General features: G+C 38.1%; 1 protein-coding gene and 5 long non-coding RNA genes across 7 annotated transcripts; all 6 read right to left on the bottom strand.

Annotated features, from left to right (window-relative positions):
- Window positions 1-15,614: 15,614 nt before the first annotated feature.
- On the bottom strand, window positions 15,615-19,838 carry LOC149140019 (protein TPR3-like). The gene is made up of 9 exons (XM_089450878.1): window positions 19,801-19,838; window positions 19,499-19,643; window positions 17,635-17,784; window positions 17,410-17,520; window positions 16,741-16,949; window positions 16,362-16,477; window positions 16,155-16,248; window positions 15,850-16,039; window positions 15,615-15,756 (listed from the first exon to the last, which is right to left on the bottom strand). The coding sequence occupies exons 1-5, from the start codon at window positions 19,836-19,838 to the stop codon at window positions 16,947-16,949; spliced, it is 447 nt and encodes a 148-aa protein (XP_089307004.1). The 3' UTR covers window positions 15,615-15,756; window positions 15,850-16,039; window positions 16,155-16,248; window positions 16,362-16,477; window positions 16,741-16,946.
- Window positions 19,839-24,528: 4,690 nt separating this feature from the next.
- Window positions 24,529-44,262, bottom strand: LOC149140018 (uncharacterized). Its single transcript, XR_016264458.1, has 11 exons — window positions 43,396-44,262; window positions 42,983-43,291; window positions 42,764-42,845; window positions 36,746-38,336; window positions 36,383-36,644; window positions 36,169-36,244; window positions 26,801-26,877; window positions 26,444-26,508; window positions 26,124-26,203; window positions 25,308-25,383; window positions 24,529-25,202 (listed from the first exon to the last, which is right to left on the bottom strand). It is a non-coding gene; the product is annotated as an uncharacterized LOC149140018 (long non-coding RNA).
- A 347-nt stretch (window positions 44,263-44,609) lies between these two features.
- Window positions 44,610-50,148, bottom strand: LOC149140017 (uncharacterized). The gene is made up of 3 exons (XR_016263990.1): window positions 49,831-50,148; window positions 44,945-45,021; window positions 44,610-44,842 (listed from the first exon to the last, which is right to left on the bottom strand). It is a non-coding gene; the product is annotated as an uncharacterized LOC149140017 (long non-coding RNA).
- A 1,700-nt stretch (window positions 50,149-51,848) lies between these two features.
- Window positions 51,849-61,990, bottom strand: LOC149140016 (uncharacterized). Of its 2 annotated transcripts, none has more exons than XR_016265269.1 (4): window positions 61,698-61,990; window positions 61,478-61,559; window positions 52,265-52,341; window positions 51,849-51,965 (listed from the first exon to the last, which is right to left on the bottom strand). It is a non-coding gene; the product is annotated as an uncharacterized LOC149140016 (long non-coding RNA). The 2 variants fall into 2 exon arrangements; XR_016265268.1 differs by having other exon boundaries at window positions 51,855-52,163.
- Window positions 61,991-62,106: 116 nt separating this feature from the next.
- Window positions 62,107-63,637, bottom strand: LOC149140015 (uncharacterized). Its single transcript, XR_016264081.1, has 5 exons — window positions 63,332-63,637; window positions 63,114-63,193; window positions 62,869-62,919; window positions 62,679-62,774; window positions 62,107-62,182 (listed from the first exon to the last, which is right to left on the bottom strand). It is a non-coding gene; the product is annotated as an uncharacterized LOC149140015 (long non-coding RNA).
- A 28,288-nt stretch (window positions 63,638-91,925) lies between these two features.
- On the bottom strand, window positions 91,926-114,298 carry LOC149140014 (uncharacterized). The gene is made up of 3 exons (XR_016264077.1): window positions 113,928-114,298; window positions 92,146-92,407; window positions 91,926-92,005 (listed from the first exon to the last, which is right to left on the bottom strand). It is a non-coding gene; the product is annotated as an uncharacterized LOC149140014 (long non-coding RNA).
- Between the last annotated feature and the right edge of the window lie 29,881 nt (window positions 114,299-144,179).

The raw sequence follows: 144,179 nt of genomic DNA, 5'->3' as shown, positions 1-144,179 counted from the left end.
AGTGCACTGCCAAGTGGCGCAGTAGAATGGCCAGATTCCATGTCCATGCACTGCCAAGTGGCAGAGTAACAATGGCCCAGTTGGCACAGATCGAATGGCCCAGTGTGCACAGGACAGGCGGATATATCCGTTGGATCAGGGGCCGATCGTCTCCCAACCTGGCGTAAGTAAAGGTTCGCTGTAATGTTAATAACTTAATGCTTGTGAAAGGCGGAATGCGATGCCGTATCTCATAATTTATCCGTACAGAACTTACAGGCAGATAACTCCTCTGGATTACTTATTTGCGATAACTTATTTTCGATCACTTATGTGATGATAGCCTATAGACAGATAATGTGTCTACCAATAACTTATCTATCCGTGTAGCAATTATCAGCTGATAGATTATCTACCGACCAGTCATTAAATTATCATATGATAAGGTCTCAGCAGATAACGTATCTCCCAAAAACCTGTCTTTACATCTCTTATCAGCTGATAGCTTATTTTCCGATAAGTTACTAAAGTTATAATACGATAAGTTATAATTTGATAACTTATCTTCAGATAAGTTAGAGAAACTATATACAATAAGTTATAATCAGATAACTTATCTTCCGATAAGTCTTAGAAGTTATAATACGATAAGTTATCTGCCAATAAGTTTTAGAAGTTATAATACGATAAGTTCTAATTTGATAACTTATCTTCCGATAAGTTCTAATTTGATAACTTATCTTCCGATAAGTTCTAGAAGTTATAATACGCTAAGTTATAATCTGATAGGTTATCTGCCGATAAGTTCTAGAAGTTATAATACGATAAGTTCTCTGAAGATAAGTTGAGAAGTTATAATACGATAAGCTCTGGATGATAACTTATAGGATGAGAACCTATCCGCTGATAACTTGTTGGATGATAATCTTTCAGCGCATAACTTATTTATATCCGTTAGATCTGGAAAATCTAAGCCGTAAGATCTTGACAGATCTAGGCCGTCTGATCTCGGTCAATTTGGATCGTTAGATCTGGCAGATCTGGGCCGTCGGATCTCAGCCAATCTGGGCCGTTAGATCTGCCGGATTTGGGCTGTCAGATCTCAGCCAATCTGGGCCGTTAGATCTGGCGGATTTGGGTCGTTGGATCTCAGCCAATCCGGGCCGTTAGATCTGGCGGATTTGGGCCATTGGATCTCAGCCAATCTGGGCCGTTAGATCTGGCAAATTTGGGCCGTCGAATCTCAGCAAATCTGGGCTGTTAGATCTGGCGGATTTGGGCCGTTGGATCTCAGCCAATCTGGACCGTTAGATCTGGCGGATTTGGGCCGTCGGATCTCAGCCAATCTGGGCCGTTAGATCTGGCGAATCTGGGCCAATCTGGGCTGTCGGATCTGAAGCCAATCTGGACCGTTAGATCTGGCGGATTTGGGCCGTCGGATCTCAGCCAATCTGGGTCGTTAGATCTGGCGGAACTGGGCCAATCTGGGCCGTCGGATCTGACATATTCCAACCGTTAGATCTGGAAAATCTGGACCATTTGATCTCGGCCTATATAGGCCGTTAGATCTGGCATATCTGAACCGTCAAATCTCGCCAGATCTGGGCCGTTGGATTTGACATATCTCAGCCGTCGATCTAACCAAATCTGGGCCATCGAATTTCGCCAATCTGGGCCGTTGGATTTCGCCAATCTGGACCGTCGGATCTAGACAGATCTGGGCCGTCCGATCTAGTCAGATCTGAGCCGTCGGATATCGCCAGATCTGGACCATCAGATATCGGCCAATCTGGGCCGTTGAATCTCGAAAAATCCAGACCGTTAGATATGGAAGATCTGAACTGTCGAATCTCGAAAATCTAGACCGTTAGATATGGAAGATCTGAGTCGTCGAATAACACCAGATCTGGCCGTCGGATCTCGACAAATCTAGGCCGGTAGATTTCGAAAGATCTGAGCCATCGAATCACGCCAGATCTGGTCCGTCGGATCTGATAAATATGGTCCATTGGATCTGGACAATTTGGGCCGTTAGATTTCAAAAGATCTGAGCCATCGAATCACGCCAGATCTGGTCCGTCGGATCTGATAAATATGGTTCGTTGGATCTTGAAAATTTGGGCCGTTAGATTTCGAAAGATTTGAGCCGTCAGATTTGGAAAGCTCTGAGCCATCGAATCACACTAGATCTGGTCCATCGGATCTGATAAATATGGTCCATTGGATCTGGAAAATTTGGGCCGTCAGATTTCGACAGATCTGAGCCGTTGGATCTCGTCCAATCTGGACCGTTAGATCTCGTCCAATCTGAACTGTTAGATATTGAAGATCTGGCCGTTAGATCTAGCCAGATCTGGACCGTAGGATGCGGCAGATCTGTGCCGTCGAATCTCTCCAAATATTGACCGTCGGATCTCGCTAAATGTAGATCGTCAGATCTGGTCGAGGCAGTGGTTAAGGATCCACGCGAAGGCGCCACATCGGCTATGGCTCCACGGGATGCGCCACATCGGTGGAAGATGCACCATGTGGGAAAATTTGAGACTGCAGCGTGGCACATCTCAAATCCGTTCCAACTCGTCAGCGCATGCATTTCAGATCGATTCCGGTGGCTGCTGGTGAGCGCAACCAGATACCATGTAATTCATCACAAATATGAGATGGGACATAATGTTTTGACTGAGAAACAAATTTACGGGCTAATGACTGAACCATTATGTATCCTGCTCACAAAAATCTAAGGGAGGAGCTGGGCCGGCGGGTGCTGGGAGGGTTTCGAGACTTCCATACCGTCGGCGGCGCAGTACGGGCCGCACACGTACAAAAATAGAGGAGATTAGTTTTATTACGCAAATATACAACAATTCAATACCCCATTTTCCCGCTAATCCAGTCCATTATCATTCTTATCCTATTTTATGATTTTATGAAACTTATTTCCTCAAACATTGAACTTTACGAATTTTATAATTATATAAATTATATGTTGTTCAATTCACCTTTTTATTTTAATATTAAAATTAATTATATAAATTAGAGGCGGCTTCAATCCACCCTATTTTACTTTAATACCAAGATTAATTTTGATTAATAAGTAATCATTATTGTAAAATTTTTGAGATTACAAATGTCAATAGTGTTGTAAACATTTTAAAATTTAATGTAACATTTTAATATTAAGATTAATTATATAAATTATATGTGCTTCAATTCACTTTTTTATTTTAATATTAAGATTAATTATATAAATTTTTATGTTGCTTCATTTTTTTTTTTTTTTTTTTTTTTTAATAAATATAAATTTCTGAAATTAAAATATTAATAGTGTTAACATTGAAATGTAACACTCACAAATTGTTGCTTATTTTTTAGGAAGTTTTGAGGTTAACACTCACAAATTGTTGCTTATTTTTGAGGAAATTTTGAGGTTAAATCTTTCTTTTGATTAAATTTCATGTGCTCATTTCTACAGAGAAAGTACTCTATCTATTGCAAATGCTTTTTCCAAGGTTGGTGCTGAATAGGAGATGGGAACTTGGAAGATCTAAGAGTAATTAGTAGACACAAAATACTTGAAATGTCACATTTACAGATTGACAGATTGTTGCTTATTTTTGAGGTTAAAGCTTTCTTTTGATTAAATTTCATGTGCTCTTTTCTACAGAGAAAGTACTCTATCTATTGCAAATGTGTTTTCCAAGGTTGGTGCTGAATAGGAGATGGGGACTTGGAAAATCTAAGAGCAATTAGTAGACACAAAATACTAGTAGACATACTATCTATTGTAGATGCTTTTTCAAAAGTTGGTGCTGAATAGGAGATGGGGACTTGAAGATCTAAGAGCAATTAGCAAAGACACAAAGTACTAGTAAACATACATAAAATACTTCTGGCTTCTCAAGTTTCTTAATATTATTAGTTTTTTTTGGTTACATTCTCAATGAAATTTTGATGTTCCAAATAGTTGGACTTTGATGATGTATTATTTATGAGATGATATATGTTTATTTTGTGGACCTTTTTAGATTTTTGTTTTGTGAATGGGTGATTATTTTGCATATAAAAATAAATTTTAAAGCATCCACAAAGTAAATATGTAAAAATGTAATTTTTACCTAATGAAAATTATTAACTTGAACTTTCCTTTGAAGAAATGAAATAATATGGGCTTTACAACCCAATTTTTGTTTTGTGAATGGGTGATTATTTTGCATATGAAAACAATTTTCTAGCATCCACAAAGTGCATATATGAAAATGTCACCTCAATGAAAATTATTAACTTGAATTTTCCTTTGAAGAAATGAAATGTCCATTTTTATAATTCTACTTCCATTCAAGTCTAATAATATAACAAGTCTCATAATATTACTTGAATTTCCTTTTGAAGAAATGAAATGTACTTGAATTTTCTTTCGAAAAATGAAATGTCCATTTTTATAATTCTAGTCTAAGCATAGTGTTGACTTGATAGCTCAATTCAAGTCTAATAATATAATGTATAGACTTGATATCTCAATTCAAATAGCATTCTAATCCATCTGTAAAAATCTAATATAAAATTGTTGCAATTTAGGGGCTATTAAATCATATTTCATTTCACATAAGATGCTCTTTATTATATGTTAAACATTATGACGAATTAAAACATTGCATAAGATGCTCTTAATTATATGTTAAACATTATGACGAATTAAAACATTGCAAAACATGATGACAAATTAAAACATTGCAATTGAAGGTTTAATTTTATAATACAAGTATGAAGTGATTCTAAGTAATAAAAGAAAAAAAGAAGAAAGGAACTAATATTATGTCTCAATTATAATATTATTGCTTGGTTTTAGGACGCAAGCAATTAAAAATTATGACAAATTAGAACATTGCAAAACATTATGACAAATTAAAACGTTGCAATTGAATGTTTAATTTTATACGACAAATTAAAACATTGCAATTGAATGTTTAATTTTATAATACAAGTATGAAGTAAATCTAAGTAATAAAAGAATAAAAAAACTAATATTATGTCTCAATTATGATATTATTGTTAAGTTTTAGGATGCAACAAGATATTATATCTTTCTATTATTTAAAGATGTATGAAAAGAGACATACTTTTTATACGTTTCATAGACATACATTTCATAAATTTTATTTGTATGAAAGGAGACATGATTTTATAAACTTCTAAACTCTTGATGATTTCTTCTCTTATTTAATGATGAAAAGAGATATTAAATCTTTCTATTATTTAAAGATAAAACGAGATATTATATCTTTGATGAAACAAGTTATTATATCTTTCTATTATTTAAAGATGAAACTTTCTATAAATTTTCTATTATTTAAAGATGAAACTTTCTATAAATTTAAATCTTTCTATTATTTAAAGATAAAACGAGATATTATATAAAAAGATAGATATTATATCTTTTATAAATTGTTATAATGTTTTAAATCTATAAATTTTATATATAATTATAATTGAATTTTTGGAGAAGTAGACGAAATATTATATATTTTTATTATTTAAAAATATTTTATAATGGTTTAAATCTATAAATTTCATATATAATTATAATTGAATTTTGGCACAAGTAAATGAGATATTATATCTTTTTATTATTTAAATATGTCTTGATATATTAAAAGAGATATTATATCTTTTTATTATTTAAAGATGTCTTGATAGACAGACATTTTGATATGTTGTGAAAAAAGTTGGCTTTTAATTAGACAAACAATTTGTAAAAACAATGGAAAAATGTGTGTAACAAGAAAGAGAAAGCAAACATTGATGATTTTATCATTTTGTTGAAAATTGTTATGGAAAAATGTGTCCGCATAACAAGAAAGACAGTGAACATTGACGATTTTATCATTTTGTTATGCATTGCTCTATCCATAACAAGTTTGCAATCCCTTCTTTACAAAGTGAAGATTGACGATTTTATCATTTTGTTATGCATTGCTCTATCCATAACAAGTTTGCAATCCCTTCTTTACATTGAAAGAAGGGATTTAAATCAAATTTTCCAAATTCTATAAGCATCTATCTCGCTATCTTCACAAAAGTTGTGCTTCATAAAAATTACTTATAACACTAGCACATCAACTCTAAATATTCTAAAAACTAAGTTGTGCTTCATAAAAATTTACTTATAACACTAGCACATCAATTGTAAATATTCTAAAAACTTGCATGACATTATTTGAATACTATTAAAGGTACATCCGAAAAAATGATTAAAAAAGACAAGAACGAAGCCCTTAAGGTTGAGAATAAAATCCTAATGAAATAAAAATAAAAATCAATGTTCGTTAAATACGAGTTGAAAGCATTATGAAATTTAGCTTTGCTTTTCCATATTTCAGAAGAATTTTATAAGCAATAAAAAATCTTGCTAAACTCTATAAATAAGTAATCAATGTTTAATCTATTAAGACTTCATATCAATAAATAATCAATGTTTCATCAATTAAAATTATGTCTAAATCTCTTGCAACATCCACCAAGGTGACTGAGCACAAGGACATTCCATTTAGAGTGTGTCAAGAAACAAAGTTGATTAAGATTACGTACCTAAATCTCTTAGAACATCCACCCGCTAAAGGGGTTACTGAGCACAAGGACATTATTTCCATTTGGAGTGTGTTAAGAAACAAAGTTGATTAAGATTATGTGTCTAAATCTCTTGGAACATCCACCCACTAAAGGGGTGACTGACTGAGCACAGCGGGTTACTGAGCACAAGGACATTATTTCCATTTGGAGTGTTTCAAGAAACAAAGTTGATTAAGATTACATGTCTAAATCTCTTAGAACATTCACCCACTAAATCTCTTACAACATCCACCCACTAAAGGGGTAAAGGGGTGACTGACTAAGCACAAGGAAATTATTTCCATTTGGGGCGTGTCAAGAAACAAAGTGGATTAAGATACGTGATTAAGGGGTCACTGAGCAAAAAGACATACATTATTTCTATTGTGAGTGTTAAGAAACAAAGTTGAGTATTAAGGGGTCACTAAGCAAAAAGACATTATTTCTATTGTGAGTGTTAAGAAACAAAGTTGAGTATGCTATAAGGCAGGGCTTGACAAGTGAAACAAAAGGACATTATTTCTATTGTGAGTGTAAGAAAGTTCAGTATGCTTAAGTGAAGAAAAAGAAACAATGTAGTAAATCAATATCTCCAATTGATGGTTTTTAAATTTTTGACATTAGTTCGTGTATCATGATATAAAGCGGTTTAACGAGTGGAGAAGAAAAAACAATGTCCCGTAGCTTCAAGTTGGAAAGACTTTTAAATTTTGAAACAGCTAGAATTCATGTATTTGTCTTGTGAATAAGATAAAACCCAACTACGAATGGCATTGGCATAAATGCTTCTTATTAAAGTGATATCCAAAATGTGAGATATTACCAGACACATTACAACTTCAAAGAAACAATGTCCCATAGCAAACCTATTGACACATAACAACTTCGAAGAGGAAACAGTGCCCCATAGCAAACATACATATGCAGATGGTATTAAAACTGCTTCTTATTAAAGTGATATCCAAAATGTGAGATATTACCAGACACATTACAACTTCAAAGAAACAATGTCCCATAGCAAACCTATTGACACATAACAACTTCGAAGAGGAAATAGTGCCCCATAGCAAACAAACATATGCAGATGGTATTAAAACTTAAGTTTGGAGCGATTGTTAACATGCAAATGGTATTAAAGCTTCAAAGTTGGAACGACTTTTAAATTTTAAAGCAACTAGAATTCATAAATTTGTGAAGTCTTGTGGATAAGATAAAACCCAACTACCAATGACATTGGCATAAATGAAGCCTCCTATTAAACTGATATCCAAAATGTGGGCTATTACAAGACACATTACAAATTACAACCAATGACATTGGCATAAATGAAGCCTCCTATTAAACTGATATCCAAAATGTGGGCTATTACAAGACACATTACAAATTACAACTCCGAGAGGAAACAATGTCCCATAACAAACATAACAAACATGCAGATGGATGGTATTAAAGCTTCAAGTTGGAACGACTTTAAATTTTAAAGCAACTAGAATTCATGCATTTGTCAAGTCTTGTGAATAAGATAATGGCATTGGCATAAATGAAACCTCCTATCCTCAACGTCATTCCTTCCCGTCTTATACGATGTGCTTTGAACCTTTCTCTATAGAAGGTCAGCAAGCCTGCTAATCATGATACAGTAATGGCTGAACCCATCTGCATAGATTGATGATGATATCCTTTAATGATGTTCATCGGCAGGTTTCCAAGTGGATTTTGAACTTAGCGGCCTTCAATAAGGTGCTTACCTTGTCATAATGAACTCCAGAGCATCGAAAGGGGTTATTTATTTGACAATTTTCAGTCGCCATTATGGAAAGATTAGGCAGACCCTGTGTTGCCTGACCCGCTGCGTCTTTAGCAAGATCCCATTCATTCGTCGCGTGTTTGGGACGCCATAGAATCTTGAATCAGCTACAGGATGTCATCAGTCTTGCTTGGATCAGGTTTTTTGGCAGGGCCGGAAATGCCTTTTCGCCTTCCATATTGATTTGTTATGCCAATGGATTTTGAACATTGTAACCCTTTTAGGGTTTGGCTCTCATCCCACCTCCGGTCAAGTAGTTATCAAGGATGGCACCCACGGTCTGAGCATCAATCCTGTCTCCAAACAGCCTTTCGAAAGTTAAGCCAGCATCCGTCGACTATAGTTATCCATCCGCAAGGAGCTTAACCAGCAAGCCCCAGCGCGGAGAGCAAACTAGCTTAACCAGCATCTCCTCGTGCCATCCTGAACCAGGTAGTTGGAGATGGGCTAGACCAATGAAAAAGCAGAAGTTCAAGTAACTGGTTTCATAGCCCAGGCAAGGAAGAGAGTTATTTCATTCCATGACTCCCACCGAGGGATCGGTCCGAGCATCAATCGTCGAACCTGGATATCCAGCATAGCCCTGCTTCACCTTATTCCACTTATTCTTAGCGAGCCACCTTCTACTTCGAGTCCTTTGTACTCTGAACTAAACTGATATCCAAAATGTGAGATATTACAAGACACATTACAACTTCGAAGAGGAAACAATGTCCCATATTGGGATAAATGTAGTCTCCTATTAAACTGATATCCAAAATGTGAGATATTACAAGACACATTACAACTTCGAAAAGGAAACAATGTTCCATATTGGGATAAATGTAGTCTCCTATTAAACTGATATCCAAAATGTGAGATATAACAAGACACATTACAAATGTGAGATATTACACTACACATTACAACTTCGAAGAGGAAACAATGTCCCATAGCAAACATGCAGATGTTACAACTTCAAAGAGGAAACAATGTCCCATAGCAAACATGCAGATGGTTAAATTTTAAAGCAACTAGAATTCATGCATTTGTCAAGTCCCGTGAATAAGATAAAACCCAGCTACCAATGGTATTGGCATAAATGAAGCCTCCTATTAAACTGATATCACATGTGAGATATTACAAGACATGTTATAACTTCGAATGAAGCCTCCTATTAAACTGATATCCAAAATGTGAGATATTACAAGACACATACTTCGAATGAAGCCTCCTATTAAACTGATATCCAAAATGTAAGATATTACAAGACACATTACAACTTCGAAGTACATGTTATAACTTCGAATGAAGCCTCCTACTAAACTGATATCCAAAATGTGAGATATTACAAGACACATTACAACTTCGAACTTCGAAGAGGAAACAATGAAACATGCAGAAAACAATGAAACATGCAGATGGAATTAAAGCTTCAAGTTGGAAAACAATGAAACATGCAGAAAACAATGAAACATGCAGATGAAACATGCAGAAAACAATGAAACATGCAGATGGAATTAAAGCTTCAAGTTGGAACGATTTTTAAATTTTAAAGTAACTAGAATTCATGCATTTGTCTTGACAAATAAGCTCCTATTAAACTGATATCAAAATTATTGATATCCAAAATGTGAGATATTACAAGGCACATTACAACTTCGAACTTCGAAGAGGAAACAATGAAACATGCAGAAAACAATGAAACATGCAGATGGAATTAAAGCTTCAAGTTGGAAAACAATGAAACATGCAGAAAATAATGAAACATGCAGATGGAATTAAAGCTTCAAGTTGGAACGATTTTTAAATTTTAAAGTAACTAGAATTCATGCATTTGTCTTGACAAATAAGCTCCTATTAAACTGATATCAAAATTATTGATATTCATGCATTTGTCTTGACAAATAAGCTCCTATTAAACTGATATCAAAATTATTGATATCCAAAATGTGAGATATTACAAGGCACATTACAACTTCGAACTTCGAAGAGGAAACAATGAAACATGCAGAAAACAATGAAACATGCAGATGGAATTAAAGCTTCAAGTTGGAAAACAATGAAACATGCAGAAAATAATGAAACATGCAGAAAATAATGAAACATGCAGATGGAATTAAAGCTTCAAGTTGGAACGATTTTTAAATTTTAAAGTAACTAGAATTCATGCATTTGTCTTGACAAATAAGCTCCTATTAAACTGATATCAAAATTACTGATATTCATGCATTTGTCTTGACAAATAAGCTCCTATTAAACTGATATCAAAATTATTGATATCCAAAATGTGAGATATTACAAGGCACATTACAACTTCGAACTTCGAAGAGGAAACAATGAAACATGCAGAAAACAATGAAACATGCAGATGGAATTAAAGCTTCAAGTTGGAAAACAATGAAACATGCAGAAAATAATGAAACATGCCGATGGAATTAAAGCTTCAAGTTGGAACGATTTTTAAATTTTAAAGTAACTAGAATTCATGCATTTGTCTTGACAAATAAGCTCCTATTAAACTGATATCAAAATTACTGATATTCATGCATTTGTCTTGACAAATAAGCTCCTATTAAACTGATATCAAAATTATTGATATCCAAAATGTGAGATATTACAAGGCACATTACAACTTCGAACTTCGAAGAGGAAACAATGAAACATGCAGAAAACAATGAAACATGCAGATGGAATTAAAGCTTCAAGTTGGAAAACAATGAAACATGCAGAAAATAATGAAACATGCAGATGGAATTAAAGCTTCAAGTTGGAACGATTTTTAAATTTTAAAGTAACTAGAATTCATGCATTTGTCTTGACAAATAAGCTCCTATTAAACTGATATCAAAATTACTGATATTCATGCATTTGTCTTGACAAATAAGCTCCTATTAAACTGATATCAAAATTATTGATATCCAAAATGTGAGATATTACAAGGCACATTACAACTTCGAACTTCGAAGAGGAAACAATGAAACATGCAGAAAACAATGAAACATGCAGATGGAATTAAAGCTTCAAGTTGGAAAACAATGAAACATGCAGAAAATAATGAAACATGCAGATGGAATTAAAGCTTCAAGTTGGAACGATTTTTAAATTTTAAAGTAACTAGAATTCATGCATTTGTCTTGACAAATAAGCTCCTATTAAACTGATATCAAAATTACTGATATTCATGCATTTGTCTTGACAAATAAGCTCCTATTAAACTGATATCAAAATTATTGATATCCAAAATGTGAGATATTACAAGGCACATTACAACTTCGAACTTCGAAGAGGAAACAATGAAACATGCAAAAAACAATGAAACATGCAGATGGAATTAAAGCTTCAAGTTGGAAAACAATGAAACATGCAGAAAATAATGAAACATGCAGATGGAATTAAAGCTTCAAGTTGGAACGATTTTTAAATTTTAAAGTAACTAGAATTCATGCATTTGTCTTGACAAATAAGCTCCTATTAAACTGATATCAAAATTACTGATATTCATGCATTTGTCTTGACAAATAAGCTCCTATTAAACTGATATCAAAATTATTGATATCCAAAATGTGAGATATTACAAGGCACATTACAACTTCGAACTTCGAAGAGGAAACAATGAAACATGCAGATGGAATTAAAGCTTCAAGTTGGAAAACAATGAAACATGCAGAAAATAATGAAACATGCAGATGGAATTAAAGCTTCAAGTTGGAACGATTTTTAAATTTTAGTGTAACTAGAATTCATGCATTTGTCTGGACAAATAAGCTCCTATTAAACTGATATCAAAATTACTGATATTCATGCATTTGTCTTGACAAATAAGCTCCTATTAAACTGATATCAAAATTACTGATATCCAAAATGTGAGATATTACAAAACACATTACAACTTAATGAAGCCTCCTATTAAACTGATATCCCAAAATTACGGATATCCAAAATGTGAGATATTACAAGACACATTACAACTTGCGAAGGAAGGATCTCTCCCCTTGGGGAGTCCATCAAAAGCAAAACACAATGAAAAATATGAGCATTATACCATCAACTGAAAAGCGCATGAGCATGCAAGTCTTGTGAATAAGATAAAACCCTACCAATGGCATTGGCATAAATGAAGCCTCCTATTATATCCAAATTGTGAGATATTACAAATTATATCCAAATTGTGAGATATTACAAGACACATGAGCATTATCCCATCATGTGAATAAGATAAAACCCGATCTCTCCCCTTGGGGACTCCATCAAAAGCAAAACACAATGAAAAATATGAGCATTATACCATCACCTGAAAAGCACATGAGCATGCAAGTCTTGTGAATAAGATAAAACCCTACCAATGGCATTGGCATAAATGAAGCCTCCTATTATATCCAAATTGTGAGATATTACAAGACACATGAGCATTATCCCATCATGTGAATAAGATAAAACCCTACCAATGGCATTGGCAAAATTGTGAGATATTACAAGACACATGAGCATTATCCCATCATGTGAATAAGATAAAACCCTACCAAGATAAAACCCTACCAATGGCATTGGCATAAATGAAGCCTCCTATTATATCCAAATTGTGAGATATTACAAGACACATGAGCATTATCCCATCAACTGAAGAGCGCATGAGCATGCAAGTCTTGTGAATAAGATAAAACCCAACTACCAATGACTGAAAAGCGCATGAGCATGCAAGTCTTGTGAATAAGATAAAACCCAACTACCAATGGCTGAAAAGCGCATGAGCATGCAAGTCTTGTGAATAAGATAAAACCCAACTACCAATGGCATTATTGTGTCATTGTTGTGTTGATACAAGTGCCACTACTTTCATAGATAGTCCCTTTGAGATAAAGATCATGGTATCTTGAGACTTACTTATACTATGTTGAGACTTATATATTGTCTTAGCCTAAAAATAGTATATTAAGACTTATATATTACCCTGAATTAATAAAAATACAAAACAACACTACAGGATATAATAGGAAAACACTAAACTGATAGGATAGCCTCACCACCACCTCCCATGAATGAGACAAAGAAAGGATGTGAACCCAAAAGAGTAGGTGGCTTTGATCATCTCACGTTCCACGGTTATAAAGCTCATGGAAACATTTGCAAGAGGAGCAAACCTAAGTCGTTCCCATATATTGATCCACGCGTGCATATCTCATTTGAAGATGGATCTCCACCAATTAAAGAAATCCACGAGGCAACGATGTCAGCAAATAACGGTGCCAATTCGATTTCAGCAGGAAAATGTGAAGAAAGAAAATACCAGACATTGTAATTAAAAAACAGCGCGCCATTTACAGCCGATGCGTAGGAAGCGGACCAAGCATGAGCATGCAAGTCTTGTGAATAAGATAAAACCCTACCAATGGCATCGGCATAAATGAAGCCTCCTATTAAACTGATATCCAAATTGTGAGATATTACAAGACACATGAGCATTATCCCATCAACTGAAAAGCGCATGAGCATGCAAGTCTTGAATAAGATAAAAGACAAATACCAATGGCATTGGCATAAATGAAGCCACCTGTTAAACTGATATCCAAATTGTGAGATATTACAAGACACATTACAACTTGCGAAGGAAGGATCTCTATGTGAGATATTAGAAGACACATTACAACTTATCCAAAAATGTGAGATATTACAAGACACATTACAAAAATGTGAGATATTACAAGACACATTACAACTTGCGAAGGAAGGATTTCTATGTGAGATATTACAAGACACATAACAACTTGCGAAGGATCTCTCTCCTTAGAGAGAGATCATCAAAAAACTAAACACAGATCATCAAAAAACTAAACACAAAAGGCTGCAACAATGAAAAATATTAGCATTATCCCATCAACTGAAAGATTCTTGGTATATGAGCATTATCCCATCAACTGAAAGATTCTTGCTTTCAGTAGATATGTGTAAATATGATTAAACAATAGTCACCAAACAAGAGAGTTCGTTGAGTCACTTACAAAAGCAATATGTTTAAACAATAGTCATCAAACAAGAAAAAAGTTCGTTAAGTCCATTGCAGAAGCTCGTGCATAATTAATGTTTTCATTACTTCAATCTGAGTTCCAATGGCATTCAACCCAAAAATGCTAAAATGCTGATTCTGTTAATAAATATAATATTCCCGCAGGCAGCACACCTACAGTTCAAGATCGAGAACCACCAGCAACCCATACTGCTGGTCTGATTGTTCACCAAAATGAAACCTCGTGAGCCTGGTTGGCTAATCAGGCTTGCACAGGTTATGAAAATGTATCGCTATAAGCCTAGTTGTAGGATCATATAATATCGTGAAGACCTCTTTCGATTGCTGGGCTGATCATATGTCTCCTGTACCTCGTGTTGCTTTTATCGCTAGCGGGTTGGTGGGCTGATGGGAGTGGTTTCTTTTTCCAGATAGAGTGGTCTGAAAGGAAATAGACAATGACAAAGCTTCCGCATAAACCAGGTTGGTCCGAATGCACATGAACAGATGAAAAAAACTCATATGCTTCAAAAAAGGGTTTCAAAGATGGACACTGAGAACCCTCGGAAAGAACATTCATGAATTATGCTCTAATGACAAACTTCAAAATTTTTACGCGACCTATAAAGAATATACTGACCAGGATTGCACCTAGATACTCATTTAGGTATCATTTACAATTGCTTAACCTCCATCTACAGTGCTGAACAATATCGGATGAAAATTACAATCTTGGTAGAATGCCTCAACAACTGAACACAAGTGAGGCATTTCACTGACAAGACCCTACCATTATTCATGGTATTCTTGTAAAATAATGGTATTCTTGTAAATAAAGAGTCGATAGACACGAAGTAGTACAGTGTACTTCAAATTGTTCTTATGTTTCCATTGAACTACCTTGCGGGTGGGGTTCCGAACCTTGGTTAATTAATGTTGGATTTGACCCGACAGTTCCATTATCACTAACACCCCGCTTCCCTTCTTACTCTGAAGGCTCAATAACAAGAACTCCTCCATCTCTTATTCTAAGAGAAAATTGATTCGGTTCGGATGTGTTGCAATGATGCAGCGACTAGAGGATAGGCATTACTACTGCATAAATAACCAAACAATTAATTAAATCATAATATGCCTTGTCAAAAGGCAAATCTGAAAAACAGATGTATCAACCATGACAGAATGAAGGAGCTCATTTACCTGTTCATTAACGATGGTAAATGAATAATATGCAGCGGGTGCAATGCCACAGTGAAGCCTCAAGCTTTCTGCATCAAATACTCCAACTGCACCATCACAGAAGCTCACATAAACTAGGACGTTGTCACATGAGTATATAGCACTTTGAAATAAGAACAGATAGGGAATCATGAGGCGGCCACTGCAGTGCAACCATGTAACAAGGTCATCCAATCAGATACATAAGGTAGGTGACATTATATAACTGTCTATGTTTGAATTCAACACCGCTTACAAGTAATTACATAGCTCAAGCGCTCCAACTTGGAAGCAGTATATATAGCAATCTGGCTCTCTTGCACAACCAGCAAATGAATTTGATGTTATGAAACTGTACTCTTGTATCCCCACTGGTAGTGATGATCTTCCTGGCTGTACTGGTACAACTTTTGACTTTCGCTTGTCTCACCATCTATGCCCCATAACTGCCAAAAGACGTGGTTGTGAGTACATGAACATTTCTACTCGGTAAACTTATGTGAACTTTAAGGTGAACATCACGGAGTCAGACTACATATAATAATAAGAGAAACCATATACCTGGGCATCAGCTCCAAAAGATACCAACACATTCAAAACATGTGAAAAAGTCAGGCCTGATTTTCTTTCGCTGGCCTTTGAGCTTTGTTGTTACCTATAAAAATCGCAGCAAGTTCAAAGCATGCCACTTAGGTGATTTTTGATAAAACGGCACAATGAAGAAAAATATAAGAACTTTAAAATCAAAGATACATTCACAGGCAGCACCTCATCAACTCGAACATCGTATATTTGAATTGATGAATCCTCCATGCCAATTGCAATGATGTTATTGTGCAGGTGCTGAGGGTGGACAGCCAGAAATGTGGCTAAGTTGTCATGACCTGCAATGAATCATTAATTAGTATCCCATGAAACCAGTGATTTAGATAAATTGGGAGCCTTTGAATTCTTAACCTATAGCGAGGAACATTACACAAGAACCTAGAGTGATCCTGAAGTTAACCCCGTTACGCCCATAATTTGAAAGTTAAAGGTGAGACATTAGATAATGAACCCTAAGTAGACCAAAATATCAAAACTGAAATTATATATATCATCGGAAACATTGAAATGAAACTGCTCTTTAGGTAAAAGGCTCTCTTACTTTAAATGTCATCATATTGAATAAGGAGGCCTTCCCACCGGAAGTAGACATCATAAAGGAATCATTCTAAGTAAGCTATACAAGCAGCGGCTTCTTCTGGATTTGTATCGCCAATGTCATAACAATCACACTAGCTGGCTGCTTGGGGTGGAATACTCGCAGTAGACGGTGGAACAAAATACCAGCTCTCAGTCACTCGTCAATCATTACTACATAAAAAAAACAACTGCAAATTATATATCCAAAATTATGATAACCAAATAAATAAATAAAACAAGCTAAAATAAAAAGGAAACAAACAACTACTAAAGAACCCCATTACTACATAAAAAAATACAGCTGTCATTATTCATAACAATCCCACTAGCTGGCTTCTTGGGGTGGAGTACTCGCAGTAGGCGGTGGAACAAAATACTAGCTCTCAGTTACTCGTCAATCATTACTACATAAAAAATACAGCTGCAAATTATATATCCAAAATTATAATAAACAAATAAATAAATAAAACAAGCTAAACTAAAAAGGAAAGAAAAAACAACTACTAAAGAACCCCATTACTACATTAAAAATACAGCTGCAAATTATATATCCAAATTATAATAAACAAATAAATAAATAAAACAAGCTAAAATAAAAAGGAAACAAACAACAACTACTAAAGAACCCCACCTTTCCGGATGGATTCCCGTCACTCCGCGGCCATTTCCATAGCTTATGGAGAGCATTGGATGTCAGTGCTAAAACAACAACACCGGAATTGGTGTATATCAGTTTTACCACCTGCAAGAAATAGCACATTACTTGTTTGGATCAATATGGACAGAATTTGTAGCACATAAAATTGTAATGTCAGCCTTTAATGTTTTTTTTAATAATAAAAGGACGATTGCATACCTTGCTCGCATGCATTGTGTCAGGCAACCTGAGAGACCTACACTGACCCGAATCAGTGATCTCAGTCAATTTCCAGTTCTTGCTCTTGTCTGTGACCTCATCTAGAAGCCTTGGTTTAACATCTGGGGTCCTACTGCTGTCTATACTACTCTGCACACATGTTGTCTAGAGGGTCAGATAATTGTTAGAATTCATTGATCATATCATCCTATTCCTATTAAAGATATGCCAAAATAATGGCTAATAGAGCATTTGAAAGGGGAAAAGAACAAAATCCTACGCTATATGGAAAGTTGAAAGCAACAATATCTGGACTCTGGAGTGAAAGTTGGAAAGTTGAAAGCAACAATATCTGGACTATGGAGTGAAAGTTGGAAAGTTGAAAGCAACAATATCTGGACTCTGGAGAGAAAGTTTAGAAAATGATAAGATATATGTAACCAACTAAACTGAATATGGCTTGGCTAGACAAATACGCTAGATTCTAAAGAAACAATTCTAGGAGAAAGCTCTTATACAAAATAGGTCATTTCACAATGCAGGTGGAAGTCTGCCCGAACGTTCTATAGCACTGCTAAGAGAACCAGGGGCAGTGACTGACAGGAGGCATGGCATTCACAATTGAAGTCTGCAGAGTAAAAATGATCTAGTTAGAGTTTAAACTTTGCCAACTTTGCATTTATTAGCAGTTCCTGTACATAGTAAATGTGCACGGAAGAAGCAATTTACCTTTGTTTCCATTGTCTCTGGTGGCACCCTCATTCCCTCAAAGGATCTACTCTCTAGCATGCAAATTAAGCGAAATCCCTCTGCGTTGGCTAAGATTTTTATTCCATTGTAATTCCCCTCTGCGTTGGCTAAGATTTTTATTCCATTGTAATTCGTTGCGACTGCCAACAGGGAACCATCTTAACTGAAACGAAGGTGAGGACTAGCCTGGAGCATTTTGGAAATAAAGCAAAAATTATGCATTGAGACGTGATCAAGAAAACTTGATGAGAATTTTAAAATTATTATTATTATTATTATTTTATTTTTTTTTTAAATCTGAAAATCACTCTCTCAACCTCTGAAAAAAAACCATCCTCTTCAAAAATAACTTCTTACCGAACTGCCCTCAACATCAATTCTTGAGGATATTGGTGTTATCCATGTCCCAAAACATTATTTGAAATTCATCATCAACTGCCAAGAATCTATTCTTGGTTGTATCAAATTGCACAACACCTAAGGAACGCTTCCTAAAACTAGCTAGAATAAGAATCTATTCTTGGTTGTATCAAATTGCACAACACCTAAGGAACGCTTCCTAAAACTAGCTAGAATATGTCCGCTTGATTGTTCCCTCACTTTCATTCCACTCAATCAAGTATAAATCACCAACTTTACTTGTTCCACAGGAGAAGAGCCTAATAAAAAATGCAAAGAGACCAGAGGCATTTGTAGATGGCATTACTACAAATCACTCACATTGTTGTATAAAGAAGGAAATGATATCAAAACATCTTATTAATGAATATATATTATAGAGTATAGATTAAGTTACCCAGGATGGCCAGATTTGGGCTAAAATACAACAATTCATTGATACAACTGGATTTTTCACAAGAGCAACTTAAGAAAACATACCCAAATATATATTAAGAGTTTACCTAAGGCCCAACTGGATTTTTCACAAGAGCAACTTAAGAAAAACATAACAAAATATGTATTAAGAGTTTACCTAAGGCCAATGCCAATGATCAACTCTAGTAAAGACTCTAAAATCTTTTCATGATCAATTCATAAAGGTCCTGCAGGCTAATTTTTGTTGAGATGCCACTACCCAAATTGTAGAGAACTAATTTATGAAAAAAACATCTACCTGTATGGGAATCAAACAGGCAAAAATTTCCCAACCCTTAAAGGTCCTGCAGGCTAATTTTTGCTGAGATGCCACTCCCCAAATTGCAATGTCACCAACATTTGTTCCAACTAATTGATAAAGCCAGCGATCCAAATTTGAACCACTAGTTAATGTAAACATATTTATAAAGATAGAAGGTACATCTTCCAAATTAACTCAATTTATTTAAATTATTTGAGCCTCATATATATAAAGATAAAAGGTACATCTTCCAAATTAACTTTAAATAAAGAATTGTATTGAATGGAATTTGAAATCACCTGGCAGAATTGTTTGCTGCCAAAGGATGGAAACCCATGCTCATAAATTTGAACCCTGATTGAGAGTTCTTGCGTCGCTCGAAAATGAAGAGGGAAATATGTAAAAATTCCAACTAATAACAATGTTATACCTAAAAACATTAAACATTCCAAGCTACTCAAAGATGCAAGGCCTTGTTAATTTTCTTTGATTATATAATATTTACTCAAGCGGCCCAAGGTTATAATGTTCAGTTCAATTAGCAACAGAGGATGGAAACCCATGCTCATAACATTTGAACCCTGATTGAGAGTAACCCATGCTCATAACATTTGAACCCTGATTGAGAGTTCTTGCCTCGCTCGAAAATGAAGAGGGCAATATGTAAAAACGCCAACTAATAACAATGTTATACCTAAAAACATTAAACATTCCAAGCAACTCAAAGATGCAAGGCCTTGTTAATTTTCTTTGATTATATAATATTTACTCAAGTGGCCCAAGGTTATAATGTTGAGTTCAATTAGCAAATTACATTGTATTATCAGGGGATGGAAAAGTATCAATTAATTTTCTTTGATAATACAATATTTACTCAAATGCCCCAAGGTTATAATGTTGAGGTCAATTAGCAAATTACGCTAGATACTCAAACTTTATTGCTTAGGGCATCTGAGCACTCATAACAAGACACGGGCAATAAATTGACTAGTTTGGATTATCATGGCCATCGTGAAGGATGATGGCCTTCATCCAAGATGTTTTCCATGTATCACATACAACGAAATATCTTCAAGCACCTTTAACTTTGATAAGGGTATTTGCTAATTTTAGCTTTAGCTCTTTTTTCTTTCCTTTTTAATTTGCTGTTCTGTATTAGAAATTTTCCTTTGATTCTACATGAATCAGAGGCCACTTCCCACCAACAATGCCTTTGTCAACATTCTCTAGGCCAAGTTTGATTTTGGCACAATTTCGCTTGGTGTTTGAAATTTTTCCTTTTCACTTCAAGACTTATGCCTCCAAAAAGACTATCAGCGCATTTAGCCCTTCTTTGGGATGTCCAAAACCTCAAGACTCGAGGGAGGGTTGTGGAAGGTTTATGGGTCTACTTGGATGCTAACATAGAGAGTACTACAACTCAAAAATTGATGAAAATGCAAGTGCTCTCAACATCCACCACCAATTGTTGATAGAGTAAATCAAGCATAAAATAGATGGACAAAAAGATGGAAAGGATGAAGAAAAATGTTGAAAGAGAATTGGGATCCTCCCAAGACTGCAATTGCAAGACCAGTACTAGTCATTTGGCAAGTACAAGCCCACCATTGTTTTGAGAGGGTTGTGGAAGGTTTATGGATCTACTTTGATGCTAACATAGAGAGTACTACAACTAAAAAATTGAAGAAAATGCAACTGCTCTCAACATCCACCACCAATTGTTGATAGAGTAAATCAAGCATAAAATAGATGGACAAAAAGATGGAAAGGATGAAGAAAAATGTTGAAAGAGAATTGGGATCCTCCCAAGACTACAATTGCAAGACCAGTACTAGTCATTTGGCAAGTACAAGCCCACCATTGTTTTGAGAGAAACCAACATTCAACCTTTAATTTAAACTTGAGTAAGAGAAAAAGAAAATCTGGCTATAAGTTTCCCGGCATTTTGGTTTCATTTTTGCATGAGGCTATAATTGTGGTGATTTCAACGATATTTGGAGCCTACAACAAGATTAGGCCACCCATGCATGTGAGGAGAATCACTGCAGAAAACATTGGTTTCCTTATGTTTGTGGGCAATATAGCTCTCGTACACCTTGCTAGTTACCAAATCAGACAAAATGAATCTCATAAAATAGGACTTTGGTGCATAGTTTTGGTCCATGAGTTCATACAAAAAAATTGTTATCTTCTTCACAATTTTTTCCTAACGCTAATGTCGCTTATACAAACTATGCGTTGGTGATTATTTTTCGCTTGAGATTGTTTTTAGCTTAAAGAACTCCAATACAAAGGTGGTCTTCTCATACCTATCGTGATTTCTTTCTTTGTTCGCTCCACAACTATAAAAATCATCTCGTTTAATATTTGTATGCCGACATTGACCTCCAATCTCTTCCATTCTGCTAGCAGGAATAAGCGATTGAAACACCCAACGATGTATAAAGTCGCACAATTGTTTGGCTACAACATCATGTTTACATCTACACAACACAAAATTAAAGGGGTTGCGGTGATATAGAAAAATGTTTTGGATTTACATCAGAGACGATCTCAAAGAGTTCTTTGGGAGAAAAGTATCATTGAAGCTTTTCAACATATCTAAGATATATTCCAGCAATGGAAGTGCAAAGTTAAGTGAAATGTGCTTCTACAAGACTAGATATCTACTGATGAAGGAGTCATCACTGTCAGACCACCTATGCTTGGGTTTGTGTGAGTTTGCACCAGAAAAGGGTTTGCCCTTTTGTGGGCAAAGAACCCAAGCATTGGGATTTTGTACCCAAGGTGTGAGTGTGAAATCAAGAAAAGAAATTATTATTTATTCATTGTGGCGAACGACCTAAGGCTATGATGAAGGGTCTTGATCAAATGAAGAAATTAATTTTCCTTAAGTTAGTTGGGGTTTGTCTAGAAACTTCAAGTCGGCCTAGGCTTGGAAAGACACCCTTTGAGGGAAAATTCTACCCTCATGAGAAAACTATAAGAAGGGAAGTTGTGAAACTCATTTGATTATCCAACAAGTGGAATTCTTCTCAAGTGAGGACGGATCCAAGGAGGCCGCATACCTCAAGAAGCCGAGCTAGATAAAGAGCAAGAAGAAGGGTTTCATGTTTGTGCCGAGCTAGATAAAGAGCAAGAAGAAGGGTTTCATGTTTGTCTTTTTTTCTCATGCTCTGGTTCAAGTTCAAGGAGGATGTTGGCTGAGTTTGGTGAGGGTTTCAATGGGAAAGTCTATGCATCCAAGTAGTGGAAGAGACTTGTGGAAAAGGGCCGAAAGTTCTGGGCTAATAGCAGTGGCACATCTGTGATCTAACCATAAAGTCATGTACCTTATTAGAGGGCCAAAACACCTAGAATAAGGTTGTTTTGGTATGTCGTGAGGATTGGAGGAAAGCTGGAGTAACACTGCTTGCCTTAGAGGACCAATGCAACAAGTACATCGTTGGAAGAAGGGTATTGCAGGTCTGAAGTAACCCTAGATTTGGGGCCTCAGAGATCTGTAGCAAGGCTTAGGATATCAGTGAAAAATATTACCAAATTGTGGTTGCTTGGGGGCTAAGTGGTAGCGTCCTCAAGAAGATAGATTGCTAAGGTTGGAGGGTTGTCCATGAGGTTTTGGACAACAATTTTGATATGCCCTAGTTAGGGTTTCTTCCTATGCAGAGAGCCATTTTATGGTCTGTCCAAATCTCAATGAAAGAATAACCCAAATCTGTGTTGAATAAAGAGGGTCGAGACCCTAGAAAGGGAGGCAGATGACTCTTTGTTGAGGGTAGAAGTTTGAGATGTAAGGACAACGAGAAGGGTGATGTAGTAAAGGAAAAGAGAAGGTTTGTTCAAAGGTTTGAAAAACAATTGTAATTAGCCCTAAGAACATGGATATAGAACACATATTATCACTGTTGGTGGGTTGTTTGGAAAAGCCCTAGATCTCAAAAATTTAAGGAGACAAATTGCAGAAGAAAGGGTTGTCTTAGAAGCCCTAGATTAGTCATCGTGTTGACTATGTATGGGTAATTTTGGAATCCTTTTAAAAAGCATCTTATCACTGTTGGTGGGTTGTTTGGAATAGCCCTAGATCTAAACAATTTCAGGAGACAAATTGTAGAAGAAAGGACAATCTTGGAAGCCCCAGAGTAGTCATGGAAGCCCTAGATTAGTCATGGTGTTGACTGTGTATGGGTATTTTTGGAAGCCATAAGGGTTAAGCTTTGAAGGATGAAAAGACAGCCAAGAGAGCTAGATCTGGTGTGACCTAGGTGTAGCATTCTGGAGCATCCACGACATTGACAAGTGGGTAGTCTAAAAGACCTCAAGTACTGTGTTCGTGATAGAAATCAATGGGCTGTTAGGAGGCAGAGTAATGGAGCCCTAGTTCAACTTATGAAAGAAGCCATATGGTTGACAAGAAGGCATATCCAAAAGACCCAAGGAGCAGACTTCTTAATGGAGCTAGAAGGCTGCTAGTGGGCATATCTGTGAGCCAAAGTTCAGTGACACAAAAGGAGTTGTGATCATTGACAGTGGTAGCTAAAGATGCTAGTGCAGTGATCAACAAATTGGGAGACCCGCCAAATGTGTTCAAGGTACATGGACATGAATACATGGACATGAAGGGCTATAGAGTGTTTTGTCAACAAGTAGGTCAAGCGTACTTTGTTTAGGGTAGATTGGTGGTCATAGTAGTTGACACCAACCCTTAGTTGTGTCCTTGTATCAGGGTTGTATTTAAGAGCCATGATACCTAGTACGAGAGCCCTAAGACTGTTGAATTATAGTTTGTAATATAACAAGTAGAGGGTTTAAAAAGTTAAAAATTATCATGCACACTAGTGGATTCACTGATGTATTTTATTTCATTATGCAAAGTAGAAGTGTTGTCGCATTTGAGTGTGTTTGTGTTCGTGATTTTAGACTCAAACCAAATTCTTGAGTGTCGTGAAAAAATCAACAAGCTTACGCTTGAATTAAGCATACACATACCTATCCTCCCTTTAATATTATCTTAGCCACAATCATGAAAAATAAGCAATAAAGATGAGAACCTCAAGTATAACTTTTCTATTTCTTTCATATCAAAGTTTTAGGATAAATCGTTGTGCAAAAGGCAAATATTCCAGTGCATTAAAGGACAATAGTATTTTGTAAGAGAAAAGTATGGCTCACCCATCCTTTGTGTCAAGTTTGTAGAATTTCTAGTGTATCTTCACTACTTACCTTTGTAGATTATACAATTGTAGTCGTTCACTACATTAAGAAGATCAATATAGTTGATTATGAGAGCATAGATAACACATAATAGATAAAATAACAAACAAGTGGAGCCACAAATTAGCAAAAGATACTTTTAAGTGAAATGCATTGCATATAGGTATGTTAACTCACCTTCATTTATGAACAATAACCTCCATTTTCTCTGTCTGCTTCCTTCATTTCCTTTTGCACACCCAACAAATGAAACCAAGACCAAACTACAAAGAACGAGAAAAAAAGGAAAACAAAGGAAAGCGAGTACAACAAACCCAACAAATGAAACCAAGACCAAACTACAAAACATAAGCCAAAAAAAACAACGGAAAAAAAGTACAACTCAAAGCATGGCCATGCTCAAACTCAGAAAACAAAACATCCAAACAAGAACAAATTCTTTTTGCAAATATCCCCTTTACACATCATCTCTCTTATAATGTGTTGTCCTCTGCTGAAAGGAAAAAATGTGGGTTGAATAAGGTTAAAATATGCATACAATTAGTAATGGTAAACATATTTCAAAACCAATAATTATTCATAATAGAAAACACACCTGCCCTAGATTTGTTTTATAACTATGGACACTCTCTTTTGTATTCCACTTGTTCGTGCTCATCAAAACAAGCCATCTACAACAAATACAAAATAATATCATTATAGAAGTTAAACTAAAGATTCAAATGCAATAATTAATTGTCATAAGAAACATACCTTTCCTTGAGACTATTATATAAAAGGGGAGAGTCAATTTTGTATTTCATGTATTCATGCTCAATGGAACAAGCCATTTGCACTAGATATAAAATAAAATATTAGATTTATAATAGAATTTAAAGTAGCGAGGTTGAAGGTATGAGCTTGTCATGCAACTTAGTTCGAGTCCAGTTATATTCTATGCTATATCTCAAAAAAATATAATTTTTATAATCTAAATGTACTTCTACTACAAGTAATACAAACAATGTTTTCATAAGATGCAAATTTTTCAGAAAAGGAATCTAAGCATATCTAACCATATTGAACACCCAAAATCCTAAGGTCCACAAGGCAGTAATTATATGTTAGCACGATGGTTGATTGGTTGAAGGGTTAGTATACTTGTCTTCTCGACCTTACCCACCTCCTCTACAAGGCATGTTGTGTGGGGGTGTACATGTGATGTGGAGCAAGAACACATACACTGCACCATCTGAGACACTGCAACTATAGTCATTCTATGTTAATGTCCTTGGAAAATCTCAAACCTCACTCCCATTAACAAGATCATACTACCTTGAAGGCATGACAAAAAGATAAATCGATTCGCAAAAAACAAATATTTTAGTCGATTAAAGGACAATATTCTTATGTAGTAAATAATATGACTTACCAATCATCCAAGCTGCGTTGGTAGAATGTCTAGGGTATCTTCACCTTGACCTTCATAGACTATACAGTTGTGGTCGCTCACTACACAAAGCAGATCGATATAGTTGAGTGTAAGACCACATATAAAACATATAATAAATTGAAAAGCAAGCAAATGGATTCACAAATGAGCGAAAGATAATTGGTAAATTGAAAAGCAAGCAAATGGATTCACAAATGAGCGAAAGATAATTGGTAAATTGAAAAGCAAGCAAATGGATTCACAAATGAGCGAAAGATAATTGTGAGTTAAATGCATTGCATATAGTTAGGGTGATTCACCTTCATTTATGAAATGAGAAGCTCCATCTTATCTCTTTGATTTCTCTCCTTGATGCCTTCCTTTCCTATTGCACATCCAATAAACAAATCAAAGACCAAACTACAAGAAAAACAATGTAAAACAAAGCTAAACGAGTACAACAAAAAGCATGACTATGCTCAAACTCAACAAAAACAAAACATGTAGACAATAACAAACAAAAAATGCAAACTTCCCCTTTGCACACTATCTCTACTGCGGTGTCCTCTCCTCACCTGAAACGAAAAAAGGTCGAGTGAATAACATTAAAATCCAAACATAGATAGAAATGGTAAGCATATTAAAAAACCAATGATTATTCATAATAGCAAACACACCTCATCTAGAGTTTGTTATATAATGATAAATAATCCATTTTGTATTCCACTTACTCGTGCTCACGAGAACAAGACATCTACAACAAATACATAATAAGATATTAAAATCAATATACAATTAAACTGGAGGATTGAATGCAATAATTAATCATAATATGAAACATACTTGTCTTTGAGTTTTGTTATATAAAGGGGGATAATCCATTTTGTATTTCATGTATCCACAATTTTGATGGATTGTAGTAAACATAACTTACTACACATCAACAAATGCGCTTTAATCGTTTCAGGCTGTATTTACACCATAACACATTGAATTCAACAGATGCCTTTAATTATTTTAGTCAGAAATTCGACCATAACACATTGAATTCCCATGGTGGGAGCCCTCTCTCCAGAGAGAGGGCTTTTGAAATAGAAAATCAAGCAGACATACTCTAAGAACTTGTGACAAGGGCTAGCTAAGATAGCCTTGAAGCTATCCATATATCAAATTGTTTAGAGTAATTCAATATAGTCATGTCATAGTAATTTGAATGAATAATCTTCTGTGTACTTGTGTGAAGGCCAACATTTTGGTTGTTTGTTTTAGATATTCATAGTGAGGAGACAATTTTTTATTGCAGTGCCTACGAAACCTAATTATATGATTATCACTAATTCTTATGGTTTGCGGATGGTTCTTGACACCTTCAAGGTGATCTCAAGGCTTCTTTAATTGCTCGATACTTCTAGGTGATCCCGAGGATTTTTCAATTGCCTGTCATATGTCAAGGGGAAAGGGTTACTAGTTTCAACCTAGAACTTCTGGGAAAAACATATGTTGCTTCAACAACTTATTTAGATAATGGATTTGTGTACATAAGGTCGAGCTATGGAGATTTATATCTTATTAAATTGCATCAGTAGCTAGTCATTTCAAGCTCACATGTAGAAGTTTTGGAAAGATATGTAAATATCAATCTTATAACAAATTTTTGTATTTTAGATGAAAGTCAAGCATAAGGTCAAGTTGTTCCCTGTTTTGGAGCAATTAAAGAAGGTTTTCTCTTGAAGTCTATAGTAATGAGCACGAATCAACAAAGCTACTAAAGAAGGTTTTCTCTTGAAGTCTATAGTAATGAGCAAGAATCAACAAAGCTACTGGGCAAAAAGGAGATTTGGTCATATTTGTTAGTACCCATTGGATTTTCTATAATTGTAGTCACAATGTTCTTTAAATTCTTTTGGCCACTGAAGGGGTAGTATTGTCTATCTGGAAATTGGATAAACATTTGGTCATTGAGTTTGATATAGATCCCACTGGTGATGATCCTCTGTGGATTGGATGGACATATATTTAGCTTTATATTTAATATGAGCAGACGGAAATGATTTGATAAGAAAGAAATTCCTTTGGGTATGAAAGCAATCAGTCTTCGCACTTTTCGGTCAAGTTGAATCTTTTCGGTTAAGTAATTCAACGCATATTTTTTGTAGCATCACATAGAAGTGATACGATAACAACTATATACAATAGCTTTTCCAATCAAGGTAACTTACGGTTTGTTGTGTCTGATGAAAACAAAAGGGCCATGGAGCAGTGCACACGCTGGGTGGTGATTTCAACAATATTTGGAGCCTACAACAAGATTAGGCAACCAATGCATGTTAGGAGAATCAATGCAGAAAACATTGGTTTCCTTATGTTTGTGGGAAATATAGCTCTCGTACACATTGCTAACCTTGCTAGTTACCAAATTAGACAAAATGAATCTCATAAAATAGGACTTTCGTGCATAGTTTTGGTCAATGAGTTGCCATACAAGAAAATTATTATCTTCTTCACAAGTTGTCCCAACTCTAATGTCACTTGTACAAATTTTGGGTTGGTCATTGTTTTTAGCTTAAAGAACTCCAGTACAAAGGTGGTCTTCTCATACCTATCGTGACTTCTTTCTTTGTTCGTTCCACAACTATAAAAATCATTATGTTTTATAATTGTATGCAGACATTGACCTCCAATCTCTTCAATTCTGCTAGCAGGCATAAGCGATTGAAACACCCAACGATATATAAAGTAGCACAGTTGTTTGGCTACAACATTATGTTTACATCTACACAACACAAAATTAAAGGGGTTGAGGTGATATCGAAAAATGTTTTGGATTTAAATGATTTCACTGCAGACATAAGAGATGATCTCAAAGAGTTCTTTGGGAGAAAAGTATCAATGAAGCTTCTCAGCGTATCTCAAATCCATTCCAACAATGAAAGTGCAAAGTTAAGTGAAATGTGCTTCTACAAGACTGGATCTCTATTGATGGAGGAGTCACCACTATCAAACCACCTATGCTTGGGTTTGTGTGATTTTGCACCATGTGGGCAAAGAACCCAAGCATTGAGATTTTGTACCCAAGGTGTGGGTGTGAAATCAAGAAAAGGAATTATTATTTATTCATTGTTGCAAGTGGAGAATCCTTAGAGGAGAAAGGGTTTGTCTAGAAGCTTCAAGTCGGCCTAGGCTTGGAAAGACGCCATTTGAGGGAAAAGTCTACCCTCATGAGAAAACAATAAGAAGGGAAGTTGTGAAACTCATTTGATTATCCAACAAGTGCAAGTCTTCTCAAGTGAGGATTGATCCAAGGAGGCTGCATACCTCAGGAAGCCGAGCTAGATAAAGAGCAAGAAGAAGGGTTCCGTGTTTGTCTTTTTGTCTCATGCTCTGCTTTAGGTTCAAGGAGGATGTTAGCTGAGTTTGGTGAGGGTTTCAGTGGGGAAGTCTGTGCATCCAAGTAGTGGAAGAGACTTGTGGAAAAGGGTCGAAAGTTCTAGGCTAATGGCAGTGGTACTTCTATGATCCACCTGCAGAGTCTTGTACCTTATTGGAGGGCCAAAATGCCTAGAATAAGGTTGTTTTGGTATGCCGTGAGGATTGGAGGAAAGTTGGAGTAACACCCATGCCTTAAAGGACAAATGCAACAAGTACAAGGCTGGAAGAAGGGTACCGCAGGTCTGAGGTGACCCTAGATTTGGGGCCTCAGAGGTATGTAGCAAGGCTTAGGATATCAGTGAAAAAAATGACCAAACTGTTGTTGCTTGGGGGCTAAGTGGTAGCATCCTCAAGAAGATAGATTATTAAGGTTGGAGGGTTGTCCATGAGGTTTTGCACAACAATTTTGATATGCCCTAGTTAGGGTTTCTTCCTATGTAGAGAGTCATCCTATGGTCTGTCCAAATCTCAGTGAATGAATAACCCAGATCTGTAATGAATGAAGAGTATCGAGACCGTAGAAATGGAGCAGATAACTCTTTGTTGTGGTAGAAGTTTGAGATGGAAAGACAATGACAAGGGTGATGTAGTAAAGGAAAAGAGAAAGCTTGTTCAAATGTTTGAACAACAATTGTAATTAGCCCTAAGAATAGTGATATCGAATGCATCTTATCACTGTTGGTGGGTTGTTTGGAATAGCCCTAGCTCTGGACAATTTAAGGAAAAAAATTGCAAAAGAAACAAAAGTCTTGGAAGCCCTAAATTAGTCATGGTGCTCACTGTGTATGGGTAATTTTGGAATCCTTTTAGAATGCATCTTATCACTATTGGTAGGTTGTTTGGAATAGACCTAGATCTGGACAATTTAAGGAGACAAATTGCAGAAGAAACGACAATCTTGGAAGCCCTAAGGGTTGAGCTTTGAAGGATGAAAGGGCAGCCGAGAGGGCTAGCTAGATCTGGGGTGGCCTAGGAGTACCATTCTGAAGCATCCAAGATGTTGACAAGTGGGTAGTCTAGAAGACCTCAAGTACAATGTTCATGAAAGTAATCAATGGGCTGTTAGGAGGCAGAATAGTGGACACCTAGTTCAACTTATGAAAGGAGCCCTATGGTTGACAAGAGGGCATATATAGAAGACCCAAGGAGCAAACCTCTTAATGGAGCTAGAAGGCTGTTAGTGGGAAGATCTGTGAGCTAAAGTTCAATGACACAAAAGGAGTTGTGATCATTGATAGTGGGAACTGGAGATGCAAGTGCATTGATCAGCAGATTGGGCGGCAACAAGATCTGCCAGATGTGTTCAAGGTACGTATTGAGAAATGGCAATAAGAAATTCCAGTTTAATTTGTCTTTGAATTAAACTGTGAATTAAATTTGAATTCTATTCTCATAGCAACTTAAAATAGTTAAATTAAGTTTAATAAACTTAACTTAGGAAATTCGAGTTGGAAGTCTTTCTGTCGTCATGTGTATGTTCTCCCTACTTTGTAGGAATCAGTTATGAGTTAATTGTGAGTTGTAAAATAGAAGACTTAGTTTCATGAGTCAGTTCAGTTAAATTAGTTCTCAAACTAATTGAGAGAACTAATAGTGAGTTAACAGTCAATGGTGTCACTAATGAACTCCACTAGTGCTACTCTAATTAACTAAATATTTATTCATCAAAAACTCATGCATGTTGATTCTAAGAAAGACCCAATTGAGACTAAAGTGCAGGGGCAGTGTACTATTTGTTTTAGATTTTTCGGATTTGCACTGATAGTGCATGCATTCAGGAACTGATCCTTGAGGGATCGTGCAATTTTTAGAGGCTTTATTTCCCTTTAAATACAAGCTATCCTCCATAAGGAATTACGATTGGAATAGAGACTTGGATAGCTTGTGAAGAGGCTAAGCTTTGGCCTTGAGCTTGCTTATGAGTTGGAGATTGAAATTGCTTAGTGTTGGGATTGATTAGAGAGAACAAGCATTGTAATTTTATCTTATTTTTCTGGATTAATACAAAAAAAATAGTGGGGTTTTGGGTTGTGGCTTTCGCTGGATATTTATTGTGTTATGTGCCTTTGATTCTCTTCCTCTATTGATTATTGTTTGCTCGATGTTTATGGGCTTCCGTTGTAAAGAGTAAAAGTAGATTCTTGTCTCTTGCTTTAGCAAATTGCATTAGCTTGTGAATCTACAAGACTTTCTACATGGTATTGGCGCTGAGAACAATATACTAGAGGAGATTTCGAAGTTTTGAGTTTCTAAGTTTTGAGTTTCTGGGTTACAGGTGAAAGTCGAATTTGCAAACATACTTCAGGATCAGCAGATGGCATTCCATGGGTTGAGACTTGAGTATGCCTTGGTAGGCAGCTCGAAGTTCATAGCCTGGAGGGACAGGATGGAGGCTGTGCTAGAGGACAATGGCTTGAAGAAATTTGTTGAACAAGCAATTCCTAAGCCAACAGCCACTGATGCACAAAACTTGGCGGAGTGGAAGAACTGTGTGGCGAAGGCAAGGCAGATAATCCTTGAGGGAGTTCGAGATCATATTGTCTCGAGTCTCCATGGGAAGGAAACCCCGCATGCTATGTGGAAAACATTGACGGACTTGTATCAGAATAGCAGTGATCAAAGGAAGTTGACACTAAAGGATAAACTACGTAAAATCATGATGGAGAAAGGCGAAACGATTCCAAAGTACTTGAGCAAGTTCACTCAATGTTGGGATGAACTTGGAAGTGTTGGACTCACGGTTGCTGAGGAGGATATGGTAAGCCTTGCTCTTCTTTGGATTCCCAAAGAGTTGGCATAGTTATCAGGACTTTGTCAATGGTCGGATTTGATGCAGGATGAGATCAGGAGGAACACCAGGGATGACTCTTCATCAAACACTGATGATGAAGAGAATTGTGCCTTAGTGATTAAGGAAAGGAAAGGGAAAGGTAAACTTTCCCATTCCAAATTAGATTCTTATCATGGAGGTAAGAAGAAGGACATGGCGAAAGTTAAATGCTTTCATGATCACAAGATGGGTCACTTTGCTACAAATTGTCCATTGAAGAAGTCCAAGGAGAAGTCCTCGGGAGGAGTGGCGGGTGAGGCTTTGGCCTCCCAATTAGAATTGGACTTTTCCCTCATTGCATGAATGGTGTCTTTAATGATGGGAAGTTTCTGGTACTTAGACAGTGGAGCTTCTTTCCACATGACGGGCGACAAAGATTTATTCAGTGAAATGGAGGAGAAAGATCTCAAGATGCATATCGAGATAGGTGATGACGGTAAGTATAGTGTTATTGGTGTGGGCACTATTACTTTTCAGAGGGAGCATACGACTCCACTCACCTTGAATAATGTTATGCATGTACTCGGATTGACGAAGAACTTGGTATTCGTTGCCATGATTGAGGATAGAGGCTATGATGTGATCTTTTCGAAAGGAAAGGCGTTCTTTTGACACATAGCCATGGGTCAAGTAAAGAAGATAGGTATTCGAGTTTAGAATCTCTATAAGATAGAAGTAGAGGATTGTGTTGCTTTGAGTTCAAAAGCGGAAAAAATGTTGAGACAAGATGTCGGCGAGTTGTAGCACAGGCGATTGGGCCACTTGCATCATTTTGGGAAAATACACCAAGTCTTCCTTTGGAGACAAAGACAATGAAGCATAGTCTATTCTAGAGAGGGTCCATTCATATGTGTGGGGACCATTCTCAACAGCATCCACGACCAAACACAGGCATTATGTTATATTTGTTGATGACTATTCTCATAAATGTTGGGTATTTTTTATGCAAAAAAAGGATCAAACTTTCACAAAGTTTTGTGAGTTCAAAGCATTGGTAAAGAAAGAATTTGGCAAGAAGGTTAAAGCTCTATGGAGCGATAACAGTGGTGAGTATGTCTCCAATGAATTTAAGAACTTCTGTGCAGCAGAAGGGATTAAACGAGAGTTGACGACACCCCATAACCCTCAACAAAATGGGGTTGTCGAGAAGAAGATCAGGAGCATAATAGGGGCAACAAGGGCGATGTTGCATGATCAGGGCCTACCACTACACTTGTGGGCCGAGGCATGCAACACCATTGTTTATGTTCAGAACTGTAGCCCACATCGGATACTTGAGATGAAGACACCAGAGGAGGCTTATTCCGATAAGAGGCCAGATGTTGGTCACTTCAAGTTTCGGTCATCGGTTTATTGCCATGTGACCAAAGATACACGCAAGAAGCTTGAGCCAACAACAGAGTTGGGGATCTTTGTGGGGTACATTAATACACCCCACAACTATCGGGTGTACATGTCGACGAGTCGGATGACAGTGGTTCGCAGGGATATCAGGTTCGATGAGGAGAAGGCCATGCAAGTATCCCTTGAGAGGGAGCTTGAGCTACATGTGGATGAGGAGCTTTTAGCTCCTAAGTTTGAGGGACCTTAGATTGATGTGGAGCAGCCACATGCAGAGGTTCAGAGAGTGGAGACATCCACTCAGGTAGAGTCTTCCAGAGAGGGAAGAAAGTGCACTAGAGAGGCTGACAGATTGTTGGATGATGCATGGGAGAATGTGGGAGCACCCTCTTCTCAGCGTAGACAGAGGAGGTCACCAGAGAGGTACACTAGATACATGGCACTTATGGGTGCATGTGTTGTGACAAAGCCATCTTCCTTTCAGGAAGCAGTGCAGCAGCCGGTTTGGGTTGATCCGATGGTGAAGGAGTATGACTCCATAGTTCAAAACAGTGTTTGGGATGTGGTCCCGAGACTAGAGGACAAGTCAGTTGTGAGCTCCCATTGGCTTTACAAGGTAAAGCAAAATGCAGATGGTAGTGTGGAGAAGGATAAGGCCAGATTTGTGGCCCGTGGCTTTTCGCAAGTAGAGGGGATTGACTATAATGAGACCTTTTGTCCTGTTGCAAGGTACTCGTCAATCAAATCTATTTTAGCACTATCAGTACATATGGGTTGGAAGATCCATTAGATGGATGTGAAGACTACTTTCCACAATGGCATGATTGAGAAAGAGGTGTACATAGAACAACCTGAAGGTTTTGAAACTTTGAACCGTGAGTTGCATGTGTTCCGACTCAAGAGAGCGTTGTATGGGCTGAAACAAGCAACCCATGGTTTGTACACCAGGATTGATAGCTACTTCACTGGGTTGGGCTTCACGAAGAGTGAAGCAAATGCAAACCTATATCACATAGTGGTGGAAGGTAAGTTGTTGATCATTGTACTTTATGTAGATGATTATACACTGACAGGTGATGAGAAGCTCATCAAATCTTGTAAGGAGGACCTTTGCAAGAGAGTTTGAGATGAAGTACATGGGGCTCATGCATTACTTTCTTGGCATGGAGGCAAGGCAGGGAGATGGGGAGTTGTTTGTATCTCAAGGCAAGTATGCCAACGAGATACTCAGGAGATTCTGCATGGATAGCGGTAAACCCATCGAGACTCCTCTAGCTAGTAACTGGAGGAAGGAGGATGCTACTTCAGGGGATGTAGTGGAAGCTACTATTTACATGTAGCTTGTGAGTTCACTCATGTACTTAGCGAACACGCGACCGGATATGTGCTATGTAGTTAACCAGCTTAGTCAAGCAATGGTTAGGCCTACCAAGCTGTCTTGGAAGGCGGCAAAGCATGTATTGAGATACCTCAGAGGCACTACTCAGTTTGGGTTATGGTACAGACGGGCAGAGGGAATGAAGCTTCAAGGCTTCACCGACGCAGATTGGGAAGGGAGTCTATTCGACAGGAAGAGCACATCAAGATGGATCTTGAGTATTGGGTCAACGACAGTTTCTTGGCATAGCAGGAAACAAAGATCGGTTGCACTCAGTTCGGCAGAGGAAGAGTACATGGCTGCAAGTCAGGTAACATGTGAGGCTATCTGGATGAGGAAGATCCTAGTTGGTTTGTTTGGTCAGCAGATGGATCCGACAGTGATTTATTGTGATAATCAGAGTTGTATCAAACTCTCTGAAAATCCAGTCTTTCATGATTTGTCCAAGCATATTAATATCTGGTATCATCATCTCAGAGGTTGTGTATTGAGGTGGATCATGTCGTTATATTACATTCCCACAGAAAAGCAAGATGCTAACATCTTGACAAAGGCATTGTCAAGATGTAAATTCGAGTTTCACAGAGACAGGGTTGGGGTAGTTGATAATCCCCTTCTTGTTGAGAGGGAGTGTTGAGAAATGGCAACATGAAATTTCAATTTAATTTGTTCTTGAATTAAACTGTGAATTAAATTCGAATTATATTCTCATAGCAACTTAAAATAGTGTGTTTGTATTCGTGATTTTAGAGTCAAACCAGATTCTTGAGTGTAGTGGAAAAATCAACAAGCTTACGCTTCAATTAAGCATACACATACCTGCCCTCCCTTCGCTAATATTATCTAAGCAACAATCATGAAAAATAAGCACTAAAGATGTGAACCTCCAGTTTAACTTTTCTATTTCTTTCATACCAAAGTTTTAGGAAAAATTCTTGAATCTCACACACCTGAATAAGATCATACTACCTCGAAACCATTACAAAAGGATAAATCGTTGTGCAAAAAGTAAATATTCTAGTGTAATAAAGGACAATAGTATTTTGTAGGAGAAAAGTATGGCTCACCCATCCTTTGTGCCAAGTTTGTAGAATTTCTAGTGTATCTTCACCACTTTGTAGATTATACAATTGTAGTGGTTCACTACATAAATAAGATCATTATAGTTGATTATGAGAGGATAGATAACACATAATAAATTGAATAACAAACAAGTGTAGCCACAAATTAGCAAAAGATACTTTTAAGTGAAATGCACTGCATATAGGTACGTTAACTCACTTTCATTTATGAAGAATAACCTCCATTTTCTCTGTTTGCTTCCTTCATTTCTTTCTCTGTCTGCTTCCTTCATTTCCATTTGCGCACCCCCCAAATGAAACCAAGACCAAACTACAAAAAATGAGCAAAAGGAAAGAGAAAAAAAAAAGAACAACTCAAGGCATGGCCATGCTCAAACTCAGAAAACAAAACATCCAACAAAAAGGAAAAATTGCAAATATCCCCTTTGCACACCATCTCTCCAGCAATGTATTGTCCTTTGCTGAAAGGAAAAAGGTGGTTTGAATAAGGTTAAAATATACACACAATTAGTAATGGTAAACATATTTGAAAACCAATAATTATTCATAATAAAAAACGCACCTCCTCTAGAGTTTGTTAATAACGATGGACACTCTTTTGTATTCCACTTGTTCATGCTCATCAAAACAAGTCGTCCGCAATAGATACAAACTAAGATATTAGAATCGTTATATAAGTTAAACTAAAGAGTCGAATGCAATAATTAATCGTCATAAGAAACACACCTTTCCTCAAGACTATTATATAAAAGGGGAGAGTCCATTTTGTATTTCATGTATTCATGCTCAATGGAACAAGCCATTTGCACTACATATACAATAAAATATTAGATTTATAATAGAATTTAAACTAGAGAGTTTGAAGGTATGAGCTTGTCATGCAACTTAAGTTCGAGTCTAGTTATATTTTGTGCTATATGTCAAAAGAATATAAATTTTATAAACCAGATATACTTCTACTATAAGTAATAAAATCAAAGTTTTCATAAGATGTAATTTTTTCGGAAAAGCAATCTAAGCATATCTAAACATATTGAACACACAAAATCCCATAGTCCACAAGGCAGTAATTGTATGTTAACACAATGGTTGATAAGTTGAAGGGTTAGTATACTTGTCTTCTTGACCTTACCCACCTCCTCTACAAGGCATGCTGTGTGGGGGTGTGCATGTGATGTGGAGCAAGAACACATACGCTGCACCATCTTAGACACTACAACTATAGTCACTCACTACACAAAGTAATATTATATATGAGATCACAAATAAACCACGAGAGAAAATGAATAACAAATATACAAAATAACAAATAATCATACAAATACTTGTTTGCCCTTGGCTAATGTTATATTAGCAACAACCATGAACAATAAGCCCTGAAATTGTGAACCTCAATATAGCATTTCCCTTTATTCTGTGTCGAAGTTCTTGGAAAATCTCAAACCTCGCACCCATTAACAAGATCATACTACCCTGAAGGCATGACAAAAGGATAAATCGAATCGCAAAAAAAAAATATTTTAGTCGATTAAAGGACAATATTCTTATGTAGGAAAAAAATATGACTTATTAATCGTCCAAGCTGCGTTGATAAAATGTCTAGGGTATTTTCACCTTGACCATCATAGCCTATACAATTGTGCTCACTCACTACACAAAGCAAATTGATATAGTTGAGCGTGAGACCACATATAAAACATAATAAATTGAAAAGAAAGCAAATGGATTCACAAATAAGCGTAAGATAATTGTGAGTGAAATGCATTGCATATAGTTAAGGTGATTGACCTTCATTTATGAAATGATAGCCTCCATCTTATCTCTTTGATTTCTCCCCTTGTTGCCTATGAAATGATATGCTCCATCTTATCCCTTTGGTTTTCTCTCCTTCCTGCCTTATGAAATGATATGCTCCATCTTATCTCTTTGGTTTTCTCTCCTTGCTGCCTTCCTTTCCTATTGCACATCCAATAAACAAATTCAATACCAAACTGCAAGAAATGAGAAAAAAAATGTAAAACAAAGCTAAACGTGTACAACAAAAAGCATGACTATGGTCAAACTCAACAAAAACAAAACATGTAGACAATAACAAACAAAAATTGCAAACTTCCCCTTTGCACATTATCTCTACTGCAGTCTCCTCTCCTCACCTGAAAGGAAAAAAAGTGGGGTGAATAACATTAAAATCCAAACATAGATAGTAATGGTAAGCATATTAAAAAACCAATAATTATTCATAATAACAAACACACCTCCTCTAGAGTTTATAATATAAAGATAAACACTCCATTTTGTATTCCACTTACTTGTGCTCACCAGAACAAGACATCCACAAAAATACATAATAAGGTATTAAAATCAATATACAATTTAAACTGGAGAATTGAATGCAATAATTAATCAGAGTTAATATAAAGGGGGATAATCCATTTTGTATTTCATGTATCCATAATTTTAATGGATTGTAGTAAATATAACTTACTACACACCAACAAATGTGCTTTAATTGTTTCAATTTGTATTTATACCATAACACATTGAATTCCCATGGTGGGAGCTCTCTCTTGTGAGAGGAGAGAGAGGGCTTTTGAAACATAAAATCAAGCAACTTACTCTAAGAACTTGTGACAAGGGTTAGCTAAGATAGCCTTGAAGCTATCCATATATCAAATTGTTTTGAGTAATGCAATATAATCACATCATAGTAATTTGAACGAATAATCTTCTGCGTATTTGTGTGAAGGCCAACATTTTCGTTGTTTGTTTTAGAGATTCATAGTGAGGAGACGATTTGTTATTGCAATGCCTGCCAAACCCAATTCTATGACTATCACTAATGCTTATGGTTTGCGGATGTTTCTTGATACCTTCAAGGTGATCTCAGGGCTTCTTCAATTGCTCAATACATCTACGTGATCTTAGGGATTTTTCAATTCCCTGTCATATGTCAAGGGGAAAGGGTTGCTAGTTTCAAGTTAGAACTTCTAGGAAAAACATATGTCGCTACAAAAACTTCTTATTTAAATAGCGGATTTGTGTACATAAGGTCGAGCATAACTTATCAAATTGCATCAATAGCTAGTCGTTTCAAGCTCACATGTAGACGTTTGGAAAGATATGTAAATATTAATCTTATAACGAATTTCTATATTTTAGATGAAAGTCAAGCATAAGGTCAAGTTGTTCCCTATTTTGGAGCAGTTAAAGAGGGTTTTCTCTTATAGTCTGCAGTCATGAGCACACATCAACATATCTACTGGGCAAAAAGGAGATTTCGTCATATTTGATATGAGCAAAGAGAAAATAATTTGAAAAGAAAGAAATTCCTTTGGGTATGAAAGCAATTAGTCTTCGCACTTTTCGGTCTAGGTATTCAACCCATATTTTTTAGAGTGTCACATAGTAGTGACAGGGTAACAACTATATACAATAACTTTTCCAATCATGGTAATTTACGGTTTGTTGTGTCTGATGAAAACAAAAGGGCCATGGAGCAGTGCGTAGGTGGGTGGTGATTTCAACGATATTTGGAGCCTACAACAAGATTAGGCAAGCCATGCATGTGAGGAGAATCACTGCAAAAAACATTGGTTTCCTTATGTTTGTGGGAAATATAGCTAGGACTTTCGCGCATAGTTTTGATCAATGAGTTGCCATACAACAAAATTGTTATCTTCTTGACAAGTTTTTCCCAACGCTAATGTCACTTATACAAACTCTGGGTTGGTGATTGTGTTTAGCTTAAAGAACTCCAATACAAAAGTGGTATTCTCATACCTATCGAGACTTGTTTCTTTGTTCGTTCCATGACTATAAAACTCATTCCGTTTTATATTCCAATCTCTTCAATTCTGCTAGAATAATAAGCGATTGAAACACCCAATGATATATAAAGTAACACAGTTGTTTGGCTACAACATTATGTTTACATCTACACAACACAAATTAAAGGGGTTGCGGTGATATAGAAAAATGTTTTGGATTTAAATGATTTCACTACAAACATTAGAGAAGATCTCAAAGAGTTCTTTGGGAGAAAAGTATCAATGAAGCTTCTCAGCATATCTCAGATCCATTCCAGCAATGAAAGTGCAAAGTTAAGTGAAATGTGCTTCTATAAGACTGGATCTCTACTGATGGAGGAGTCATCGCTATCAAACCACCTATGCTTGGGTTTGTGTGAGTTTGCACCACAAAATGGTTTGCCCTGTTGTGGGCAAAGAACCCAAGCATTAGGATTTTGTACCCAAAGTGTGGGTGTGAAATCAAGAAAAGTAATTATTATTTATTCATTGTTGCAAGTGGAGAACCCTTAGAGGAGAAAGGGTGACCTAAGGATATGATGAAGGGTCTTGATCAAATAACGAAATTAATTTTCCTTTAGTTATTTGGGGTTTGTCTAGAAGCTTCAAGTCGGCCTAGGCTTGGAAACACGCCATTTAAGGGCAAAGTCCACCCTCATGAGAAAACAATAAGAAGGGAAGTTGTGAAACTCATTTGATTATCCAACAAGTGCAATTCTTCTCAAGTGAGGATTGAACCAAGGAGCCTGCATACCTTAGGAAGCAGAGTTAGATAAAGAGCAAGAATAAGCATTTCGTGTTTGTCTTTTTGTCTCATGCTCTGCTTTAGGTTCAAGGAGGATGCTAGCTGAGTTTGTTGAGGGTTTCAATGGGCAATTTTGTGCATCCAAGTAGTGGAAGAGACTTATGGAAAAGGTTCAAAAGTTCTAGGCTAATAGCAGTGGTACTTCTACGATCTAGCCGCAGAGTCCTGTAGCTTATTAGGGGGCCAAAACACTTAGAATAAGGTTGTTTTGGTATGGCATGAGGATTGGAGGAAAGTTGGAGTAAGGAGCCACAACGCATGCCTTAGAGGACCAATGCAGCAAGTACAAGGATGGAAGAAGGGTACCGCAGGTCTGAGATAACCCTAGATTTGGGGCTTGAAAGATCTGTAGCAAGGCTTAGGATATCAGTAAAAAAAATGACCAAACTGTGGTTGCTTGGGTGATAAGTGGTAGCGTCCTCAAGAAGATAGATTGCTAAGGTTGGAGGGTTGTCCATGAGGTTTTGGACAACAATTTTGATATGCCCTAGTTAGGGTTTCTTCCAAATCTCAGTGAAAGAACAACCCAGATCTGTGATGAATGAAGAGTGTCAAGACCCTAGAAAGGGAGCAGATAACTCTTTGTTGTGGGTAGAAGTTTGAGATGGAAAGACAATGACAATGGTGATGTAGTAAAGGAAAAGAGAAGGTTTTTTCAAATGTTTGAACAACAGTTGTAATTAGTCCTAAGAATACTGATATAGAATGCATCTTGTCATTATTAATGGGTTGTTTGGAATAGCCCTAGATCTGGAAAATTTAAGGAGACAAATTCCAAAAGAAACAAAAGCCTTGGAAGCCCTAGAATAGTCATGGTGTTCACTGTGTATGGTAATTTTGGAATCCCTTTAGAAAGCATCTTATCGTTGTTGTTGGGTTGTTTGGAATAGCCCTAGATCTGGAAAATTTAAGGAGACAAATTGCAAAAGAAACAACAATCTTGGAAGCCCCAAGGGCTAGTTCTGGGGTGGCCTAGGAGTACCATTATGGAGCATCCAAGACGTTGACAAGTGGGTAGTCTAGAAGACCAAGTACAATGTTCATGAAAGGAATCAATGGGCTGTTAGGAGGCAAAGTAGTGTTCACCTAGTTCAGCTTATGAAAGGAGCCATATGGTTGACAAGAGGGCATATCTAGAAGACCCAAGGAGCAAACGTCTTAATGGAGCTAGAAGGCTGCTAGTGGGCAGATCCGTGAGCCAAAGTTGAATGACAAAAAAGGGCTATAGTGCACTGATGCAAGTGCACTGATCAACAGATTGGGCAGCAACAGGATCTGCCAGATGTGTTCAAGGTACGTGGACTGAAAGGGCTATAGTGTGTGCTGTCAACAAGTAGGTCAAGTGTACTTTGTTTAGGGTAGATTCGTGGTCATAGCAATGGACACCAAGTCTTAGTTGTGTCCTTACAACAGGGTTTTATGTAAGGGCCATGATCCCTAGTACGTGAGCCCTAACACCATTGTAAACAAGTAGAGGGTTTAGAAAGTAAAAAATTGTCATGCGCACTAGTTGATTCATTGATGTATATTATTTCATTGTGCAAAGTAGATGTGTTTTCGCATTTGAGTGTGTTTGTCTTCATGATTTTAGAGTCAAACCAGAGTCTTGAGTGTAGTGGAAAAATCAACAAGCTTACGCTTGAATTAAGCATACACATCCCTGCCCTCCCTTGGCTAATATTATCTTAGCAACAATCATGAAAAATAAGCACTAAAGATGTGAACCTCAAGTATAACTTTCCTATTTCTTTCATATCAAAGTTTTAGGAAAAATTCTTGAATCTCACACACATGAATAAGATTATACTACCTCAAAACCATTACAAAAGGATAAACCGTTGTGCAAAAAGCAAATATTCCTGTTTATTAAAGTACAATAGTATTTTGTAGGAGAAAAGTATGGCTCACCGATCCTTTGTGCCAAGTATTAAAGGACAATAGTATTTTGTAGGAGAAAAGTATGGCTCACCAATCCTTTGTGCCAAGTTTGTAGAATTTCTAGTGTATCTTCGCCACTTGACCTTTGTAGATTATACAATTGTACTGGTTCACTACATAAATAAGATGATTATAGCTGATTATGAGAGCATAGATAACACATAATAAATTGAATAACAAATAGGTGGAGCCACAAATTAACAAATATACTTTTAAGTGAAATGCATTGCATATAGGTATGTTAACTCACCTTCATTTATGAACAATAACCTCCATTTTCTCTGTCTGCTTCCTTCATTTCCTTTTGCACACCCAAAAAATGATACCAAGACCAAACTACAAAAAACGAGAAAAAAGGGAAACAAAGGAAATCGAGTACAACGAACCCAACAAATGAACCCAAAGACCAAACTACAAAAAATGAGCCAAAAAAAGGAAAAATAAAAAAGCAAAAACTCAAAGCATGGCCATGCTCAAACTCAGAAAACAAACATCAAAACAAGAAGAAAAATTGCAAATATCCCCTTTGCACACCATCTCTCCCGCAATGTGTTGTCCTCTGCTGAAAGGAAAAAAGTTGGTTGAATAAGGTTAAAATATACACACAATTAGTAAAGGTAAACATATTTCAAAACCAATAATTATTCATAATAGAAAACACACCTCCCCTAGAGTTTGTTTTATAACGATGGACACTCTTTTGTATAAGACTTGTTCATGCTCATTGAAACAAGTCATCTACAACATATATAAAATAAGATATCAGAATAGTTATATAAGTTAAACTAAAAAGTCGAACGCAATAATTAATCGTCATAAGAAACACACCTTTCCTTAAGACTATTATATAAAAGGGGAGAGTCCATATTGTATTTCATGTATTCATGCTCAATGGAACAAGCCATTTGCACTAGATATACAATAAAATATTAGATTTCTAACAGAATTTAAACTAGAGAGTTTGAAGGTATGAGCTTGTCATGCAACTTATTTCGAGTCCAGTTATATTTTGTGCTCTATCTCAAAAAAATATAAATTTCATAAACCACATATAATTTTACTACAAGTAAAAACAATGTTTTCATAAGATGTAATTTTTTCGGAATAGCAATCTAAGCATATCTAAAGCAATAATTGTATGTTAGCACGATGGTTAATAAGTTGAAGGGTTAGTATACTTGTCTGCTCGACCTTGCCCACCTCCTCTACAAGGCACGTTGTGTGGGGGTGTGCATGTGATGTGGGGCAAGAACACATACGCTACACCATCTGAGATACTGCAACTATAGTCACTCATTGCACAAAGTAATATTATATATGATATCACAAATAAAACACGAGAAAATGAATAACAAATATACAGAGTGACAAAATAATCATACACATACCTGTTCGTCGTTGGCTAATGTTATAGCAACAACAACCATGAAAAATAAGCCCAGAAATTGTGAACCTCAATATCGCATTTCCCTTTATTGTGTGTTGAAGTCCTTGGAAAATCTCAAACCTCACACCCATTTACAAGATCATACTACCCTGAAGGCATGACAAAAGGATAAATCAATCCGCAAAAAACAAATATTTCAGTCAATTAAAAGACAATATTCTTATGTAGGAAAAAAATATGGCTTGACAATCGTCCAAAATGCGTTGGTATAATGTCTAGGGTATCTTCACCTTGACCTTCATAGACTATACAATTGTGGTTGCTCACTACACAAAGCAGATCGATATAGTTGAGTGTGAGACCACATATAAAACATAATAAATTGAAAAGCAAGCAAATGGATTCACAAATGAGCGAAAGATAATTGTGAGTAAAATGCATTGCATATAGTTAAGGTGATTGACCTTCATTTATGAATGATAAGCTCCATCTTATCTCTTTGATTTTCTCTCCTTGTTGCCTTCCTTTCCTATTGCACATCCAGTAAACAAATCCAAGACCAAACTACAAGAAATGAGAAAAAAATGTAAAACAAAACTAAACATGTACAACAAAACTCATGACTATGCTCAAACTCAACAAACAAAACATGTAGACAATAACAAACAAAAATTGCAAACTTCCCCCTTGCACATTATCTCTACTAAAATGTCCTCTCCTCGCCTGAAAGGAAAAAAAGTGGGGTGAATAACATTAAAATCCAAACATAGATAGTAATGGTAAGCATATTAAAAAACCAATAATTATTCATAATAGCAAACACACCTCCTCTAGAGTTTGTTACATAATGATGAACACTCCATTTTGTATTCCACTTACTCGTGCTCACTAGAACAAGACATCTACAAAAAATACATAATAAGATATTAAAATCAATATACAATTTAACGGGAGAATTGAATGCAATAACTAATCATAATATGAAACATACTTGTCTTTGAGTTTTGCTATATAAAGGGGGATAATCCATTTTGTATTTCATGTATCCATAATTTTGATGGATTGTAGTAAATATAATTTACTACACACCAACAAATGCGCTTTAATTGTTTCAGTTTGTATTTATGCCATAACACATTGAATTACCATGGTGGTAGCCCTCTCTCTAGAGACGAGAGAGACACGGATTTTGAAACAGAAAATCAAGCAGACTTACTCTAAGAACTTGTGACAAGGGTTAGCTAATATAGCCTTGAAGCTATCCATATATCAAATTGTTTTGAGTAATGCAATATAGTCACGTCATAGTAATTTGAATGAATAATCTTTTGCGTATTTGTGTGAAGGCCAACATTTTCGTTGTTTGTTTTAGAGATTCATAGTGAGGAGACGATTTGTTATAGCAATGCCTGCCAAACCCAATTCTATGACTATGATTAATGCTTATGGTTTGCGGATGGTTCTTGATACCTTCAAGGTGATCTCAGGGCTTCTTCAATTGCTCAATACATCTACGTGATCTTAGGGATTTTTCAATTCCCTGTCATATGTCAAGGGGAAAGGGTTGCTAGTTTCAAGCTAGAACTTCTGGGAAAAACATATGTTGCTACAAAAACTTCTTATTTAAATAGCGGATTTGTGTACATAAGGTCGAGCTATGGAGATTTATAACTTATCAAATTGCATCAGTAGCTAGTCGTTTCAAGCTCACATGTAGACGTTTTGGAAAGATATGTAAGTATCGATCTTATAACGAATTTCTGTATTTTAGATGAAAGTCAAGCATAAGGTCAAGTTGTTTCCTATTTTGGAGCAGTTAAAGAGGGTTTTCTCTTATAGTCTGCAGTCATGAGCACAAATCAACATATCTACTAGGCAAAAAGGAGATTTAGTCATATTTGATAGTATCATCTAGATTTTTTATAATCGTAGACACAATGTTCTTTAGGTATTTTTGGCCACTGAAGGGTTAATATTGTCTACTTGGAAATTGGAGAAACATTTGGTCATTGAGTTTGATATAAATCCCAATGGTAATGATCTTATGTGGATTGGATGGGCATATATTTAGCTTTATATTTAATATGAGTAGAGGGAAAATAGTTAAAGAAAGAAATTCCTTTGGGTATGAAAGCAATTAGTCTTCGCACTTTTCTGTCTAAGAATTCAACCCATATTTTTTCAATGTCACATAGGAGTGACATGCTAACAACTATATAAAATAGCTTTGCCAATCATGGTAACTTACGGTTTGTTGTGTCTAATTAAAACAAAAGGGCCATGGAGCAGTGCGTAGGTTGGGTGGTGATTTCAACGATATTTGCAGCCTACAAGAAGATTAGGCCAGCCATACATGTGAGGAGAATCAGTGCAAAAAACATTAGTTTCCTTATGTTTGTGGGAAATATAGCTCTCGTACACCTTGCTAACCTTGCTAGTTACCATATCAGACAAAATGAATATCATAAAATAGGACTTTCGTGCATAGTATTGCTCAATGAATTCCCATACAAGAAAATTGTTATCTTCTTCACAAGTTTTTCCCGACGCTAATGTCGCTTATACAAACTCTGGGCTGGTGATTGTGTTTAATTTAAAGAACTCCAATACAAAGATGGTCTTCTCATACCTATCGAGACTTCTTTCTTTGCAAGTTCCACGACTATAAAAATCATTCCGTTTTAAATTTGTATGCAAACATTGACCTCCACTCTCTTCAATTCTACTAACACGCATAAGCGATTGAAACACCCAACGACATATAAAGCTGCACAATTGTTTGGCTACAACATTATGTTTGCATCTACACAACACAAAAGTAAAGGGGTTGCGGTGATATAGAAAAATGTTTTGGATTTAAATGATTTCACTGCAGGCAATAAAGACGATCTCAAAGAGTTCTTTGGGAGAAAAGTATCAATTAAGCTTCTCAACGTACCTCAGATCCATTCTAGCAATGAAAGTGCAAAATTAAGTGAAATGTGCTTCTCTAAGACTAGATCTCTACTGATGGAGGAGTCATCCTTGTCAGACCACCTATGGTTGGGTTTGTGTGATTTTGCACCACAAAAGGGTTTGTCATTTCGTAAACAAAGAACCCAAGCATTGGGATTTTGTACCCAGGGTGTGTGTGTGAAATCAAGAAAAGGAATTATTATTTATTCATTGTTGCAAGTGGAGAACCCTTAGAGGAAAAAGGGTGAACTAAGGCTAGGATGAAGGGTCTTGATCAAATAAAGAAATTACTTTTCCTTAAGTTAGTTGGGGTTTGTCTAGAAGCTTCAAGTCGGCCTAGGCTTGGAAATACGCCATTTGAGGGCAAAGCCTACCCTCATGAGAAAACAATAAGGGAAGTTGTGAAACTCATTTGATTATCCAACAAGTGCAGTTCTTCTCAAGTGAGGATTGATCCAAGGACGCTGCATACCTCAGGAAGCCGAGCTAGATAAAGAGCAAGAAGAAGGGTTTCGTGTTTTTCTTTTTGTCTCATGCTCTGCTTTAGGTTCAAGGAGGATGTTGGCCGAGTTTGGTGAGGAATTTAGTGGGAAAGTTTGTGCATCAAAGTAGTTGAAGAGACTTGTGGAAAAGGGTCAAAAGTTTTGGGCTAATAGAAATGGTACTTCTATGATCTAGCTGCAGAGTCACGTACCTTATTAGAGAGCCAAAACACCTAGAATAAGGTTTTTTTGGTATGTCGTGACGATTGGAGGAAATTTAGAGTAACGTCGCATGCCTTAGAGGACCAATGAAACAAGTACAGGGCTGGAAGAAGGGTACCGCAGGTTCGAGGTACCCTAGATTTGGGGCCTCAGAGATCTGTAGCAAGGCTTAGGTTATCAGTCAAAAGACTGACCAAACTATGGTTGCTTGGGGTCTAAGTGGTAGCATCCTCAAGAAGATAGATAACTAAGGTTGGATGGTTGTCCATGAGGTTTTTGACAACAATTTTGATATGCCCTAGTTAGAGTTTCTTCCTATGCAGAGAGCCATCCTATGGTCTATCCAAATCTCAATGAAAGAATAGTTGAGATCTGTGATGAATGAAGAGTGTCGAGACCCTAGAAAGGGAACAAATAACTCTTTGTTGTGGGTAGAAGTTTGAGATGGAAAGACAATGATAAGGTTGATGTAGTAAAGGAAAAGAGAAGGTTTGTTCAAATGTTTGAACAACAGTTGTAATTAGCCCTAAGAACTGTGATATAGAATGCATCTTATCATTGTTGGTGGGTAGTTTGGAATAGCCCTAGACCTCGACAATTTAAGGAGACAAATTCCAAAAGAAACAAAAGTCTTGGAAGCCCTAGATTAGTCATGGTGTTCACTGTGTATGGGTAATTTGGGAATCCCCTTAGAATGTATCTTATCACTGTCGGTGGGTTGTTTGCAATAGCCTTAGAATGTATCTTATCACTGTCGGTGGGTTGTTTGCAATAGCCCTAGATCTTGACAATTTGAGACAAATTGCAGAAGAAACGACAATCTTGGAAGCCCTAAGGATTGAGCTTCGAAGGATGAAAGGGCAACCGAGAGGGCTAGATCTAGGAGTACCACTCTGGAGCATCCAAGACGTTGACAAGTGGGTAGTCTAGAACACCTCAAGTACAATGTTCATGAAAGGAATCAATGGGTTGTTAGAAGGCAGAGTAGTGGACACCTAGTTCAGCTTATGAAAGGAGTCATATGGTTGACAAGAGGGCATATCTAGCAGACCCAAGGAGAAATCTTCTTAATGGAGCTAGACGACTGCTAGAGGGCAGATCCGTGAACCAATGTTCAATGACACAAAATGAGTTGTGATCATTCATAGTGGAAACTGAAAATGCAAGTGCACTGATCAGCAGATTGGGCGGCAACAGGATCTGCCATATCTGTTCAAGGTACGTGGACTAAAAGGGCTATAGTGCATGTTGTCAACAAGTAGGTCAAGTGTACATTGTTTAGGGTAGACTGGGTTCATAGCAGTTGACACCAAGACCTAGTTGTGTCCTTACATTAGGGTTGTATGTAAGGGCCATGATCCCTAGTACGTGAGCCCTAACACCATTGTAAACAAGTAGAGGGTTTAGAAAGTAAAAAATTGTCATGCGCACTAGTTGATTCACTGATGTATATTATTTCATTATGAAAAGTAGAAGTGTTGTCGCATTTGAGAGTGTTTGTGTTCCTGATTTTAGAGTCAAACCAGATTCTTGAGTGTAGTGGAAAAATCAACAAGATTACGCTTGAATTAAGCATACACATACTTGCCCTTCCTTGGCTAATATTATCTTAGCAATAATCATGGAAAATAAACACTAAAGATGTCAACCTCGAGTATAGCTTTTCTATTTCTTTCATATCAAAGTTTTTGGAAAAATTCTTGAATCTCACATGCATGAATAAGATCATACTACCTCGAAACCATTACAAAAGGATAAATCGTTGTACAAAAAGTAAATATTCCAGTGTATTAAAAGACAATAGTATTTTGTAGGAGAAAAGTATGGCTCACCCATCCTTTGTGCCAAGTTTGTACAATTTCTGGTGTATCTTCACCACTTGACCTTTGTAGATTATACAATTGTAGTGGTTCATTACATAAATAACATCATTATAGTTGATTATGAAAGCATAGATAACACATAATAAATTGAATAACAAACAAGTGGAGCCACAAATTAGCAAAAGATACTTTTAAGTGAAATGCTCTGCATATATGTATGTTAACTCACCTTCATTTATGAACAATAACCTCCATTTTCTATGTCTGCTTCCTTCATTTCTTTCTCTGTCTGCTTCCTTCATTTCCTTTTGCACACCCAACAAATGAAACCAAGACCAAACTACAAAAACAAGAAAACAAAGGAAAGCGAGTACAACAAACCCAACAAATGAAACCAAGACCAAACTACAAAAAATAAGCCCAAAAAAAACAAAGGTCAAAAAGCACAACTCAAAGCATGGCCATGCTCAAACTCAAAAAACAAAACATCCAAACAAGAATAAAGAAAAATTGCAAATATCCCCTTTGCACGCCATCTCTCCTGCAATGTGTTGTCCTCTGTTGAAAGGAAAGAAAGTGGGTTGAATAAGAGGTTAAAATATACACACAATTAGTAATGGTAAACATATTTGAAAACCAGTAATTATTCATAATAGAAAACACACCTCCCCTAGAGTTTGTTTTATAACGATGGACACTCTTTTGTATTCCACTTGTTCGTGCTCATCAAAACAAGCCATCTACAAAAGATACAAAATAAAATATTAGAATCGTTATATAAGTTAAACTAAAGAGTCGAACACAATCATTAATCATCATAAGAAACACACCTTTCCTTAAGACTATAATATAAAAGTGGAGAGTCCATTTTGTATTTCATGTATTCATGCTCAAGGGAACAAGCCATTTGCACTAGATATACAATAAAATATTAGATTTCTAATAGAATTTAAATAGAATTTAGATTTCTAAAACTAGATTTCTATGTCTCAAAAAAATATAAATTTTAGAAACCAGATATACTTTTACTACAAGTAATAAAAACAATGTTTTCGTAACATATAAATTTTTCAGAAAAAACAATCTAAGCATATCTAAACATATTGAAGACCCAAAATCCTAGGGTCCACAACGTAGTAATTGTATGTTAGCACGATGGTTGATTGGTTGAAGGGCTAGTATACTTGCCTACTGGACCTTACCCACCTCCTCTACAAGGCACATTATGTGGAGGTGTGCATGTGATGTGGAGCAAGAACACATACGTTGCAACATCTTAGATACTGCAACTATAGTCACTCATTGCACAAAGTAATATTATATATCAGATCACAAATAAACCACGAGAGAAAACGAATAACAAATATATAGAGTGACAAATTAATCATACACATACATGTTCACCCTTGGCTAATGTTATAGCAGCAACAACCATGAACAATAAGACCTGAAATTGAGGTTCAATCTAAGCATATCTAAACATATTGAAGACCCAAAATCCTAGGGTCCACAAGGCAGTGATTGTATGTTAGCACGATGGTTGATTGGTGGAAGGGCCAGTATACTTGTCTACTGGACCTTACCCACCTCCTCTACAAGGCACATTATGTGGAGGTGTGCATGTGATGTGGAGCAAGAACACATACGCTGCAACATCTTAGATACTGCAACTATAGTCACTCATTGCACAAAGTAATATCATATATCAAATCACAAATAAACCACGAGAGAAAACGAATAACAAATATATAGAGTGACAAATTAATCATACACATACATGTTCACCCTTGGCTAATGTTATAGCAGCAACAACCATGAACAATAAGACCTGAAATTGTGAACCTCAATATAGCATTTCCCTTTATTCTGTGTTGAAGTTCTTGGAAAATCTCAAACTTCACACCCATTAACAAGATCCTATTACCTTGAAGGCATGACAAAAGGATAAAATTACAAATCGATCCGCAAAAAACAAATATTTCAGTGGATTAAAGGACAATATTCTTATGTAGGAAAAAATATGGCTTACCAATCGTACAAGCTGCGTTGGTAGAATGTCTAGGGTATCCTCACCTTGACCTTCATAGGCTATACAATTGTGGTCGCTGACTACACAAAGCAAATCGATATAGTTGAGTGTGAGACCACATATAAAACATAATAAATTGAAAAGCAAGCAAATAGATTCACAAATGAGCGAAAGATAATTGTGAGTGTAATGCATTGCATATATTTAAGGTGATTGACCTTCATTTATGAAATGATAAGCTCCATCTTATCTCTTTGATTTTCTCTCCTTGCTGCTTTTGAAATGATATGCTCCATCTTATCTCTTTGATTTTCTCTCCTTGCTGCCTTCCTTTCCTATTGCACGACCAATGAACAAATCCAAGACCAAACTATAAGAAATAAGGAAAAAAAATAAAAAACAAAGCTAAACTTGTACAACAAAAAGCCTGACTATGCTCAAACTCAATAAAAACAAAACATGTAGACAATAACAAACAAAAATTGCAAACTTCCCCTTTGCACATTATCTCTATTGCAGTGTCCTCTCCTCACCTGAAAGGGAAAAAAGTGGGATGAATAACATTAAAATCCAAACATAGATAACACTGGTAAGCATATTAAAAAACCAATAATTATTCATATAGCAAACATACCTCCTCTTGAGTTTGTTATATAATGATGAACACTCCATTTTGTATTCCACGTACTCGTGCTCACTAGAACAAGACATCTATAAAAAATACATAATAAGATATTCAAATCTATATACAATTTAAACATGAGAATTGAATGCAATAATTAATCATAATATGAAACATACTTGTCTCTGAGTTTTGTTATATAAAGGGGGATAATCCATTTTGTATTTCATGTATCCAAAATTTTGATGGATTATAGTAAATATAACTTACTACACACCAACAAATGTGCTTTAATTGTTTCAGTTTGTATTTATACCATAACACATTGAATTCAACTAATGCCTTTAATTATTTTAGAGAGAGAGGGCTTTTAAAATAGAAAATTTGTATTTATACCATAACACATTGAATTCAACCAATGCCTTTAATTATTAGAGAGAGAGAGGGCTTTTGAAATAGAAAATCAAGCAGACTTACTCTAAGCTATCCATATATCAAATTGTTTGAGTAATTCAATATAGTCATGTCATAGTAATTTGAATGAATAATATTTTGCGTACTTATGTGAACGCCACCATTTTGGTTGTTTGTTTTAGAGATTCATAGTGAGGAGATGATTTGTTATTGCAGTGTCTGCCAAACACAATTCTATGACTATCACCAATGCTTATGGTTTGCGGATGGTTCTTGATACCTTCTAGGTGATCTCACGGATTCTTCAATTGCTCGATACTTCTAGGTGATCTCAGGGATTTTTGAATTGCTTGTCATATGTCAAGGGGGAAGGGTTACTAGTTTTAAGCTAGAACTTTTGGGAGAAACATTTGTTGCTTCAACGACTTCTTATTTAGATAGCAGATTTGTGTACATAAGGTCGAGCTATGGAGATTTATAACTTATTAAATTGCATCAGTATCTTGTCGTTTCAAGCTCACATGTAGAACTTTTGGAAAGATATGTAAATATCGATCTTATAACGAACTTATGTATTTTAGATGAAAGTCAAGCATAAGGTCAAGTTGTTCCCTGTTTTGGAGCATTTAAAGAGGGTTTTCTCTTACAGTCTGCAGTCATGAGCACGCATCAACAAAGCTACTGGGAAAAAAGGAGATTTGGTCATATTTGATAGTACCCACTGGATTTTCTATAATTGTAGTCACAATGTTCTTCAGGTTATTTTGGCCACAAAAGGGGTAATATTGTCTATCTGGAAATTGGAGAAACATTTGGTCATTGAGTTTGATATAAATCCCATTGGTGATGATCCTATGTGGATTGGATGGGCATATATTTAGCTTTATATTTAATATGAGCAAAGGCAAAATTATTTGATCAGAAAGAAATTCATTTGGGTATGAAAGCAATCAGTCTTCGCACTTTTCGGTCTATGAATTCAACGCATATTTTTTGCAGTGTCACATAGGAGGGACAGACATATGCAACAACTTTGCCAATCATGGTACCTTATGGTTTGTTGTGTCTGAAGAAAACAAAATGGCCATGGAGCAGTGTGTAACCTCAGGAAGCCGATCTAGATAAAGATCAAGAAGGGTTTCGTGTTAAAAGGGCCATGGAGCAGTGTGTAACCTCAGGAAGCCGATCTAGATAAAGAGCAAGAAGAAGGGTTTCATGTTTGTCTTTTGGTCTCATGCTCTGCTTTAGCTTCAAGGAGGATGTTGGTTGAGTTTGGTGAGGATTTCAGTGGACAAGTCTGTGCATCCAAGTAGTGGAAGATACTTGTGGAAAAGGGTCGAAAGTTTTGGGCTAATATCAGTGGTACTTCTATGATCTAGCCGTAGAGTTTTGTACCTTATTAGAGGGCCAAAACACCTAGAATAAGGTTGTTTTGGTATGCCATGAGGATTGGAGGAAAGTTGGAGTAACACTGCATGCCTTAGAGGACCAATGCAACAAGTACAGGGCTGGAAGAAGGGTATCGCAGGTCTGAGGTAACCCTAGATTTGGGGCCGCAGAGATCTGTAGCAAGGCCTAGGATATCAGTCAAGAAAATGACCATAACCGTGGTTGCTTGGAGGCTAAGTGGTAGCGTCCTCAAGGAGATAGATTGCTAAGGTTGGAGGGTTGTCCATGAGGTTTTGGACAACAATTTTGATATGCACTAGTTAGGGCTTCTTCCTGTGCAGAGAGCCATCCTATGGTCTATCCAAATCTCAGTGAAAGAATAGCTTAGATTTGTGATGAATGAAGAGGGTCAAGACCCTAGAAAGGGAGGTAGATGACTCCTTGTTGTGGGTAGAAGTTTGAGATGGAAAGAGAACGAGAAGGGTGATGTAGTAAAGGAAAAGATAAGGTTTGTTCAAAGGTTTGAACAACAATTGTAATTAGCCCTAAGAACAGGGATATAGAATGCATCTTATCACTATTGGTGGGTTGTTTGGAATAGCCCTAGATTTGGACAATTTAAGGAGACAAATTACAGAAGAAACAAAAGTCTTGGAAGCCCAAGATTAGTCATGGTGTTCACTATGTACGCGTAATTTTGGAATCCCTTTAGAATGCATCTTATCATTGTTGGTGGGTTGTTTGGAATTGCCCTAGATATGGACAATTTAAGGAGACAAATTGCAGAAGAAACTACAACCTTGGAAGTCCTAGATTAGTCATGGTGTTGAGTGCGTATGGATAATTTTGGAAGCCCTTGTCGAGAATTCAGTAGGGCGATGAGTATGTTAATTCTCTTTTAACTTGATAATTGTTTGTGTTATGTTTTACCTTGTCAGCTTTGTTACTTATTATTACAATGTGAGATACATCAAACAACTGCCAAATCAATAAGAAGAGTGACATAGTATATGGGCTGCAAGCCAAGGCCAAAACCCCTCCTCTTGAGGGGAAAACCCTTAAATCGTTTCTCTTCTTATAGATCCTTCAATTAACGAATACCATGACCTAGTGACTTAGACAAATACCCTCCAAGATCAAGATCAACTCGGCCTCCTACTGCAAAAACTTTGACCTCCTATTGTAGATCGGAAATTCTATCTCTCGACAACTGCTGCAACTACTGTTGCTCTTCTTAGAGACTTTGATCTTCTTCGTATAGCCTCCTTTTTCCTTGGGTTGCCTCCTCTTCTTGAGACTTAGGGCTAGTGAGACACCGTAAGAAACCTTTGCTTGACTTCTTTTTTCTCTTTCCTTCAAGATTGAACCAAAGACAACTCCAGCGCAGAAACCCTAGCTTTGACTTTCACGTGGGAGAGAGAACTAGCCCAAGCACTTCGACTTCCTTTTCGTCCTTCTTCTTCGTCTTCTCTTGGTCCTCTTCTTCACATAGAATGAGACGTGAGTGAGTGTCTAATGGAGGACGAGTTCCTCTCTATATATAGGCCTCTTCAAGGGTAGATGTGGCTCTTCATGTAGGCCGACTTGATAGCTTCTAGGTCGACTTGATCTTGGAGGGCATTTTGACATTTAAGGACAAAAACAAATTTTCTTTGATACAATGTACCCATAGGGTCTTCAATATATATAAGACAATGACTTTTAAACCCTAGAAGCACTCAATGTGTGCTTGGCCTATAAAATAAAAGGACTTGAGCATGAAACCCATGCTTCAGTAATAATTTCTTTTCATTTTATATTTTACAAGAATACATTTCATATTTATGAAGACCGAACCTAGTTACATATTTTTCAACTCCCTCTTAACTAGGGAGGTATTCATAAGAGATACATGGTCATTCTCAATTTGAAGAGATCTCATTAAAAGGTTCGGATTGGTAACCCATCTATCTAGCATCATATTTAACCAGCATTTTAACATAGCAAGTCCTTGACTAATAACTCTATCTCTCCACAAGATCAAAGCACAATGTTGGCAAGACCAATGACGTATAAACACCATAATCTTTATCTCTCAAGGAACATACTCCACCCGGGTGTTCAACGAGTATGACCTTCATTAGACTATTCTTATCTTGGGTAGCTAATCCTCAAAGAATATCGATTCATGACTACTCTTATTTTAAATGCTCTACCTCATTATCAAAGATTATCGAATGTCAGATAGTTACCCAATCCTCCATTCTTTCTTCTCAAGTGAAGACAAGAACATAGTGGCTATCTCTCCCTCTCAATTAGGGACGATAACATCAACCAACCCAAGCTTGTCTCTCAAGTATACAAGCTTCTTGTTGGGAAGTGAATTGGTCAGTATGTCAGCTACCTGCTCATTAGTAGAGATATATTGTAGTTGTAGCACACCATTTTGTACTAGCTCTCAAATGTAGTGATACTTGTTGTTTATATGCTTTGTCTTTCCATGAAAGAATGGATCCTTAGACAAACGTATACAATTGGTGTCATCATAAAGTATCATTGTAGGGTCCATTAGTCCTTCAAACAGGTCGGATAGCAGCTTCCTCAACCATACTGCTTCTCTGCTTACTTCACAGGCTGCAACATATTCAGCCTCAGCACTACTCAAAGCAATTGTGTCTCGCATTCTGCTCATCCATGAGACCATGGAGGATCCCAAACTGAAACATTCTCCCGTAGTGCTTCTTCCATCTTGCTCACTGCCTCCCCAGTCAGAATCTATATATCCAATCAGTTGAACGTCATTCCTTCTATCATACTTCAGATAGTAGTGGATGGTTCATCGCAGATATCTCATAATATGTTTTTTTGCTACCCAATGATCATGCTTCGGCTCCACTTGGAATTGACTGAGAACATTTACTGCAAAACATATGTCTAGTCGAGTATTCACCAAGTATATCAATGAGCCAATAAGTTGTCTATACTTGGAAGGATCCACAGAGCTAGATTTAGAACTCCTTAGTCTTTTCAAGTTTGTGATCATCGAGTTGGTCATAGGTTTGCAATCCATCATGTCAAACCTTTTCAACATCTTCATCATGTACTTTCCCTTAAACAAATAGACTTCATTAGATCCTTGCAAGACTTCTAGTCCCATATATTAATACATCAGCCCAAGATCCTTCATATCAAATTCTACTGCTAGTTGCTTCTTACATTCTTCAATTCAGCCTTCTACACCTGTCAAGAGAAGATCATCTACATACAGAAGAACGACTACAAGCTCTCCATCTACAACCTTAATATAAAGGTTTGAATCGGCAGAACTTTTTGTGAAGCCTATTCTTTGTAGGTATGCATCCATTCTAGCATACCATGCCCTTGGTGCTTTCTTGAGGTCGTATAATGTTTTCTTCAATCTGCAAACATATGCCTTCCTATCTTTAACTTTGAATCCCAATGGTTGTTCTATATAGACTTCTTCATCTATTGTGCCATTCAGAAAAACAATGTTGACATCCATTTGGTGGATGTTCGATCCCATCCTGCCAGAGAGACTAATGATCAAATCGTTGTATATCTTGTTGTTGGAGCAAATGTCTCTTCATAGTCGATGCCTTCAAGTTGAGAGAAGCCTCTAGCCACAAATCTTACTTTATATTTATCTATACTTCCATCTGCTGCATGTTTGATTTATAGATCCACTTGGTAGTAACCACAGATTTGTCTTCAGGCCTAACTACGATCTCCCAGACTCCATTCTTCATTATAGATTGATACTCTTCATTCATGGCATCCTTCCATTCTTTATTATTTATAGCCTCTTCAAAAGTGGATGGTTCTACTTCTATTAGTTTTGTCAAGTATGTAGCATACCCAAAATATCTTTTGGGTTTCTTGCTTTCTCTTAATGATCCTTTCGCTGCCTCATGACATTCTGCATCAATTAGAGTAGATTTTAACCAATTAGGTCTTTTTCTTGTCTTAGGAATAACCACAGGGTGAACGGGCTCACTAGGACCTTCTTCTTCATGGTGTGATTCTTCTTCTCCCATATCCACTTCCTCTTCAAATACGGGAAGTTCTTCATCATCAGAGTCTATGGAAAATTCCTTTGATTTCTTGAAAGCTATGCTTTCGTCAAATATGACATCACGATTGACTTCTATGTGATGTCCATCTTTCATGTAGATCCTATAAGCTTTTGATGAGTTGTTGTACCCAACAAATGTTCCCTTCATTCCGAAAGGATCCAACTTCTTTCTTTTATCCTTGGGTATGTGGATATATACAGGACACCCAAAGATTCAAAGATGATCTACAGATGGCTTCTTTCCAATGAACACTTCTTCCAAAGTTTTGTTGTCTAGAGATCTGTGGGGACTTCGATTCTGAATGTAAACAGTGGTCTTCATGGCTTCTCACCACATGAACTTAGGAAGATCTTGATTGTGTAACATTGCTTTTACACTTTATTCAATGGATCTATTCTTCCGTTCTGCAACTCCATTTTGCTCGAGATTGTATGGGACTATCAGCTCCCTCTTAATCCCAGACTCCTTATAGAATGCTATAATTTCTTTGGATGTATATTCTCCTCCATTATCAGATCTTAATATCTTGATTCTTTTTCCTGTAAGGTTTTCCACTTCAGCTTTGAATTCTTGAAATTTTGGAAATACTTCGTCCTTGGTTTTCATTAAGTAAACCCAGGTTTTTCTTGAATGATCATCGATGAATGTGACATAATATAGATGACCTCCAAGAGATTTAGGAGTCATAGGGCCACATACATCGGAGTGAATGAGATCCAAGATTTCTTTTGACCGTGAAGCACTGCTTCCAAATGGTCTCTTGGTATTTTTGCCTAATGCACATCCCTTACAAACTCCTTCATGATCTTCTTTTAGATTCAAAATTTCATCTACTATGGAACTTAGAGTTGGAAGGATTTTGAAATGTAGATGACCAAATCTTCTATGCCAGAGTTCACATGGGCTAATTTCAATGTGAACTAGGGCTTGGGCCACAGGAGACATTAGTCTGTAAAGTCTTCCTTCTCGAATGCCAATGACTTTAGCTTGATCTATACTTGAGAATTTACTCCATACAACGACCTTACCATCAATGAAAGCTACTCTATCACCCTTTTCTTCTAGACTTGAAATGGAAAGGAAAATTCTTGTGCAAACCTGGGACAAATAGAATGTTGTTGAGGTGAATGTTGATTCCATCTTCTAGCTTTTTAGAGGTTGATCCAATGCCTTTCACAAGATAGCTCTTGTTATCTCCAACTTCCACTGAATAAGCAAATTTTCCTTTTGATAAGTTCTTCAATTCATTGGAGTGGTTAGTCATGTGCCTTGATGAACCACTATCAATTACCCAAATGTCTTAATCTTGGAATGTGCCAAAGAGAATAGAAAACTCCATGCTTCCTTTTTACCTTTCTTGAGATGGCTTGCAATCTTCTTGATGAACTTTGTTGTAGAGGAGATCTTCATGATGCCCTTAGATGACCTTAGCTTTGATACCATGTTGAGAATTCAATAGGGCAGTGAATATGTTAATTCTCTTTTAAATTGATAATTGTTTGTGTTATATTTTACCTTGTTAGCTTTGTTACTTATTATCAAAGTGTGAGATACATCAAACAACTACAAAAACAATAAGAACAGTGACACAGTATGACACAGTATATAGGCTGCAAGCCAGGGAAAAAACCCCTCCTATTGAGGGGAAAACCCTCAAATATTTTCTCTTCTTATATATCCTTCAATTGATGAATACCATGACCTAGTGACTTAGACAAATACCCTCCAATATCAAGATCAATTCGGCCTCCTACTGCAAGAACTTCGACCTCCTACTGTAGATCCGAAATGTTGTCTCCCGACAACTACTGCAACTACTGTTGCTCTTCTTAGAGACTTCGATCTTCTTTGTATAGCCTCCTCTTCCCTTCGCATTTCTCTTCTTGAGAATTAGGGCTAGTGAGACACCCTAAGACACCTTCGCTTCACTTATTTTCTCTCTCTCCTTCAAGATCGAACCAAAGACAGCTCTAACGTAGAAACCCTAGCTTCGACTTTCACATGGGAGAGATATAACTAGCCCAAGCACTTTGACTTCCTTCAACTTCCTTTTCGTTTGTCTTCTTCGACTTCTCTTGGTCCTCTTCTTCGCATAGAATGAGATGTGAGTGTCTAATGGAGGACGAGTTTGTCTCTATATATAGCCCTCTTCAAGGGTAGATGTGGTTCTTCATGTAGGGCGACGTGATCTTTGAGGGAATTTCAACACTTTAAAGACAAAAACAATTTTTCTTTACATGACACAACGTACCCATTGGGTCTTCAACATATATGACAATGACTCTTAAACCCTAGAAACACTCAATGGTGGCTTGACCTATAAAATAAAAGGTCTTGAGCATGAAATCCATGCTTCAATAATAATTTTTTTTCATTTTATATTTCACAAGAATACATTTAATATTAAAGAATACCAAACCTAGTTACACATTTTTCAACAACCCTAAGGGTTGAGCTTTGAAGGATGAAAGGGCAGTTGAGACAGCTAGATCTAGGGTGACCTAGGAGTAGCATTCTGGAGCAACCAAAACGTTGACAAGTGGGTAGTCTAGAAGACCTCAAGTACAATGTTCATGAAAGGAATCGATGGGTCGTTAGGAGCCAGAGTAGTCGAGCCCTAGTTCAACTTATGAAAGGAGTCATATGGTTGACAAGCAGGCATATCCAGAAGACCAAGGGAGCAAACCTCTTAATGGAGCTCAAAGGCTGCTAGTGGGTAGATCCATGAGCCAAAGTTCAGTGACACAAAAGGAGTTGAGATCATTGATAGTATAGGGTTTAAAAAGTAAAAAATTGTCATGTGCACTAATTGATTCACTGATGTATGTAATTTCATTGTGCAAAGTAGAAGTGTTGTCGCATTTGAGTGTGTTTGTGTTCGTGATTTTAGAATCAAACAAGATTCTCGAGTGTCGTGGAAAAATCAACCACCTTACGCTTGAATTAAGCATACACATACCTGCCCTCCCTTGGCTAATATTATCTTAGCAACCATCATGAAAAATAAGCACTAAAGATGTGAACCTCAAGTATAACTTTTCTATTTCGTTCATATAAAAGGTTTAGGAAAAATCGTTACGCTTGAATTAAGCATACACATACCTGCCCTCCCTTGGCTAATATTATCTTAGCAACCATCATGAAAAATAAGCACTAAAGATGTGAACCTCAAGTATAACTTTTCTATTTCGTTCATATAAAAGGTTTAGGAAAAATCGTGAATCTCACACACATGAATAAGATAATAATACCTTGAAACCATTGCCAAAGGATAAATCGTTGTGCAAAAAGCAAATATTCCAGTGTATTAAAGGACAATTGTATTTTGTAGGAGAAAAGTATGGCTCACCCATCCTTTGCACCAAGTTTGTAGAATTTCTAGTGTATCTTCACCACTTCACCTTTGTAGATTATACAATTGTAGTGGTTCACTGCATAAATAAGATCATTATAGTTGATTATGAGATCATAGATAACACATAATAAACTGAAGAAAAAACAGGTGTAGCCACAAATTAGCAAAAGATACTTTTAAGTGAAATGCATTGCATATAGGTATGTTAACTCACCTTCTATGTCTGCTTCCTTCGTTTCTTTCTTTGTCTACTTCCTTCATTTCCTTTTGCACACCCAACAAATGAAACTAAAACCAAACTACAAAAAACGAGAAAACAAAGGAAAGCTAGTACAACAAACCCAACAAATAAAACCAAGACCAAACTACAAAAAATGAGCCAAAAAAATACAAAGGAAAAAAAGCACAACTCAAAGCATGGCCATGCTCAAACTCAGAAAACAAAACATCCAAACAAGAAGAAAGAAAAATTGCTAATATCCCCTTTGCACGCCATCTCTCCTGCAATGTGTTGTCCTCTGCTGAAAGGAAAAAAAGTGGGTTGAATAAGGTTAAAATACACACACAATTAGTAATGGCAAACATATTTCAAAACAAAAAATTATTCATAATAGAAAACGCACCTCCCCTAGAGTTTGTTTTATACCGATTACACTCTTTTGTATTCCCCACTTATTCGTGCTCATCAAAACAAGCCATCTACAACAAATACAAAATAAGATATTAGAATCGTTATATAAGTTAAACTAAAGAGTCAAACGCAATAATTAATCATCATAAGAAACACACCTTTCCTTAAGACTACTATATAAGAGGGGAGAGTCCATTTTGTATTTCATGTATTCATGCTCAAGGGAACAAGCCCTTTGCACTAGATATACATTAAAATATTAGATTTCTAATCAAATTTAAACTAGAGAGTTTGAAGGTATGAGCTTGTCATGCAACTTAGTTCGAGTTCAGTTATATTTTGTGCTATATCTCAAAAAAATATTAATTTTATAAACCAGATATACTTTTACTACAACTAAAAAAAATGTTTTCATAAGATGTAATTTTTTCAAAAAATCAATCTAAGCATATCTAAACATATTGAACACCCAAAATCCTGGGGTCCACAAGGCAATAATTTTATGTTAGCACGACGATTGATTGGTTGAAGGGTTAGTATACTTGTCTGCTCAACCTTACCCACCTCCTCTACAAGGCACGTTGTGTGGGGGTGTGCATGTGATGTGGAGCAAGAACACATACGCTACACCATCTTAGATACTGCAACTATAGTCACTCACTGCACAAAGTAGTATTATATATGAGATCACAAATAAGCCACAAGAGAAAACGAATAACAGATATACAGAGCGACAAATTAATCATACACATACCTGTTCGCCCTTGGCTAATGTTATAGCAGCAACAACCATGAACGATAAACCCTGCAATTGCGAACCTCAATATAGCATTTCCCTTTATTCTATGTCAAAGTTCTTGGAAAATCTCAAACCTCACACCCATTAACAAGATCATACTACCCTAAAGGCATGACAAAAGGATAAATCAATTCGCAAAAAACAAATATTTTAGTCGATTAAAGGACAATATTCTTATGTAGGAAAAAAGTATGGCTTACCAATCGTCCAAGCTGCGTTGGTAGAATGTCTAGGGTATCTTCACCTTGACCTTCATAGACTATACAATTGTGGTCGCTCACTACAAAAAGAAAATTGATATAGTTGAGTGTGATACCACATATAAAACATAATAAATTGAAAAGCAAGCAAATGGATTCACAAATGAGTGAAAGATAATTGTGAGTGAAATGCAGTGCATATAGTTAAGGTGATTGACCTTCATTTATGAAATGATAAGCTCCATCTTATCTCTTTGATTTTCTCTACTTGCTCCCTATGAAATGATATGCTCCATCTTATATCTTTGATTTTCTCTCCTTGTTGCCTTCCTTTCCTATTACACATCCAATAAACAAATCCAAGACCAAACTACAAGAAATGAGAAACAAATGCAAAACAAAGCTAAACGTGTACAACAAAAAGCATGAATATCCTCAAACTCAACAAAACAAAACATGTAGACAATAACAAACAAAAATTGCAAACTTCCCCTTTGCACATTATCTTTATTGCAATGTCCTCTCCTCACCTGAAAGGAAAAAAGGGGGTGAATAACATTAAAATCCAAACATATATAGTAATGGTAAGCATATTAAAAACCAATAATTATTCATAATAACAAACACACCTCCTCTAGAGTTTGTTATATAATGATAAACACTCCATTTTGTATTCCACTTACTCGTGCTCACCCGAACAAGACATCTACAAAAAATACATAATAAGATATTAAAATCAATATACAATTTAAACTAGAGAATTGAATGCAATAATTAATCATAATATGAAACATACTTGTCATTGAGTTTTGTTATATAAAGGGGGATAATCTATTTTGTATTTCATGTATCCATAATTTTGATGGATTGTAGTAAATATAACTTACTACACACCAACAAATGAGCTTTAATTGTTTCAGTTTGTATTTATACCATAACACATTGAATTCCCATTGTGGGAGCCCTCTCTCCAGAGAGGAGAGAGAGAGGACTTTTGAAACAAAAAATCAAGCAAACTTACTCTAAGAAATTTTGACAAGGGTTAGCTAAGATAGCCTTGAAGCTATCCATATATCAAATTGTTTTGAGTAATGCAATATACTCATGTCATAGTAATTTGAATGAATAATCTTTTGTGTATTTTTGTGAAGGCCAACATTTTCGCTGTTTGTTTTAGAGATTCATAGTGAGGAGACGATTTCTTATTGCAGTATCTGCCAAACCCAATTCTATGACTATCACTAATGCTTATGGTTTGCGAATGGTTCTTGATACCTTCAAGGTGATCCCAAGGCTTCTTCAATTGCTCGATACATCTACGTGATCCTAGGGATTTCTCAATTGCCTGTCATATGTCAAGGGGAAAGGGTTGTTAGTTTCAAGCTAAAACCCAATTCTATGACTATCACTAATGCTTATGGTTTGCGAATGGTTCTTGATACCTTCAAGGTGATCCCAAGGCTTCTTCAATTGCTCAATACATCTACGTGATCCTAGGGATTTCTCAATTGCCTGTCATATGTCAAGGGGAAAGGGTTGTTAGTTTCAAGCAAGAACTTCTGGGAAAAACATTTGTTGCTTCAAAAACTTCTTATTTAAATAGCGGATTTGGGTACATAATGTCGGGCTATGGAGATTTATAACTTATCAAATTGCATCAGTAGCTAGTCGTTTCAAGCTCACATTCAAAATTTTGGAAAGATATGTAAATATCGATCTTATAACGAATTTCTGCATTTAAATGAAAGTCAAGCATAAGGTCAAGTTGTTCCTTGTTTTGGAGCAGTTAAAGAGGGTTTCTTTTATAGTCTGTAGTCATGAGCACGCATCAACAAATCCACTGGGCAAAAAGGAGATTTAGTCATATTTGATAGTACCATCTGGATTTTCTATAATTGTAGTCACAATGTTCTTTAGGTATTTTTCGCCACTGAACGGTTAATATTGTCTACCTGGAAATTGGAGAAACATTTGGTCATTGAGTTTGATATAAATCCCAATGGTGATGACCTTATGTGGATTGGATGGGCATATATTTAGCTTTATATTTAATATGAGCAGAGGGAAAATAGTTTAAAAAGAAACATTTGGTCATTGAGTTTGATATAAATCCCAATGGTGATAATCCTATGTGGATTGGATGGGCATATATTTAGCTTTATATTTAATATGAGCAGAGGGAAAATAGTTTAAAAAGAAATAAATTCCTTTGGGTATGAAAGCAATTAGTCTTCGCACTTTCAGTCTAAGAATTCAACCCTTATTTTTTGCAGTGTCACATAGGAGTGACAGGCTAACAACTATATACAATAGCTTTGCCAATCATGGTAACTTACAGTTTGTTGTGTCTGATTAAAACAAAAGGGCCATGGAGCAGTGCATAGGTTGGGTGGCGATTTCAACGATATTTGCAGCCTACAAGAAGATTAGGCCAGCCATGCATGTGAGGAGAATTATTGCAGAAAACATTGTTTCCCTTATGTTTGTGGGAAATATAGATCTCGTACACCTTGCTAACCTTTCTAGTTACCAAATCAAACAAAATAAATCTCATAAAATAGGACTTTCTCGCTTAGTTTTGGTCAATGAGTTGAGATATAAGAAAATTGTTATCTTCTTCAGAAGTTTTTCCCGACGCTAATGTCGCTTATACAAACTCTAGGTTGGTGATTGTGTTTAGCTTAAAGAACTCCAGTACAAAGGTGGTCTTCTCATACCTATCGAGACTTCTTTCTTTGTTCGTTCCACGACTATAAAATCATTCCGTTTTATATTTGTATGCAGACATTGACCTCCAATCTCTTCAACTTTGCTAGCAGGCATAAGCGATTGAAACACCCAACGATATATAAATCCGCATAGTGGTTTGGCTACAACATTATGTTTACATCTGCATGACACAAAATTAAAGTGGTTGCAGTGATATAGAAAAAAATTTGGATTTAAGTGCTTTCACTGCAGACATTGGAGACAATCTCAAAGAGTTCTTTGGGAGAAAAATATCAATGAAGCTTCTCAACGTATTTCAGATCCATTCCAGCAATGAAAGTGCAAAGTTAAGTGAAATGTGCTTCTATAAGACTGGATCTCTACTGATGGAGGAGTCATCGCTGTCAGACCACCTATGTTGGGTTTGTGTGAATTTGCACCACAAAAGGGTTTGCCCTTTATTAAGCAAATAACCCAAGCATTGGGATTTTGTACCCAAGGTGTAGGTGTGAAATCAAGAAATGTTAAGTTATGGTATGTTCTATGCTTATAACAGTTTACTTCTTTTTCTTATTATATTCCACCGATTAGCAATCACATGTACATAAAGTAAAGTGCAGATAGAACATTAAACGATTGACAGAAAACAAGCCAAGACAAGAGACACAAGATGTGGCGGCTAGCCAGGGACAAACCCCACAATGTGTGGGGAAACCCTTTGATCAAATCTTCTTTTATCTTCAATAATTCAGCAGAGAGAAATAGTACAATAAATCTGATTCATATCAGCAGTAGCAAACCCTAGATCAATAGCATCAGCATTAGCGGCTTCATTATCAAACTAGGGCAGACCATATCTCACAAACCGACAGTCGGATTGACTTCATTCCACCACCAAAAGTTTCGGCTTCCAGAGGAGGTTCAGATGAACCTACAGCGCAGTTCAGATGAGGAGATCTTCTAGGCCACGCAAGTCAATCTTTACTTCTGCAGTTGCAGCTTCAGTTTCAGCAGTTTCCGGCTTCAAACTAGGGCAGTCGATATCTTGCAAACCGTTCGTCGGATTGACTTCATTCCACCACCAAAAGTTGTTGCTTTCAAAGGAGGTTCAGATGAACCTACAGCGCAGTTCCAAGAGGAGATCTTCTAGGCCACGCAAGTCAATCTTTACTTCTGCAGTTGCAGCTTCAAATTCAACAGCTTCCGGCTTCACATGTGTGAGAGAGAGAGACCCATTTCAGCGCAGTAGAGAAGAGACTCTTATCTGCGCAGTAGAGAGAGAGAGATGTGATGAGATGAGTGAGTCCAAATGAGGAAAAGTCCTCTTATATTTATACACAACGTTGGTGGGTGAAAAGATGCGACTGATGGGCTTCTGAGCCTACATGAGTTGTAGGTCGGCTTGATAATAATTCCATAATCAAAATAAATTCATATCTCCATGAATACTTATCGGAATTGGATGATCTTTATATCAATCCTACACCTCTCGACGAGAGGAATCTAATAAAAATATTATTAGCCATGAATAAGATGACCCACATGAAGTTTTGCCCTGGTTGCCAATTTTAACACTCCCTCTCAACCATGGAGAACTTCATCTACAATCTGTCTATCGGTCGTTACTATTCATCCATCAAATGCACTGCCTTGTACAGCCTGACCCTTGCCCTGCTCTGCTCTATTTTCCCTGTTCTGCTTTGTCTTGTTCTGCCCTGCACTGATCTGTACTGTTTTTCTCTGTTCTGCTCTGCTCTTGCATTGTTCTGTTCTACTCTGCTTTTGTCCGAATTATGAAGAAGAAGAAATGATCGAGGATGTATCATACTGACTCAAAGTCAGTCTCAGAGTATGTACCACTGGTCCCAGACCAGTCTCAACCAACCCGAAGTCAGCGTCATAGTGAGTACAACTCCACTGGTCCTAGACCAATATCATCCTCCACTGACTCAAAGTCAGTCTCAGAGTATGTACCACTGATCCCAGACCAGTCTCAACCGACCCGAAGTCAGCGTCATAGTATGGTACAACTCCTACCACTGGTCCCAGACCGGTATCATTGATCCCAGATCAATGGAGGTCATCCTAGCGTAGGGAGTACGGTAGTTACAACAATGCGCCCATCGGTACTACTATGGTCCCTAACTTCATTTCCCTGCTCATTGATCAGATGAGAGGTACTTCCCATGAGTCCCAGACTGCATGGGTAGGATGCCTCGACAGGAGAACTAATCAATCCTGTCCTCATAGGAGAACACATCAATCCTGCTACAATTGCCATGGAGAACACATCAATCCAGGCCTCACAGGAGAACACATCAATCCTGCTAAAATTGCCATGGAGAACACATCAATCCAAGCCTCACAGGAGAACACATCAATCCTGCTACAATTGCCATGGAGAACACATCAATCTAGGCTGCCATGGAGAACACATCAATCCAGGCCTCACAGGAGAACACATCAATCCTGCTACAATGTCGCCACGGGGTGTACATGTATACCACCAGGGGATAGTGAATACTCCTGTGGTCATATGCTGCTCCAAGAAGCACCCCACACCACCCTGGAGCTCTCAGAGCTCAATGCATCATACATGACCCTCATTGGAGGGTCTTTGAACAACTCCAAGTTGTTCATGGAAAGTCAGAAATTTTACTTTCCCAAGGGGTTTTGTCAGAATGTCGGCGACCTGTTCATCTGTACCAATATGATGGACCTTATGGCTCCCCGTTGCACCATATCTCGAATATAATGGTATCTGATATCAATATGCTTGGAGCGATCATGGAATACGGGATTCTCTGACAAATGAATCCCACTTTGGTTGTCACAAAGGATCACAGTGGTATCCAATGTGAATCTAAACAACTCACTGAAGAGCTTTCGCAACCAAACTACCTCATAAGAAGCCATGCTAGCAGCAATATACTCTGCTTCGGCGGTGCTCAAAGCCACCGACTTTTGTTTCCTGCTCATCCAGGATATCGAAGCAGATCCCAAGGAGAAACAACACCCGGAAGTGCTCTTACGGTCCTCCACATTGCCTGCCCAGTCAGCATCTATGTATCCAAATAGTCTCACATCTCTGGCAATGTATCTTAACCCATAAGTGATAGTGCCACGAAGATATCTCAGCAGATTCTTGGCACCAATCCAGTGTGTGTGGTGGGGTTCAACCATATGTTGGCTCAATGTGTTGACTGCAAAGCATATATCTGGACGGGAGTTCACTAAGAACATTAATGCTCCGACGAGTTGCCGATACTCGGTAGCATTTCGTAAAACAGGTCCAGCAGCACTACCGCTTAACTTCTTGAAGTCAAGCTCCATTGGAGTAGTTACAGGCTTGCAGTCCACCATTCCGAATCTTTCCAATATCTTCACCACATATTTTCCTTGAGATAGGAAAATTTCTCCTAGCTTTTGCCACACTTCAAGTCCTAGGAAGTAGTGCATCAGTCCTAGGTCTTTCATTTCAAATTCAGAGGCCAGCTCCCTCTTACATTTGTGAATGAGAGGGTCTGCACCTGTTAGAAAGAGGTCATCCACATACAACACCAATATGACAGGCTTGTCATCTTCAACCTTAAAGTAAAGGATAGGATCAGCTTCACTCCTAGTGAATCCCAGCTTCATCAAGTAGCTATCGATCCTCTCATACCATGCTCGGGGAGCTTGCTTCAGCCCATAGAGAGCTTTCTTCAACCTGCATACATGAGATTTTCGATCATAAATCTCAAATCCTTCGAGTTGCTCCACGTAGACCTCTTCTTTGATCGAGCCATGCAAGAACGCAGTCTTGACATCCATCTGATGTAGGTTCCATCCTTGTGAAGCGGCAAGGGCTATGATCGAGCGGATGGTCGTATATCTGGCAACAGGTGCAAATATCTCATCATAGTCTATACCTTCCTTTTGGGAGAAACCTCGAGCAACAAAACGAGCCTTATACTTTTCCGTGCTTCCATCTGCTGCATGCTTTATCTTGTAAAGCCATTTGGAAGTAACAACAGTCTTGTCCTGGGGTCTGGGAACTACTTCCCAAACATCATTCTTTATGATAGACACATATTCTTCGGTCATAGCATCCTTCCATACTTGATGCTTGACGGCATCTGAGAATGACGAAGGCTCATTTTGTATGATCGTGCTCATGATGGTCAGGTATCCTTGATACCTATTAGGTTTCTTACTTTCACGAAAGGTTCCTCGGGGTGCAGCATGTCCTTCAGCATCATCAAGTAACCCCTTAAGCCATGAAGGCCTCTTCCTAGAAAAGGAAGGCTCATATGGAGGAGGATCAATCGGATCCATGGGTTCTTCTACATCAGGCATTGATTCATCATCCTTTTCTTTCGGTTCCCTGGTGTCGGCTTCTTGAGAGCTCCTCAAAGTCGGAAGATTGATCACCTTGCTGAGAGCCATATCTTCGTCAGAGGTGACATCATGACTAATTATGACTTCCCTTTGACCGGCTACATAGATTCTATAGCCTTTAGTATTTTCACCATAGCCCACAAAAATTCCCTTCTTTCCAGATGCTCCCAATTTATTTCTTTTCTCTTTCGGCACATGAAAGTATACAGGGCTTCCAAAAAATTTAAAATGAGAAACATCAGGTTTCTTACCGATGAATTTTTCTTCAGGAGTCTTGGAACCCAATGCTTGATGAGGGCATCGATTTTGTACATATACGGCAGTGTTTGCAGCTTCAGCCCATAGAAACTTAGGAAGACTTTGATCATGTAGCATGCCCCGGACAGCTTCCATAATTGTGCGGTTCTTCCTTTCTGCCACACCATTTTGTTCAAGAGTATATGGTGTAGTAGTCTCCCTCTTAATGCCAACCTCAGGTGTGCCTGAGTAAACCAATTGTAATATATCGGAGGTCTTGCTTTGGATTGAGGGGAATGGTCCCCTTTTGAGCTTTCTTTAGGCACATCCCGGTCATACACCTTCTTTCTCTACTTGGAATTCGGGAATCTCTGTTACCATCTGTCTTACATCGGGTAGAGCTTTGTAATGAAGGTGGGCAAACCTTCGATGCCAAAGTTTGGACTAAAGAGATGTGTCACAAGACATGACACCTAGCGGACTTCCATCGACCTGATATAATGAATCAACACTAAACCCAAGAGTAAAGGCATCTTTAACATTATTTTTCCATATACATACCTTGCCATTGCTGAAGGTTACCTTGAAGCCTCTGTCTTCCATTGCCAAGATGGACACCAGGTTCCTTTTGAGGTCAGGTGCATTTAATACATCCTAGAATTTCTAGCCTTCTTGAATGCTTGTCCTCTTCCTTGATTCCCAACTCTCCTCTTACCTTTGCTATTGAATTTGTCATTCCTTTGATTGCCATCAGAGGGATTTCGAGTTGCACCACTGCATACTGTACCATGCTTCTCTAATCATGATTATCATCATGCTGCCCATGTGCATGATTTTATCCATCATAATGCTGCTCAAACTAGTGTGCATCATCATCATGCTATCCTATATGTGCATGATCTCATGTTGCCCTTTATGTCCATGATCTCATTCATCATGATGCTCATGATCTCATACATAGTGACTTGCTTTATCGCAAATGTAACATCGTCATTTTCTTCTAGCCTTAGGTCCAGCCTTTCCTTTTGATTTAGTCTCGGAATTATTTCTTTTCTTTGCATGAGAAGAAAAGGCAGCAGGAGGACCTTTAGGCATGGGCATTTCCTGCTCTTCTACCCTTGTTTGTTCTTGAATGCATCTAGCCATTAATTCCTCGAAACCAGGATTTACATTATAGTTCAAAAGAGTAGTCCTGAACACATACCATTCAAATGGCAATCCTCCAAGAGTTGTGAGTGCCATTTCTCTGTCAGTAATAGTTTCCCCAATAGATAGAAGATCGTTCTTGATCTCGGTGATTCTTAAGAAGTATGCTTGCATACTTTCATCTTTACCCTTCTTGATTTCCCTCATCTTATTTCTAAGAAACATAACTTGATCTGCATCATTAACTTTAAATAAACTCACCAGTCTATCGTAGATTTCCTTGGAGGTGTCCAGTTCAGAGATGTAGGCCACCAAGTGCTTGTCGATAGAGTCCCGGATGATCTTCTATTGTTTTGACTTCTCCATTTTTTCATTTGTTCCAGGCAGGGATGCATTTGATGGAGGCTCAACAATATTGCCTCTCACATGATCCAACACTCCTTGATTCTCAAGGGTTAGATCGATAGACATCTTCCATCCGTGATAGTCAGCTTTCTCACGGAGCTTGTCTTCAGCAGGAAAGAGTGTTGAGGACCCCATAGTTCTTTTAGGATAGCCTTGCCAATATTCTCTTCGATGATTGCTCTTGCTCTTGCTCGGGCTTTGTCTTCACCTCAGCTCTGATACCATGTTAAGTTATGGTACGTTCTATGCTTATAACAGTTTACTTCTTTTTCTTATTATATTCCACCGATTAGCAATCACATGTACATAAAGTAAAGTGCAGATAGAACATTAAACGATCGACAGAAAACAAGCCAAGACAAGAGACACAAGATGTGGCGGCTAGCCAGGGACAAACCCCACAATGTGTGGGGAAACCCTTTAATCAAATCTTCTTTTATCTTCAATAATTCAGCAGAGAGAAATAGTACAATAAATCTGATTCATATCAGCAGTAGCAAACCCTAGATCAGTAGCATCAGCATTAGCGGCTTCATTATCAAACTAGGGTAGACCATATCTCACAAACTGACAGTCGGATTGACTTCATTCCACCACCAAAAGTTTCAGCTTCCAGAGGAGGTTCAGATGAACCTACAGCGCAGTTCAGATGAGGAGATCTTCTAGGCCACGCAAGTCAATCTTTACTTCTGCAGTTGCAGCTTCAGTTTCAGCAATTTCCGGCTTCAAACTAGGGCAGTCGATATCTTGCAAACCGTTCATCGGATTGACTTCATTCCACCACCAAAAGTTGCGGCTTTCAAAGGAGGTTCAGATGAACCTACAGCGCAGTTCCAAAGAGGAGATCTTCTAGGCCACGCAAGTCAATCTTTACTTCTGCAGTTGCAGCTTCAAATTCAACAGCTCCTGGCTTCACATGTGTGAAAGAGAGAGACCCATTTCAGCGCAGTAGAGAAGAGACTCATATCTGCGCAGTAGAGAGAGAGATGTGATGAGATGAGTGAGTCCAAATGAGGAAAAGCCCTCTTATATTTATACACAACGTTGGTGGGTGAATAGATGCGACTGATGGGCTTCTGAGCCTACATGAGTTGTAGGTCGGCTTGATAATAATTCCATAATCAAAATAAATTCATATCTCCATGAATACTTATCGGAATTGGATGATCTTTATATCAATCCTACACCTCTCGACGAGAGGAATCTAATAAAAATATTATTAGCCATGAATAAGATGACCCACATGAAGTTTTGCCCTGGTTGCCAATTTTAACAAGAAAAGGCATTATTATTCATTCATTGTTGAAAGTGGAGAACCCTTAGAGGAGAAAGGGTAAACTAAGGCTACGATGGAGGGTCTTGATCAAATAAAGAAATTATTTTTCCTTAAGTTAGTTGGGATTTTTCTAGAAGCTTCAAGTCGGCCTAGGCTTGGAAAGGCACCATTTGAGGGCAAAGTCTACCCTCATGAGAAAACAATAAGAAGGGAAGTTGTGAAACTCATTTGATTATCCAACAAGTGCAATTCTTCTCAAGTGAGGATTGATCCACGGAGGTTGCATACCTAAGGAAGCGGAGCTAGATAATGAGCAAGAAGAAGGGTTTCGTGTTGGTTTTTTTGTTTCATGCTCTGCTTTAGGTTCAAGGAGGATGATGAATGAGTTTGGTGATGGTTTCAATGGGCAAGTCTGTGCATCCAAGTAGTGGAAAAGACTTGTGGAAAAGGGTTGAAATTTATGGGCTAATAGCAGTTGTACTTCTATGATCTAGCCACAGAGTCATGGAACTTATTAGAGGGCCAAAACACCTAGAATAAGGTTGTTTTGGTATGTCGTGAGGATTGGACAAAATTTGGAGTAACACCGCATGCCTTAGAGGACCAATGCAACAAGTACAGGGCAGGAAGAAGGGTACCGTAAGTCTGAGGTAACCCCAAATTTGGGGCGTCAAAGATTTGTAGCAAGGCTTAGGATATCAGTGAAAAAAATGACCAAATTGTGGTTGCTTAGCGTCCTCAAGGAGATAGATTGCTAAGGTTGGAGGGTTGTCCATGAGGTTTTGGACAACAATTTTGATATGCCCTAGTTAGGGCTTCTTCCTATGCAGAGAGCCATCCTACGGTCTATCCAAATCTCAGTGAAAGAATAACCCCGATCTGTGATGAATAAAGAGTGTCGAGACCCTAGAAAGGGAGCAGATAACTCTTTGTTGTGGCTAGAAGTTTGAGATGGAAAGACAACGACGAAGGTGATGTAGTAAAGCAAATGAGAAGGTTTGTTCAAATGTTTGAACAACAGTGGTAATTAGCCCTAAGAACAGTGATATAGAATGCATCATATCATTGTTGGTGGGTTGTTTGGAATAGCCCTAGATCTGGACACTCTAAGGAGACAAATTGCAAAAGAAACAAAAGTCTTGGAAGCCCTAGATTAGTCATGGTGTTCACTATGTATGGGTAATTTTGGAATCCCTTTAGAATGCATCTTATCACTGTCTATAGGTTGTTTGGAATAGCCCTAGATCTGGAAAATTTGAGACAAATTGCAGAAGAAACAACAATCTTGGAAGCCCTAAGTGTTGAGCTTTTAAGGATGAAAGGGCAGCCAAGAGGGCTAAATTTGGGGTGGCCTAGGAGTACCATTCTGGAGCATCCAAGTCTTTGACAATTGGGTAGTCTAGAAGACCTGAAGTTCAAAGTTCATGAAAGGAATCAATGGTTGTTAGGAGGCAGAGTAATGGACACCTAGTTCAGCTTATGAAAGGAACCATATGGTTGACAAGAGGGCATATCTAGAAGACCCAAGCAGCAAACCTCTTAATGGAGCTAGACAACTGCTAGTGGGCAGTTCTATGATCCAAAGTTCAATGACACAAGGAGTTGTGATCATTCATAGTTGCAACTGAAGATGCAAGTGCACTGATCGTCAAATTTGGCGGCAACAAGATCTGTCAGATGTGTTCAAGGTACGTGGACTAAAAGGGCTATAGTGCATGTTGTCAACAAGTAGGTCAAGTGTACATTGTTTAGGGTGGGTTGGTGTTCATAACAGTTGACACCAATGCCTATTTGTGTCCTTACATCAGGGTTGTATGTAAGGGCCATGATCCCTAGTACGTGAGCCCTAACACTGTTGTAAACAAGTAGAGGGATTAGAAAGTAAAAAATTGTCATGCGCACCAGACGATTAACAAACGTATATTATTTCATTGTGCAAAGTAAAGTGTTGCCGCGTTTGAGTGTGTTTGTATTCCTGATCTTAGAGTCAAACCAGATTCTCGAGTGTAGTGGAAAAATCAACAAGCTTACGCTTGAATTAAGCATACACATGCCCTCCCTTAGCTAATAATATCTTAGCAACAATCATGAAAAATAAGCACTAAAGATGTGAACCTCAAGTATAACTTTATATCAAATTTTCAGGAAAAATTCTTGAATCTCACACACATGAATAAGATCATACTACCTCAAAACCAATACAAAAGGATAAATCGTTGTGCGAAAAGCAAATATTCCAGTGTATTAAAGGACAATAGTATTTTGTAGAGAAAAGTATGGCTCACCCATCCTTTGTGCCAAGTTTGTAGAATTTCTAGTGCATCTTCACCACTTGACCTTTGTAATTTATACACAACTTGACCTTTGTAGATTATACAATTGTAGTGGTTCACTACATAAATAACATCATTATAGTTGTTTATGAAAGCATAGATAACACATAATAAATTGAATAACAAACAAGTGGAGCCACAAATTCGCAAAAGATACTTTTAAGTGAAATGCACCGCATATAGGTATGTTAACTCACCTTCATTTATGAAGAATAACCTCCATTTTCTCTGTCTGCTTCCTTCATTTCTTTCTCTATCTGCTTCCTTCATTTCCTTTTGCACACCCAACAAATGAAACCAAGACCAAACTACAAGAAATGAGAAAACAAAGGAAAGCGAGTACAAAAAACCCAACAAATGAAACCAAGACCAAACTACAAAAAATGAGACAGAAAAAAAACAAAGGAAAATAAAGCACAACTCAAAGCATGGCCATGCTCAAACTCAGCATGGCCATGCTCAAACTCAAAAGCACATCTTATCTCCGTGATTTTCTCTCCTTGTTGCCTATGAAATGATATCCTCCATCTTATCTCTTTGATTTTCTCTCCTATGGATTCACAAATGAGCGAAAGATAATTGTGAGAGAAATGCATTGCATATAGTTAAGGTGATTGACCTTCATTTATGAAATGATAAGCTCCATCTTATCTCTGTGATTTTCTCTCCTTGTTGCCTATGAAATGATATCCTCCATCTTATCTCTTTGATTTTCTCTCCTTGCTGCCTTCCTTTCCTATTGCACATCCAATAAACAAATCCAAGACCAAACTACAAGAAATGAGAAAAAAAATGTAAACCAAAGCTAAACGTGTACAACAAAAAGCATGACTATGTCGAAACTCAACAAAAACAAAACATGTAGACAATAATGTAAACCAAAGCTAAACGTGTACAACAAAAAGCATGACTATGTTGAAACTCAACAAAAACAAAACATGTAGACAATAGCAAAACAAAAATTGTAAACTTCCCCTTTGCACATTATCTCCACTGAAGTATCCTCTCCTCACCTGAAAGGAAACAAAGTGGGGTGAATAACATTAAAATCCAAAAATAGATACTAATGGTAAGCATATTAAAAAATTATTCATAATAGCAAACACACCTCCTCTAGAGTTTGTTATATAATGATAAACACTCCATTTTGTATTCCACTTACTCGTGCTCACTAGAACAAGACATCCACAAAAAGTACATAATAAGGTATTAAAATCAATATACAAAAATACATAATAAGATATTAAAATCAATATACAATTTAAACTGGAGAATTGAATGCAATAATTAATCATAATATAAAACATATTTGTCTTTGAGTTTTGTTATATAAAGGGGGATAATCCATTTTGTATTTCATGTATCCATAATTTTGATGGATTGTAGTAAATATAACTTACTACACACCAACAAATGTGTTTTAATTGTTTCAATTTGTATTTATAACATAACACATTGAATTCCCATGGTGGGAGCCCTCTCTCGAGAGAGGAGAGAGAGAAGGCTTTTGAAACAGAAAATCAAGCAGACTTACTCTAAGAACTTGTGACAAGGGTTAGCTAAGATAGCCTTGAAGCTATCCATATATCAAATTGTTTTGACTAATGCAATATAGTCACGTCATAGTAATTTGAATGAATAATATTCTGCGTATTTGTGTGAAAGCCAACATTTTGGTTGTTTGTTTTAGAGATTCATAGTGAGGAGACGATTTGTTATTGCAGTGCCTACCAAACCCAATTCTATGACTATCTATAGTGCTTATGGTTTGCGGATGGTTCTTGATACCTTCAAGGTGATATTAGAGCTTCTTTAATTGCTCCATACATCTACGTGATCTTAGGGATTTTTCAATTGCATGTCATATGCCAAGGGGAAAGGGTTGCTAGTTTCAAGCTAGAACTTCTGGGAAAAACATTTGTTGCTTCAAAAACTTCTTATTTAAATAGCGGATTTGTATACATAAGGTTGAGCTACAGAGATTTATAACTTATCAAATTGCATGAGTAGCTAGTTGTTTCAAGCTCACATGTAGAAGTTTTGGAAAGATATGTAAATATCGATCTTATAACGAATTTCTGTATTTTAGATGAAAGTCAAGCATAAGGTTCAGTTGTTCCCTGTTTTGGAGCAGTTAAAGAGGGTTTTCTCTTGCAGTCCCCAGTCATTAGCACGCATCAACAAATCTACTGGGCAAAAAGGAGATTTGTTCATATTTGATAGTACCCACTGGATTTTCTATAATTGTAGTCACATAGGTATTTTTGGCCACTGAAGAGTTAATATTGTCTACCTGGAAATTGCAGAAACTTTTGGTCATTGCCTTTGATATAAATCCCAATGGTGATGATCCTATGTGGATTGGATGGGCATATATTTAGCTTTATATTTAATATGAGCATAGGGAAATTATTTGAAAAGAAAGAAATGCCTTTGGGTATGAAAGCAACTAGTCTTCGCACTTTTCGGTCTAGGAATTCATCGCACATTTTTTGCAGTGTCACATAGGAGTGACAGGCTAACAACTATATACAATAGCTTTGCCAATCATGGTAACTTACAGTTTGTTGTGTCTAATGAAAACAAAAGGGCCATGGAGCAGTGCATAGGTTGGGTGGTGATTTGAACGATATTTGCAGCCTACAACAAGATTAGGCCAGCCATGCATGTGAGGAGAATCACTGCAAAAAAGCATTGGTTTCCTTATGTTTGTGGGAAATATAGCTCTCGTACACCTTGCTAACCTTGCTAGTTACCAAATCAAACAAAATGAATCTCATAAAATAGGACATTTGCACATAGTTTTGGTCAATGAGTTGTCATACAAGAAAATCGTTATCTTCTTCACAAGTTTTTCCTGACGCTAATGTCGCTTATACAAACTCTAGGTTGGTGATTGTGTTTAGCTTAAAAAACTCCAGTACAAAGGTGGTCTTCACATACCTATCGAGACTTCTTTCTTTGTTTGTTCCATGACTATAAAAATCATTCTATTTTATATTTGTATGCAGACATTGACCTCCAATCTCTTCAATTCTGCCAGCAGGCATAAGCGATTGAAATACCTAACGATATATAAAGTCGCACAGTTGTTTGGCTACAACATTATGTTTACATCTACACAACACAAAATTAAAAGGGTTGCGGTGATGTAGAAAAATGTTTCGGATTTAAATGATTTCATTGCAGACATTAGAGACGATCTCATAGAGTTCTTTGGGAGAAAAGTATCAATGAAGCTTCTCATCATATCTCAGCTCCATTCCAACAATGAAAGTGCAAAGTTAAGTGAAATGTGCTTCTATAAGACTGGATCTCTACTGATGGAGGAGTCATCGTTGTCAGATCACCTATGCTTGGGTTTCTGTGAGTTTGCACCACAAAAGGGTTTGCCCCTTTGTGGGCAAAGAACCCAAGCATTGGGATTTTGTACCCAAGGTGTGGGTGTGAAATCAAGAAAGGAATTATTATTTATTCATTGTTGCAAGTGGAGAATCCTTAGAGGAGAAAAGGTGACCTAAGGCTACTATGAAGGGTCTTGATCAAATAAAAAAATTAGTTTTCCTTAAGTTAGTTGGGGTTTGTCTAGAAGCTTCAAGTTGGCCTAGGCTTGGAAAGACACTATTTGATGGCAAAGTCTACCCTCATGAGAAAACAATAAGAAGGGAAGTTGTGAAACTCATTTGATTATCCAACAAATGTGATTCTTCTCAAGTGAGGATTGATCCAAGGAACCTGCATACCTGAGGAAGCCGAGCTAGATAAAGAGCAACAAGAAGGGTTTCGTGTTTGTCTTTTTGTCTCATGCTCTGCATTAGGTTCAAGGAGGATGTTGGTTGAGTTTGGTGAGGGTTTCAGTGGGCAAGTCTGTGCATCCAAGTAGTGGAAGAGACTTGTTGAAAAGGGTCAAAAGTTTTGGGGGCTAATAGCAGTGGCACTTCTATGTTCTAGCCACAGAGTCTTGTACCTTACTAGAGGGCCAAAACACCTAGAATAAGGTTGTTTTGGTATGTTGTGAGGATTGGAGGAAAGTTGGAGTAACGTCGCATGCCTTAGAGGACCAATGCAACAAGTACAGGGCTGGAAGAAGGGTACCACAAGTATGAGGTAACCCTAGATTTGGGGCCTCAAAGGTCTGTAGCAAGGCTTAAGATATCAGTTAAAAAAATGACCAAATTGTGGTTGCTTGGGGGCTAAGTGGTAGCATCTTTAAGAAGATAAATTGCTAATGTTGAGGGTTGTACATGAGGTTTTGGACAACAATTTTGATATGCCCCAGTTAGGGCTTCTTCCTATGCATAGAGCCATCCTATGGTCTGTCCAAATCTCAGTGAAAGAATAGCCCAAATCTGTGATGAATGAAGAGTGTCGAGACCCTAGAAAGGGAGGCAGATAAGTCTTTGTGGGTAGAAGTTTGAGATGGAAAGACAACGACAGGGGTGATGTAGTAAAGGAAAAGAGAAGGTTTGTGTCAATTTTTGGTAGCATCGGATGTGCTCTAGCCATGAAATTTTGTGGAGAGTCTAAGGCACATGAGATCTCCGAGACCCAGAAATAGTTTGGAGATATTCCACCCGGATGAAGGGATATTAAAATAATTAATATTTTTAATGGGTTCCTAAGTCCAAACTTAGGAAAATAAAAATATTAATGTGTATTAATATAAAATGGGTGAGAAAGTTTTAAGTGATGAGGATCAAGCCAATTCTAATCTTAGTCGTTGATTAGGGACTTAATCTCAGCCGTTGCATCGTCAACATGAAAAGTATAAGAGGAGGCTTGAGGGTCAGTGAGAGATACACCGAGAGATATCAAGAATTTGATTTTCTAGGGCTAGGTTATCTAAGGAAATCGAGTTAGAGATCAATTGCAGTCTAGGGATTTTCAGCAAGGGATTTCAATCGAAGGCTGAAGAATACATAGCAGAGAGGCAATGAAGTGTCGAAAGAGTCAGCACAGCCCCAAGAAGGGTTGACGCAAAGGCCTAAGGAGCCAACGCAAATGACGCAGAGGCCCGTAGAGTCTGACGCAGAAGCCATAGAGACTGACGCAGAAGCCATAGAGGCAGCACTGGAAGATTCTGTGTGGCAGATTGGGAGCTGATCAGCAAATCTTGAGCCGGGAGAGGGTGACTCAATTCTAGAGCAGTGCTTGGAGCAGCTTTCGCTTTCCAGCACAAGGAACGGTCAGAGTCACTGTGGGGTTGATCATTCGGTTGTTGATTTGTCGAAATATCTGTCTCCGGAGAGAGGTACTACTGCCAAGGATATTCTCTGAAGGGTGAGCCATTTTTGGCACCCTAGTTGTTTTCACGAATCTGCTTAATAAAACAAACCCTCTATATGTTGCACCAGTTTTCCTGCATTGAGTTTTTCCAGGGACGATTGTCCAAAAACAATGGTGTCCCTTGTGTGATTGTCTCATTTTATTTCAGTGCATGATCTGTATATTTGTGAATGTTGCATTTGTGTTGACTTAGATGTTTATGCAATTAAATAATTTGTTAATGTAAAGAACAAGTAGGAGATAGCAAACCAGAAATCGCAGTAGAGGTTTCTGATGTGTTATATTCAGGAATTTTCACATGGTATCAAAGAAATTGCAAATCAGAGGCGACTGAAGACACCAGCAGAGAAAATCCGAGAATTCGTAGCAGAGAAGCAGTTGTCCCGAGAGATAGCATTGTTCCAGAGCCAGAGACATAGAAGGAGGAGGGACGCAGTGCAGAGAAGGAGACGCAGAGGCTTACGCAATGCCTGCGTCAGCACTCTGAGCCAAGTAAAGGTGACGCAATAGCTGGGAAGAGCCCACGCAGTATTTGCGTCATCAATCTAGGTCAGCGCAAAGGCAAAGGGGGAGCAGATCAAGCCTATGTAGTGCCAAGTCATCCTTCTTAGTCAAGAAGGATGGACGCAGTGGCCAGGAGTAACTGATCCAGCTCTCACTGTGATTGCACAGAGCCAGAAGGGCTAGAATTCTCCAGTTGTCGGGGCTAAGGGAGTTGAGCAGATTTTGATTTGTGGAGCTGGTGGGACGATGTTTCTATGAGTGCAGAACTGTGTCTAAGGAGACTAAACCAAGGTAGAGTGAAGCACTACCTCGACAAATTTCTAGCCAAGAAATCTAGATTCGGGTTGTAGCGACAAAGGAGAATTGGAGAGGAGTGATTCGACAGTTGGCGAGAGGATTTCTGAGAGGGAAATCAAGACTCAAAGGGAGTCTAGAGAAAAGGAGCAGAGATGGTAGTGAACAAATTGAGGGATCAAGACAGACTGGATGGGGCTTCCAATTTTGTCATCTTGAAGGCCAGGATCCTGGCAATCCTAGATAAACATCGCATCAAGGTCTATGCCTTGAAAACAGTTGTTGTCCCAGTTGACCCTAATGCAAATGAGCATTGAGAAGTATGAGAAGGCCGAGGTGAAGGCGAAATGCATGATTCTAGAAGAGGTCAAGGATCATGTCATACCACATATTGCTGAGAAGAACACAGCAAGGGAGATGTGGCAGACGCTGACCATCTTATACTAGGGCTCTTCCATGTAGCGGAAGATGTTATTAGAGAATCAGTTGAGGTCATATCAGATGCAGAAAGGAGAGGAGATAGATATGTTCCTTCTTAGGTTGCAAGGAGTTCACGACCAGCTTACTTCCGTGGGGTCTACACCGGATCCAGAGTTTATGGTCAGGACTGCTCTGAATGCAGTCTCTGAGGACTGGGAGATGTTTGTCCAAAGTATTTTGGGCAGAGCAACTCTCCCCAGTTGGGACGAGATGTGGGCAGCTCTTCGACAAGAAGAGATCAGGAGGTTGACCAAGGTGGGGAGTTGCAGTAAGGGAGTTTGAATCAAGAAAGAGGGGGAGGATGTAGCTTTAGCATATGCGGGACAACAAGGGATTCAGAAGAGGAAGAAGAAATATATCTCCAAGGTCAAGTGCTTCAACTGTCGGGAGTTGCAACATTATGCCTCTCAGTGCCCCAAGAAGAAAGGCAAGGGAGAAGCTTCTGACTCAAAGGTTGCTGCAGCCAAGGTGGAGAAGGATGTCGAGACTGATGACGATTGTGCCATGAGTGCTCATGCACCTCTAAAAAAGAGGTGGGGAGAGAGGACTACAGAAGTGGGGCAGGATCCTTGAGTTGTCCAAACTCTTGGATCACATACGGCGACGGGAGCCCTTAACGACAGTAGCATGATGACAGGTGTCAGGTAGAGCAAGGTGTGATGGAGCGACAAGGTAGTACTAGAATGCATAATTCTGTAGCAGGGCAGTGGAGGTTGCAGCAATGCGAGATGCACAGAAGAGGTTGCAGCAGCGCAGTGGCAGCAGAGGTAGCTTCAGCATCAGGAGGCCTCCAGACTGACCGGGTTGTCAATGTTTGGGTTAAGTCAGTTACTTACTTCTTGGTAAATGAGTTGCAGTGGCAATGTTATGGGTAGCATGATGCAGCGTTTTGAGAGGGAGTTGTAGTACAGATGTAGCAGTGGCAATGGCAGTGTCACGGGCAGCAATACAAAAAGCAGCAGTGCAGTGGATGTGAGGACCAATGCGGAGGATCAGTGTGATGCTTCTACAGTGAAGCATTACTAGAGCACATTCCTCGCTAAGAGGGAGTGTTGATTTTTGGTAGCATCAGATGTGCTCTAGCCATGAAATTTGGTGGAGAGTCTAAGGCACATGAAATCTCCAAGACCCAAGAATCGTTTGGAGAAATTCCACCCGGATGAAGAGATATTAAAATAATTAATATTTTTAATGGGTTCCTAAGTCTAAACTTAGGAAAATAAAAATATTAATGTGTATTAATATAAAATGGGTGAGAAAGTTCTAAGTGACGAGGATCAAGCCAGTTCTAATCTCAGCCATTGATTAGGGACTGAATCCCGACCGTTGAATCGTCAACGAGAAAAGTATAAGAGGAGGTTTGAGGGTCAGTTAGAGATACACCAAGAGAGATCAAGAATTCGATTTTATGGGGCTAGGTTTGCTGAAGAAATCGAGTTAGAGATCAGTTGCAGTGAGGGGCAGTTCAGGAAGGGATTTCGATCCAAGGCTGAAGAATACATAGTAGAGAGGCAATGGAGTGCCGGAAGAGTTAGCAGAGGCCCAAGAAGGGTTGACGCAAAGGCCTGAGGAGCCAACGCAGAGGACGCAGAGGCCTGAGGAGCCAACACAGAGGACGGAGAAGGCCTCAGAGGCAGCATTGGGAGATTATGCGGGACAAACTGGAAGTTGATCAGTAGATCCTGAGCCGGGAGAGGGTGACGCAGTTCCAGAGCAGTGCTTGGAGCGGCTTTCACTGTCCAGCAAAAGGAACAGTCAGAGTCACTGTGGGGTTGATCATCTGGTTGCTGATTTGCTAGAATATCTGTCTCCGAAGAGAGGTACTACTGCCAAAGATATTCTCTGAAGGTTGAGCCAATTCTGGCACCCTAGTTGTATTCACGAATTTTCTTAATAATACAAACCCTCTCTATGTTGCACCAGTTTTCCCGCATTGGGTTTTTCCGGGGACGATTGTCCAAATAACGGTGTCCCTTGTGTGATTGTCTCAGTTTATTTCAGTGCATGATCTATATATCTGTGAAGGTTGCATTTGTGTTTACTTCGATGTTTATGTAATTAAATAACTTGTTAATGTAAAGAACAAGTAGGAGATAGTAAACCAGAAATTACAGTAGGGATTTCTAATGTGTTAGATTCAAGAATTTTCACAGTTTGTTCAAATGTTTGAACAATAGTTGTAATTAGCCCCAAAAATAGTGGTATCGAATGCATCTTATCACTGTTGGTGGGTTGTTTGGAATAGCCCTAGATTTGGACAATTTAAGGAGACAAATTGCAAAAGAAACAAAAGTGTTGGAAGTCCTAGACAAGTCATCGTGTGCATTGGGTATGGGTAATTTTGAATCCCTTTAGAATGCATCTTATCACTGTTGGTGAGTTGTTTGGAAGAGCCCTAAATCTAGACAATTTAAGGAGACAAATTGCAGAAGAAACGACAATCTTGGAAGTCCTAGATTAGTCATGGTGTTGAGTGTGTATGGGTAATTTTGGAAGCCCTAAGTGTTGAGCTTTGAAGGATGAAAGGGCAGTTGAGAGGGCTAGATCTGGGGTGGCCTAGGACTACCATTCTAGAGCATCCAAGACGTTGGCAAGTGGGTAGTCTAGAAGACCTCAAGTACAATGATCATGAAAGGAATCAATGGATTGTTACGAGGCAAAATAGTGGACACCTAGTTCAGCTTATGAAAGGAACCATGTGGTTGACAAGAGGGCATATCCAGAAGACCCAAGGAGCAAACCTCTTAATAGAGATAGAAGGTTGGTAGTGGGCAGATCCGTGAGCCAAAGTTCGGCGCCACAAAAAGAGTTGTCATCATTCATAGTGGAAACTTTTGATGCAAGTGCACTGATCAGTAGATTGGGCGACAACAGGATCTACCAGTTGTGTTCAAGGTACGTGGACTAAAAGGGCTATAGTATGTGTTGTCAACAAGTAGGTCAAGTGTACTTTGTTTAGGCTAGATTGGTGGTCATAGCAGTTGACACCAAGCCCTAATTGTATCCTTATATCAGGGTTATATGTAAGGGCCATAATCCCGGGTACGTGAGCCCTAAGACAATTGTATTATAGTTTGTAATATAACAAGTAGAGGGTCTACAAAGTAAAAAATTATCGTGCGCACTAGTTGATTCACTGATGTATGTTATTTCATTATCCAAATTAGAAGTGTAGTTGCATTTGAGTGTGTTTGTGTTCGTGATTTTAGAGTCAAACCAGATTCTTGAGTGTCGTGGAAAAATCAACAAGCTTACACTTGAATTAAGCATACACATATCTGCACTCCCTTGGCTAATAATATGTTAGCAACAATCATGGAAAATAAGCACTAAAAATGTGAACCTCAAGTATAACTTTTCTATTTTTTTCATATCAAAGTTTTAGGAAAAATTCTTGAACCTCTCGAACATGAATAAGATCATACTACCTCGAAACCTTTACAAAACGATAAACATTGTGCAAAAATCAAATATTTCAGTGTATTAAAGTAAAATAGTATTTTCAAGGTGAAAAGTATGGCTTACCAATCCTTTGTGCCAAGTTTGTATTATTTCTAGTGTATCTTCACCACTTGACCTTTGTAGATTATGCAATTGTAGTCGTTAACTACATAAAGAAGATCATTATAGTTGATTATAAAAGCATAAGATAACACATAATAAATTTAATAACAAAAAAATGGAGCGACAAATTAGCAAAAGATACTTTTAAGTGAAATGCACTACATATATGTATGTTAACTCACCTTCATTTATGAACAATAACCTCCATTTTCTCTATTTGCTTCCTTCATTTCTTCCTTTGTCTGCTTCCTTCATTTCCTTTTGCACACCCAACAAATGAAACCAAGACCAAACACAAAAAAGGAGAAAAAACGGAAAACAAAGGAAAGCGAGTACAACAAACTCAACAAATGAAACCAAGACAAAACTACAAAAAATGAGCCAAAAAAAAACAAAGGAAAAAAAGCACAACTAAAAGCATGGCCATGCTCAAACTCAGAAAACAAAACATCCAAACAAGAAGAAAGAAAAATTGCAAATATCCCCTTTGCACATCATCTCTCCTGCAATGTGTTGTCCTCTGCTGAAAGGAAAAAAAGTGGGTTGAATAAGGTTAAAATAAACACACAATTAGTAATGGTAAACATATTTCAAAACCAATAATTATTCATAATAGAAAACGCACCTCCCCTAGAATTCTTTTATAATGATGGACACTCTCTTTTGTATTTCACTTGTTCGTGCTCATCAAAACAAGCCATCTACAATAGATACAAAATAAGATATTAGAATCATTATATAAGTTAAACTAAAGAGACGAAAGCAATAATTAATCGTCATAAGAAACATACCTTCCCTTAAGACTATTATGTAAAGGGGGAGAGTCCATTTTGTATTTCATGTAATCATGCTCAATGGAACAAGCCATTTGCACTAGATACGAAATAAAATATTAAATTTCTAATAGAATTTAAACTAGAAAGTTTGAAGGTATGAGCTTGTCATGCAACTTCGTTCAAGTCCAATTATATTATGTGTTATATCTCAAAAAAATATAAATTTTATAAACTAGATGTACTTCTACAACAAGTAATACAAAAAATGTTTTCATAAGATGTAAATTTTTCTGAAAATGAATCTAAGCATATCTAAACATATTGAACACCCAAAATCCCAAGGTCCACAAGGCAGTAGTTGTATGTTAGCACAATGGTTGAATGGTGTTGAATGGTTGAAGGGTCAGTATGCTTGTCTGCTCAACCTTACCCACCTCCTCTACAAGGCACATTGGGTGGGGGTGTGCACGTGATGTGGAGCAAGGACAAATATGTTGCACCATCTTAGACACTGCAACTATAGTCACTCACTGCACAAACTAATATTATATATGAGATCACAAATAAACGACAAGAGAAAATGAATAACAAATATACAGAGCGTACATGTTTGCCCTTGGCTAATGTCATAGCAGCAACAACCATGAACAATAAGCCCTGAAATTATGAACCTCAATATAGCATTTCCTTTATTCTATGTCGAAGTTCTTGGAAACTCTCAAACATCACACCCATTAAACAGATCATACTACCCTGAAGACATGAAAAAAGGATAAATCGATCCGCAAGAAACAAATATTTCAGTCGATTAAAGGACAATATTCTTATGTAGGAAAAAAATATGGCTTACCAATCGTCCAAGCTATGTTGGTAGAATGTCTACGGTATCTTCACCTTGACTTTCGTAGACTATACAATTGTGGTCGCTCACTACACAAAGCAAATCGATATAGTTGAGTGTGAGACCACATCTAAAACATATTATAAAATGAAAAGCAAGCAAATGAATAATGAATTCATAAATGAGCGAAAGATAATTGTGGGTGAAATGAATTGCACATAGTTAAGGTGATTCACCTTCATTTATGAAATGATAAGCTCCATCTTATCTCTTTGATTTTCTCTCCTTGTTGCCTTCCTTTCCTATTGCACATCCAATAAACAAAACCAAGACCAAACTACAAGAAATGAGAAAAAAAAATGTAAAACAAAGCTAAACAAGTACAACAAAAAGCATGACTATGCTCAAACTCAACAAAAACAAAACATGTAGACAATACCAAACAAAAATTGCAAACTTCACCCTTGCACATTATCTCTATTGCAGTGTCCTGTTCTCACCTGAAAGGAAAACGACTGGGGTGAATAACATTAAAATGAAATTATAGATAGTAATGGTAAGCATATTTAAAAACCAATAATTATTCTTAATAGTAAACACACCCCCTCTAGAGTTTATTATATAATGATAAACACTCCATTTTGTATTCCACTTACTCGTGCTCACCAAAACAAGATATCTACAACAAATACATAATAAGATATTAAAATCAATATACAATTTCAACTGGAGAATTGAATGCAATAATTAATCATAATATGAAACATACTTGTTTTTTAGTTTTGTTATATAAAGGGGGATAATCCATTTTGCATTTCATGTATCCATAATTTTCATGGATTGTAGTAAATATAACTTACTACACACCAACAAATGCGCTTTAATTGTTTAAATTTGTATTTATACCATAACTCAGAGCATGGCCATTCTCAAACTCAGAAAACAAAACATCCAACCAAGAACAAAGAAAATTTGCAAATATCCCCTTTGCACAGCACCTCTCCTACAATGTGTTGTTCTCGGCTAAAAGGAAAAAAAGTGGGTTGAATAAGCTTAAAATATACACACAATTAGTAATGATAAATATATTTCAGTTGAATAAGCTTAAAATATACACACAATTAGTAATGATAAACGTATTTCAAAACAAATAATTATTCATAATAGAAAACGCACCTGCCCTAGAGTTTGTTTTATAACGATGGACACTCTCTTTTGTATTCCACTTGTTCGTGCTCATCAAAACAAGCCATCTACAACAAATACAAAATAAGATATTAGAAACATTATATAAGTTAAACGAAAGAGTCAAATGTAATAATTAATCCTCATAAGAGACAGCTTTCCTTAAGAATATTATATAAAAGGGGAGAGTCCATTTTGTATTTCATGTATTCATGCTCAATGGAACAAGCCATTTGCACTAGATATACAATAAAATATTAGATTTCTAACAGAATTTAAACTAGAGAGTTTGAAGGTATGAATCTGTCATGCAACTTAGTTCGAATCTAGTTATATTCTATGCTATATCACAAAAAAATATAAATTTTATAAACTAGATGTACTTCTACTACAAGTAATAGAAACAATGTTTTCAGAAGATGTAAATTTTTCGGGAAACGAATCTAAGCATATCTAAACATATCTAAACATATTGAACGTCTAGAAACCCAAGGTCCACAAGGCAGTAGTGTTGTATGTTAGCACGATGGTTGATTGGTTGAAGGGTCAGTATGCTTGTCTGCTCGACCTTACCCACCTCCTCTACAAGGCACGTTGTGTGGGGGTGTGCATGTGATGTGGAGCAAGAAAACATACGCTGCACCATCCTAGACACTGCAACTATAGTCACTCACTGCACAAAGTAATATTATATATGAGATCACAAATAAACCACGAGAGAAAATGAATAACAAATATACAAAGCGATAAATTAATCATACACATACATGTTCGCCCTTGGCTAATGTTATATTAGCAACAACCATGAACAATAAGCCTTGAAATTGTGAACCTCAATATAGCATTTCCCTTTTTTCTGTGTCGAAGTTCTTGCAAAATCTCAAACCTCACACCCATTAACAAGATCCTACTACCCTGAAGGCATGACAAAAGGATAAATCGATTCGCAAAAAACAAATATTTTAGTTGATTAAAGGACAATATTCTTATGTAGGAAAAAAATATGGCTTACTAATCATCCAAGTTGTGTTGGTAGAATGTCTAGGGTATCTTCACCTTGACCTTCATAGACTATACAATTGTGGTGGCTCACTACACAATTTAGATTGATATAGTTGTGTGAGACCACATATAAAACATATTATAAATTGAAAGGCAAGCAAATGGATTCACAAATGAGCGAAAGATAATTGTGAGTGAAATGCATTGCATATAGTTAAGCTGATTCACCTTCATTTATGAAATGATAAGCTCTATCTTATCTTTTTTATTTTCTCTCCTTGTTGCCTTCCTTTCCTATTGCACATCCAATAAACAAAACCAAGACCAAACTACAAGAAATGAGAAAAAACATAAAACGAAGCTAAACAAGTACAACAAAAAGCATGACTATGCTCAAACTCAACCAAAAAATACATGTAGACAATAACAAGCAAAAATATCAAATTTCCCCCTTGCACATTATCTCGACTGCAATATTCTCTCCTCAGCGGAAAGGAAAAAAAGTGGGGTGAGTAACATTAAAATCCAAACATAGATAGTAATGGTAAGCATATTAAAAAACCAATAATTATTCATAATAGCGAACACACCTCCTCTAGAGTTTGTTATATAATGATAAACACTCCATTTTGTATTCCACAACTCGTGCTCACCAGAACAAAAGCATAAATCGTTGTGCAAAAAGTAAATATTCCAATGTATTAAAGGACAATAGTATTTTGTAGGAGAAAAGTATGGCTCACTCATCCATTGTGCCAATTTTGAAGAATTTCTAGTGTATCTTCACCACTTGACCTTTGTATATTATACAATTGTAGTCGTTCACTAGATAAATAAGATCATTATAGTTGGTTATGACTCATGAGAGCATAGATAACAATAATAAATTGAATAACAAACAAGTGGAGCCACAAATTAGCAAAAGATACTTTTAAGTGAAATGCACTACATATAGGTATGTTAACTCACCTTCATTTATGAAGAATAACCTGAATTTTTTGTTTGCTCCCTTTATTTCCTTTTGCACACCCAACAAATGCAACCAAGACCAAACTACAAAAAACGTGGAAAAAAGAAAACAAAGGAAAGCGAGGACAACAAACCCAACAAATGAAACCGCGACAAAACTACAAATAATGAACCAACAAAAAGAAGGAAAATAAGTACAACTCAAAGCATGGCCATGCTCAAACTCAGAAAACAAAACATCCAGACAAGAACAAAGAAAATTGCAAATATCCCCTTTGCACATCATCTCTCCTACAATGTGTTGTCCTCTACTGAAAGGAAAAAAAGGTGGGTTGAATAATGTTAAAATATACACACAATTAGTAAAGGTAAACACATTTCAAAACCAATAATTATTCATAATGGAAAACGCACCTCCCCTAGAGTTTGTTTTATAATGATGGACACTCTTTTGTATTCCACTTGTTCGTGCTCATCAAAACAAGCCATCTACAATAGATACAAAATAAGATATTAGAATCATTATCAAAGTTAAACTAAAGAGTCGAATGCAATAACCAATCGTCATAAGAAACACACCTTTCCTTAAGACTATTATATAAAAGGGGATAGTCCATTTTGTATTTCATGTATTCATCCTCAATGGAATAAGCCATTTGGACTAGATATACAATAAAATATTAGATTTCTAATAGAATTTAAACTAGAGAGTTTGAATGTATAAGCTTGTCATGCAACATAGTTCGAGTCCAGTTATATTTTGTGCTAACTCTGAAAAAAAATATAAATTTTATAAACTAGATTTACTTCTACTACAAGTAATACAAACAATGTTTTCATAAGATGTAAATTTTTGGAAAAAGGAATCTAAGCATATTTAACATATTAAACACCCAAAATCCGAGGGTCCACAAGGTAGTAGTGTTGTATGTTAGCACGATGGTTGATTGGTTGAAAGGTTAGTGTGCTTGTTTGTTCGACCTTACCCACCTCCTCTACAAGGCACGTTGCGTGGAGGTGTGCATGTGATGTGGAGCAAGAACAAATACGCTGCACCATCTTAGATATTGCAACTATAATCACTCACTGCACAAAGTAATATTATATATGAGATCTCAAATAAACCACGAGAGAAAATGAATAAGAAATATACAGAATGACAAATTAATCATACACATACATGTTTGCCCTTAGCTAATGTTATAGCAGCGACAACCATGAACAATAAGCCTTGAAATTGTGAACCTCAATATAACATTTCACTTTATTTTGTGTCGAAGTTCTTGGAAAATCTCAAACCTCACACCCATTAACAAGATCATACTACCCTAAAGGCATTACAAAAGGATAAATCGATTCACAAAAAACAAATATTTTAGTCAATTAAAGGACAATATTCTTATGTAGGAAAAAGATATGGCTTACCAATTGTCCAAGCTGCGTTGGTAGAATGTCTAGGGTATCTTCACCTTGACCTTCATAGACTATACAATTGTGGTCACTCACTACACAAAGTAGATCGATATAGTTGAGTGTGAGACAACATATAAAACATAATAAAAATTGAAAAGCAAGCAAATGGATTCACAAATGAGAGAAAGATAACAGTGAGTGAAATGCACTGCATATAGTTAAGGTGATTCACCTTCATTTATGAAATGATAAGCTCCATCTTATCTCTTTGATTTTCTCTCTTTGTTGCCTTCCTTTCCTATTGCACATCCAATAAACAAAACCAAGAACAAACTACAAGAAATGAGAAAAAAATATAAAACAAAGCTAAACGAGTACAACAAAAAGCATGACTATGCTCAAACTCAACAAAAACAAAACATGTAGACAATAAAAAACAAAAATTACAAACTTCCCCTTTGCACATTATCTTTACTGCAGTGTTCTCTCCTCAACTGAAAGGAAAAAAAGTGGGGTGAATAAAATTAAAATCCACACATAGATAGTAATGGTAAGCATATTATAAAACCAATAATTATTCATAATAGCAAACACGCCTCCTCTAGAGTTTGTTATATAATGATAAACACTCCATTTTGTATTCCACTTACTCGTGCTCACCAAAACTAAACATCTACAACAAATACATAATAAGATATTAAAATCAATATACAATTTAAACAGGAGAATTGAATGCAATAATTAATCATAATATGAAACATACTTGTCTTTGAGTTTTGTTATATAAAGGGGGATAATCCATTTTGTATTTCATGTATCCATAATTTTGATGGATGGTAGTAAATATAGCTTACTACACACGAACAAATGCGCTTTAATTGTTTCAGTCTGTATTTATACCTTAACACATTGAATTCAACAAATGCCTTTAATTATTTTAGTCAGCATTTTGACCACAAGACATTGAATTCCCATGGTGGGAGCCCTATCTCCAGAGAGAGCTTTTGAAATAGAAAATGAAGCGGACTTACTCTAAGAACTTGTGACAAGGGTTAGCTAAGATAGCCTTGAAGCTATCCATTTATCAAGTTGTTTAGAGTAATTCAATATAGTCATGTCATAGTCATTTGAATGAATAATCTTCTGCATACTTGTGTGAAGGCCAACATTTTGGTTGTTTGTTTTAGAGATTCATAGTGACAAGGCGATTTGTTATTGCAGTGCCTGCCAAACCCAATTTTATGACTATCACTAATGCTTATGGTTTGTAGATGGTTCTTGATACCCTCTAAGTGATCTCAAGGCTTCTTCAATTGCTCGATACTTCTAGGTGATCTCAAGTATTTTTCAATTGCCTGTAATATGTCAAGGGTAAAGGGTTACTAGTTTCAAGCTAGAACTTCTAGGAAAAACATTTGTTACTTCAACAACACATTTACATAAGGTCAAGCCTTGGAGATTTCTAACTTATTATATTGCATCAGTAGCTTGACGTTTCAAGCTCACATGTAGAAGTTTTGGAAATATATGTAAATATCGATCTTATAACAAATTTATGTATTTTAGATGAAAGTCAAGAATAAGGTCAAGTTGTTCCCTGTTTTGGAGCAGCTAAAGAGGGTTTTCTCTTACAGTCCGCAGTCATGAGCACACATCAACAAAGCTACTAGGAAAAAAGGAGATTTGGTCATATTTGATAGTACCCACCAATGTTTTAAGATTTGGCCGGCCCAGAACCGATTCGGCCGAGTTGGTCTGAGTCAAGGCCTCACTGGGTCGACTCAGCCAATGAACTGGTTTGGTCAGCCGGGTTATTACCGAGCCAACCGAGTTGTCTAACAACTCGGCCGAGTCTGAGCCTACTCGACCAGGTTGGATGACAGCGGCCCATGAACTAGAAAACAACAATTTTTTTTATTTTTTTGCTTTTAGGGGACTCCAAAGTTTTCACTATGATACTTTAATGGTTTTTTGTCCCTAAATAAGTTTAGTGAAATGGTTTGGTCGGCCGGGTTATTACCGAGCCAGCCGAGTTGTCTAACAACCCGGCTGGCTCGGTAATAACTCAGTGAGCTTGGCCGAGTCTGAGCCTACTCGGTCGGGTTGGATGACAGCGGCCCGTGAACTAAAAAACAACGATTTTATTTTTATTTTTTTGCTTTTGGGGGACTCCAAAGTTTTCACTATGATACTTTAATGGTTTTTTGTCCCTAAATAAGTCTATCTCGTTTGATTTTGAGAGGTCTGTTTAGGTGTTATCACATATGTAGTAGAGATTCCTTAAGGAATAGCTTCATTCTTCTTCAAAACCTTCCAATAGGTTCTTTGCCTCTTTCTTAAAGCAAACCTAACTTTGTGGCCCCAACCTTGGCCCTCCAAAGATGAGCATCGAGCCTTGAGTTGATTCCACGTGATGCTACACCCCTTGATGAGCCTCCAAATGCTAAAAAACTAAACTTAAAAGCTTGGATGTTGGACTATTTGATGATATGCCCAAATGGACTGAAGATGCCCCCTAGCTGGCCTTGACCCTGTTTTGGTGGATGGTGCCTTCTTCCAAAGCACAGATGAGGATGGTTATCATTGAGATGACTTAATAGGGCTAGCACATCCCTCTTTGATGTTAATGCTTACCCTTAGGGGTGCCATGTCACTCACATGCTTGAAAAGGGTGACATAGGGTCTCTCCTAGATGACATCATGGTGGAGCATGCACCTTTTGAAGATGTACACATGCACTTTGGGACTTTCTTGGAGTGAGGAACACTCTTGGACCCTTGTATTAGTTCCTTGATGACTTACAATCTATTTTGGAGGATAACGCCATTTCTAGCCTCCTTGGTTATGTGTTTTTGTTTTGATCTCTATATCATCATGTATGTATTGGGCAGTGCACTAGGTGCCATTTTGATATAATGGATATATTCATGAGCCTACTTTGATCATATGTTGTCTTTTATCTATATTCTAATGCTGTGTGTCTGGAAACATGAATGAAAATCTTTAAAATTATGTTTTTTATAATAAAAAAATAAATATTTAACGTATTTTCTACAACAACCGAGTCATTGAAATCGAGCCGACCGAGTCGATACCGAGTCGGAGTCGACCCTCAGCCGAGTCGGAGTCGGAGTTTTAAAACATTAATACCCACTAGATTTTCTATAATTGTACTCACAATGTTCTTCAGGTTCTTTTGGCCACTAAAGGTGTAATATTGTCTATCTGGAAATTGGAGAAACATTTGGTCATTGAGTTTGATATAAATCCCATTGGTGATGATCCTATGTGGATTGGATGGGAATATATTTAACTTTATATTTAATATGAGCAGAGGGAAATTATCTGATAAGAAAGAAATTCCGTTGGGTATGAAAGCTATCAATCTTCGCACTTTTCGGTCTAGGAATTCAACGCATATTTTTGCAGTGTCACATAGGAGTGACAGGTTGACAACTATATACAATAGTTTTTGCCAATCATGGTAGCTTACGGTTTGTTGTGTCTGATGAAAACAAAAGGGCCATGGAGCAATGGGTAGGTTGGGTCGTGATTTCAACAATATTTGAAGCCTACAACAAGATTAGGCCACCCATCCATGTGAGGAGAACCATTGCAGAAAACATTGGTTTCCTTATGTTGCTTGGCAATATAGCTCTCGTACCCCTTGCTAACACTGCTAGTTACCAAATCAGACAAAATGAATCTCATAAAATAGGACACTTGCGCATAGTTTTGGTCAATGAGTTTCCATACAAGAAAATTGTTATCTTCTTCACAAGCTTTTCCCGACACTAATGTCGCTTATACAAACTCTAGGTTGGTGATTGTTTTTAGCTCAAAGAATTCTGGTACAAAGGTGGTCTTCTCATACCTATCATGACTTCTTTCTTTGTTCGTTCCACAACTATAAAAATAATTCCATTTTATATTTGTATGCAGACATTGACCTACAATCTCTTCCATTCTGCTAGCAGGCATATGCATAAAGCGCATAGTTGTTTGGTTACTGTGAAAATTCGAGAATCCCACCTAAATCTACTACTGCAGCAACCGATTAAACTTCTCCTTTTTGTTAATTACTGAAACAAATTGTTTACTGCTTCCTACACAAATATTGAAGCTAATACAACTGTAGCCTTCACTTAATTAATTAATTTGCCCAAAACAAGAACAAAACAATAAAGAAAGATACACACAAGAGACAGTATTTTTTGGACAATATGTCCCCGGAAAAACCCAATGCGGGAAAACCAGTGCAGCAGCTCTAACGGTTTTATATTATTAAGCAATAGTTTCTGAATACAACTCTAGATGCCCTTGCGACAATCCAATTACAGAGATAATAAACTAGCAGAAAAACTTAGTGAGATTACCTCACCCTAACCGGCAATTCCTGGTTGTTCTGGCAGCTAAACCAACTGTCCCTGGCTATCTCTGCGTTGGCTCTGCGTCAGCTCAATTGGGAAACGTCTTGCCTTCTGGAGCAGTTTCTGGCACTCCCGGCTCAGAAATGTTAGTTCCTCTGCAAAACTCCGACTTATGCTCTGGATGACTACATTGTCTCTGCGTGAGCCCTTCTGGCTCACAGCATCAAACTCTGTGTGGGCCCTTCTGGCCCACCGTCAACCCTTCTGGTGTCCCTATGCCTCTCTCTGCTGCGTATCCTGGGTCCTGGAGAAGATACTCCAACCCAACTATCCCTGCCCCTCACTACAACAGCTCACTATTGAAATTGTCTCAACAGCTCCTCTACTTTGCTTCAAAAAATTGATTCTCTAAATTCTTTGTGTGTCTTTCCAAGTGACCCTCAAGCCTCCTTAAATAATCTCCTCATTGACACTCAACGACCCAGATTAGTAGCTAATCAATGGCTAAGATCATTTATGCTTGATCCTCATCATATTCTAAAAGTTACACCCACAGTTTATATTAATACCCTTAAATTATTTTATTTTCCTAAGTTTAGACTTAGGGTCCCATTAAAAATAATTAATTATTTTAATACAACTGTTTCTAGGCAGAATTTCCCAAAACGCTTTCTGGGTTCTTTGGAATACATGTGCCCAAACCTCCCTACAAAATTTGAGACTTAGAGCACATTTGATGCTACCAGAAATCAACGGTCACAACATTATGTTTACACCTACACAACACAAAATTAAAGGGGTTGTGGTGATATAGAAAAATGTTTTGGATTTAAATGATTTCACTGCAGAAATCAGAGACGACCTCAAAGAGTTCTTCGGGAGAAAAGTATCAATGAAGCTTCTCGGCATATCTCAGATCCATTCCAGCAATGAAATATAAAGAAAACACAAGCATAGATAAAGCCAAGAAATAACTCAAAGAGTTCTTTGTATTCGGTGTACATAATAAGAGAGCAAACACTTTCTTATATAGGTTACATTAACACTGAGACAATCTACTTTATGAATGTGGGATTGATCAACAAGACATAAAGCAAAAATATAACATAAAGTTAAATGGCTAAGTCTAATTTATTATTAACCATTATTACATAATTTAATACCCTCCCTTAATGGTCGATTTACTAACTACACCAAGCTTATCCCGAAACTCTACATATTTTTCAAGACCCAAAGGCTTGGTAAGAATGTTTGCAGTTTGATCTTTTGTGGGAGAGTACTGCAGCTAAATTGATCCATCTTCTATAAGTTGTCTGATGAAATGGCAGTGTATATCAATATGTCTTGATCACTCGTGGAAGACTGGATTTTTGGCAAGTTTCACTGCAGAAATCAGAGACGACCTCAAAGAGATCTTCAGGAGAAAATTATCAATGAAGCTTCTCAGCATATCTCAAATCCATTCCAACAACGAAATATAAAGAAAACACGAGCATAGAGAAAGCCAAGAAATAACTCGAAAGAGTTCTTTGTATTCGGTACACATAATAAGAGAGCAAACACTTTCTTATATAGGTTACATTAACACTGAGTCAATCCACTTTATGAATGTGGGATTGATCAATAAGACATAAAGCAAAAATATAACATAAAGTTAAATGGCTAAGTCTAATTTATTATTAACCATTATTACATAATTTAATACCCTCCCTTAATGGTCGATTTACTAACTACACCAAGCTTATCCTAAAACTCTACATATTTTTCAAGACCCAAAGGCTTGGTAAGAATGTATGCAGTTTGATCTTTTGTGGGAGAGTAATGCAACTAAATTGATCCATCTTCTACAAGTTGTCTGATGAAATGGTAGTGTATATCAATATGTCTTGATCGCTCATGGAGGACTCGATTTTTGGCAAGTTTCATCACCCCTTGATTGTCGCGAAAGAGGGGTGTTGGCTCAGTTTGTTGCATATGCATATCTGAAAGCATCCTCCTGAGACAAACTGCCTCGCATGCTCCTTTCACTGCTCCGTGATATTCTGCTTCTATTGAGGAAAGGGTCACTGCATGTTATTTCTTGCTGGTCCATGTGACTACACCTATGCCAAGGCTAAAGACATATCCAGAAGTAGATTTTTTGTCATCAACAAAACCTGCCCAATCTAAATCTGTATGTCCACTCAACCTGGATTCTTTGCTTCTTTTATACAGAATGTCAAAGTCAAGTGTCCCTTTCACATATATCAGAACTCGTTTTATTGCGGTCCAGTGTTCTACTTTTGGCGTTGTCATGAACCTGGAAATGTAGCTCACAGCAAAACATAAGTCAGGTCTAGTGGTTGTAAGATATATCAAGCTCCCCACTAGTTGCCTATATATGGACTCATTAACTTCCTTAGAGTCTGTCTGGGCTGAAAGTTTCAACCCTTTCTCCATAGGTGTAGATGAGATTTTGCAATCTGTCATTCTGAATCTATCCAACAAACCTCTGGCATATTTTGATTGTGATATGAAGATGTTGCTACCTGTTTGCCAGACTTCTACACCTAAATAGTAGTGCAGGAGACCTAGATCAGTCATGTCAAAAGCTTTTCTTATATTATTTTTGATCTGTTCTATAGCCTTTTCTTCACTACCTGTGACAATGATATCATCTACATATATAACCAGAAGGATGATATCATTACCAACTCTTTTGACATACATGTTGGAATCTGAAGGACTCCACTGGAACCCCTGTTCATCCAATCATCTGTCAATCTTAATGTACCACACTCGAGGTGTCTACTTCAAGCCATATAGAGCCTTCTTCAGTTGACAAACCAAATGCTCCTTTCCAGAAACCTAAAACCCTTGTGGTTGTTGCATGTAGACTTCTTCCTGCAAATCTCCATTGAGGAAGGCACTTTTCACATCCATTTGATGGACTTTCCAGCCAAACTGTGCTGCCATGGCTAAAACAAGACAAATGGTGCTCATCTTTGTTGTGGGAGCACAGGTTTCCTCATAGTTGATGACTTCTCACTGAGAGAATCCTTCTGCAACCAATCGTGCTTTGTATTTGTCAAGTGTACCATATGCTTTGTACTTGACCTTGTAGACCCATTTGCAACCTATTGGTTTCTTCCCTGGTGGGAGAGATGTGAGATCCCAAGTCTGATTTTTCACCAAACTCTCATGTTCAGATGCCATGGCCTTCTCCCATTTAGGTCTTCCTTTTTCCTCCTCAAAGTGTTGTGGCTCATAGATTTCCTATAGGTTAGCCATAAGAGCAAAGTTAACCACAAATGGTTGTTGTAAGCTCTTTCCTCTGGAAGATCGTCCCTCGATCATTTCTCCCATCCGAACATCACCAATGGTGTTGTGCCACCACTTTGGTCTTGTCTTGGGATCTACCACACCCAAATCAGTATTGCCACCATGACTTGGGCTTCCTGCAGGAATATCATCTGACTGATGAATCGAACTGTCAGGAGTAGAAATCACTGAACTATGAGTCTCATCTCCCCCCTTTCAGGTGGAGCTGCCTGAAGCCTGATACCTGAATCTGTTGGTACCTCTGGGTGTTTGGTAATTTGGGACTCAAAAGAAGATTGGAAAGGTCAAATATCTTCATCAATGTTGATTTTTGTGTAGCATCGAATGTGCTCTGCTCCAAAATTTTGTGGAGGGGCTATAACACATGAGATCTCCAAGACCCAGAAATCGTTTGGAGAAATTCCACCCAGAGTGCATGTTATTCAGCTAATTATTTATTTTTAATGGTGTCTAAGTTAAAACTTAGGAAATTAAAATAATTAAAGTGAATTAATGTAAATATGGGTGAGAAGCTTCTAAGTGACGAAGATCAAGTCTAATTTAATCTTAGTCGTTGATTAGAGATTAGATCACGACCGTTGATTTCTCAACAGGAAAAGTATAAAGGAAGGCTTGGGGTCAGTTGAAGAACACACACAAAGAGATTGAGGAAATCGATTTTCTGAGGTGAGAAGTTCTTAGAAGGAAAATTGATTGGGGAGATCTTGCAGCTGAGGGGCAGGGATAGTTCGGGAATACCGATAGAGAGGAGGAGAGAAGCTTGTGGAGGTAGCGCAGTAGCCAAGAGGACTGGAATTGGGCCAGTCTGGGCCCACGCAGCCTTGATGCAGACCCAAAAGGGCCGCACAAAGGAGAAAGATGCCTTCCACGCAAAAAGTCGAAATTGTCGGGAACAGTCGAAATAGCCAGGAAAGCTGACGCAATGGGCGGAAGAGCTAACGCAGATCCTGTTGGGCTGACACAAGGCCAGCCCAGAAGTAGTCGAGGTGATCCGAAAGGAAAATGGCATCAACCCATGGTACTCATCCACCCATATTATTCATTGACCCATGGAATTTACCCATGGTATTGTAAATGGCATCTGCCTGTGGTATTGTAAAATCCACCCATGGTATTCATTCACCCATGGAATTGACCCGTGGCATTGTAACTGAAAAATACTATAAGTAACAAGTGACATTTTGTAAAAGGACAGATTGTCCACCACAATGTAGCCTTTACAGTTATTATTGGTTTTAATAACAAGTTTCTTTGTGGTTTTTGTTTATTGGGCATTCTCCTCTTTTTTTTCTTCTGGCAATTCAAGTTTTCAGATCTTGGGGGTCTCTCCTCCCAAGATCCATTTCAATCTTTTAGATCTTGGGGGCCTCCCCTCCTTGGCTTTGTCCTTTGGGCTTCGTATTTGCAGATCCAAAGTCTCGCTTCTTCTGTTTGAACTTTTGCTCGATTTTGACAGCGTATCGGTATGCTGCGCCGAGTGAGGAGATGTTCAAGAACTCCATCTCTTCCTAGATGTATCTGTGTAGGCAGCCGCAGTATTTGAGTACCGGATGCAGCTCAGAATCTTTGATACCCAATTGTGTGTGAAGGGTATGAAAAATGTTTGTGAACTCCGGCACATCTTGGTCTCGTCCCTGCCGCAGTGTGGTCCATTTGATGTATTTGTCCTCATAGCTTTTGACAGGGTAGTACTACTCCTTGATGGCATCCCGAAAGTCATTCCAAGTGGGTGCGGCTGAAAACAATGAGCCTGTACTTTCATCCTTCTGCTCGCAATAGGTTTCCCACCAGTCCTTGACGTGGGGGGCTGCTTTGAGAAGAGCGAAAACAATCTTTTCCCGACTCGAAAATTCATGAACAGAAAAATAACCCTCTAGCAGATTTAACCATTTATCTACGGCATCTGCGTCTATCTGACCCTCAAATATGGGGATTTCAAAATTAACTTGTACCTTAAAGGGCGTGGCGTTTCCAAAGTAGTTGTTGGAAGCCGATGCGTCACTTTTGGGTAGCCGCTGAAGGATTTGGGCAAAGTTGTCCATCATCGTGTTCCGTTGTCGCTCGAGGGCTTCTTCGAGCAAGATTTTGATAGGATCTCCTGCTCCCTCGTCTTTCTTCTCATCCGCCATGGGAGGCTGTCGGGATTTGCGAGGTTGGTCTTGCAAAGGTTCGACCAGTTCAAGCCCTAACTCCTTATATCCCGACCTCATTGGGGACATGCAAAGAAAAACAGAGAAAAAGAAGACCGCCTCTGATACCACTGATCCGGACTTAAACAGGAACGCAACAAAACACAGAGATAACCATATACACAAAGATGCAGCAGAAATAATACTTAATTTCATTAATGGAAAATATTGAAACATGCTTACAACCAGAAATGGAAATAAACCAGCTAGGGCAATGGTAGCTTATCTCTGAGAAGAGATGTGGTGGCTACATGCCTCTGAACTGTTCTAAATTGTGTTACAATGAGGCTCGAAGGCCTATTTATTATTGAGAAACAATGGAAAACCTAGGTTACCGGAAACGGCTGCCTGAACACCAGAAACGCCGTTTTACGTTTTTGATACGTATGCAGTACGGAAACGGCAAAAAACGGCATAAAAACGTTTTGGGTGCCGTTTTATGATTTGGAAACGGGCCGTTTTTTCCCTAGCCGTTTTCCAGGCGTTTTCCGGAAAAGAAAACCTCCCGTTTAAAAAAAAAATACGTTTCAGGCAAATCATGATAGGTTTTTTAAACATTTCAAAACGTTTTGGTTGCCGATCCCTTCTATCCAACAGAAAACTATATAATAATGATTCTTTAGTCCTCTAGAGATTAACGAAAAATATAAATGAGAAAGCTCTGAATTTGAAATGGAAATTCGGTTCTATGAAGAATAAAAGACAGATTCAAAAGAATAGCTAAGGGATTTGGGCAGTCTTTATTTTCGATTTGAATTTGGGTTTCATTGAGGTCAAAAGAAAAATTCTGAGGCCAACGTAGCTGTGTTGTAGCATTTCTCACATTATAAAGCTCTGCGGCAGCCTATTTGTTTTATTTTATTTTGGTTCTTGGGAATTTTTTTATTCTTTTATATCTCAGGGATTTGTTTGGACTTGTTAAGGCTTTTATTTGATCTGAAGTGCAGTTTTGTAGTCCTAACTTTGCTCATCAAACTAAAGATTAGATCCTCATTAGAAAGTTTGTTTCAGCACCTTATCATACATAATTTTCAAAGTTCAGTCAGCGAGGGTCCTGAGGTCTACACATCAGTTCTCTTAGGGTTTCGTTTGGATCTGATTATTGTTAGTTTGGTGGCCTAGTCTTCATTAGGGCATCTATCTCTGAGGAAGCAAGCATTTAAATTGTTGATAAACTCCCTTGCAAAACTGTTTGGAATTGATTACAGTTATTTAGATTTAAAAAGCCAACTTATTATTATTCAAATAGCAGTCCTAGGAAATAATCTGTGTATAGTAATATGTGAATGGTTTGGACAATGGCAGAAGTGTGATATTGGTTATTGGAACAGTGTTTTAAATTGTCGTACTGTGCAACTTGTCATGTTGGTAACTTGATGATATGTTGAAACTTGAAACTTGAATCATGAATGTTATAATAATCGTTAATGATGATGGCAATGTTGAATGTTTATGCCATATGGCATATGTTGAAACTTGAATTGATGATGATGAATCATGAATCATGATAGATCATAGATGATAATCTAGATTCTGAAATATGAATGGTAATATGAATTTTTTATTTTTAATATATATATATATATATATATATATATATATATATTATGTGTTGTTTCCTGCCGTATCGTATCCAGATTTTTTGAAAATTTGCCGTATCCGTTTCAAACCCCATACCCGTATCCGTTCCCGTATCCGTTTTCTGGTAACTTAGTGGAAAACCCTTCGCATCCCAAAACCTAACCCTAGAAGATAAAACGCCAAATTGTGGGCCCCGTTTTGGGGTGAGTTGGACAGCCAACTTCGCGGGGTCGCGAATTGGTCGTATTATCTCCGTTTGACACACATGATAGCCCGTTGGAAAGATCTCGCCAAGGACTACGACGGAAAAGACGATTTTTTGGCAGAAAAATCCCTAACGGTAGATTTCCCAAAAAACGTTGTTTAGGGCCTCAAAACGGCTCAAGAAGTTTAGGACCCAAAAAACTGCTAAAAATAGTAAACTGCGCTATAATTAAGGAAACTGAAAAACTGAAAGAGACAGTTGTGGGGGTCTGGGGGTCCAAATGGGATAGGTGGGTGCACCACCAACATCCACCTGGATCATTCCAATGGTATCAGAGCAGGTTATGATTCCATGGGAATGAGGGTTTGATGCATATTTCAGTTTCAAAATTTGCAACAATATTCAACAAACTTCAGGCATGTGCTACATCCTCCACAGAGCATTTTCTTGGGCCAAGCGGGAAGAATTTTCTTTTTTCATTTTTTTGTAGGAATGTTTTTGGGCGGCGAGTTTGCAGATCAGATCTGAAACATTTGGTACAAAATTTACAAAAACAAATATCAGATCTGGATTCCTTGCGAAAAAATACCAAAATTCAAAAAAAAAAATCGGCCGAATCAGAGTCCAGATGAGGGAGATATCGCTGATTTAAAATCAACTCTTCTTTTAGAACTTTTATGATGGCAGAACTGTTTCAGCGCGAATCTGAGATTCTAAAGTGTCCAGATAAGGATTTCCATCACATGGGAAGATGCAAAATGGTCCTTCTGCTTCCAAAAACGGGTTATAATAAATATTCTGAGTTATATTGACTGAGTTATGCCCATTTTAATTCTGGAGCAGCATTCAAAGTGGGTTCCCATTGGAGACGTGCCCTCCCACCCCACTTTAGTAGGCACCTGCTTCACACTCATCAGTGTCAACATAGCAACATTTGGCTTCGGTTATTTAGAGATGTGCCCTCCCACCCCAGGCTATGTAGGCACCTGCTACTTCATCAGCAACCAACATCACAGTTATGGGTCATCCACAAACCCACACTTCATCGAATTCCATTTGCCAGGCCGCACACTGTCAGTATCACAGTTGGTCACAAGCATTACAGGGTATCTCTATCCTCGAATCTTCGTTCGTCATGGTTATGGGTCATCCACAAACCCACACTTTATCGAAGTCCATTTGCTAGGCCGCACACTGTCAAAATCACAGTTGGTCACAAGCATTACAGGGTATCTCTATCCTCGGATCTTCGTTTATCATGGTTTTGAGTTAACCACATAAAACCCTTATCTTCAGTGGCTCTTCATATTCAACAAAGGCTTCGCAGGAGGGAACTTTACGCAATGGGGACCATTGCTTCTTAAGGAGGGAGGAATGATCCGAATGGAAAATAGCATCAACCCATGGTACTCATCCACCCATATTATTCATCGACCCATGGAATTTACCCATGGTATTGTAAATGGCATCTGCCTGTGGTATTGTAAAATCCACCCATGGTATTCATTCACCCATGGAATTGACCCGTGGTATTGTAACTAAAAAATACTATAAGTAACAAGTCACATTTTGTAAAAGGACAGATTGTCCGCCACAATGTAGCCTTTACAGTTATTATCGGTTTAATAAAAAGTTTCTTTGTGGTTTTTGTTTATTGGGCATTCTCCTCTTTTTTTTCTTCTGGCAATTCAAGTTTTCAGATCTTGGGGGTCTCTCCTCCCAGATCCATTTCAATCTTTTAGATCTTGGGGGCCTCCCCTCAAGATCCGGATCACGGGGCTACCCAGTTTTGTTGTCGGATCAACCAAAACCTACCGGGTAAAGTGAGGTAAAACTCTCTCAGATTTTCGACCATTGTATTTCTCTATCACTGGTTCGCCAGGAGGGGAACCAGCATTTGTATTCAGAACTACTACTTAATAATAGTAGTTGCACCGGTTTTCCCGTATTGGGTTTTTCAGGGACATTTAGTCCAAAAATAAGTGTGTCCTTTGTGTGGTTGTCCCATTTATTTTTCAGTAAATAATCTGTATATTGGTGTAGGTTGCAGTGTATTTGCATTAATATTTTCTGAATAATTCTGAAAATAACTTGTTAAAATGAAGAACACAAGTAGGTAATGCAAATCAGTTTACTGCAGTAGGATTTTTGATTTGTTAGATTTAGAAATTTCCACAATCAACAACAACATCTTTGCTGAAGATCACCTGATGAGTGGCTGGATCAACCAACCTGTAAGCCTTGTGAGTGTCATCATACCCTGTAAGCATCAGTTTCTTTCTCTTTGGATCTAACTTGGTTCTTTTCTGAGCTGGAATCCAAGTATACACAGTAGATCCAAGACTTCCAGATCACTCACTTTAGGCTTTCTACCAGACCATGCTTCCTTTGGTGTCTTCTTTACCGGCATCGTTGGAGATCTATTCAGCAAGTAAACTAATGTGAATACTGCTTCAACCCAAAACCTGTGTGGAACATACATGTTCTACAGCATACATCTGGCCATCTCCATGATGGTGTGGTTTCTTCTTTCAACTACTGTATTATGTTGTAGAGTGTAGGGTATGGTGTATTGTCTCGTTATGCCATGCTTAGAACAAAATTTTTGGAATTCTTTGGAACAAAATTCTCCACCATTACCAGACCTAAGAGTGGTTATGTGAAAACCTGACTCTTATTCAAAAAATTGATACCAAATTTGGACAAATTGTGGTCCAAATTCGAAGATTACAATCCAAAATTGTGGTCCAAATTTGAAGATTACAATCCAATTTCGAATAAAAAACAGCTCAATTCAGATTTAATTTCAAAAATTGATCTTCAATTTCGAAAATTGACCCTTAATTTTGAAAATTACAGCAAGCAATTTAAAAAATTACAGATCGTACGACCATACGGCTGCTTGGCAGTTGTTTGACGGTTGTACGACAGTTGTTTGATAGTTGGAAAATGGCAGCTATTTGTACAAAAAAAATAACAACACAAGAATTGACTATTGTTCCGTACAATTCCATATGACTAGTTTTAAAACCTCAAAATCACTCGATTGACTCAAAAATCTTTTGGTTCTCCACTGTGCTATGATGGTGATCCCTCGATCCTTCACTGTCGGCAAGAGTCCCTCGACTCTTCACACTCTCACAGTTTCGTGGCTCGATAACCTCACATTGATACCATATAAAGAAAACATGAGCATAGAGAAAGTCAAGAAATAAATTGAAAGAGTTCTTTGTATTCGGTGTACATAATAAGACAACAAACACTTTGTTATATAGGTTTCATTAACACTGAGTCAATACACTTTATGAATGTGGGATTGATCAATAAGACATAAAGCAAAAATATAACATAAAGTTAAATGCCTAAGTGTAATTTATTATTTACCATTATTACATAATTTAATATGAAAATGATTCTACAAGACTAGATCTTTATTGATGGAGGAGTCATCACCCCTCAGGAAGCAGGCCGCATTCCTCAGGAAGCCGAGCTAGATGAAGTGCAAGAAGAAGGGTTTCATGTTTGTCTTTTTGTCTCATGCTCTAGTTTAGGTTCAAGGAGGATGTTGGCTAAGTTTGGTGAGGGTTTCTGTGGGCAAGTTTGTGCATCCAAGTAGTGGAAGAGACTTGTGGAAAAGGGTCAAAAGTTCTGGGCTAATAGCAATGGTACTTCTGTGATCTAGTCGTAGAGTCTTGTACCTTATTACAGGGCCAAAACACCTAGAATAAGGTTGTTTTGGTATGTCATGAGGATTGGAGGAAAGTTGGAGTAACGTCGTGTTAGCGCTTGAAATTTCACCTAGGCTGAGATAGACAAATCTCAAGGCTACATCAAACCATTACACCTCGTAGCTAGCCCTACGAGGAAGGAGAAGGCTCTCTCCGGTCAAACTCAAGGTATTTTCTCAATGGGGTGAGCTGACCAATTAGGATCAAAGATATTAGGCTAGTAAACTGATAAGGAGGGTTGATTTAAAGTTTTTGGGGTTTTTGGTGGCAATTGGAGGGAGTGCAATTCAGGGTGTGGGGATTGAGCTCAGTTTTTGCAGGTGGGTCTTTGGGGCAAGGTAGGAGTTTGTGCTGATGCCTTAAGCTGAGATGGATGATCAAGGAAGAAAGAGAGGGAGCTAAAGAGGGCAAACAATGACTTTGAATCCTCTTTAGACAGTGGAAAACATAAATATTAAACAAAATTGAAAGCTGAGCATGGCATGCATGAATTCAAACTTTATCACTTCTTTTGTTTAATTAGCAGCAATAGAATAAGAGATGGAACACATAAACACACTTACAATGACAAGTAGGAAACACACCATCAACATAATAATCCACAAGAATCCACAATGATGTCTGCAAAACCCTGGCCTTCCTTTTCCTCAAATTGCAGAGATACAAGTAAAATATACAATAGAGCTTCTCCCGCAAGAGAAGGCATAATATAGATGATCTAACTCCTTTCCCCACCTCTAGGGGTCGAGCTCAGCTTCCTAGGAGCTGTTTCAACTAATTCTAAACTGAGCACTAGATAATAGGCAGTCAAAACAACTTGCCTCTAAAACTTAGGTAATCTATCCATGCATTAAATATTCACTATTTACATCAAAGAAACTTCTAGAAGTGTCAAAGGAGAGTAAATGTGTCCAAGTGCTATGAAAATTACACAAAAATCCATCATTTACATGCCTCAAAAGTCAACCAAAGTAAAAACAGTGTTTTGCTGGCCGAACTGGTCAAAACAGTGAAATTTCCCTGAGTGGTCGCGCCCCTCACTTTGACTGGTCGCGCGCATTGACAGCTCTGTTTGAGGGCCTTCCCGGTGTCCAAATCAGGTGCAAGATAGCTCATTGGAAAGGTCTGTGAGTCTACTTTCCAACCCCACTGGAATTTATGAATTTGGAGTTGATTTGACCCCTCAAAAGTCATGGGCAGCTTTCTGCAACTCAAAAAAAAGGCAGAAAGTCAAAATTTGCATGTATTTTGAGCTTTTGGAAGCCCAAATCTTCATAAAATCTGAAACCCATCCATAGGCAAGTATATTTTTGCATGACAATTCCAAAAATGTAGAGTTTTCCCCGTTCTGAGCTGTCCCCATGACTGGTCGCGCGCGGGGTGAGACCACTCAAATGGCCAAAACCTGTAAAATTCTCAAAAATGCCAAAAATGCCTCAAAACTCTCAAAATTTCTTGGGTTTGCTGCTAGGAGGAGGCTAATGAGTATCATGGTGAGTGAGAGAGGCCTCAGCCAAGATACGGAGCGGGTTGGTCTTCTTCTTCCTCTTGTGGGCCTCAGACAACTTCCTTTGGAGTATCTTCATCTTTGCTTTGCAAACATGCATTCTCGCCCAATAATGATTTTTCATGTTCCGTAGCAGCCTCTTGTCCTGGTTGGCTTTCTCCAACAGTCTCTCCAAGCGAGCATTTGCCTGAATGAGCAAAGACTCCCGGTCAGCAGGCAATGGGTCCCCGGGCCTCCTACGGTTCAAACCTCGATTACCGCGGATCCTCCATAGCTCATCAAGTTCTTTCTCCTCCTCTAATTGTCTGTTGCGCTGCTCCAGATAAGTGATGGTCCATTGAGCCATTTCGAGCTTCTGCTGCAACACGAGGTTCTCCTCCTCTCTCTGTCTGATAAGCTCATAAAAATCTGAAGAAGGAGAGTGAGCGTCAAGGTCAATGAAATCATGATGTGTATCGCCAACTCTCTCATCCTCAACCATGGGCTGCTTGCCCTCCCGTACTGCCTCTGCTGATGAAGAATGCGAGGCCCCTTCCACCTGCTGTGGAGAAAGTACTCGTCGAGCTGCTGCAAACAAGGTCCTATGACCCCTCTGATATGTAAGCTGCGGTGGGGAAGCAACATGTCTCGGAACAATAATCTCGGGCTGGTGTGATGGACCTCCCTCCTCATGAATGGCCTCTGGCTCTGGTTGTGGCTGTGGTGGCACTGTAAAGAACTCATGAGAAATGAAGTCTGCCCATGGAATGCCCTGCTGACTCAACTGATGGGAAACAATGAGCTGGATGAGACCATGATGGCACAAACTCCTATGCTGCTGAGTTGGGGACTGCCTCTGAAACACGGACACCATCCTCTGAATGTCCTGGAAGAAGAAAACCGGGATGTTCATCATCCTCACTCGGGTAAAGTGCATCAACAAGCGAATGTGACAAGAGAAGACCTGTGAAAATCTTCCCTCGCATGTGAAGTAATGCATGATAAGCCGCATGATCGGAGCATACTCCCCCCGGAGGAATCTGAAGGGAAAGACCCCTGACAAGTGACTCATGAATGCTGGCCTGACATATGGCTCAAAATAAACATAATCCAGCATTTTGCGCTTGGGCCACACCTCACCCACATTTGGTATCCCGGTAGCCTCTGAAATCACCTCCGGAGATAGTACAAAATTCACCCCTGCAAGAGTGACCTGCCCATCATGAAGGTGCAAAACAAATAAGCGGCCCAACTCCCTGTGGTGCTGAATCTGGGCAAGCCTCTCACAGAACTGAAAACATGACATATAACGGAAACAACTCACTGCCATAGGACAGGCCTACAATTCTGCCAAAGAGGTGGGTTCCTCTCTCCTATGATGACCACCTTTGCCACCCTTACGAGGCCTCTGCTGTACCTCGATCTCTATGGAAGAAGACCGGTCATCACCTTGCTCATAGGTTTCAGTGGTTGACATGGTGCTTTTGAGCAAAGTGAAGCAAATAGATAGAGTAAACTGCTGCCCTTGCCTGCAAAAATGCTGAGAAGTATGTTGTTTTCAAGGGGAAAAAATCATAAGGGAAATGTTAGGGGAGGGATTTTTAATAAGGAATGGGAAAATATGTAAAAACAGGGATTTTTAAGGGATAATTCACAAAATGTCAAACATATCATCTCATCTTCCATCATTAGGAAATCATTTGCAAAGAAATACTTTATTAGGGAAAATACGTATGATAGTCATCAAGGGAAAGGACATGCATTTGCAACAGGAGTATAGGACAGCATAGATAGCTTGCTCCTTTGAGTTTTTGTTTTTTCAATGTACATCATAAGGTAAACAGTGTTTTTCAAATGATTTTATGTACATTTAGTCATAGGGGAACAAGGCTTCTTTTACATCTTGTCATAAGGGAAAAGGGATCTTAATTGAACGGGATTTTAGGGAAGGGGTAGAGAGGAAAACAGGGCTTGGTTTTGGGGAGACACAACAATATTCTTTTGCAAACAATATTTACAGCAATATGTCCATTTTATACATATACACAGCTGCATTTTTCTTGTTTTTGCTATGGATATGCAACAGCAGTGTGTCTTCTATTTTCCAATGACTATGCACAGCAATATCTTTTTTTTTATTTGGTCATTTTGCCATATTATTGCTCTTTTCTCTTTTTATATAACATTTTTTATCCTTGCTTTTGTTCATTTATTTTCCTTGCCGTGTGGAGGGTATTAGGGTTTGGGTAGAATACATGAAAGGGCATTAGGGTTTTGTAAAGGGATTTGGGGGAGGGATAGGGTTTTATGAATTTGGGATGAGAGATTTAGTATTTATTGCAAATGAGATAAGATATATATGACATTTGTGAATTTAATAGGAAACAAGGAGGGAATAAATAGGGATTTAAAGCCTTGAAAAAACATCAACCCTAGCATAATGCCTACATGAACAAGCAATCACCCAAATCCATTTCTCCTTACATTTCTTGGTGATAAACATATATATGCAAGCCCATCATTTCATGTTTCAAGCATTCAAACGCACTAGAAGACCCTACCTCGATCAGTTGAGCAAGCAAGAGGGCGATTTAGTCGATTTGGAGTGGTTCTGTAGAAGACAGCTTGAGTGGTCGCGCCCCTGCTCTGAGTGGTCGCGCCCTGCCTGAGTGGTCGCGCCCTTTAGAAAAATACACTGCAGAGGGGTCGCTGAGTGGTCGCGCCCCACCCAACTGGTCGCGCACTGAGCCTGAGTGGTCGCGCCCCTGAGAATGACTCCAACTTTCTGCAAATCGCCTCTTTTGACCTCTCACTCGTTTTTGCAAGCTCTCAAATGTATAATAAGGCTGTTTAGAGGGAAATTTACTCTTTATAGGCCCAATTTGAAAAAATTAACTTACCAAACCCACTTTCTAATGTTTTTGTTTTGACATTCACTTTTAACACTGTTTTGAGTTCACTTTGTCCTGAATTTGATCTTTTGAGTGCTTTAACTCCGTTCTTTTTGCAGGTTGACCATCTGATGGACTCTGGCGAGGAGACCAGGGTTATTGCCGGCATTTTGAAGAATTTTGAAAATTTTCCTTATTTTTTGCAAATTTCACATGACCTTGGGTTTAAAAACAGGGTTTTTAAATCCAAGGTATACATGAGCTGTACCTGATGAAAAATATCAATGGAACATATTTACATACCTCCTTCCGGCTTGCTGGGGACTATTAGACCTCTGACTCATGACCTTGCAGTGATTTTTGACCAAAACCCTAGACCTAAGACTTGGGACTTCAAGACAAAAATAAAACAAGTGTAACACAAGCTCATTAAATGATATGACCTGATCCAGCAAAGCCAAGAAGGGAACAAGGACCAGCTCCTCCATTAGTTTTATGGCATGCCTAACGGGATGCAAAACTGATACTGATGAGACACCTACCTATGCACATGCAAAGAGCTTTTGATCACCGATGGAGGGCTCAAGACCGACACTAACACGTCGCATGCCTTAGACGACCAATGCAACAAGTACATGGTTGGAAGAAGGGTACCGCAGGTCTGAGGTAACCCTAGATTTGCGGCCACAAAGATCTGTAGCAAGGCTTAGGATATCAATCAAGAAAATGACCAAACCATGGTTGCTTTAAGGTTAAGTGGTATCGTCCTCAAGGAGATAGATTACTAAGGTTGGAGGGTTGTCCGTGAGGTTTTGGACAACAATTTTGATATGCCATAGTTAGGGCTTCTTCCTATGCAAAGAGCCATCCTATGGTCTGTCCAAATCTCGGTGAAAGAATAGCCCAAATCTGTGATGAATGAAGCAGGTCGAGACCCTAGAAAGGGAGGCAGATGACTCTTTGTTGTGGGTAGAAGTTTGAGAAGGAAAAACAATGACAAGGGTGATGTAGCAAAGGAAAAGGGAAGGTTTGTTCAAAGGTTTGAACAACAGTTGTAATTAGCCCTAAGAACAGTGATATAGAATGCATCTTATCATTATTGGTGGGTTGTTTGGAATAGCCCTAGATCTGGACAACTCAAGGAGACAAATTGTAGAAGAAACGAAATTCTTGGAAGTCCTAGATTAGTCATGGTGTTCACTGTGTATGGGTAATTTTTGAATCCCTTTAGAATGCATCTTATCATTGTTGGTGGGTTGGTTGGAATAGCCCTAGATATGGAAAAGTTGACTCAAATTGCAGAAGAAACAATTGTCTTGGAAATCCTAGATTATTCATGGTGTTGATTGTGCATGGGTAATTTTGGAAGCCCTAAGGGTTGATATTTGAAGGATGAAAGGGCAATCGAGAGGGCTAGATCTGGAGTGACCTAGAAGTAGCATCTTGGAGCATCCAGGACGTTGACAATTGGGTAGTCAAGAAGACCTCAAGTACAATGTTCATGAAAGGAATCAATGGGCTGTTAGGAGACAGAGTAGTGGAGGACTAGTTCAGCTTATGAAAGGAGCCATATGGTTGACAAGAGGGCATATCCAGAAGACCCAAAGAGCAAACCTCTTAATCGAGCTAGAAGACTACTAGTGGGCAGATCCGTGAGCCAAACTTCAGTGACACAAAAGGAATTGTGATCATTGATAGTGGATACTGAAGATGCAAGTGCACTACTCAGCAGATTGGGAGGCAATAGGACCTACCATATGTGTTCAAGGTACGAGCACTAAAAGGGCTATAGTGTTTATTGTCAACGAGTAGGTCAAGTGTACTTTGTTTAGGGTACATTGGTGGTCATAGTAGTTGACACCAAGCCCTAGTTGTGTCCTTACATCAGGGTTGTATGTAAGGGCCATGAGCCCTAGTGCGTGAGCCCTAAGATTGTTGTATTATAGTTTGTAATATAACAAGTAGAGGGTTTAAAAAGTAAAAAATTGTCATGCGCACTAGTTGATTCATTGACGTATGTTATTTCATTGTGCAAAGTAGAAGTGTTGTCACGTTTGAGTGTGTTTGTGTTCGAGATTTTAGACTCAAACAATTGCAATTGTTCACTACATAAAGAAGATAATTATAGTTTATTATGAGAGCATAGATAACACATAATAAATTGAATAACAAACAAGTGGAGCCAAAACTTAGAAAAATATACTTTTAAGCGAAATGTACTGCATATAGGTATGTTACCTCACCTTCATTTATGAACAATAACCTCCATTTTCTCTATTTGCTTCCTTCTTTTCTTTCTCTGTCTGCTTCCTTCATTTCCTTTTGCACACCCAACAAATGAAACCAAAACCAAACTACAAAAAGCGTGAAAAAAAAGGAAATAAAAGGAAAGCGAGTACAACAAACCCAACAAATGAAACGAAGACCAAACTACAAAAAAGGAGCCAAAAAGAAAAACAAAGGAAAATAAGCACAACTCAAAGCATGGCCATGCTCAAACTCAGGAAACAAAACATCTAGCCAAGAACAAAGAAAAATTGCAAATATCCCCTTTGCACATCATCTCTCCATTGCAAATATCCCCTTTGCACATCATCTCTCCTACAATGTGTTGTCTTCAACTGAAAGGAAAAAAAGTGGGTTGAATAAGGTTAAAATATACACATAATTAGTAATGGTAAACATATTTCAAAACCAATAATTATTCATAATAGAAAACGCACCTCCTGGAATTTGATTTATAACAATGGACACCCTCTTTTGTATTCCACTTGTTCGTGCTCATCAAAACAAGCCATCTACAACAGATACGAAACAAGGTATTAGAATAATTATATCAATTAAACTAAATAGTCGAACGCAATAATTAATCGCCATAAGAAACACACCTTTCCTTAACACTATTATATAAAAGTGGAGAGTCCATTTTGTATTTCATGTATTCGTGCTCAATGGAACAAGTTGTTTGCACTACATATACAATATAATATTAGATTTCTAATAGAGTTTGAAGGTATGAGCTTGTCATGCAACTTAGTTCGAGTCATGTTATATTCTCTACTATATCTCAAAAAAATATAAATTTTATAAACTAGACGTATTTCTACTACGAGTAATACAAGAAATCTTTTCATAAGACGTAAATTTTTCGGAAAAGGAATCTAAGCATGTCTAAACATATTGAACCCTCAAAATCCCAGTGTCTGTAACGCAATAATGGTGTATGTTAGCACGATGGTTGATTGGTTGAAGGGTCAGTATGCACCTCCTCTACAAGGCACATTGTGTGGCGGTGTGCTTGTGATGTGGAGCAACAACACATACGTTGCACCATCTTAGACACTACAACTATAGTCATTCAATGCACAAAGTAATATTATATATCAGATCACAAATAAACCACGAGAGAGAATTAATAACAAATATACAGGGCGACAAATTAATCATACACATCCCTGTTTGCCCTTGGTTAATTTTATAGCAGCAACAACCATGAACAATAAACCCTAAAATTGTGAACCTCAATATAACATTTCCCTTTATTCTGTGTCAAAGTTCTTGCGAAGTCTAAAACCTCACACCCATTAACAAGATCATACTACCTTGAAGACGTGAAAAAAGGATAAATCGATTCGAAACAAATATTTCAGTCGATTAAAGGACAATATTTTTACGTAGGAAAAAAATATGGCTTAGCAATCGTCCAGGGTATCTTCACCTTGACCTTCATAAACTATATGTAAAGTTTTGTAGATGTTCTATGCTAAGAGCAATTTCACTTTTCTCACAGCAATCATACAAGTAGATAAGCAAAATGCAGATAGAACATATAAGCAGATCTTACAGAAGACAAATCAGAAACAAGAAAAATGTATGTGTTCGTTTCGGCGGTCAACAGGATGCTTCAACCAGCAAAGTCTCCTTTGGTCAGCCAGCCCAGCATGTGTCACAACAACCTTCCAACCAGTAGATGAGTCAACCCAAGTCAGTTCTACAAAAGTCAACGTTGTCCTGAAAAGTCAACGCAGGGGCAGCAAGCTAAAAGTCAACGCAGCAGCAAAACGGTCAACCCTTTGACCTCGATTTTTGTGCCAGGTAGTACGGCCTTCAAAAATCGAACCTCCCACAAGTTTTCAGCTTGTTTGGACCAAGCGTTGACCAAAGTCAACGCTGGTCAAACTTCTGCGAAACCCTAGCAGCAGAAAAATCCTCTTCATCCTTCCCACGTGTGGCTGAAATTCGTCCTCTAGGTAGCTCGTACTTTTTAAGATGAGAGAGGAAGATGTGAGTTGTGTTGTGTTCAAATTCTCTCCAACTTTTCCTGTATATATATCCATCAATGAGGGTGTGTGACACATCTGTTGGGCATGTGAGCCTACATTACAAAACTGGCTGACCTTGCACATATAATTTATTAAGAATAATAAATTCAAAATATAAGTTCTGCTCATCGGATTAAGACTATTTTTATATGGATTTTACACCTCTCAGAAAGAGGAATCCAACAAAAATATTAGCCTCTTAATCTGAGCATCAGAACATGGAGTTTGGACCTAGTTGTCCAAATTTAACACTCCCTCTCAACTAGGGAGAACTCCATCTATTAGTGCAATTAACATCGTGAGTCATCCCGCCGAAACTTGCTTTGCTGGCTTCTTTATTTCAGAACAGAAGTGGGTCAGTCACAAAGACATCATTCCCCGATTGACATAATCAGTCCAGAGGTCCCAGACCTCACAAATCTTGATCCCAGATCAAGTGGTTGGACCATGCCATCCTAGATAGAGAGTACGGCAATCTCTGATGCGTCCATCAGTCTTTGCTAATAGTCTCTAGCTTTTCCACACCTCATTGGCCAAATGAGAGGTACTCCCCATGAGCCCTGAACTCAATGGGTAGGATGCATACGGGGCACAGATTAAATGAGTGGCGAACCAGCTCAATAATCACAAGGGTGGGGCAGAAGCATTATGAGTGCTTATAGCTCCGAGAAGCTATCCCCAAAGCCCCCCAGAGCTCCCACAGCTCATCGTCCAACAGGACCCACATCATAGGGTCTTTCCACGACACCAAGACTCTCACGGAAGGTTAGGAACTTGACCTTCCCCAGGGGCTTAGTGAGAATATCCGCGACCTGCTCATCAGTTCCTATATGATCGAGCCTTACGGTGCCTCGCTGTACCATATCCCGGATAAAGTGGTACCTGATATCAATATGCTTGGATCGGTCGTGGAACACAGGATTCTCAGTCATACGAATCCCACTCTGATTATCACAGAGTATTACAGTGGTATCTAGCACATGTTGGAACAGCTCACTAAAGAGCTTCCTCAACCAAACTGCTTCACAACAGGCCATACTAGCAGCAATGTATTCGGCCTCCGCGGTGCTCAAAGCCACCGACTTCTGCTTCCTGCTCATCCATGAGATCGAAGCAAAACCAAGATTGAAACAGCATCCAGATGTGCTCTTACGATCCACCACACTGCCAGCCCAATCGGCATCAGTATATCCCCGGAGTATCACACTCCCGGCAGTGTATCTCAGCCCATGGTTTATCGTGCCCCGAAGATATCTCAAAAGATTCTTGGCACCAACCCAGTGAAAATGATGAGGCTCAACCATCTGTTGACTCAAAGTATTCACTGCAAAACATATGTCCGGACGGGTGTTCACTAAGAACATCAAAGCTCCTATGAGTTGACGATACTCAGTAGGATTGGCCAAGATAGGCCCTGCAGCGCTGCCACTCAACTTCTTAAAGTTGAGTTCCATTGGTGTCGACACGGACTTACAGTCCACCATCCCAAATCTTTCCAGAAGCTTCACAATATACTTTCCTTGAGAAAGGAAAATCTCTCCAGGTCTCTGCCAGACCTCCAGGCCTAGGAAATAGTGCATCAGTCCTAGGTCTTTCATCTCGAACTCAGCAGCAAGCTCCCTCTTACATTGATGAATGAGAGGGTCATCACCTGTCAGGAAGAGGTCGTCCACATACAGCACTAGAATGAGAGGCTTTCCTTCCACAACCTTAAAGTAAAGGTTTGGATCAGCATTGCTTCGAGTGAAGCCCAGCTTCATCAAGTAACTATCCATCCTCTCATACCAAGCTCTAGGTGCTTGCTTTAACCCATAGAGGGCTTTCTTCAACCTGCAGACATAAGTGTCTCGATCTTGAACTTCAAATCCCAGAGGTTGTTCTACATACACCTCTTCCTTTATTGCACCATGCAGAAGAGCGGTCTTGACATCCATCTGATGAAGACTCCATCCTTGCGTAGCAGCAAGGGCTATGATGGATCGGATGGTGGTATATCGAGCCACAGGTGCAAATATATCGTCATAGTCAATTCCTTCCTTTTGAGAGAAGCCACGGGCAACAAATCTTGCCTTAAACTTTTCAGCACTCCCATCAGATCCATGTTTAATCTTGTAGAGCCATTTTGCAGTGACAACAGATTTGTCCTTCGGTCTCGGGACCACATCCCAGACATCATTCTTCATAATAGCCTCATATTCTTCATGCATAGCATCCTTCCAGACTTGATGCTTGATGGCTTCCTCAAAAGATCCAGGTTCAGATTGTATAATAGTACTCATGGCAGCTAGATACCCTTGGTATCTACACGACTTCTTGCTTTCTCGGAATGTTCCCCTTGGGGCAGCATGACCCTCAGCATCTTCGAGGGTGTCCCTGAGCCATGATGGCCTCTTTCCTAGAGAAGGGGAAGGATCAATAGGGTCCATTGGCCCTTCAACATCAGGCATAGTCTCATCCTGGGGTTCTTCCAGATTTCCAGGTCTTTCTTCATGGTTTTCTTCAGATCTAGGAAGATCTACTACTTTCTTCAGGGAAGCATCTTCGTCAAAAGTGACATCATGGCTTATCTCTACTTCCCTTTGACCAAGTACATAGACTCTATATGCCTTAGAAGTCTCACTGTAGCCCACAAACATTCCTTTCTTCCCAGTAGCATCCAGCTTACTTCTCTTTTCTTTCGGCACATGAAAATAGACAGGACATCCAAAAATTCTAAAATGTGAGACATCAGGTTTCTTACCAGAGAAAACCTCTTCGGGAGTTTTGGAGTCCAAAGCGGAATGAGGGCATCGGTTTTGAATGTACACAACAGTATTTGCAGCTTCTCCCCACATAAATTTTGGAAGACCCTGGTCACATAGCATGGCACGGGCAGCTTCCACAATAGTCCTATTCTTGCGTTCAGCAACACCATTCTGCTCAGGAGTATATGCAGTGGTAGTCTCCCTCTTAATGCCAGCTTCTCTGCAAAAGTCTTTGAACTCATTTGACTCATATTCAGTGCCATTGTCAGTCCTCAAAATCTTGATCTTCTTTCCGGTCATATTTTCCACCAAGGCTTTGAAGGTACGGAACCACATGAAAGCCTCATCCTTCTTCTTCAAGAAGTATATCCAGGTTTTGCGAGAGAAGTCATCAGTAAATGTCATATAGTAAGAACATCCCCCCAGGGATGTTACAGGCAACATACCGGAAAGATCAGAATGGACCAGTTGCAATATCTCAGATGTCTTTGTGACACTTGAGGGGAAAGGTCCCCTTATATGTTTTCCTTCAGCACAGCCCTTACATACACCTTTATGATTATTTCCAAAATCAGGCATTCCTGTCACCACCTTCCTTGCTTCGGGAAGAGCCTTGTAATGAAGGTGTCCAAATCTTCGGTGCCATAGTTCGGTTTGACGGATAGTATCACAAGTCATAGCTCCCAACGGACTCCCTCCAACCTGGTAGAGTGTACCAACCCTAAAACCAATTGAGATAGCTTCCTTGAAGCTCTTCTTCCACATGAGTACCTTTCCATCAGAGAAAGTTACATTGAATCCTTTGTCTTCCATGGCAGATACAGACACAAGGTTCTTCTTCAATTTGGGTACATAGAGTACATCTTGTAGATGGAGGACTTGTCCTTGAGACAAGTGGAGGGTCACAGTCCCGGTCCCTTTCACAGGATAAGTGGCATTATCCCCAAGGATAATTTCTAGATTAGTATCCCTTTCAACCATGTCAGAAAGTGCTTCCTTGAATCCGGTGATGTGTCTTGAGGCACCACTATCGATTAGCCAGACATCCATAGTGTCGGGCGGAGATGCAGCTGAGAGAGCAGATATTAGAATATACTCATTTCTTTTATCAACAACATTAGACTCCTCATACCTGGTATTTCTGGTCCTTTTAGAAGGTGGATTGTTTCCTTCAAAGTGAGCCTTCCTCTTTCCTTTGGATTTGTCATTTCTTCGATTCCCATTCCTTCGGTTGTTGTTGTTGTCGTCACTATCGGGAGAATTCTTCTGGAAGGGGCATTCTCTAGCATAGTGTCCAGTCCTATGGCAGGTGAAACATTTACCCTTCTTCTTTTGAGTCTTAGTCCTTCCTTTGTCCTTGGAACCACCAGAGTTCTTCTTTCGGGAATGAGCAACATAGGCAGCATTTCTTTCATTATCAAATTCCTTCATCCTTGTTTCTTCTTGCATACATCTAGACAGAAGCTCATCAAAGTTAAGGATGGTATTATTGTTGAGAATGGTAGTTGTGAATACTTGCCATTCATATGGAAGTCCTCCAAGTGCGGTGAGAACCATCTCACGATCAGCTATTGTCTCCCCAATAGCTAGCAGATTGTTCCTGGTTTCGGTCAACTTCATAAAGAAAGTTTGAATAGACTCGTCTCGGCCCTTCTTCATATTCTTCAACTTGTTCTTGAGTAATAGCACTTGGTTCACATTGTTTACTCGGAACATAAGTATCAGTTTGTCATACATCTCCTTGGATGTGCCTAGTTCAGATATGTAGGCAACCAGACTCTTATTTATGGATTCCCTGATCAGCAGCTTTTCTCTGATTTCTCCCTTCTTATAATTGTGTTTAACAGCAGCAGAGGCATTTGATGGAGGTTCTTGAATCTTCCCTGTCACATGATCTAGGAGATCATGATCTTCTAATTTGAGATCTAATAACATCTTCCAGGCATGGAAGTCATCACTTCCAGTCAGCTTGTCATTCTCCCTGAATTCAAGCTTAGAGGAATCCATTTCCTTTGATGATGATTGCTATAGATAGAGTTTGTCTTCACCTCAGCTCCGATACCATGTAAAGTTTTGTAGATGTTCTATGCTAAGAGCAATTTCACTTTTCTCACAGCAATCATACAAGTAGATAAGCAAAATGCAGATAGAACATATAAGCAGATCTTACAGAAGACAAATCAGAAACAAGAAAAATGTATGTGTTCGTTTCGGCGGTCAACAGGATGCTTCAACCAGCAAAGTCTCCTTTGGTCAGCCAGCCTAGCATGTGTCACAACAACCTTCCAACCAGTAGATGAGTCAACCCAAGTCAGTTCTACAAAAGTCAACGCTGTCCTGAAAAGTCAACGCAGGGGCAGCAAGCTAAAAGTCAACGCAGCAGCAAAACGGTCAACCCTTTGACCTCGATTTTTGTGCCAGGTAGTACGGCCTTCAAAAATCGAACCTCCCACAAGTTTTCAGCTTGTTTGGACCAAGCGTTGACCAAAGTCAACGCTGGTCAAACTTCTGCGAAACCCTAGCAGCAGAAACCCTAGCAGCAGAAAAATCCTCTTCGTCCTTCCCACGTGTGGCTGAAATTCGTCCTCCAGGTAGCTCGTACTTTTTAGGATGAGAGAGGAAGATGTGAGTTGTGTTGTGTTCAAATTCTCTCCAACTTTTCCTGTATATATATCCATCAATGAGGGTGTGTGACACATCTGTTGGGCATGTGAGCCTACATTACAAAACTGGTTGACCTTGCACATATAATTTATTAAGAATAATAAATTCAAAATATAAGTTCTGCTCATCGGATTAAGACTATTTTTATATGGATTTTACACCTCTCAGAAAGAGGAATCCAACAAAAATATTAGCCTCTTAATCTGAGCATCAGAACATGGAGTTTGGACCTAGTTGTCCAAATTTAACACTATACAATTGTGGTCGCTCACTTCATAGACTATACAATTGTGGTCGCTCACTACACCGGTATGGGGGGACTATAGGGAAGGTCCTGTTGCGTTGCTGTTGTTGGCTTCTGCATCGGGCACCGTCGACAAAACCACTGAATAACCCGAAAAACAACATGACAGTCAGATGTTGACCACATAACTATAGTCATAGCACTTAATATGTTAAGTTTAATTGATACGTCAGAACAATATAGACGAAAACCTTACGTTAACATTATATTCCAGAGTATCATGGGCAGAGAGAAATTGCCGGATTGGGAAGGGATGTGGTCCGCTCTTCAACAGGAAGAGATGAGGCGAGACTTAGTCAAGTGCAAACTTGATGGCAGTAGCAGTAGCAGTGGTGGGACGAAGCCCAAGGAGGAGGAGGAGAATGCAACCCTTGCATCTAAGGGGCGGCAGGAGTAGCGAAGGCAGAAGGACGTCTCAAAGATCAAATGTTTCTCATGCGGTGAATTTGGTCACTATGCTACGCACTATCCTCTCAAGAAGAAGGAGAAGGACGAGAAACATGATCCGCAAGCTGCAACCGCAAAGATCGAGGAGGAGGAGTTTGCCATGATTGTCCAGATACCTCGAGGGGAGAGTTGGGGTGATCTAGTATTGTAGTTCAAAAGAACCACAGATGGGCAGGATCCTTGAGGAGTCCAGCTCTTAGATCAAGACATTGCTACGGGAGCCCATAGTCGACAGTAGCAAGATGGACCAGTGTCAGGTGGTGCAGTCAGGTGCCAGAGTGATAGATGTAGTGGCTAGTAGCAGTCAGATACTAAGCAGCGCGGAGCTAGTGTTGGCAACAGTGCAGTTGGCACAAAGCAGAGTCAACAGCAGTGTAGGGACTTCAGTGACAATGCAAAGGCTAGCAGCAGTCAGCACTCGGACAACAGATGCATCATACAGAACACAGTTGGTTCAATATTTTGGATGTCTTTCCGTTGCAGTTGTTGCAGAAGGCAACAGCAGCAGTTAGAGCAGAGTTGCAGTTGGCAGCAGCAACACAAATGTAGCATTTGCATAGTAGTTAGTGGGCAATGATGTCAAACATCAGTAGCACAAAGCGAGATGTTACAGAGTCATGGTGATACTTCCGCAGGTTGCATTACTAGAGCACATTCCTCGCTAAGATGGAGGGTTGATTTCTGGTAGCATTGGATGTGCTCTAAGCCTCAAAATTTGTAGGGAGGCAAGGACACATGTATTCCAGAATACACAGAATCGTTTTGGGAAATTCCACCTAGAGAGTTTTATTAAAATTATTTATTTTTAATGGATGCGTAAGTCTAAATTTATGAAATTAAAATAATTAAAGGGTATTAATTAAACTGGGGGTGAAACTTCTAGAACTTCTAGAAGAAGATGAGGATCAAGTCAAAATGATCTGAGCCATTGATTAGAATCTAATCTGGTTCGTTGATTGATCAACAAGAAGATTATAAGAAGAGGCTCGATGGGCATTTGGAAAACACATCAAGTGAGAGATCAAAGATCAATTTCTCAAGAGAGCAGCGCAGCAGTTGCTGAAGAAGGTGATCGAGGAGATTTCTTGCAGTGAGGGGCAAGAATAATTTTTCGGAGGAAGTTTTCCTGATCTGGAGAGTGCAAGGAAGAGAGGCAGAGAGTAGTCCAGAGAGGCAGCGCTGGGCCACACAGATGCAGCGTAGAGCTACATTGTGGCAACGCAGAGCTTCAGAGGGAGTTCGTATTTCTGTTGGGGAACAGTCGGGATCTAATGTCGGAGCTGGGGTGTGAGACCGAGAGGCCAGAGCATTGAAGTTTCCAACGAGCAGAGCATCAAGAGGAGGTGCAACACAGTCCCAACAACAATGACATAGTAATTGCGTGGGTGTGACGCAGTACTGCGCAAAGACTGCACAGAGAGCACAGAGGCTCATCTCCAGTGCATATCAGTGTTGATTTCCCAGTGATAGGGTGAGAACATCTCACTATCTTTTTGTCCAGTTAAATCTCTGTATAGGATTACCAGTTTGGGCATCCGAAGAATTGCACTCAGAAATTATTGCATAATAATACAAACCCTCAACTGCTGCACTAATTTTCCCACATTAGGTTTTTATGGGGACATTTGTCCAAAAACAACTATGTCACTTGTGTGTGCTATTTTCTTCTTGCTCGGTTCTTGTTTCCGCATATTATTTAAGTTGTGAAGGCTGCAATTGTATATATTTCGATGTTTACAATATAATACTGTAAAGAACTTGTTTCAGTAGGAAAAATATAATCGGTTGTTGCAGTAGTGATTCGGGGATTCCAAATTTTCACAGAGACAACTTCCAAAATATCTTAATTAAAGAAGGTACCTTTCCTATGTTCCCAACAACACATTGTTGGAGAGCCCATTATGTAAGTGGACCTTGATAGTAAAAAATGCTAGTCCTCTCTTATCTGAATCAGTTATGAAATAATATAAATTAAGCTTGAGATTCAATTATTTTATATTTTATGGTTAACTAGTCATAATATATATAGTGAACAAAAGCACTTCTTCAAGCCTTCGGGCAAGGTTGAATCCTAGGACAGAGCGAACTGAGCACCACCACTGTGGAGGGCCTTATAAAAAATGGTTGTAGCATCAAATGTAAGAAAAGTATTCCTTATATTTTCCATGAAAAGAAATATTGTAGCAATGGAGGCAGAAACATGGCGAAGGCTCCCAAACGACATATTGGATATGATTTTAGCAAGGTTGCCCGTGAGGATTCTTGGCAAAATGAAGATTGTCTGCAAAGAGTGGAAATATCTACTCTCTTCCCATGATGCCTTCAAAGGACTTGATCCATTTTGGTCGTTGCGTTCCACCCTGGGGTTTTTGATTCAAATCCATTGGGATTGAAAAGATGACATGGAACCTTGGGTTATAGACGGACGCGGTTCAAACATGTGCATGCAAGTTGCCACTCCATTGTCACGCTAGAGGCAGGATGATGCATCGATTGCAGTGACACAATAAGGCAGGATGATGCATTGGTTGCAGTGACACAATAATCTATAGTTGATTCATCTACTGTAGTAACTTTGACAATCTATGGTGTTTGCTATGATCTGCACTATCTACACTAGTAGGAAACATAATTTGTAGTAATTTGCTTGTTTAAATTAATTTTTAATTATGATAAAGAATGAAAATAAATTGGCCCACGCCAGGGAAATAAATTCACATCACAATATTCTAACCAATTCAAAATTGAATAAGTAAAATTATCAAATTACAAAAATATTTTTTAGTATGTAAAAAATTGAGAATAATCCATATATTTAACCAAACTTTGACTATGTTTTGAAAGGAAAACAAATTAACTTAAAGTCAAAACTTATTGACTTTTGTGCAAAAACAAAACTATAATCTGTGTGGGATAGGGATTATTAGTGGTATAGGGATTAATAATAGAGAATAATTAAACCAGCCTAGATCCATCTTAACTTTGGATCTATCAAGCGTTGAGAGGGATCAAATCTCTCAACGTGCAAATGTCTTTTTTGAGTGCAAAACTTGAGGAAAGGTTTGCACCTCGAGAGATTTGATCCCTCTCAGTGTTTGATAGATTCGAAGTTAAGATGGATCTAGCCTAGTGATATGCCACATTCCTCCACCATTTGCACCGGTTAGACACCTCTCACCATACAACATTCCTCTTGAAGGAGAATGGGTCGCCACTCACCTAGTATTTTAACCATTTTGCAGTCATGTGCTTTTACTTAATATTTTGGGCATTCTAACATGGATAAAGGGGTGATATGGATGATTGACAGATCTTGACAATAAGTTTGTTCTCTCACCTTACCAGGGGGATTTTTTAACCCTAATCCAATGGGACCTCCTCTAATAGCTTAGGGTTATAGGAGAGATGCTACTTGGAAACTTGGATTGAAGTAGCATGTCCATAACCACTCCATACTTACCACTCTTCATCATTCCCCTAATTTCACATCCATCCTTCAAGTTTTGTTGTCATTCGTTCAATGGGATTGACCCACGAGAACCTATGAATTGGGATTCGTAAAATACTTTGGGAAACACAAGATATTGAAAAATGTGAGACCGCCATGCTGAAGAATTATGACATGATGAATACACCATGGCCAAAAAATGCCTATAGACTCCATAAGAGTCTAAGAGAACCATCTGGGGAACAAATAGGTGCATTGACATTAAGGGGAAATGAGAAGAAAAGTACAATAAGCAAACACCTTCACAACACAAGACATTAAGTGTTCCAATAAATCATGAGTCCTAATGGGTCCACCTCTATAATAACTCTATACCACCATTGAACAATAAAATGTCCATCAAGGCAAGGAGTTACCACCCACCAAAACCAAGTACCATGAATATGAGGCCAAGAGGACTGGCCATGACCATCCACCATCGAGGATATTAGACACACTCTCACATAGTCATCATCCCATAGGGATTTACAGAGTTTTAGACTTGCATTCCTTGGGCTTAAAATGTTGTTGCCAAAAAAAAGATTGTGCATATGCACCCCTTCTGAAATGAGGGGTAACAGTTCCAACAGTGATCACTCATTATCATCTCTCCTTTATCACTTTCCCAAATAATGGACTTGGTTAAAATGTCTTTCTAGAATTGTGGCTCTATGGATACCTTGTGTGGTCATGCCAACATCACCCCTCTCCTTCCCTCGCGGTTCTTCCTCATATTTTGTCTTTTCTCTCTTTCACCTTATCTACCCTCTCCTACTTAAGAAGTGGGCATTAAAGCCTCCTATCTTTTATGCTCGAGGGATTTGCACATTTTCTATGCATAATCTTTGGAATGCTTAGTTGCAAGTTCACCTTGATGTGGCCAGCACATGGCCAATGTGAAGGCAACATATTTTTCCCTCATGATGTGTATAATTGAATGTAGGTATCACACCCTTTACCTCTTGCTACTAGTTCACAATTTTGTCACTTTTTTGTTTGTTTTTATACTAATGACATTTAGTAGTTATATCAATTTTGTCACTTTTTTTTTTGTTTTTATACTAATGACATTTAGTAGTTATATTTGTTATTTGCTTTCATAGGCTAGTTATATTTACCATTGATGTCTAGTGGTCATCCCATAGTTGAGGGCCAACTTTATATATCTTTTGGTAATGTTGTTTTCTTAATTTTTTGATAGACATAACTTGTTATTGCTCATATTGGAATTATCTGGAATCACTTGGCAAGTAATCTACCAAAACCTTGCTTTGGAGCATTGGCAGGAGGCTCAATGATTGCAAGTCTTCAATAGGTGTTACCAATCCTACCTTTCTCAAGTAGCTTCTCAACCATGCCCTTTCCTTCCTTTTGTTTTGATTCATTGAGTTTTTATCTACATCACATAGTATAATTGGGTGGAAATTTTTTTGACTTATCTAATTGTTATTTCATTTACGTAGATGTATTAGGCTTGAACTTTTTTCCTAGATAATATTAAACTCATATTTTGACAAGTACCCTAGTGTCTCCTTCCTTTTCTTCACTTGGCTCTTGCTTGCTTGAATAACCAAACGGCAAGTTTACTCCCTTCCTCCTCTCTTTTTGTAGTTAGGCCATGTTGCAGCAAAATCTAGCAGGTCTTGTAGAGGGGCACCCAACAAGACAAACACTAGACCAAGTGACAACAATGGGGTAAAGGCCCCCTGTCACCACAGCCAATACCCCCTGCTCTTTATGGATTTTCACCAATGGGAGGAGTCCTAGTATATAGGTCACCTAAGGGCTATTCTAAGCTTAGAGGTGCAAGGCAACACAATAGGCTTCCCAAAGGATGGCTCCACTTAGGAACAAGGCACAAACAAGGGTGATAAGGCAATTCACATCCTCTAGAGAAGCCTAATTAGGGCACGCTAGACCTAGGGCTTGAGTGATAGCATATGAAATGGAATGGCCCAAGGTCAAGGTGCTAAGAAAAGGTTTCCAACAATGAATAATATCAAAGGAAATATGCATGAAACCTTCAAGAAGCCCTCAAGTTGAAGCTTAGCCAAACTAGAGTTTTTCCTATGGCAAAATAGCTAGGGCAAAAGAAATTATGGAGAAAAATGGAGAGATTAGCCACCAAGAGGAATGATTTTAAGGCAACCACTTTTACTCGATGTTGAATCCTTCCAATGCCAAAATTTTCCTTCCTAGAACAATTCACACTAAGCCCTAGTTGAGGTCGCTTATCCTTAAGAGGGTCGAATTTAAGAAGAGAGAGAAGACGAAATTCAATTAGTGGATAAAATTTAAGTTGATCACCAACTAGACAAGGCTAGTGCCTAGTGCTTAGGTTGATGGAGAGTCTATGGATGCTTAATATTAGCTAGATCTTGCAAAGGAATAAGGATATTTTGATGCCCTAGCAACAAAATCCTAACTATTATCTTTATGAGGGATCAAAGGCACTTGGGAAAGCTACAACAAGAGTTTACCGAGGGGATTACCATTCACATTCCATATATGAGTAATGCATGTAAAGGGGCTATCTAGATTCTATGCAATTTATCTTCAATAATCAATGGTGCAATAGAAAAACCCTTGATAACCATTACATTCCATACACTAGACTTTAAATGAAATATTCTTCAACAACAAAGCTCATTTACATGATGAAATGCATGAATAGTCCATCATTGATCCAAGATAACTTCTCCAAAGACAAGAAATTAGAAAATAACTCCAATATACAAAGTACTCTATAGATCACATCTTGCCAAGATACAAAGAGGTTGAAATTCTCCAAGAGAAGTTGAATTAGTCCAAGTGATGATGATTGAAATGAAAAGTACTCTCCTCTATTTATATGAGGATGAATCATAATATTAGCCTAAAATCCCCTACTAACAAGTTAAATCACAAGAAACCCTTGGGTTACAAGCCAATGCACTAGCTTTTGATAAAAAGTGCAAAAACAAGCCCACACATGTGAGTTGTTAGCCTTCTAGGGTTGAAGTCATGCATAGAAAGGTCACCAAATGCCATGTGCTAGTGCTAGGAGGTGCCAATTATCATGTAGAAGCATGTAAAAATCATGATTTAAGGGTTGGCCCTCAAATCCACCCCAATGGCTCCCTGTGGTGCCAAAATCCAGCTAGGGCACCACAAAATGATCTCGATGGTTCTCCAACAGTCAAAAGTGTCCATCTCTGCTCTAGCGTTGAGGGCTTTCTAGGTGCTACTAGCCCTCCCAAGTCTCTGAAGGTGAGAGCATCCTCATCTAGGCCCTGAATCAACTACCATCCCTCATAAGGTGCTAAGGCCGACCTGGGGGCATGTTGGGTCCAGGTGTGACATCCTAAAGAAACATCAAATCCAGTGCAAAGTGGCATAGCATCCTAGGTGCAAGGAGTGCCCTAGTACATGAGTGATATGTTGGTGTTGTTGGGAGGTCAAGTTGTCTCAATGCTTCACTTGATAGTGCCAATATGCCTCTTTAATAGCCTGGGTACCCATGGGTAAGGTGCCTAGGACATGGGCTGAACCACGTGACAAGCACAACAAAGAGTCTAGTGAAAGCAACTAGTCATCAGAGACAATGATCATTATTGCATTTAAGTGAACCAAGCTTGAGTGTCATGGGCTACTTAGTACTTCACATAAAGATCCCCTTCCAAAATCAAAGCTTTGAACTCGCAGTGGTGTTTTCTCCCTAGGTAGGAGTGCCTAAAGAACAACCCTATTAAGAGTTTCCAGCCCCCAAAGGGAAGTAATGTTTCCTCAGTCCACCCTTCAATTGATAGGTGTTAGTGAGAGAGGACATAACTTCATGGCAAGTGCCATGCTTAAAGGGACCGACCAATGGATAATCCACATCCTGAGTGTATAGATGTGAGGAGGGAGCAATCGTGGATGCATGAGCTACCAACTCAGCGTTTGTTTTTCCACCCCTCTTGTGTGCCTTTTACTTTTTCATGATTTTTCTTTGCATTATTGCTCATAGCTCAAGGGTTAGAGCTTGCTTTGAATGATATAGCAGTTGCATTACCCCTTAATGATGAGGCAACTCATCATTCATCGAAGTTGGGACATGCAAGGGTTCCTTCTTTTGATGTAATGGGGCAAACATGTGTTCAAGAACCAACTAAGGGCCATATGAGTGAGATAGAGCTCATGCCATGCTCTTACCCACATGCTAAGTTGTATGTCCCAAGGCACCTTTTGCATTTTGATTTTCTTTCCTTTAGTTTGTGGTGGTCGTGATATGCTCTTTCCATTTATTTTAGTTACATCAACATCCTAGGGCAAAGTTTCCAAACCCTACCCAAGTATATGGATGTATGGGATGCCAAATCCCAAAGAACCAATGGTTAGTTGAACCTGAAGAATGGAGGTGAGATAAGAGCTTGTAATCTATGATGGAAAGTGACATGTATGACATAGAGATAGATGGATGAAGGGGGCCCTTCTATACCCACAAGGCCATTAAGGGAGGTCCCACTAAACTAGGATCAAAGATTTACCCCTCGTTTAAGGTGAGAGAACAAGATCACGGTCAAAACCCTTCCTTCTTTGAGACCACCCAATAATCCATATCAAATTCCCAAAAACAAATAAGCATAAGCACTCTATTGCAAAATGATTGAAGTACATTTTGAGAGGAAGCCCACATTCATCCATGTGCTCTTGTTGGATGGGTGAGAAACATAGGGCTGATGCAAGTGGTTGAGATATAATGCCATGTCATCAACTAGGGGTGGTTGTCAGAGGTTGTTAGGTGGCCAGTTGTCTCTCAGGAATAGGAGAAAAGTTTTCTCCTAGTGGTTACCCATTTTGGTGGGTAACGAGCCACTTATGCTTTCCCTTCCTTAATCAATTGAGGGTTTCTAATATTTTATTCTAAAGGTTGCAAGGTTTGGATTTTAAACACATTCCCCCCACCCCCCTACTAAACACTATGCAAATATGGTTTGCAGTTTCTTTTACGTTATTATATGGATAGTATGCTTTTTCAGGAATGTATCAAAGTTGTGAGTTTGAATTAAGAGCAGAGAGATAAAAAAACAAAAAATATGGCTCCAATTAAGTGACATGCCATGGAGTAATCTTTTTAGATGTCCTATACTCATCCATTAGAGACCTATCTTTTATTGTACCTACTTGATCTTCTTAACCTTGCTTTGCAAGGTGGTAATCACTCCTTTGATATATAAGTCATGTGTGATAATGTTAAGCTTAAATGGGCAATTGAGCAATTATCTACCCTTAACATTATGCGTATTTGAGTTTGGTTAGAATGGGTATGACCAATGTCTATCCTATTGACATTACTTGTCAAGGTTTTAATGAATAAGAAGGAAACTTGATCAACATGTTAACTCTTGATATCTTTTTGAAGCTTAATGATATATCCTCTTACCCATGAGGTGTAGTGTAACACACCCTCTTGAAAAAAAATTATTCTTAAATTTCAGATTTATACAATCATGCATCACAGAATCAAGTGGAAATGTTGCAACCCTACCAACACTGAAATCCTAAAACTATTAAGTCTAATGAATTTCAATAAGTAAAACACTGCCATAGTTTGCCTATGTTATTAACATACTATAAGAATGCACCATTGCCACTTGATATTCAAACCAACAAAATTTCCCTATCAAGCCAGTGAAATATATATATAAAAGCTATAACCGTGCTTAAACCAACTAACAGAGTTTGCTATTGCAATTGATCATTCTTCAGAGCAGCCCACCCCTACACAGTTCCAGTGACTAAAGCAGACTGAATCAATGCACTTGATTCAAGAGCCAAAATATGAGCAGGGAAGTCCAATTGGAAACCCAGAACAAATTTGGGAAGACAATGCATTAATGGCACCAGGACGCCAGTTACCCGATTGCAATTGACATCAATCTTTGGTTAAAGTAGCCAAGGGCACACAAACCAGTGTAGAAGAAAGGATATTCCCACAATACTTAATAGTTTCATGAGAGCAGCATTCAAGGAACCCAACTAAGCTCCAGGAACATTCTAGGAGTCAAGGAAACCACAATAGCCATAGAATTGTCCAAAGGCTGCCTGTCAAAGCCCACGCAAAAATCCACTGCATGAGAGGCTCGTTGAATGCACGAACTCAATGCCAGACATAATTATGGAGGAGCCAACTTGACTAAGAGCAGGAGCATTCATGCCAGCAAATCAAACTAAAATGTGTTGTTATAACTTAAGTCAAATCCTCCTTAGATGTCATGTTAGCATAACCATAGCAAGTCCATTCATGCCAGCAAATCAAACTAAAATGTGTTGTTATAACTTAAGTCTAATCCTCTTTAGATGTCATGTTAGCATAACCATAGCAAGTCCATTCATGCCAGCAAATCAAACTAAAATGCCTTGTTATAACTTAAGTTAAGTCCTCCATAGATGTCATGTTAACATAACCATAGCAAGTTAGGCATGCGCTACATTTGATTACATGTTTAACCTTTATAACTTAATTCAAATCCTCCATAGGTGTCATGGTAACATACCCATAGCAAGTTAGGCTTGCGCTGCGTTTGATTACATATTTAACCTTTTCTACTCAAATTCTGAACAAAATAAAAATAAATAAATAAAAACAAACAAACAAAACAACAAACAAAAAATCACTTGAAAACGAATATTTTAATCATTTATGACATTTGCACTCATATTGTGTAAATGGCGATATGTACATTAGCTTCTCATAAAGCTTCAAACACCATTTTAGCTCAATGGCACAAATAATATACCCATCCAGAAAGCACTCGAGTTAACACCTAATAGTTGGATAAAACTTTAAATCAGATTTAGATAAACTTCCAAAACTTTTTCTAAGGTTCAGGAAATATGTGATTCTTGTGTCCTTGTTCCTATAAGTCACATTCATATAGCTAGAAGAAATAACAGTCTCACCGACCAAATAAAAGAGGGCTAAATAATCACAAATCACCTTTGGAATTGAAAAGCACATTCCAAATGTTGGTGCAGATCCTAGACTTTCAATAATAACAAATCATATGCTTCACATGAGATGCTCCCACAACAGCTTCACAAACATGATGAGATGGAAAATGTGGTAACAACGACATCCTATGTTCCACTCCTAGCCTATCAAGGTATCACGCCAAGCATCGGTCAAAGCCTGCATGAGGGACTGTGTTGGATGTGGCGATCTACGCTTCTACACTGGAGCCTTATGGGTGCCCTACCATGTGGCTGAATGGTAGAAAAGCCCAATGGCCAGGGCTAGGTTATTGGTTTCATTCCTATCTTATCCAATTTTCAACTAGGTGTATATGAATGCGGTAAAGAAGAAAATGCAAACGTAGAAATTGTACCACATTGGCACCCATCTGCCCTTGCCCCACAGACTCGAATAAGAAACTCGGGGCGTCTCTACCATCTTGGCTTACCAAGCACCGATAAGCAAGCACTAGTGTTAGGTGATCCGAAAATATGCAGCAGGAGAGTGGTATCAAATTCCCATTCTTGGACATCTCCACAAATTTCACATAATTTGATAATGAAGCAACATGAGAAGAAAGAGGTTCAATCGTCGTTGTGAGGGTATGCGGTCACATGGCCCTTAGGAAAAACATGAGCGTTGTTGACTCTAAACGACCTTCATTTGCCCGCTCCTAAGGGTGGAAGACAAAGAAGTGAAGGGAAAAAGAGATTTGATAGCGTTGCTCCTTACTCTACTACGATATGCTTGCCGAGGGGAATCTACATTAAGCATTCCATATTAACCAATTTAAATGTGAATGCTAATGGCCATTGTTCATTCAAATCAAAAGAATGGCCCTATCATTTTGTATTTCACCTATCGGCCTATGTTTGGTTTCTCTGGAAACACAACTCCCTCCACGGGTTCGTTGGTTAAAAATCAGTAACGAAATTTGGGAGGAAACAAATCATAGGATTGCAGATTCCTATATGATAAGAATTTTAGTTGACAGCCACAGGAAAAAATCTTATGCGACATAGGGACGGATGTTCTAGACAGTTCTGTGCATGATGCATATTCAATCAAAATGGTAACAATCGAAGTGGACACACAATCAATAAAATTTAGCACATGTGGATCGTGCAGAGAACAAAATTTACAATGCAATAATAGAGATCAGTTTCCTCTAACTTTAACAGGTGCAGGAGGTTGTAGGTAACATGTTATTACTAACTAGAAACTTACACATCTGACGCACTACGGACAATACCTAGATTTACAGTTGCAACAAAGCAAAGGAATACTTATCTCAATACAAAAATGGCAACATAATTCGGGACTAAGGTTTTCCTCCCAACCATAGATGGTTGCAACCCAACCGTCACCCCCTTGCCTAATTCCCAGGCTTGCAAGGTCTACTCAAGGGAAAAGACCCAATGGCAGAATTCTTGAGTTCTGGTAACTAGAGTTCCTTCTTTCCAAATGGAAACTCCCTCCCCTTCTTTATGTATTCTCTTCCCTGGGCTCTCCTCAACCTGTCTCCCTTTTTTTATTTGTTTTTTTGTCATCCTTTTTGGTTGGTTTTTGCCTTGCTAGCCCAAAATTTTTTCCACCAATCATATGAAGCCAAATTATAGTTTAGTTTCAGATTTTCTTTTAAGTTTGTTAGCCTTGTCGTCATTGGTTGGTCTGCCCAATCTTGTAAGCCAATCATCATCATACAACCTGCCCTTTTTGCTTGCCATGTGTCAATATTCATGGCTTGATAGAAGAAATCAATTATTCCCCTAGCACTCCCGCCCCAGCTCGCCCTAGCTCTGGAATCAGTGTCCCTTGCCTTAGCCCTTATGCCTATATTTTTAACTTTCAAATTTTACGATCTTATATGGTGGAAATAATTTGGGGTTGTCACAAACCCCTCCCCCTTGGGGGAACACCGTCTTCGATGTTCAGTGACCATATATAAAGGACTTGTTTAGAAAAAACAATATAGTTAATATGGAACTTTTATATATATATATATATATTGTTCATTCCAGCTTTACATCACATGTTACATGCATCATGGTTCACCCAGCCACTCAGTAATCATTTTATAAATTCAGCCATATTTCCAATGGCACCATTTTGCGCTTCAATTCATCTTGTATTTTTTCCTTCAACAAACAGTTCCTAGCTCATTGTTTCTGGGTACACCTCCAATGTGCTTCCGATCCCACCCAGCTATGCTCATGACCAAACCCAATTATTTTCCGACCTTCCCTTCTCTGCTTTGGGCAATCCGGTCACCCCTCCTTCTGTGCTTCCTCGCATCGAGGGGATCTCAAAACTAAGGCATATCCCTGCCTCAATACCATCAACCAATCATCGCATGCTTATGGAAATCAGTTGGCACCATTGGTGTTGGTGTCCCACAATGGCCATGTTCCTAAAACCTTTGGCTTTTGCATGTTGTTGTGATTCCATCTGGTCTAGGCAATTTCCCATACTTTCCTGTAACATGGCATACAACCTCTCATGAGATTCATCATAGGAAATTGCCAAAATTTTAGATTATACCTTTTTGTCTAATCCATCAGTCTATCGAGAGAGTCCAGAGGTGTCCCACCTCCACCTTCTACCAAAACAAGGGAATCCAAAGGCTTCCACCTCCACCCCGGATCAGTCATCTGAATCAGCAATAAGGGAATCGATAGGTTGACACCTCCACCTTAAATCAACAACAAGGGAATCCAAAGATTAACACCTCCACCCTCAAGGGAATCCGAAGACTTGTGTCTCCACCCTAAAATCAATAAGGGAATCCAAAGGTTGACACCTCAACCCTCAAATCAGCAACAAGAGCATCCACAGGTCGACACCTCCACCCTCAAGGGAATCCAAAGACTTATGTCTCCACCATGAAATCAACAAGAAGGGAATCTAGAGGTTGACACCTCCACCCTCAAATCAGCAACAAGGGAATCCAAAGGTTGACACCTCCACCCTCAAGGGAATCCAAAGACTTATGTCTCCACCCTAAAATCAACAAGAAGGGAATCCAAAGGTTGACACCTCCACCCTCAAATCAGCAACAAGGGAATCCATAGGTCAACACCTCCACCCTCAAGGGAATCCAGAGACTTATGTCTCCACCCTGAAATCAGCAATAAGGGAATCCAGAGGCTCACCTCCACCCTCAAATCAGCAACGAGGGAATCCAAAGGTCGACACCTCCACCCTCAAGGGAATCCAGAGACTTATGTCTCAACCCTGAAAGCCCGTTTGCGACTATGGGCACTACCAAACCAGATAGTCACAAGCAACCCAGGTAGTGTTTTGTCGACAAAAATATTGGGGATCCAAAGGCAATCCCACCTCCACCTAGAAACATATATATTTTACGAGGCCAAACAAGTAACAAACACATACGCAAATACCACATACACATAACATGATGCCACTTACACAGCGCAAACACACATAACACGTATAAACATTTGCACAAGTATGACATATGCATGCACACACAAAGGATAAGGGCATCCAGAGGTGTATACCTCCACCCCCAAATCGATACCAGACTGGAACTCTGTTTGAGCTTCACCTGATGCACGACAAGAGTCTAGAGCACTTGCTCCACCTATGTGTCTTTTCCCCATTATACCACGTGTCTCCATCATTCTGCTACAAGAATGACTCCTAACAAAACCATTTTGTTGTCCATCATTTCTATGGACTCAATTAGCCTACTGGGATGTCATATCATATTCCATTTACTTTTTTTTTTTTAATCAACACACCACTGTGACAATGCGTTCTGCCTGTTAATGAAATAAGGGCTGCTAATAATTAAGGACAACCCATCTCCAACAGAATTCTATGCCCAGCGTTAGAATTATGCATGACTTCATGCTCAATGCAAGGACAACACAACCGAATGTGTATCATCATGAAGTAACAACAGATTAAGATGAGACAGCATTTGAGTTTACATGTCCACAGTGTGTGGTAATTCAGTGTAATGAAATAATAAGTGCCAAATACCCAAATGTCATGGTGAGATGGCACATGGCCTTAAACACTCACACATAGGTTATGCATTATGACAGTGCAACATTAAGGGAAGCTATGCTGTCACAATTTCCTCTTACTATCCAGGATAGAAAGCCAAAATATATTTATTGTAGCTTCTTCTTTCCAATAGTCACACAGTGGTTAGAGAGGGCATAACTTACTAGAATGAAATAAGGGAATACCAGGGGCAGAGCTATACTAACCACTGTAATAACATATGTCAATGGAGCTTAAGCAAGGAAAATTGCCCGGAACAGAGTAATAGTAAACCACAACCAATTTAATATCTCATAAACAAGCAGAGTCACTCTAGCTAGACATTCTTCTTGTCACTCATAGATTGCATTTGAGGCACTAAGGGAATTTTCCTCCCTGATATCATGAGGTCTCTTACAGTACTAGGTTTTTCACAGCACCTGGTGGCCTAATCTTGATAGGACTTAATACACTTTTTTACATGTAATATAAATCCTAGTTCACCAAAACACAAAACCAAGTTGTTCATAAAATGATAACAACACATCACACTTAGATCAGATCCAACCACGATCAAAAGAGCATTAATTCAGGTGTCTCCAATAAATTGACATGACAATTCTGTTCTACCCTAAGAAGGCATCCTATCACTTCTCTTGGAACATGGCCATTTTCAAATCACACCATAAAGAAAGACTCTACAGTTTTAATTTTGTTGCCCTCGTTTAAATTTTTTATTTTTATTTTTGCACCTGCACTGTTGTACATAAATCTACTTGAGATAGGATATGAGCTCTGCCTGTTCTGTTATGTCTTCGCTATTGATCAAAGTTTACCTCCTTTTTTTTAAAGAATATTAAATTAATCTTTATAAAAGACCAAAATAGGACAACTTGGACAATTGGACTGTGAAAGCATGGACACTGAACCTTTGCCATAACAGCGAAAAGGGTAAAACCCTTGCTTGAAATTTGATACTCCAGATAAAAATCCACATTTGCTTCACCATCCAAGTGCCCTCTTTGGAGAAGATCATGGGTGTAATTTTTGGTTGTGCACAAATAAAGTTTATTTTTAGACTTCCCATTATTAGAAGTGATATGCACAGACAGGGTTGTAGAATGATGGAAAAGAAAACCTAGTAATTTCAAATGATTTCGAGAAAGTGTAAAATCAGGTCAAAATTAGGTCTTCACACCTAAAAATAGCAACAAGAAGGCACCCATATACCCATTAAGTGCTCTTTTATGACAAAAGCACTTCTATTTTGGGTATTTAGAGATTGCTTGACCACCAAGCAAGTTTCTATTATTGACCAGTTGGGGCACCTAGCATGAGGAAACTATTTACATTAATTTCCCTCTTTTCTAGTTGCCATCTTTGAACAGGGAGGGCACCCTACTAGAGGAGGTATTTGTGAATAACAACATCTCATCTGTTGTACTTTTTTAAGACCTTATCCTTGGTGCTTTCTTCAGAAATTATCCAATTTTTTTTATTTTTTGATAGGTAGACTAGATAGAGAGGTGCATCAAATGAGAGTGGGCCATATGCACCTGATACCACTTGTTACAAGACACGCATGTGGGCATTGTTGTCCAATAGTTCAAGGGACATCCAAGATCTGGAAGCTTGAGATGATACCTTTACAAGAGTTATGAGACATTTCATGTGCAAATGTTGTCCAGTGATGCCCTTTCAGAGGAATAGGAAGCAGCTTGAAGGAGTCCCATACCGGTTCAAGGATTATTTTCAAAGAAGAAGCATCTAAAGACTGTTTAGTTCTGTTCCTTTTTCAAAGAACTAAAATCCATCAATCACTAAAAAGGATCCTTCCTCTCCCCAGTGATATAAGAACAGATCATGTGACTGTTGCCAAGTAGAGATGATGTTGGTGGACAAATTGTTGGACCAAGATCTAGCATCCCCTTCTAAGGATTACACCAAAAATGCATAAAAAAAACATCTTCATGCTTGATGACAAGATTGTAGATGAAATCTTGTAATGCGATATGTAAATCAATTGTACATAATCCATTACTACTGAATTTTGAAAGGACTTTTAGAAACCCATCATGGAAGGGATGAAGTATCTTAGGCAAGACTAGGGACCACTATCTTGTTGTCAACCATGGACTAATGAAACTCGGTATTTCGGTTTAATACAAGTAATGTAACATAACCTTTTGACTGTAAATAAGACTCTTGGAAATTTTCCCACTGTTATTTTTTAATCCTTCTCTCCATAATCCAAATAAACCCCTCATGACTAAGAAACCCACCTCTTATGATGAAAAGGAAAAAGGAAGATAGTAGAGCATAAATCTTTGTATTTGGATACATTAGAGACAACTTCCTTCAGTGCTTTCAAAGAATAGAAGGTTGGAGTAATGCTCTAGGGAGTAACTAACAGATTGAAAAGAATAATAAATGAAATAAAAGAGAGTATGAATCAATTCCCTTACATATGAAGGCCATTAAAAAAGGAAGAAATATAATTATAGTTGTGCAAGATGCTAAAAGCAGTAAGAAGAAAGAATATCCAGAACTATATCATATCCTGCTGCTGCCGGTAATTTGGTTGTCAAAATTGTCCTAGAACTCCACTAGAGACCACTATAACTTCCCTTCTGATGCTTGTCCGATAACTGACCTTGATTGCAGAAGTCACCAAGAAATCAAGAAAACCTTGAATGCATGGGAAGGCTGGGTAAAGAGCCAAAACTCAACAAGCTTCATCTCATGATAGATTATCAATACAAGAGGAAATTCTGAGATTCACTAAGGAATTTGTTGCCCGTGGTCCACCTAACCAACTGGTGGTTTAAGTTAGGAGATTTGAGTAGATTATTTATACTAACCAATTCACATCCTCTTAGGGATTTGATCAATGCAGTTAGCAGTGAATTCTACAGAATAGAAAATGATAATAAATCGCATGCTCTGAACATGTTTCTTATTCGGTCATTATGCAACTTGCAATTCAAAGACACATGCATAATGCAAAATTTGTTGTATGAAATTCAAGATCCTTCTGACTCAGTGTATATTAGATATCTGAGATCTTGGCCCTACCGTATTCTGGATCTCATGGAAGCAAGGTTGTAACAAAAAGGCCTTGACATTGGTAGTATGTCTCTTGCTATGGTACATCTAAAAATTTAAACATTTTTGCTAGCAATGCGTAAAGATCATTGATTACAGAAAGTCTTGAAAAAGCAAAATAAATGGTTTACCCCTACTCCCTATAATATTATGTCAGAATCCTATAACTATGGTTGCCATTCACATCCCAAGCCCTAAAAGAAGAAAGGTTATAAAGATTGTCATTGTTATAAGACTTTCCAGGAACAAAGATCATTTTCTAAAAGAAATTATGGCTTCTTTCAAAAGAGATCTTCTCCACACAAGAAGAGTCATTGTTTTATTTGTACAAAATTTTGGGTATCAGGCATAAAAATGTCCAAATGAGAAGTCAGCCCAAAACCATGCATCTGGTGGATCAATTTGTCAAAGCCATGATCCAAGAGGAATGTATAGAACCTACATTTTGGGATTTCATTCTAGAATCTAATGATCGTAATGATATTAATATTGATAGTGATTCCCCTGTAGATTCTAATGTATAGATCAAGGAACTAGATTTCATTTCGTCCTTTGAGACTAGTGACCATTCTGATTCTTCCACTGACCTTCCTGCCCTCAAGAATTTCCTTTGTCTTCCCACGCTTGGCCATTCTCCTGACCACATCATCCAAAACCTTGAACAACAGCTTTGCATAGTGCTTTCTTGGAATTTCCATCCTAGACAAATGTTACAATAATGATAACTAAGGAAAAGAACAAATCATGGTTTGCAAGATAAACAGTTCTTACGGATAGGAGAAATGGGAAAAGTTAATGCAAGACCCTATCCTAAGGAGGGTTAAAAGTGTCTAGATTCACCTGAAATGCAACTGTAACAAGGGCATTTTCCCATGTTTCTTAGTAAATTGGCAGTGGGAATTTTTTTTCCTTTTTTTGTCTACATGACAAAACAATTTTAAATCAAATATGGTTTGGCAGTGAGAAAGCTTGAACAAGCTAGACCCATACCTGACAATGGCAATGAATGCAACTTGGGGTATGAAACTTCAATATATCACTGGTATTGGTCATCTCTTTTCGCAATAGAGCCCATTAGGTCCAAGTGTTGAACCTGAGAGCTCTGATACCACTTGTAACACACCCTCTTGAAATTTTTTATTTTTTTTTTATATTCTTAAATGTCAGTTTTATACAATCATGCATCACAGAATCAAGTGGAAATGCTGCAACCCTACCAATCCTGAAATCCTAAAACTGTTAAGTCTAATGGATTTCAATAAGTGCAACACTGCCATAGTCTGCCTATGTCATCAACATACTCAGAGAATGCACCTTTGCTACTTGATATTCAAACCAACAAAATTTCCCTGTCAAGCCAGTGAAATATATATATATATATATATATATATATATATATATATATTCTGTTTTATAATAAAAGCTATAACAATGCTTAAACCAACTAACAGAGTTTGCTACTGCAATTGATCATTCTTCAGAGCAGCCCACCCCTGCACACTTCCAGTCACTAAAGCAGACTGAATCAATGCACTTGACTCAAGAGCCAAAATATGAGCAAGCAATTAATACACCACAACTGGAGGTCCAATTGGCAACCCAGAACAAATTTGGGAAGACAATGCATGAATGGCACCAGGACGCCAGGTACCCGATTGCAATTGACATCAATCTTTGGTTAAAGTAGCCAAGGGCACACAAACCAGTGCAGAAGAAAGGATATTCCCACAACACTTAATAGTTTCATTAGAGCAGCATTCAAGGAACCCAGCTAAGCTCCAGGAACATTCTTGGAGTCAGGGAAACCACAGTACCCATAGAATTGTCCAGGGGCTGCCTGCCAAAACCCACACAAGAATCCACTGCATGAGAGGCCCGTTGAATGCATGAACTCAATGCCAGACATAATTATGGAGGATCCTGTTGGAAAATGTAACTAGGGTCGGTCTTCATTAATGTATTTGAGTAATCTTGTAATGTACTTATCAAAAGAATAAAGAAAAAAAATTATTGTATCAATGACTTATTAAAGCATGGGTTTCATGCTTGGGTCATCATTATATTAGTCAAAGTCCCCATTGTGGACTCCGAGGATTAATATTGAGTCAATAGAGTCATTGTACATTTAAAGGGACCCTTCTTGGGCTTTGAAATCATGTAAACAAGTTTATTATTGATTCAAATATGATTTATGTAACCTCCACATCAAGTCGGCCTAGAGGAGATCAAGTTGGCCTAAGGGACACGAATTCGACCTCACCTGGAGCCTATAAATAGAAGGAGATCAAATTCATTTGGAGCATCTCATCTCAAGCAAGTTCGATATCTCTAGTGAAGCTGGGAAAAGTGCGAAGTGGATCAAGGAAGTCAAAGGAAGTGCGAGTTGGGTCAAGGCTAAGGAGAAGGAAGAAATTGAATCTTTGGTGCTACTCCCTCTCTCTCATGCCCTAGTTTGGGAGATTGAAGTCTTCCAAGTGTTGTCGCTGCCAGTTGCTGCCTGATGTCGTAAGTTGCTACATAGTCGAAGTTGTTGGGGTGGAAGTGTTGCTACAAAGGGGTCGAAGATCTAGAAGGGATGACTTGGTGTGGATGGAAGGTTTGGTCTTTGTCTAGGTTGAAGAGTCTCAGAGAAAAAAATTGAAGGAAGAGAATTTTTGACCGGGTTTTCCCCTTGAGAGGGGTTTTGCTCTGACATAATGCCTGTATCTTGTGTCTTGTGTTTTTGTGATCTTCATATACACATAATATGGTAATCGTTTGATGAAAGATAAGATAATAAAGTAGTAAAAGAAGCCAAAATAACTCACAAGTAATTATCAAGAAAGAGGAATCAAACCCTAATCTACTTGCATTGGTTTCTCAACATGGAATCAGAGCTAAGGTCAAGAAAGGTTGAAAAATCACTTTGTTGGCTCAAAAGGAATGAACATGGATTATCCCTCTTTGATAAACTACACGAGAATGGGTATCAACACTACTGGAAGCTGGATCAAGAAGGTCATCCACTACTTATTCAACAAGGTCAAAAGTCAAGGGTTGTTGATTGTTCTTACAAGTTCTCTTAGTGATGACAATGCATGGACCATTGATAGTGGAGCATCAAGGCACATGACAAGATAAAGTAAACAACTTCATACACTATCAAAGGAGCCATCTTCTCATGCAATGGAATTGGGTGACAACAAAAGCTATGATGTTAGAGGCCTGGGATCAACATTGTTGAAGCTAGAAAATGGATCGAAGTTGCACCTCAACAACATACTATATGTTCCAGGTCTGAAAAAGAATTTGCTTCCTATTTCTTTCTTAGAAGATAAAGGGGATAGAGTTGCTTTTGTTGATGTAAAACTATTGGTTTGGGGAAAAGACTCCAGCATTGATAAAGCTAGGGTTAATAGAGTTCATGAAGGAAGCCTTTATAGAGTTATTACACCACCTCCTCAAGCTTTAGTTCACATGGAGATCAATCCCATTGAGCTATGGCATAGGATGTATGGTCATCTACATTACAAGGTTATCCCTACTCTTAGTCAAATGGTTCATGGCATCCCCAATATGAAGTTAAATCATGAAGGTGTGTGTAAGGGATTCTCTTTGGGAAAACATACAAGAAAGCCATTTCTGAATAGTGAAACTAGGTCTAAAGAGATATTAGACCTCATTCATTCTGATGTGTGTGGGCCCATGTCTGACAAATCACTTGGAGATCATCTCTACTAGTGTTGTTAAAATCGCGATATTATCGTTTTTTCGCGATTTTTTTCAACAAAAATATAAAATCGCGAGTAGTACTCGGACCTTTTTTTTATAGGCGATTTTTTCGAAAAAATCGTGGACAACAAACAAAACAAAAAAATTAAAAAAAAAAAATTAAGGAGGTGACCCAAGCTACCCCTGTCACAAGTAGAGGACGTGGTCTACCTCCTGTAGCTCCTAGTTCTTCAACTTCTAGAGCACAAAAGACTCCATAGTCTACTGCCGCCTGCCAACTCCACTGACATCTGCATCTAGAGGGGCAAAGGAAATCAGTAGTATTAGACTTTAGTTATTTGGTTCATTTCATTGTATATGACATTATGACTCATGATATGAGATACATTATTATATTTTTTGTTGATATTTTGAGGTTGAGTTGGGACTCAGGAGTCAGGACTTACTATTCAGGACATGATTCACTGTTATGTGTGATTTTAGCACTAGAAATGATATTAAACATCTTATATATTAGTTCTTTTATCATATTTATGTGTCAATGTATTTATTTTATGTTGTAGATGGTTTAGATATTAAAAAAAATTGAAGAAAAATGAATTTTTTTTACCAAACGATTTTTTCTCGATTATTACCGATTTTTTCCCAATTATTACGATTTTTTCCTCACGCCGATATTATCCCGATAACGATTAGTGCAACATTGATCTCTACTCTGTAA

The sequence above is a fragment of the Pinus tabuliformis genome, chromosome X, assembly GCF_031772625.1.
Source record: "Pinus tabuliformis cultivar Carrire ecotype Pingquan chromosome X, CPIR1, whole genome shotgun sequence".
Classification (NCBI taxonomy): domain Eukaryota; kingdom Viridiplantae; phylum Streptophyta; class Pinopsida; order Pinales; family Pinaceae; genus Pinus; species Pinus tabuliformis.
Note: the sequence above shows the minus strand (reverse complement) of the source record. Positions and strands in the feature narration are given on the sequence as shown.

Excerpts from the sequence above, each read along its gene's own strand:
- LOC149140019 (XM_089450878.1), bottom strand. The coding sequence starts at position 19,838 with ATGGGTTTCCATCCTTTGGCAGCAAACAATTCTGCCAG. Across the intron at positions 19,644-19,800 it reads GCAGCAAACAATTCTGCCAG|TGGTTCAAATTTGGATCGCT; the intron begins GTGATTTCAAAT and ends TACATTAACTAG. Across the intron at positions 17,521-17,634 it reads ACACAATGCATGCGAGCAAG|GTGGTAAAACTGATATACAC; the intron begins GTATGCAATCGT and ends TATTTCTTGCAG.